Here is a 144,179-nt window from a genome sequence, read left to right as displayed (position 1 = left end):
GAAGGCAGAGGCTTAACCCACTGACCCACCCAGGTGCCCCTGGAAATTTTATTTTATTTATTTATTTATTTTAACTTTAGAGAGAGAGGTAGTGCATGTGTGCTTAAGCACAAGTTGGGGGGGGGAGCAGAGGAGAGGAAGAAGCAGACTTCCTGAGGAGAGGGGAGGACAAGTCCTGCTGCATCCCAGGACTCTGAGATCAGGGCTTGAGCCAAAATCAGACACTTAACTGGCTAAAACACCTGGGCACCCTCTATTTTTGGAACTTTTTCTGAGAAAAATAAGTGAATGTAAAAATGTACTTACATATGTATTTATTTTCAACATTGCTTAATAACATTTAAACTGAAAGCATTTCAAATATTCAACAAAGAATGTTACCTTAATGCATCTACATGAACCTACTATAGCTCTGCTTAATAATTACAATCTAGAAATACTTCTTTGTGACAACCTATTGTTGATGAAAATATAAGGTAGATGTAAAATAAGACCCAGTTTTATTAAGAGTGCATATCTCTGCAGAGAAAAACAATATTATACCAAAAGAATTCATGTTATTCAGATTCTTTAAGAAGTTTTTAGCACATTTTTTTTCTTACTCTGATTATTCATATTTTAAAGATTTTTTGTGGGTTTTTGTTGTTGTTTTTGTTTTTTGAAAATTTTATTTATTTATTTGACAGAGAATTAGGAGAGCATAAGTAGGCAGAGCAGCAGGCAGAGGGAGACAGAGAAGCAGGTTCCGTGCTGAGCAGAGAGCCGACGACGGGCAGATCAGAGTGAGGGCCGACAGGAAAGTAAGGAGTAACACCGATCAGGCCCATCCCTGCCCTTTGCAGTCAGGATACAGTGCCATTAACAATGCATTCTCTCCAGCCCTAGAGGACAGAAGTTTCTTACCAGTTCTATATATGACAGCATGAATTTCAAGGAGATTGAAAACATGCAAGATTTTGTGACATGCAAGAGTCCAGGCACATGATCTCTCACCAGTGTGAACTGACTTTCACTATAGTAAATACAGAATTTTGTTGTTACACCAATGGTCTTGGCTGTATAAGGAAGTGGTATCTTCTAACTGGAGTTGTTGAAGGTATTACGCTTTGCCCTTATTCTCTGTGACAAGTGAGTTAAAATCAAGTTTTTAAAAAAGTGTTGCTGATTTAAGCTGAGTTTGTGGGTAGATTAACTGACTTTGGACAAAGATGAGGTCAGGAGGTGATGATGGGACGATGTGAAATGAATTGCTTACCGACATATGCCTTTTCTAAAAATAACTTCTGTTTCTTATTTATTCAAGGACAAAAGGAAGTCTTTAATAACCAAGAATAAAAGCCTGAGCATCTGAGGGCTTCAGTTGTGAGCACTGACGTGGTGTCTGGAGTTAGGTCTAAATCATATAATCATAATTATAATTATTAATATATCATTAATACAATTATATTATTATATTATACTTATTAGTATATTACTAATAATATATTATTATATATAATATATTATATGGTATATTATATAATTAATAATTATGTTATTATAATTATTAATGTATTATAATTATATTATATATATATGTGTGTGTGTGTGTGTGTGTATTTGAAGTTGCCCTAATTCTGCCTTTCCAATGAAAATGCTAGCTTGCAGAAGTCCTTAATACTTCTCCAAAGATACTTTTCAGGTGTCCAGGGTCATTTATTGACAATGTAAACTGGGGAGTCCTGTCACTGTAAACCAGCCCTTTGAAGCCTTTTAAATACAGGGACTAGAGAGAGTTTCTTTGGCATTAGGTAAGTAATAGAGGCTCATGTCTGACAGATGAAGTGGGAGCCTCTCAGTCGTTTACTTCTGCTCTTTCTGGGAGTGGCAGGGAGTTACACCTTGGCTTCTATGGCCTCCAACCCCCCTTTCTGGACCATGAGGGCTTAGCATTTTTGCTCAATGGCCAGGCAAGTGAGCCTACTCTCCTCCTGCTCACTGAGGATCCTTATCCATTCTCCTTCCTCACCTGTGGTGGTGTCAGTCCTTCTTCCTAGTTCCCCAGCTAGGGGAGTGGGCCTGAACAGAAGGACATTCTCCTCAAATGCTCAGAAGTATCTTCTGGGCTTTCTTTTGGACAGCAATATCGTCTCACCTGGGAATCATTCAGGAAAAGGCATAGCCCAGTGTAGGGAAGCCATGATGATTTTCTTCATCTTTACTTCTTCATGGTAAAGTCCACTCCTAAAAAATTGATGGTGACCCCTTGTAGTCATTTTATAAAAGAAATCGCTTCCTGTTTCACAATTTCAGATGAAAGAAAATTAAAAAAAATTACAGCTCATCTAATTACATTTTTGGTTAAATTGCATTATAATCATTCTAGATAATGTGACAATGTTCTCTAAATCAGAATACCTGTAAGGCTAATTTTATATTACAAAATTGTTTTGAGCTTTATGGATGCTATAGTACAATAAGCTCGTAAATTCAGATCAATGGAATGAATAGATAATCTAATTTTTAAAAGTATTTTATTTATTTATTTGATACAGAGAGAAAGGTCACAAGTAGGCAGAGAGGCAGGCAGAGAGAGTGGGGGAAGCAGGCTCCCCACTGAGCAGAGAGACCAATGTGGAGTTCAATCCCAGGACCCTGAGATCATGACCTGAGCTGAAGGCAGAGGCTTAACCCACTGAGTCACCCAGGCACTCAGATAATCTTTATATTAATATTTTGAAAGTTATGCAAAGAAGACATGCTAACTGAAAGAATTCTAACACAGGGGTTCCTGGGTGGTTCAGTCAGTTCAGCATCTGACTCTTGATTTCAGCTCAGATCATGATCTCAGTGTCTGGGATCCAGCCCTGTATCAGGCTCTGCGCTCAGCAGGGAGTCTTCCCCCATGTGCACACACACACACACACACACACACACACACCCTTTCTAATAAATAAATATTTAAAAAATACTAACACAGACCCAATTTAGTATCATTTTGTACACTTCAAAATTCAATAGACTATAGTATGTCATATATTTACTTGAATATTGGTACAAAATTGTTTTAAAGTGTTTGAAGGGATTTTATTCTATCATAAAGATGAACAAGGTGTTATATCACTCATGGAAAATTTGTTAGGAATACTATACCCTGATGTAACTCTATTACTCCATTGTTCTTTAGGTTTTCCAAAAGTAAGGGTCAGAAATTATTGCCTCAGTCTACCATATGGCATGCATGTTCCCGTCTTCACATAGCAGCCATGTTTCATTTCCCCATAGTGATTTGAGACCTACAAACAAGGCCTGATACTATATACTATATACTACCTTGACATCTAGTGAAACCAGGAAGGCTTTAAATGGCTCAACTACATGTTTACCTCTCCATCATGTTCTCACCAATAAAACCCAACATCAAACAGTCTTATTAAAGAGATCGGACACAGTTTCTGCTTACTTCCAAGTAGTGGGGTTCAGTGTTCCATCAACCCAAAGAATGATTCAAACAGGAAAATCATGTCTTCCCCCCTCCAAGGCTGCCTCTCATGTCCCCTGCCTGTTTCTCTGTTCCCAAGTGTAATCCCTGTGTGGCCTTCCATGGTATTCTCTGTCCTTCTTTCTTGGCTGTGAGTATATATGATTAATAATCTGCATGCATATCATGTGTTCAGTATTGCTTGTTGTGAGTTGGTTCATTCCATAACCCAAGTGTAAGTATTCTTTATTAACAGCATGAGTAGGTGATGACTAATGAACTCCTTGTCCACGCATCCTTTATGTTCCGTGATCATTCTTCCTCTTAAAAGAAATCTTCACACAGTGTAAGACACAATCATCTGTCTACTCAGATACCAAATTAAGTTCCATGCCCCTATTTTGAACCCTTGTCATGTACTATCTTGTCTCATTATAGAACCAATATGACATTGTGTCTCCGTATTGTGTTGAGCTTGTAACATCTTGGAGACTTGTCATTGGGTCTGCTGCTTCTTTGTTCTGCATGGTTCTTTAAATTGAATATTTAGTCAACTGTTATAGAACCAGATTTATTTGGGGATAATAAAGCCAGATGGTTTACCTTGGACCTTGCCTTCACTTCTAATCTGGACCATCATTATATAAATCTTGCTTCTGCATTGTGAGTGAGAATAAGTATACATTCTCCATGCTACCAGAAAATAAGGGTTTTTAAATTTTTTTTTTTATCTTTCATAAACATATAATGTATTTTTATCTCCAGGGGTACAGGTCTGTGAATCACAAGGTTTACGTACTTCACAGCACTCACCATAGCACATACCCTCTCCAATGTACCTGTGATTCTTTCTCTATCTCTGCCCCTTCTCCTCCACCCTCCCCGTCCAAAAGTCTTCCTTCCAGAATTTAACTCTTATTTTCTTTTAAATAGCTTGTCACTCATTTTCCATATTTTCAACCAGAACATAACCACTCTACTAGTTACTTGGCCTAAAACCTTCAAATCATCTTCAACTCTTGATTTCCCTTTTGTTTTATTTAATTACATGAGCAGTGAAGCTTATTGGAGCAAAAAGGAAGAGTGACTGGAAAATAAGGTTTCTTTGGGGAGGAAATGGCTCTCTTCTGTTTTTCATGTAGTTATTATCAGAAGGAAGAATGTAATTGACCCTCAGACAACATGGAGTGTAGAGGCACAGACTCTTACAGTCAAAATCTACATGTACATTCTGACTCCTCAAAAAGTTAATTATGAATAACCTATTGTTGTCCAGAAGCCTTAAAGATATACCATGACATAGTCAACTAATATGTATATTTTATGCTGCATGTATTCTATATTCTATTTTTACAATGAAGAAAATTAGAGAAATGTTATTAAATCATAAGAAAGACAAAGTACATGTACAGTGCTGTACTACATTTATTGAAAAAATTCCATATATTTATGGACCAGTGACGTTCAAACCTGTATTGTTCAAGGGCCAACTGTATATATTTTATGTATTTAATACAGTGTTTTCATTCACACACATTTGGATGTCTGGGAACAAGGAAAAAAGGGAAAGTTAATATTTTTGTGTTACTTTTATTTTTCCTCTCAAGTAAGCTTCCTTGACTTGATGTGATTTACAGAGCAATTTTAGTCAAATATAAAAACTATTTAAGTTTTATTATAAGCTCCTATCTCCCTAAAATTAATTATGATTTTTTAGAGAAGCACTTTTATATTTAAGCTAGATTTATTAATAAAACCAATAATAAGCATAATAAGAAGAATGATAACAGATAAGGTTTATTTTCTTTTTTTCTTTTTTAAGATTTTATTTATTTATTTAACACAGAGAGAGAAATCGCAAGTAGGCAGAGAGGCAGACAGACAGAGGGGGAGAAAGCAGGCTCCCTGCTGAGCAGAGAGCCCGATGTGGGGCTCTATCCCAGGACCCTGAGATCATGACCTGAGCCGAAGGCAGAGGCTTAACCCACTGAGCCACCCAGGTGTCCCATTTTTTTGTCTTTTTTATTGGCAACCAGGGAACTAGTTTTCAACTGGAAAGCATAGATATAATATGGACAAATCTGAAATGAAACAATGTTGTTATCTGTGAAATGCAATTTAAAGCGTGAAATTATTTCACCAGCTTGTTCTCTCAGAGGCAAGCACAAAAGTTCATACACAAATATGGTAATGGTATGAGTCTCTTGCAAATCTCCTAAGGAATTCACACATATATTTCAAAAGCAAGTTAATGATTTTAACATAATTTTATTGGAATGTATCCGCAACAATGTTTCTGTGTATCAAGTGTGAATGGCGTTCTCTGTTTTAATACTGAAAAGTGTCTGCAACATATAAAGTATGTAATAATTTTTGTTTTTCTCAAGGGTTAAACATAAAGTTGTGATGAAGTCCCAAAAGTTTATTTTCACTTTTGTTTCCTTTGCCTTTGGAGACCTATCTTGAAAGAAGTTGCTGTGGCTGATATCGAAGAGATTACTGCCTATGTTCTCCTCTAGGATTCTGATGGATTACTGTCTCACGTTGAGGTCCTTTATCCATTTTGAGTTTATCTTTGTGTACGGTGTAAGAGAATGGTCGGGTTTCATTCTTTTACTTATAACTGTCCAATTTTCCCAGCACCATTTATTGAAGAGACTGTTTATTTTCCACTGTATATTTTTTCCTGTTTTGTCGAAGATTAATTGACCATAGAGTTGAGGGTCCATATCTGGGCTCTCTACTCTGTTCCACTGGTCTATGTGTCTGTTTTTATGCCAGTACCATGCTGTCTGGGTGATCACAGCTTTGTAATAAAGCTTGAAATCAGGTAACGTGATGCCCCAAGCTTTATTTTTGTTTTTCAACATTTCCTTAGTGATTCGGGGTCTCTTCTGATTCCATACAGATTTTTTGATTATTTGCTCCAGCTCTTTGAAGAATACCAGTGGAATTTTGATCGGAATGGCATTAAAAGTATATATCGCTCTAGGCAGTATAGACATTTTAACAATGTTTATTCTTCTGACCCAAGAGCATGGAATGGTCTTCCACCTTTTTGTATCTTCTTCAATTTCTTTCATGAGTGTTCTGTAGTTCCTTGAGTACAGATCCTTTAACTCTTTGGTTAGGTTTATTCCCAGGTATCTTATGGTTCTTGGTGCTATAGTAAATGGAATCGATTCTCTAATTTCCCTTTCTGTATTTTCATTGCTAGTGTATAAGAAAGCCACTGATTTCTGTACATTGACTTTGTATCCTGCCACATTGCTGAATTGCTGTATGAGTTCTAGTAGTTTTGAGGTGGAGTCTTTTAGGTTTTCCTTATAAAGAATCATGTCATCTGTGAAGAGAGAGAGTTTGACTTCTTCATTGCCAATTTGGATACCTTTTATTTCTCTTTGTTGTCTGATTGCTGTTGCTAGGACTTCTAATACTATGTTGAACAAGAGTGGTGAAAGTGGGCATCCTTGTCTTGTTCCTGATCTCAACGGGAAGGCTGCAAGCTTTTTCCCATTGAGGATGATATTTGCTGTGGGTCTTTCATAGATAGATTTGATGAGGTTCAGGAATGTTCCCTCCATCCCTATACTTTGAAGCGTTTTAATCAGGAATGAATGCTGGATTTTGTCAAATGCTTTTTCTGCATCAATTGAGAGGACCATGTGGTTCTTCTCTCTTCTCATATTAATTTGTTGTATCACATTGATTGATTTGTGAATGTTGAACCATCCTTGTAGCCCAGGGATGAATCCCACCTGATCATGGTGGATAATCTTTTTAATGTGCTGTTGGATCCTGTTGGCTAGGATCTTGTTGAGAATCTTAGCATCCATATTCATCAGTGATATTAGTCTGAAATTCTCCTTTTTGGTTGGGTCTTTGCCTGGTTTGGGGATCAGGGTAATGCTGGCTTCATAGAAAGAGTCTGGAAGTTTTCCTTCTGCTCCAATTTTTTGAAACAGCTTCAGGAGAATAGGTGTTATTCCTTCTTTGAAAGTTTGGTAGAATCAAAAGCTTCTGCACAGCAAAGGAAACAGTCAAAAAACAAAGAGGCAACCCACGGAATGGGAGAAGATATTTGCAAATGACAGTACAGACAAAAGGCTGATATCCAGGATCTATAATGAACTCCTCAAACTCAACACACAAGAAATAGGCAAACATATCAAAAAATGGGAAGAAGATATGAACAGACACTTCTCCAATCAAGACATACAAATGGCTATCAGACACATGAAAAAATGTTCATCATCACTAGCCCTCAGGAAGATTCAAATTAAAACCACATTGAGATATCACCTTACACCAGTTGGAATGGCCAAAATTAACAAAACAGGAAACAACATGTGTTGGAGAGGATGTGGAGAAAGGGAAACCCTCTTACACTGTTGGTGGGAATGCAAGTTGGTGCAGCCACTTTGGAGAACACTGTGGAGATTCCTCAAGAAATTAAAAATAGAATTTCCCTATGACCCTGCCATTGCACTACTGGGTATTTACCCCAAAGATACAGATGTAGTGAAAAGAAGGGCCATCTGTACCCTAATGTTTATAGCATCCATGGCCATGGTTGCTAAACTGTGGAAAGAACCCAGATGCCCTTCAACGGATGAATGGATAAGGAAGATGTGGTCCATATACACTATGGAGTATTATGCCTCCATCAGAAAGGATGAATACCCAACTTTTGCAGCAACATGGACGGGACTGGAAGAGATTATGCTGAGTGAAATAAGTCAAGCAGAGAGAGTCAATTATCACATGGTTTCACTTGTTTGTGGAGCATTGCAAATATCATGGAGGACAAGGGGTGTTAGAGAGGAGAAGGGAGTTGGGGTAAATTGGAAGGGGAGGTGAACCATGAGAGACTATGGACTCTGAAAAACAATCTGAGGGGTTTGAAGTGGCGGGGGTGGGGTGGGAGGTTGGGGTACCAGGTGGTGGGTATTATAGAGGGCACAGATTGCATGTAGCACTGGGTGTGGTGAAAAATAATGAATACTGTTTTTCTGAAAATAAATAAATTAATTTAATTTAAAAAATAAAGTTGTGAATGCCCAAAGTTAATAAATAATTTAATAAATTTTAAGGAAACATGTAAGATAAATTTTTCTACAAATAGGGAATCCTTAAAGACCCCTATTTCCTGTGATTACTTAGAAATAATTAGTAATTAAAATAAGGTATTACTTGTTTAGCATTAGCTTTATTTACTTTAACCCACTGAGCCACCCAGGTGCCCCCCCCCCCAACTTTTTAAAAAAGATTTTATTTATTTATTGGACAGAGAGAGATCACAAGTAGGCAGAGAGGAAGGCAGAGAGAGAGGAGGAAGCAGACTCTCTGCTGAGCAGAGAGCCCAATGTGGGGCTTGATCCCAGGACTCTGGGATCATGACCTGAGCCGAAGGCAGAGGCTAGCTTTATTCACTTTATAATTGAATCATAGAGTTTAATATCTTCAAGGAAAACAGGAAAGATTATTTAAAGAAAATGTCTGAAGAAAAGTTTTAGAAATATTTAGAACAACAAAGATAATCAAAGAATCATTGAGTCAAAGTCAGTTCTTTTTTCTTTCTTTCTTTCACCATGGATTACTGATAAAATTAAAAACAAAATGAAGACTGACTTGAGAACTTCCTAAACACACAAAAGTGAAATTAAATCTATCCTATTCCATGAATATAATCAAAACTTAGGTTATTTCTGGCAAAAGTCTCCAACAATCACAAAAGAAACTTAAATGGTCTTCCTGAAAACTGGTGTGAGAATATTCCATTTTGACCGATCCCTTGACATATGGAAACCCCCACTATAATAACTGATCATTCTGAAGTGTAGACAGCTTTCTCATTTTCACTTTTTAAAAAAAAGATTTATTTGAGGAAGAGTGTGTGGAGTGTGTATGCACACGTGCACACACACATGGGAAAGGTAGGGGGCTGGGGAGAGTTAACACCCTGAAGCAGACTCACTATTGAGCAGAAGCCTGTTCTGGGGCTCCATCCCAGGACCCTGAGATCATGATCTGAGCCAAAATCAAGAGCTAGCCGCTTAACTGACAGAGCCATGCAGGAGCCCCCTCATTTTTTGCTGTATAAGCCATCTTGTCACTTCATGCCCCTGAATTTGATAGTATTCTTTAAATGTGAAGGCTTCCAGTCTGTAAAGTGTTCTTTCATGTGCAGTAAACTCTTATTAAATGCTATTTTCTGAACTACAGATTTCAGGGGTAGGTCTCTCTTGGATTGGAACCCTTCTCTTTTTGTATTTGGAGCTCCCTGATGTTATGGTGCAAACCTGTATGTTCTTTATTGAAGAGGGTTGGTAAATTATCTTATTTTGTTCAAATGGAAGGGAAACGCATGATTTTCTGTGTTTTGGAACAGCTGTTGAGAAAAGCCCCCCACCCCCATAATGATAGTGTCTTAGGGAACCTAAAGAAGAAGATGGTCTAAAAGTGCCCCTCCATTTCCCTCAAAAACTCTTCCTGCTTCCCATACTTGTGCCTACCTATGTGCCTTTTTGGGAAACATATGAGCTTTTGGACAATTTTTGGAATTGTCATAATTACTTTTAAAAATCTTTACCTTAAGACGAGACAATCCACCTTAAGAGAAACCCTTGAGAAGAGAGCATCTCAAACCTCTATGAGACAATGGAATACATTCTTTGATTGGATTGCAAAGTTTCTAAGACAGAATGACTCCAAAAATAGCTTCTCTAAAAGAAACCTGACCATGTGCAGGTGACCTTAAGTTAATCCATCTGCCAGAAACACAATCTGGATTCAGCTCTTATTGAGTTTTATATTCTCACACCTGAGATATGATTAAAATTTTAAAACAAAAGCTATATGATCTCTGTGTCTGTCTATATGTTTATGTATATGAGTATATGTATATTATGCATGTGTGATATTTTTGAGTTCTATTTAATTGGCCTAAAGGAAAAAATAGGCACTTACATAAATATTCCTAAACCTCTCAGAAATATAAAAAAAAACTAATCAAACATTTTTCAAGTTCATGTGATCTGGGTTAGTTTTCTTTTTATTTTACTTTTTTAAAGGGTTTGTATTTATTTACAGAGAGATCACAAGTAGGCAGAGAGGTAGGCAGAGAGAGAAGGAAGCAGGCTCCCTGCTGAGCAGAGAACCTGATGCAGGGCTCCATCCCGGGACTCTGGGATCATGACCTGAGCCCAAAGTAGAGGCTTTAACCCACTGAGCCACCCAGGCACCCCTGGGTTAATTTTTGTTAAAGAAAAACTAATTTCATTTTCTTGGCTTAATAAAAACAGGTATGTTTTCAGAATTGTCAGTATTTATTATAATGCAAGCATACAAATATCTGTCCTTACCCCTGTGTCGCTTCATCTATCAACATCTCTACTTTGTCTGTATATCTGTCTCTCTCTTTTTTTTAAAGATTTTATTATTTATATATTTGACAGACAGAGATCACAAGTAGGCAGAGAGGCAGACAGAGAGAGAGAAGGGGAGGCAGGCTCCCCGCTGAGCAGAGAGCCCTATTGGGGGCTCAATCCCAGGACCCTGGCATCATGACCTGAGCCGAAGACAGAGGCAAAACCCACTGAGTCACCCAGGCGCCCCTGTATATCTGTCTCTTTACCTATATATTCATTCTGAGCTTTACTTTTGAAACTATCACTACAAATTGTGTGTAATACAATACTTAAGTGTATGAGCCCTGTGAATGTAGGAGCGAGTAGTTGGAGGAAGGAGAGATATTTGGGGGAGTCACTATATTTTGCTGGACTCTCAAATTTTTACAATAGGATCATATTATCTTTATAATAATAAGTATTTAAACAACTTAATACAATCAGGTCATTTAACTGAAGAATTGTTAAAAAATAAAGCAAATGAAGAAAATAACAAAAGTAAAATCCAAATAATGCATCATAAAAGCAGTGAAAATGAAAAGTTAATCCAAGCTTTTTGTTTGAAAACACCAGTAAATGGGTGAGAAATATATATATATATATTAAAAAAGTTGAACATGATGCTCTTATGACAGAAAAAATATTAAAATAAATGAACAAATACTGTTTTGTAGTAGCTAACACACTGTACTCATCTTATAAATTTGTGTTTATTTAAAAGGATCATGGAATGATCTTTTTTATTGAAAATATTCCTAAGAAATAGAGCCCACTTTATTTACTCCCTGGCCCACATATAAAATAATGAAAAGTCCATAATGCAGGAAATCACTCCTTTAAGAAGTTGAAATTTCAGGGATGCCTGGGTGGCTCAGTGGGTTAAGCCTGCAGGTTAAGTTTCTGCTTTTGGCTTGGGTCGTGACCTCAGGGTCCTGGGATCAAGCCCCACATCAGGCTTTGCTTGAGGAGGAGCCTGCTTCCGCCCCCAGCCCCACCCCCCAGGTCTGCATCTCTGCCTACTTGTGATCTCTCTATCTCTCTCTGTCAATTAGATAAATAAAATCTTTGAAAAAGGAAAAAAAAAGTTGAAATTTCAGAGCCACATAATTAGCACCTGATAATGTTTTAATTGTGAGGCACAGGAAAACCGTACGCATTTTAATTCATGACAATTAAGATAATCCTGATAATTGACACCACACAAATCTCAACAAATTCTGAATTATATGCAGGTTCACTGTGCGGGAGAAGAAAAATTTTCTGGACAGTTTCTCTCCTTTTGATCCATTTGTAACGAATACCGTTATTCAATCCACATACACTTCTCTCAGTCCTTGCGTTGTGGGATGGTTGACTGAGGAAGCTTGGACACCAAGAGTTGGTCTGAAGCTGAACGCCATCTTCATGTCGCCCAGATGGTCAGATCTGAGACAAATAGCTTGACTCCAGCACTGAGGACACTAACAACTAGATCCATCTGGGCTTAGCTCAGCTGTTGGCCTGGGTACGACAACTGGAATCTCATTTCCCAGGTTGTCCATTGACCAGCACAGGTTGAGCAAAGTAAAGCACAAGGGAAATATTTGTGGTAGCTCCATGGCTCTGTTCGAATTACCTATGTGGCTGAGTTTTATTGTGTTTTGTTTTTATGATGGCCTGTAAAGTACTGTTATACCCAATTAACTTAGATTGCCTATTCTTTTTATTTATTTATTTATTTTTATTGCTGAGACAAGATTCCCCAGGTCTCCCAGTGATTTCTTTATTCTTGGTGTACTTCTGAAGGTCTGAAGCAGCTTATTCTGTCAGTACTCTAAGACAGAAGAAAGCTTCTAATAAGAGGCTGAACAAGATTTATCCTGAGATGAGAGCATTAACATAGCCAGTTCAGAGTCCCGATATGAGTGTGACCAAGTTTGTTCTGGATCCCTCTGGGCCAGCGGCCCGCACAAGTTATGGAAGACTCAGGGCTGCTCAGGGTCATGGTAGTATTTCCAGATGAAACATCTGAAGCTATTTCTAGGGCAGGTGTCATAGGCTTTAGTTATCAAAATCTTACATGAGGAAAAATACAATGAAGGATTATTCAAGTGAGTCTGTCAACAAGATAAATGCTTTCTATTCTGTAGACCATCAGCGTGGTCATCATCTGGGAACTTACTGCAAATGCGGGATCCCGGGTCCAATCCCAGACCTACCCAATCAGAATCTGAAATATTAAAACTTGTTTAATATCCCCTGCACAGGAGATGTGCAGTGTTTCAAAGTATGGGAGAAGTAGTCCTCCCAGTCTGATATGCAGCAAATATTTGGCCCCTACCGCCAAAGCCATTTTGGAGCTTTTGCTGTTCATTCTTCATTCATTTGTCAACAAATAATTAAATCTCTAAGACCAAGTCAGGCTTCAGAGATGGCATCCATTAACAGTAAGCACAGACTCCATCACCGAGAGCCTATTTTTTTCCCTAAAACCTATAGTTAGGGTCTTCAGATGAATCTGTTGCTTTCCTTCTCCCATTTCAACTGGTGATGATACTGGGTTTGGAGATGAGTGCACTTTGATTTGTGACAGTCTTCTTTTTTTCTTCCTGGTGTTCAGAAAATGAAGTGCTTTACCAGCTTATTGCTACATTTGGAAAATAATCTGCAGTTGCTGTGTCTATCTAGTATCCTCATCTCAATTACCAGAGTGCTTTTTTTTTTTTTTTAAGATTTTATTTATTTATTTGACAGAGAGAGATCACAAGCAGGCAGAGAGGCAGGCAGAGAGAGAGTAGGAAGCAGGCTCCCTGCTGAGCAGAGAGCCCGATGCGGGACTCGATCCCAGGACCCTGAGATCATGACCTGAGCCGAAGGCAGCGGTTTAACCCACTGAGCCACCCAGGCGCCCACCAGAGTGCTTTTTGAAGAAAGTCTGATTTAGCCTGATTTAGCAAGCGTCAAGAAGTTTTAACACATGCTTCTTGGTCAGGACTCCCCCCACCCCACAACAGTGGGTCAGTTTGTACAGAGGACATTGTTGTGTGGGCTCTTCAGGGAAAATGACCTTGACCTATAAACTTACTGAAGGCAATGCATACAACATGACAGTCTACAGTTGTGTTATTGTTGGTGCCTGTACTTGCAAGGTGGCCAAGGTGTTGGGGCAAGGTAGACAATTTCTTCAGTTGTTCATGATCACTTGCTAAGTCTCTCTGTTTTGTGTGGTTCCCACACTTTTCGGGGGCAAAAGTTCCTTTTCAGAAGATTTTAAATTAATTTTTAACTCATCACTTTCGTCTTTAAGATCTTATTGTTCTCATTTCCCCCTAAATTTTGATAGTGTAGGAATTTGTGATATAATGTTTTTCTCACTTTATTTACTCCCTAACCCATGAGTCAGCTGCCACTGTTGGAAATAGAAGTGGGTCATTTAAATAAGAATGAAGTCAATCAATTTTTTGTTTGGGTTATTGATAACTGTGATTTAATAAAGTCCTCTGTAAGAGTAACCTTTAATAAACTCATACAATATACACAGTTTTGAAGTACAATGTTCGTATCAGTTTACCTTGGGATATTATATGAAATCCGTTTGTCAACTTAGAGAAGGCACCAAAGACTGTCATTAATAATGTCCTAAGTTCTGTGCTAGAAAATCAGCTGTCAGGGAAAAAGGAAGGAAGGAAGGAAAAAAGTATGAAAGGAAGGGACGGACGGATGGAGGGAGGGACAGAGGGAGGAAAGAAGGAAGGGCCCTAACTTGTAGTTTGTAGCATTTAGTGCTGTATATGGTATAAATATTTCACCATACTGATTTCAAACGACTGGTGGTTTAACAACCGTCTTACAAAATTCCTGAAAATTGAACGGTGGCACTTTGAAAGCCAGTAGAAACCTGGTCTCACACACAATTGGCTTTTTAGGAACTCCTCACCTGCCTTCAGAACCTAACAGAGAGCTATGCAGGAGATAAGTCCAGAGAAATTTGCATACATTTTTGTACCATGAAGTTGTTTTTAATGCTCATTTCTCAATACCTCTTTTTTATTTTAAAACAAGGAGCCAGAAGCTCTCACAATGGCTTCTAGCAAACTTGTGCAAAGATAACATGTTTGTTAGACTGGACGGAAAGCAAGCATGTAATCTGATCTAGATGCAAACACTATTTCTGTCTTCCGAGGCTGTTCACGGTCTAACATTCTTGAACATAAAGGTCAGACACTGCCAGTGCCCCTGATTTCAGAACGTGCAGAAATTTGAGAGACATATGGAGAATCACTTCCCAATTCATAAATGCCAGCATCTGAAGTGCTCCCTAGAACTGCCGTCTATCTTAGTTATGTTCATGGGTAAAAGTGCTATTTACCACTTAAGACAAGTAGCTTTAGAGTTGAATTCCAATTTTCACAGCATTTAAATAATTACAGTAATTATCTCAGCACTGTTTTACCCCAAAATTCGAAAGCAGATTAAAGATGTCAATGGATGTAACAACATTCAGAAAAAGTTTTAGGCTTTTGAAAACCATCCACCATATAGAAGATTTTTAACGCATCCTTATTTTTGTAATGATTTGGATTAGTGTTGGCGAACATGGCCCATAGGCCAAATCTGGCCCACCAGTGGTTTTTGTAAACAAAATTTTATTGAAAGAAAACCACATACATTTGTTATATATTATCTATGCCTACTTTTCTTTTTAAAAGATTTTTATTTATTTATTTGACAGAGATTGAGATCACAAGTAGGCAGAGAGGCAGGCAGAGAAAGGAGGAAGCAGGGAGACCAATGCGGGGCTTGATCCCAGGACCCCAGGACCCTGAAACCATGACCCGAGCCAAAGGCAGAGGCTTAACCCACTGAGCCACCCAGACAGCCCATTAGCTCTGGCTACTTTTGCACAAGAATGGCACAGTTGAGTAGTGGTGACAGAGAATGAATGGCCTGTAGAGCCTAAGACCTTTACTCTGTAGTTGTTTACAGAAAGCTTCGATGACTCCTGATGTAGAAGCTACAGAACCAAATAAGAGACATTAGAATATTTCAATGTATTTATTTTATGGCTGAGTTGTGATTTCTGTCTTATTTCCATTGTATAAATGGGTCATTGGTAGTCCATTTAAAGCTTTACAAGGAATTGGGGAGTATTTTTCCTCTACAGAGATTTCAGTTTTTATATAACACCTGTCTAAAAAAGTATAGCTATTTTCAATACAATTATCCAGTTTTTTATAGGTTAAACATGTTGTGTCTTCCTAATAGAAAGCCATTTTTTCTCTAAGTTACTTGGTCTCTTCATTGTAGTAAGGCGTGTATGAGAGGAATCTGGTCTTACCATCATTGAAACACAGTGGTTCTTTTCTAGGAATTGATTTTAAAAATCCTGGATTGTTGTTGTTGTTGTTATTATTATTATTATTATTATTATTTAGGAGGCAGTATCGGGGAATGAGATTCTATCATCATTTTCAAGAATTTAATATAAATTCTCTTTTTGGGCTAGTAGAGGATGCCAGTGTACATATCCATTTAGCATTTAGAGAGGTTTTTTTTTTCCAGTTTCTTGTCACCATTGCCCATTTCTCAGTCATTTTTAAAGGTTTTTTTTTTTTTTTAATTTGGCACAGAGAGAGAGAGGTCACAAATAGGCAGGGAGGCAGGCAGAAAGAGAGGAGGAAGCAGGCTCCTGCTGAGCAGAGAGCCCAATGCAGGGATTGGTCCCAGGACCCTGAGATCATGACTGGAGCTGAAGGCAGGGGATTAATCCATTGAGCCATGCTGGCGCTCCATCTTAGTCATTTTTAGAAAGGACCTTGGAACTTCACATTTAGAAGACTGGGAAATTTTGGTCTTACCTTTCCTCTGGGCATATCTGGAAGAACCTGTAGAACTCTTTATTTCAGCCTTTTTTTTTTTTTTTTTTCCTACCTAAGGTCATTCTCTTCAAATTCTCTTCAAACCAAACCCCCACCTGGGCCAGCTTCTCTGAATTCAGTCTTTCCCCCAACCTTATGTCTAAATTGGAAGCCATATGGTAAATGCTATTAGAGAAACCTAAAGTCTCTATGACCCCACCCACCCTAGTTCTCTCCCCAAAAGGTTCATAGTATCATTGGTGATTTTAGGGGATGCGAGATAACTAACAAGACAGTTTAACAAATGATACGTGGTCAAAGAGAAATATTGGTCAATAACTACTGTGGGCAGAAGGAACAACTTATAGCAGCTTCATAGACAAGATGAGATCTGAGTTTTAAAAGCCAGTTGCTTTGACTTCAACATTCCTTGGCTAGAGCTAGTAATAATGATGGAATTTAGTATTGCCCCCTTTCCTCTTTAGAAGTCTCGAGTTGGATAGTCCTCTATGCATTTATTTATTATCATGTTCTGCTTTGGTCATATCCTGTGCTGTCTATCTTTGTCATGAGTATTCCCCCATAATGTCCTTGAGGATAAAAACCTTATTTGTGAAACTTATTTTCACATGACACTGCAAACAAATATCCACCTGATTAACTCATTTGTGAAAACAGCAAAATGGCCTAGAAAGGTTTATATTTGGCATTATTAGTTTTGAAGAAGCTATTAGCCCTCTTGCGTTATTAGCATAAGCTAAACCATAGTGATACATAGACTCAAACTATTTATTTCTCATTTGCAAAGAGAGCCCAGCACGATTGTTACTCATTGATTATTAGCTGCTCTCCACTTGTCTTTCAAGATGGCTCCTGCCATCTTGTGGATTCCTCATCTCCAATGTGATCGTCCTTTTCTACACCTAATAACAAGAATAGGAAAAGACCAAGGAGGGCTCTGACCTGCTTCTTCTAAGTCTTGCCCAGAAATGGTACTCATCACTTCTGCTCACATTCTGTTGGCCAGGACTCTGCCACACAACCAAATTTATGTACGAACAAGCCATGCTGAAGACACCTTTCAGCTGATGCCCGGGAAGAAGACAAAGTGACCTTGTGGTAAATAGGCAGGAGTTTCTTCCTCAGTCAATATCAAGTCAGCTCATTTTTCAAATCTAAATCTCTGCAGTTATGATGCCATTCTCTCTGATGAATGCCTCCACTCTCTGTACTTCTGAAACAGATGAAGCTTGAGTTGACAGCCACCTAATAGCTTTCAAAGCCTCTGCTGAAAGGAGAACTACTTTTGGAGGATTCTGTGAAAACATTCCTCTAGGGTGGTGCTTTTTAATCAGGGCTGATTTGGCCTTCCCCACAGAGGACATGTCACAATGTTTAGGTGCATTTTAGGTTGTCATGGTGGAAGAATGGGGTTACTGACATCTAGTGAGTGGAGGCCAGAGGTGCTGATAAATATCCTTGAATGCACAGGGCAGCTCCCTGCAACAAATAAAGAGCAGGCTCAAAATAATAACAGGAAGTTGAAAAACTCATTGGATTTTATTATGTTATATTGATAATATTGGGTACAGTGTATTATATTGATTACTCAGTGGTTTATACTCTGATGTGATACCTTTAGACTATATTGATGGATTTATTTAGACTATATTGATGCACAAAAAAACTGTGCAGTTCATTCCCACATTTATTATAAAAATTATTATATTACTATTATTTATTATTACATGGTGTTAATTATTTGAAGCATTGTAGAAAAGATCTCTCTCTTATGAGTGTCAAAAGTAAAATCAGGAACATTGTTTTTTTCTTACTTTATAGATACTTCTATGATAAATCATATCCCATCATTTTCCTAGGCTATAGACAATTGAGAGTCAAATACGTGACCAATGTTTGAATAGGGAAAGGAGTTATGGTATATGAGTATATAAGTTTAATCACTTGCTCTTTTTCCAACCCCCTCAATCTCTCTCTTTCTCTCTCTCTCTCCATGTACTTACTACATACCTGGATTTATCTTAGCTTCTAAATGTTTTTGTCACTTTAAATCAATTTTCTTACTCGTTTAAAAAAAAAAAGAAGATTTATTTATTTATCATTGAGAGAGAGTGTGCAGGTTGAGGGGAAGGAGCAGAGGGAGAGGGAGAGAGGGAATTCTAAGTAGGCTCTGCACTGTGTGGAGCCCAACATGGGGCTCAATGCCATGACCCTGACATCATGATCTGAGCAAAACCAAGAGTTGGATTCTTAATAGAGGGCACCCTCTAGGGGCCCCAATTTTTAAGTGTATTTTATCAGGCCATATTTTTTTATATACTTTTTTATTTTTTTTTAATTAATGTACACTGTATTATATGTTTCAGGGATACAGGTCTGTAATTCATCAGTCTTAGATAATTTACAGCACTTGAGATCATTTCTTTTTTTTAAATTTCCCTTTTTATTTTGTTTTTTTAAAATATTTTACTTATTTATTTGATAGAGAGAGACAGCGAAAGAGGGAACACAAACAAGGGGAATGGGAAGGGAGAAGCAGGTTTCCTGCCAACCAGGAATCCCCCCTGCGGGGCTTGATCCTAGGACATTGGGATCACCACCTGAGCCAAAGGCAGATGCTTAATGACTGAACCACCCAGGCCCCCTGAGAATCATTCTTTTTTTAAATTATTTTTTAGATTTTATTTATTTATTTGACAGAGATCACAAGTAGGCAGAGAGGCAGGCAGAGAGAGAGAGGGGAAAGCAGGCTCCCCACTGAGCAGCGAGCCAGATGTGGGGCTCAATCCCAAGACTCTGGGATCATGACCTGACCCAAAGGCAGAGGTTTTAACCCACTGAACTACCCAGGCACCCCCCTGAGAATCATTCTTAAAGCATTTAAAAAATAGACGAATTAACTAAAAAATAGGAACAAAGGATCCCCACTCTTACAGCATTTGCATTTCTCAGTGAATAATAGATAATGTAAGTTGACTTGTCTAATATTCCCTAGTATACAGTAGAATGAGGAAATGAGAAAAATTGGATATAATCAACATATGATTTGGATTTGGACAGAGTCAAAGTAGTAAAGTGGGATCCAGAAAAACATCTGGTTGGTTGGGGATACATTTCCTAATCATGTAGAATTTAGTAACATATACCCCCAAATGACTCCACAAACAATGCCCCCTGCCCCCAATCAATTATTTCACTGCTTTTACTGAGTAAAATATCTAAGTTTCAATCAGGGTCAATATTTACTTTGTCATCTGAGATTCATCAGCTGCTCCTTAGAATGCACCTAATTAAGTTAAATGACTTGATTTTAACATATACTCTGTTTTGTTTTTTTTTTTTAAACATATACTCTTACATCGTCTTAATTACCAGATGCTTTTCAAACTTCTCTGGTGTAGTTGATGTTTTAGTCTCCTCTTCAAGATTCCATGGACTTGAATAACCTGATGAATTATGGAATATGTGTACAGCTCTACAAATACAAATATTTTAAGCGCTTCATGATTTGCTGTTTAATTTAAATCCAGGGGCTATTTCCAAAATGTTCTAGGTTTTTATTTAAAAAACACAATCTGTCTTTTGAGGTATTTATATACATTTTAAAGTAAAATTCACAAACTGGCAGGCTGTTTTTCTTTGGCCTGCAGAGCACTTTAATTTTTTTAAATTATTTGCTATCTTTTAAAAATTGACATATTTCTGGCAGGATAACCAGATATGTGAGGGCTCCTATTTCCAGATGGCATCAATCATCCTAAAATTAATCATACCTGCCCTCTTTCCATTTAACCACAGGCAAATCCTGCCAAGTTCACTTATTTCATTGCCTTGCTGGCCCCTGAAGATATCTCTTCTTGTGACTCACTCCCCACCCCCACGATCTGCAATTTTAAAATGGCAGATCCATTTTGAATATGGAATCCTGGGTCATGATTTCTCCAGGCCTGTGTGTGTGAGTCTTGGGGAGTGCTGGCAGCCTAGCCGTGGGGAGCTGTGATTCTATTTCTGATTTTTTTTTTTTTTCCTGCAGTACACATCATTATCAGCCTGGGCACAGTGTGTTTAGTTCCCTAAGATGTCTCAAAAATATCTTTCTGACTATAAATGATACATTCTCCTTCTCTCCCCAAGGTTCTCTCTGAGAGTTAAGATCTAGTAAATGAGCTCCAGAGTTGATAGATGGCCTCTGATCATGAATCTTTTTACCTTTTGGTATTAATTTCCTAAAGCATTCTGGACAATCTCTCTAGATGCCTCAGAGAAGAAGGCCCAGCTGTTGAAGAAGATGAGGATAGGGAGTTTAGATTGATGAGAACTTTGTGGTCAAATCTTTTGGCAGATGGTAAGTAAGATCACTTGATTTTATTCATGTCCTATCTATCTATTCAAGGGAAACTTCACTTTAAAAGAATATATAACATGGAACATTGCAAAACCCAATAATCTAAAAAAAAATGATGTCTGTTTGAGTTGAAGTCCACAGCAATGGTTCAAAGTCACACCATCATGACTCATATGCTTTGATGAGTGCGCTGCAAATTAGGCTCCCACATTCTCACAGGCAGTCAAACAAGGGGAAAGCCATTTCGGGATATAATCCAGAATGTCTTAAAGATATAAGTAAAGCGATCACTCAAAAAAGTTCTTAGGTGGTGTTCTAATAATAGGGAGAGTTTATCCTATTGTTCTACATAAACAAAACATGTTGATATCAAAATAAGGATGTGAAATGAATGACCCAGAGGGTGGAGTCTTGTGAAATAAGCACTGAGACAGGAGCAATGGCCACCAACAACAGAAGGGTGTGCACTATCCCAGGCCTCCAGCTGGGCACCCACACCTAGAGGCCACCCGTCATTGGGTTCCACAGCAGGCAGCAGGCAATGCCACCCCACTCATCCCAGCCAGTGCCACCTCCTCTAGGGTGGGTTATCAGTCTGCCTGCCCCACTCACTCTTCCTGTCCCCAGGGCAGAAGGAAGAGCATAGAGTTTTCCCACATTCTGCCTCCTCTTCTCTAGGACACTCCCAGGCTTGGGGTTCTTCTGTAGGTTTATAGAGGGAAGACACAGGGAGGGGACCTTGACAGTAAAGAGATTAGGATCCCCACCCTGGAACCCCACCAAAAAAAAAAAAAAAAAGTCATGCAGCATATTTAAGTAGTAATTCAATTGGATCATTTTTTATCTTGACCTTTAGCAGGAAGTAGTGGCATAACCTAAGTGTGGCTGAGAGAATGCCAGCTTTGCCCTGGGCTGATCTGAGGAAGTCTGAGGGAAACCACTTCAAGCCGTCTACTTCAATGTGGTTTCTCTCAACTGAGCCCTGTGAACAATGGAGGAGAGCAGCTCTTCTGATGAATGAACCCCAACACCCCTCCATAGTCTATAGACTAAGGTTGAGAAGAATGATCCCTTGTGAAAACTGAAGTTCAGTGAGGGCTCATGCTAAATTAAGACCATGTCAGCTCAACACAGAAGTGGAAAAAATAGGGTTTGCATCCTCCTTAAGCAATTGTTTAGAATTTGCCTAAATCCACAGATGAATTTATGATAACAGTTGTGAAACTCTATGTCATAGAGCATGACTGAGAGTATTTGAATGCAGGAGAAAAATATTAAAGTAGTTATAGATGTACATCTGTTTCTCCTAGGCTCCCGTCGGATGCCCGTCAAAACAGCTGATCTTCGTTGGACCAGCAGATAAACAGTATGCAAGGTACACACCATGGTTAAAATACCAACAACAAAATTAATATTAAAATTACTATTTACTATCCGGAAGCATCTATTAGAATTAGATTTTATGTCCTTTTTGAAGTAATTACCTGGGGGTGTCAGTCTCAGTCATTTCTCATCGAAGGAAAGCATACCATATCATCTGTTAATAAATGAATGTTTTTGTTCTTTTCATCTGATAATGGGGCCAGCAGATACCCAGATTATCTCAAACGGTCTATTGAGTTATGGAGAGAATGAAATGAAAAGTATAGAGAAACGTTAATGAGATTGGCTCTTAAAGGCTGTTCAAGATCCTTTTTAAAATTTTTCTAATGTTGGGGCACCTGGGTGGCTCAGTGGGTTAAGCCTCTACCTTCGATTCAGGTCATGATCTCAGGGTCCTGGGATCAAGCCCCGCATCAGGCTCTCTGCTCAGCAGGGAGCCTGCTTCCTCCCCCTCTCTCTCTGTCTGCCTCTCTGCCTACTTGTGATCTCTGTCAAATAAATAAAATCTTTAACAAAAATACAAAAATAAAACTTTTCCAATGTGAAAGTGAAGCTCATACTGACTTTCTCTAAGAGGATGAGTGAAAGTATTGTACTATTAGAAAGGGCTGATTAGACATCCAGGATGTAGTATCTTCACTTTGTGGTTATTTTGAAAGGCATACAGATCTTACTGGAATTAATTTTTTTTTTTTACTTGAAATGCTGTTTAGCTTGTTGGCTCACTTCACGGTTCATCGTCCCAGTGATCAGGAATGCTTAATGTCTCAGTCCCGCCAATCTTTATGAAGTTTCCAGATTCAAGGCATCATTATCAGGTGCTAAATAAGATGAGTCAGTTATTCTCTTAAATGACCCTTCTTTCTCAGCAATCAGAGGAAGTCTGGACAGCATGGTGGCTCCGAGCATAAGCCCTGTCGTCAGACCACCCAGTTTCACAGATGACCTCTTCCACTGAGCTGTTTGACTTTGGCAAGTTAGTTTATGTCTCTTTAGTTTCAACATTCTTATCAAACAATGAGAAGAGTACTACTCGTGTCCTAAGAGTGACGTGAGAATGAAATGAGGTAATCCTTGCAAAGCCCTTAGTCAGTGTTTCACTATGGATTATTAATTATTGCTTTGTTATTAATGACATTTTGCAGACAGCCTTCCATACTGGTGGGTGGTGTTCATCACACAAAATGATCATGCCATGTAGAATTTCAAAAGTAAACAATGATCAACCAAGCATTCAATTAATGGGGGTACTTGGTTCACCTGGGGAAAAACATCAGATCACCCCATAAAACCTACACTGTGATATCACTTTGGTAAAGGCACCATTATTCTGGTTCTGGCTCAAAACCCACATATGTCTAAAAGCACATTTCCCCTGAGGTCCGGTCACATTAACCTCAAGAATCATAAAGAAAAGTGCATGACAACTTCAGCATATACAATGGAAAGTGTAACTCTCAAACAGGCTTGAATTCCAGTCTTGCCTGACCAGCAGATCCCATCTGAGGGAGTCAGGTGGAATTAAGTTCCATGCTCAGTAAAAACCATATTTCAAAATATGCAAATTTTAAGACTACAAATTTAAATAGCTTCTAGTTTAAGAGAGTCATCATTTTACCAATGAATTAAGAAATAGTCAGTGTCCCTTGTTTGAAGTTTACTTTCTTCTAGATTGTGACTGAATGGGCACTGTCTTTATTCGCTCCAATCACTCTGCTCTTTCTAGTCCTGCTTAGCTAAACATGTTTCTTCCTACTTCCCATCCTGAAGAACACAGCCCTTTTTATACTCATGAGTGCACAGTTGGGTTATAAATAGAAGCTCTTCGTCAGTCCTGTGCCTTTCGTATGTCTTGGGATTTATCACTTAATTTATTTGGTGTGATTTTTAAGGCTTAATAATATTTCAGAGCGAGTCCTACTCTGAAACAACTTTCGTCATAGATGGGAAGTACATAGAGGTAAAAACCAGTAAGGACTTCCATTTAGTTTGCTTTTCCAATTTGGAGATAAAGAAAGTGTTTTTACAATATATAAGAAAAAGTCAAATGACTCCCTGAAATGACTAGCAATGCAGCCTAGATTTTCATTATTTTCTAGCATGCTTGTTTTCCCTACTGCCTTCAGAGAAAATAAGAAAATATTCCTGAAAAAGCAATTTCAGGGAAAGCTCTATTAAAATGTAAACATTATGAACTTCCATAATGTTGTACCTAGGAAAATATGTATTAAAATGGAGTAAAGTGAATGAGTGAGCTCTCACATATTTGCTTTCACATGTTAGATGAAAAGTTTGTTTTCTCTTTATCTCTGTATGAAAATAGGTGCATGTGTCACAGCAAATACACAGCCCCCACACACTCACAGGTGTGAAAGTATACAAAATACACAAAAAGATTTTGGGGGTTCCTTTCATGCTTTCAATTAAAAATTGTTTATTTTATAAACATGTTGATCATAATGAAGAGGATTTCTGAGGCTTTGAGACTGGTCAAATTTTACCCTATCAGGAAAGAAGGCTCATGTCAGAATCTTCAATTGCTTATTGACTATGTATTACGGCTGGTTTTCCTTGCAGATGGAGAAAAGCCCCCTGCCCCCTGGGATACACTCTAACATAGACCCATAGACCCTGTTGCTCTTGCCTAGTCACCCGTATTTCTTTAAACATTCATCTTCCTACTTAAATTAATAGAAGCATTCTTTTATTTAAGATTGTATTTATTTATTTGAGAGAGAGAGAACACAAGCAGGGGAAGAAGAGGGACAAGCAGACTCCACAGCCCACAGCATGGAGCCTGATGCAGGCTTGATCCCAGGACCACGAGATCATGACCTAAGCCAAAATCAGGAGTCTGACAGTCAACCAACTGTGCCACGCAGGTGCCCCAATAGGAAAGGACTCTACACTGAAACCTCTGGCAGGTGAAATACATCAAGCCATTAGCAGCTACAAATATTAATTGAATTAATTTATTGAAATGTCTTCAGGTTTTATTGCAGTGTGATGGCTTAGATTGTATCTCTGGTATATTTTAATAAGAGAAGACAGATAAATATCCTTCATATTTATCTTGGTGTGAGAAACAAGAAGGCAGAAAAGGGTCCTGGATGTCTTCCAAATGCCTAGAGGTGATACCTCGTCGTTGTCATAATTATTATTATAATAGTGGTTTGCTTCTATTAGCACGTCCTATATGCTGAGTAGTCTTCCCAGCATTTCTGTGCACACTCACTTGTTTATTTTTCCCAGGAATGACATGATGGAAGGTACATTCCAGTTCTTATTAACATGGGAGGAATCCGAGGCATGGGGAGTTTCTGCAGTTTTGCCCAGGGGCTACCCAGCTACAAAGTGACAATACTGAGTATGCATCCAGGAAGTTGGGCTTGTGAAATCAGGTTCTTAATCCGTAGCTTATAATATTTGTTTATAGTAGTAGAGGGTAGAGGGAAGAAAAGAAGAGAAAGGAATTGTTTTGGAGGTTTACCCTGGGCCAACACCTGGGCCAGGCATGGAACTGTATTTACATGGAATACTGATCCCAAGGCCAGGCACGCCTGGGTGGCTCGGTCAGTTGAGTGTCTGACTTGATTTCAGCACAGGTCATCGTCTCAGGGTCGTGAGTTCAAGTCCCACATTGGCTTTGCGCTCAACAAGATCCTCTCTCCCTCTCCCCTTTTCCCCATCGCTCACTCTCTAAATAAATAAATAAAGTCTGCTTAAAACAAAACAAAACAAAACAAAACAAACAAACTGATCCCAACACCTGAAACTCTTTCATTTTTACCTGTAGGCTCCTAGGGAAATTCTGAATTACATTGCCTTCAGCATTCTCTGTTAGTTCAGGAGTGTTTCTGAGAATCCTTCCAGTTCTCATCTTCTGTTTCTCTGCCTCATGATCAAATGAAACAGTGTTTCTTTTTTCTAGGACTCCTTGAGTCTGACTCCTCATGGTTTTTGTAAGCCTCTGTAAGTGACCACCTTTGTAGTCGGGTTTTGTTTCTACACCGGCACACCATCCCCTCCACCTCAGTTTTGTGCCACTGAAAATAAAGTCGTTGGCAGAAGTACTGTGTTGTGTAGAAGATCAACGTAGCTCACCCATGGCATTTGTCCTCTACCATTTGGGTTTTGAAATTTAAGGGTCACTATGCATTTGGATCCCACAAGGTGTCATTGTTTTTTAATCTCACAACATGAAACAGAGCAAGCCTCTTAGAGAGTATCATGCTTTTCCTGCTTCACAGTAAATTCTTAATGGTTGCGAGGTCAAACTATAATCCCAGGACTTCGTGACCTCTTTCCAGGCACCATGGATTTTGATCCCCATATTCCAATGGAGATTTAATACCCAGGCTGCTTTATACCACAGAGATAATTGGGGGAAATAACTTCCACCAGAAACAACATCTCTCCCTGTAAGCCTTGTCTCCTACCCAAGTTCTTCAGAGGAAAGCATTTCCACAATTCTTAAAGTAACCGAGAGAGGAGGCACTCTCTAACCTTTCTTTTCATCAGTCAGAGAGCTAGGAGTTTGTGCACCAATGTGTTCCTTTCAAAGGGCGCTCTTGATTTTTCTAGACCTGTAGTCACTTGATTCAGGATCACTAACAAAGTGGCAGTGATTGAGTTCTGGTAAAGCATGGGCCAGAACTTGTGGGCAAATGGGACTTTATGTTATGGAAATAATCAGTGCTTTCTAGGATATCAAAGTAAAAATTTTAAAGATTTTATTTGTCAAAAGAACAGAGAGAGCGAGCACAAGCAAGGGGAGCTGCAGGCAGGGGGAGAAGCAGGCTCCCCGCTGAACAGGGAGCCCAATGCAGGACTCCATCCCAGGACCCTGGGATCATGACCTGAGCCCAAGGCAGATGCTTCACCGGCTGAGCCACCCATGCCTCGCTATCAAAGTTAATTTAGAAAAGAAGTGACAATAAAAAGTTACAAACTGTTCCACGGAGGACAAAGGACTTTTGAGAATAATGTGTGATATCCTAAAGCAATGGAGCAAATAAAAACTGTTTTATAATGGACAAGGCATTTAAATCGATATGGAAGAATCTGAAGGATATAAATAGGGGCAGTCTATCATCTAATTGATGGATAGAGAAGAAGAAGTTGCTTTCCGTTCCTGTTCATTCATAAAGTTAAGAATCTTTTTAATCAGGAAACCGGAAAGGTGGTTGATACTTGTGGACTCTTCACTCTTGTCAGTTTCTGACCCGCCAACATGCATCATTCACTTTTCTCTCCCTTCACTGAGCAAGCTTCTCCCAGAGTTTCTCAAGGAGCCCAGAGGAACAGGCGCACAAACCACCACAGCACTGTGACAAGTGGCAACAGATGTAGGTACAGCGTGACCTTCAAGCACAGATGAAGAATGTAAGAAAGATAACAAGATCCCAGAAGCCTTCACAGAGGAAGTCGTGTCTGCCTTATCTTTTACGATGAAAATGAGCTTGTCAGGTGGGCAGTGGGGAATGGGATTTGCTTTCATCGCACCTTCCTCCTTCTACCCGGCCACAACGATAATGAAACACATCGAAGTAATTAATTAAAGGTTTGTGTTGAACTGTTCCAGCCACTTAGAGAATCTCGGTGCACAAACCAAAGTACAAATCAAATTGTGACCTCCCGTTGTTAATACTGGTTCTCAGGGAAACTCGGTGGGTCTACTTTGTTTTTGGTGTTCACATAGATGTGGCCTCTTTATTGTCCTCGAAAAGTTGTTTTGAATTTTACAGATGAGTTTTTTTGTTTTTGTTTTTGTTTTTAAAGATTTTATTTATTTATTTGACAGAGAGAGATCATAAGTAGGCAGAGAGGCAGGCAGAGAGAGAGAGGAGGAAGCAGTCTCCCTGCTGAGCAGAGAGCCCAATGCGGGACTCAGTCCCAGGACCCTGAGATCATGACCTGAGCCGAAGGCAGCGGCTTAACCCACTGAGCCACCCAGGCGCCCCATTACAGATGAGTTTTAAACAAGTAAATAAATGCTAAGCTTTAGATTCCTGTGCCTGAGTGAATGCACCTATGCCACTATTTTCTGAAATGGTTAATTCTCTCAGAAAGTGTTACTTTGGGACCTGATGCGTCTTCTTTATTTAAAAAAAAATTACAATAAAATAGATGTGACACATTATAAAAGTCTATTTGTATTAATTGCCAGTATTCATTCTTCATGAGCAGTGGAGATATTTGGGGTATCGTTACTCAAGTTATTTAAAAAAAATACTCACTTTGGAACAGTTGGGCAGTTTCTTTCTTTCTTTCTTTTTCCTTTCTTTCTTTCTTTCTTTCTTTCTTTCTTTCTTTCTTTCTTTCTTTTTTTTTCTGCAAGGAAAGGCCATAATATTTTTAAGTTAACATTTAATGTATTTTTATCCCCAGGTGTACAGGTCTGCAAATCACCAGGTTTACACACTTCACAGCACTCACCATAGCACATACCCTCCCCAATGTCCATAACCCAAAGTTTCTTAAAAGAAAAAATCAGCCAACCCTTACCTTAGAACCATACTCTGTGGCATTTACTCAAAGGATTTGAAAATTTATGTCCAGTAAAAACCTGCATACAGATGTTTCCAGTATCCGTTTTCATAAATGCCCAAGTGGGGATGCATCTATGATGCTCTTCAGTCAGTGACTGGACAAATAAACTGGTATATCCAGACCATGGGATATTATTCAACTCTAAAAGAAATGAACTCTCAAGCCATGAAAAGACATGGACGAAATTTAAATGCATTTTTCTATGTGAAGGAAGGCAATCTGAAAAGGCTACATTGTATTTAATCCCAACTATGTGACATTCTGGAAAAGGCAAAGTCATGGAGACCATAAAATGATCAGTGGTCACCAAGGGGTGGCTGAGGAGGAGGGGATGAACAGGCAGAGCAGAGAGGATTATAATGACATCCAAACCAGTGCATGTGATACTATCATGGTGAACACATGTCATCGTACATTTGTCCACATCCATAGAGCCTACACCACCAAGAGTGAACCCTAATGTCATCTGTGCCCTTTGGTGACAATGCCATGTTGACATGGAACCATCAGCGTACTGCTCTGATGGGGAGTGTTAATGATGGTGGAGACCATGCATGTGTGGGGGCTGGTGGTATGTGAGGATCTTTGTATCTTTGTATCTTCTTTTTAATTTTGCTGTTAACCTAAAACTACTCTAAAAGGTAAAATCTATTAATTTTTTTAAAAAAGAGCTCTGATTTGCATCCTCTACCATCTGGTTGTGTAATCCGTCATTATGAATGGCTGCATGTAGCCAGAAGTTTTATTGCATAGTATTATTAGTTCAAATATGTGTATCATGGCATTCCCTTTTGTCCATTACCATGTAAAATTAATATGTCCAATGTTCAACATGTCATTTTAATCCGTGTCATGTATTGTATTGGAGTCTTACATATTACGTATCATATGGTCTTATCTTTCTAAAGTCTGCTTACCTTTCACACATTTTTTTTTTCTCTTTGTTTCCATTACACACTTCTTCTCCATAAATTCCTATCATCCAGCATTGAGTCATAGAACTGGTTGTCGAGTTGAATTACATACAGAAACACTCAGGGGTTCCCTTTTCAAAGAGGAGACAAAAATAGTAACATGAAGACTGCTGTTTCTATGAAGGTATTATCTGATTTCTGGTCATTTTATTATAGGTGGACTTTCCTATCTTATTTAACTTGATGAATTTATTTATTTGATACTTTTTGATAATGTTTTATTTATTGGACATTATTTCTTTTAATTCATTTTCCTTCCTTATGAAATACTTCTCCCAAACCTTACTTGAGAACTCATTCCTTACACTTCTGATACTAGGTTGACATTTTGTAATTAACACTCACCCACTCTTCGAAACTTTGTTGAGATTCCTTTCTACTAGTGATTCTGGTTTATTTTACTTCAGACTTGGCTCTGGCTTTTCCTCGGGTAGCTGATGTCTATTCAGTAAGGTTCTCACACCTGTTTGCAAGAAACATAGTCTGTTTTTTGTTTATTTTGAAGGTCATGATTTACATTTTTATTAAAATTCCTGCCTGCCACTGTAATTTTTGTATGTGTGGGTGCATATCTCAATCCAGGTGGCTGGCAGGGAAATCACCTTTTCCTACCAGACACCTTGGTTCCCCCAAACATCCAGGTTTTAGGTTTGAAATAGATGTCTTAAAAAAAATTCTGTTTACAGGGTATTTTGTTATTTCCAAGCTCCTCTTCTCTCAATGCGTTATTCATTTATTATTTAGCACTGGCCTCTTTCCAGTGTGCTTTCAATTTTCACCTCAGCCCTGCTGTTCTGTGTACTACATTTCTTCACATCACCTGAACTCTTTTATTCTTTGCCTTTTGCCTCCCATTTGTCTTTTCCTTACAAAGCTTCTTTGCTTAAATAATAGATGTAGAGTTTATGATCCTAGAATGTATTTTATGAACAAGTATGTAAGCTCTTGTGATGTAGTTTATGGTTATAGTGTTGTGTCTTTCCCCAAGATATCTGAGATTTCCTTAATAACTTAATTTATGTTGTCATCCCTATATATAACCTGAGAAAAACCTTTGGGTCACCTCACATTACTAACCATATGTGTAAGATGGATATCTTAATTTAAGACATCCGTTGCTATGTTTCATTAAGGGGAACACAGGACTTAGATGGGGTGAGATGGTCATACTATATAGTTTTTGGAAACCAGAGGTTTAAGCCCTTGAGAAAAAATAAATGAGACAAAGGGACTGTAATTACCTGAGATATATGGTTTCCATTCCCTTTAATTATCATATTATTGTCATGAAATTGGTGATGATCTTTAATTTATCATTTTGGGCTCTTCCTTCCAATGGTCACAGCCAAGGGCTCCGTGCTACCATTTTACCAACCTTTTCTAGCCCTCTTTCTTCCTCTGGAGTGTGTATGGGACCATTCACTGCTGTATTCTTCCATTTAATTATCTCTACCTAAAGCCCTGTTTCTTCCCAACATTTAAAGATTTTTATTTATTTATTTCGTGGACAGAAATATCACAAGTAGGCAGAGAGGCAGGCAGAGAGAGAGGAGGAAGCAGGCTCCCTGCTGAGCAGAGAGCCTGATGTGGGGCTCGATCCCAGGACCCTGAAATCATGACCTGAGCTGAAGACAGAGGTTTAACCTACTGAGCCACTCAGGCGCCCCTCTTCCTGACATTTAGAGAAAGGGTTGCCTATAAGCAGAGGGGCCAAGCTGGGAACTCTTCAGGGCAATGTGACAGTTACTGAGTTTGAGTAACAGAGAATGCATCCTGAAAGGGAATGTAAACAAGAAGCAGGTTAATGAAGGGGAACGCTAGTTAACGGAGAATCTGAAGAAAGAAATGATTCTCTGGGCTGCTCTTCGGGAGTAACAACCTATTAACATTCTCAAATATTTGTGAGCATCGTGCTTTCGTAGTGTATAAAGATACACCCCCATTCCAGAAACATGGCTTTTAGGAAACCAGGAAGAATTGTATTTTGTTCCTTCACCAGAATGTCTATCCATGGCTTTTTTGTTGTTGTTGCTAAAGATTGTCTCTATTTTAGAAAGAGAGCAGGAGTGAGCATAGGGGAGGAGCAAAAGGAGAAGTAGAGGGAGAGCAAAAGCAGACTACATGCTAAGCAGGGAGCCCCACATGGGGCTGGATCTCGCATCCGTGCATGACCTGACCTGAAACAAAGAGTTGGATGCCCAACCGACTAAGCCACCAGGTGCCCTGACTATTCATGACTTTTTTTTTTTTTAATTTTTAAAAGATTTTATTTATTTATTTGACACACAGAGAGAGAGATCACAACTAGGCAGAGAGAGGGGGAATCAGGCTCCCCACTGAGCAGAGAGTCCGACGTGGAGCTCGATCCCAGGAATCTAAGACCATGACCTGAGCCGAAGGCAGAGGCTTAACCCACTGAGCCACCCAGGCACCCTGTTCATGACTTTTAAATCAATCTATTATATATAAGAAAATATATGGCACCATATAACCTATGATAATAAGTATTCATTTAGGTATTCCTTGCATAAAGCTCTACAGTATCAAGCACTCACCAGGAATTATGGATCATTCTTGAAATGGAAAGGAAGGGGAACTTTTAAGGAAAGTTCACTGAAGAAGAAAAGCATGTGAACAGGTTATCATAATATAGCCTATTGGGTGCCCTGATAATATTTTGCATAATGTTTTGCGTTCCCTTTTCTTATAGTACATTATGCCCTCTGTTCAGTTTCCACATATTCGTGCTTGACTCACCTGAATAGTGGAAGGGTGTCTGGATGAATCAATAATGTTGGTTGGAGATCTGTCAAGAAGAAACCATTACTGGAGAGACTAGAACCTGTCCCATTGGATGGAACCTTTTGTGAGCCAATGGAGACCACCAATCATGCTCGAAATGCTAACTCAGTGTTTCTACCAGGAAGTAAAAATAAAATCAGAGTGTATAGAAATAGACATGTAAGACAGGTAAAGCACAGCATGATCAGAATGCTTTCCAAAGTCCCACCATGTTAATATTCACCTTTTAAGAAAAACGGAAAAGATGGATAAAGCTGGATTTTGCCTCTTTCATCAGTTGATCCAATCACTTTCTGTGTGAGGTCATGTGTAGGTATGTTTCATATTCCTCCATCTATGATGGTGAATTATAATTCTTTAGAATTCCCTTACGAGTATAGAATTGGGTTAATCATAAAAGTTGGTTCACTCTTGTTGTTAGTCCAATATACTGTGCTTTTATTTACTGTGTATATGTAGTTGGGAAAATTCATGTGTATAGTAAAAACAAGCCAATTCACCAGACAATTTAACCTATGTCTAACCCTGCTTTCCTTACATGATGTTGGCTTATCTGTCTAAAGTCTGCTTACCTTTCACACATGTTCCTCTTGATAGAGTTTTGTGCACCTAAATATCCCCCAAGAAGTATCTTTTCAACTTACTTCTCTGCTCACTTTATCAAAAGGCCTCAGGGCTCCTGGGTGGCTCAGTTAGTCAAGCATCTGACTTGATTTTGGCTCAGGTCATTGTCTCAAGATCATGAGATCGAGCCCCACAACGGGCTCTGCACTCACACGGCATTTGCTTGTTCTTCTCCTTCTGATCCCCGCCCTCCCCCTCTCTCTCATAAATAAAAATAAAATCTTTTAAAAATAAAAAAAAAGGAAAAGTGCTCATACTTTACATAGTCTTTGAGATAAGTTTTTTTTTTCTTGTAATATTATACCACTGAAATTGACCCCTGCTGTGTCTATTACCATTGTTTCTTCATTCTGACCACTCTGTGATAATCCATTGTTAAATACACCATAGCTTGTGTGTGTCCTCATTTGGACTCTTTCCATTTGATCATTTGTTTTCTTTTAGGAACTGTATTGCTATGGAAATTCTTGCACATGTCTTCTGTCATACCCAGAAAACAGATTGTTCTGTGTATACTTTTAGAAGTATATACTTTGTAAGATATGCGATGTTTAGGCATAGGAGATATGCATAACCATTTTCTTTCTTTCTTTTTTTTTTTTTTAGAGCATGGCTTTGTCAGTAGTCCCTCATTCTTTTTTTTTTTTTTAAATTTTATTTATTTATTTGACAGAGAGAGATCACAAGTAGACAAAGAGGCAGGCAGAGAGAGAGAGAAGAGGAAGCAGGCTCCCTGCTGAGCAGAGAGCCCGATGCAGAGCTCGATCCCAAAACCCCAGGATCATGACCTGAGCTGAAGGCAGAAGCTTTAACCCACTGAGCCACCCAGGCACCCCCCTCATTCTTTCAATCATCTGGTGCCACATATGTTAATAAACACATGGCTCTACTACACTGAAAAATTGGTCTATTCCATGCTAATACCACACTGTCTGAATTTCTATTTCTTCGTAAGTCCTTGTATTCAGTTAATCTTGTAGATTCTGACTCGTGAATCTTCCACTTAAATGTAGAAACTAAAACATTTCATTTAACTCTCTGTTGAGACTTTAATTGGGATTGTATTGACTATGTAGATTAGTTTGGGGGTAATTGATTTATTTGTGATAATATGTGTTTTTATCTGTGAATATAGCATATCACTTTATTTAGGTCTCCTCTAAGATGTAATCAGGATTTAGATTTTACCTGTAGAAGTTGTACTTTGATTCATTCTTAGATACTTTTATTTTCTACTGTTAGCATTTTTGCTTTAATTTCTTTACTCTTCTGTTTATTGTTGCATAAAATTCAACTGATATTTTTATCATTAAGCTTATAACTAACTAGCTTGTTAAAGGCTCATAAAAACAAATTTATAGATTTCTTTGGTCATTCAAGTTCTCTGACGGAGGACTTTTCTTTGCTTCTCAACATTGAAAAGATCACCTTGCAGAGTGGAAACAAGTATATAACTTACTGTATTTGTCTCATGAGCAAATAGTCCACATAGAATACATTTGGTATTGAGAGAACTTGATCTGCTGGAGGCTTCATTAAATTCTATCTATGGAGAGGGCTCCATGCATGCCTCAAAAGAAGGCAATTCCACATACCCATTTAGAGTTTCTTTCGATGGGTACATTGGAAATTATAGTAATAAAAAATATAAAGTTATATTAGTAATCTGTGGTCTCACTATGTGCAATTTCAGGATTGTAAGGGCTCGATAGGTGATTTTTTTGGCCTCCCAGAGCAGTGGTGGTTCAGTGCCCTCATCACACCTACCTGAAGAAATTCTGTATCTTCCCATCGTTCATAGGAAGAAGCGCCAAATATCAGTTATCAGTTTATCCTTTTTTTTCTTTTTTCTCTTTTTTTTGATGTGCATAGACTTGTTGAAATGATCTCTTTTATTTTAAGATAAAGAAAATGATGTGATATTTGACATGTTCGAAAGACTCATACATATCCCTTCAAATCAGATGAAGAGAGAAAATTAGTTAATTTTTTGCAGAGAGAATTTTCCTTTGGAATTTTGGGTCTCCATTCTAAATGACAAACTTTGATTCTGTAGCAAATAACAAGGCTAAGAGGCAGAAAGGAAGACCATGAATAATTTGTACTGTTGATTTGGGAGATGAGTCTTGTAACCTCCTCTCTGGCAACCACTGTTTTTTTCCTTTGTGTTTACGAGTCTATTTCTGTTTTTATTTGATTGTTTATTTTTTATTTTTTTAGAGTCCACATATAAGTGAAGTCATTTACTATTTGTCCTTGTCTGACTTATTTCACTTAGCATAATCCATTTTGAGTCCATCCATGTCGTCACAAGTGACAAGATCTCATCTTCTTTATCCACCTGTGGACAGACACCTGGGTTGTTTCCATATACTCTCTTTGGAAAATGTGTTGGCAATAAGTATTTAAGCTTCATAAATGAATATAGAAATTCAACTCAAGATATATGTTCAAGTAAAGTGTGTATATGTATTCACCCGAATACATGCCCAGTAATGCATATAGCAACACTATTTATAACAGCTCCAAAGCAGAAGCAATACAAATGTCCATCGAAGAAAGATGAGTAAGTACAATGGCACTAATCATAATACTTTATACTATATGGCAAGGAAAATGAACCAACTATTGTTATAAACAATAGTATAGATAAGTCACTCAAATACAGTGTTTCTTAAGATAAACTAGATGCCAAAGAATGTATCTGTGTGATTCTACTTACACAGAATTCAAAAATAGGCAACATTAAGCTAGAGTCCTAGAGATTCGGGTAGGGGTGTCTCTGGACAGGAAAGGGAGAAGCCAATTCCTCCTGAGCAGGGAGCCTGACACAGGGCTCCATCCAGGACCCTGAGAACATGATGTGACCCAAAGGCAGACACAGCACCAGCTGAGCCACCCATGTGCCCCAATCCCTATTTCACAGAAATGTAAGTTGAGAGTAACATATTCAAACATACCACCTCCCGACCACGTGGAACGAAGTCAGTTTGGAAGTGAGATCTGAGCTCAGAGGGGGAACTCTCTCCCCTTTACCATGCTGTCGCTGAATCTGCAATTCCTCAGTCCTCACATTCCAGCTGGAATTATAGTTTTCAGATTAAATGTCTTCTCTTCCTAAGCTCTAACCTCCTTTACTTTAAAGATTTTATTTATTTATTTGACAGACAGATCACAAGTAGTCAGAGAGGCAGGCAGAGAGAAGGGGGAAGCAGGCTCCCTGACGAGCAGAGAGCCTGATGCAGGACTTGATCCCAGGATCCTGAGATCATGACCTGAGCCGAAGGCAGAGGCTTTATTTATTTATTTATCTATCTATTTATTTTTTTTTTTTTAAAGATTTTATTTATGTATTTGACAGACAGAGATCACAAGTAGGCAGAGAGGCAGGCAGAGAGAGAGGAGGAAGCAGGCTCTGCTGAGCAGAGAGCCCAATGCGGGGCTCCATCCCAGGACCCTGGGATCATGACCTGAGCTGAAGGCAGAGGCTTTAACCCACTGAACCACCCAGGTGCTCCAAGCTTCTTTACTTTAGAAAGCATATTGCAAAAATTACACAAAAAGTAGTTACAGATATATGTTGAATTAATATAGTAAATTAAGCTTCCACACACGTACAGAGACCACTATTCTTCTCCTATTGCATTTTAAAAAAAAATTTTTTAAAGATTTTATTTATTTATTAGACAGAGATCACAAGTAGGCCGAGAGGAAGGCCGGGGGTGAGGGGATGCAGGCTCCCTGCTGAACAGAGAGCCCGATGCGGGGCTCTCTCCCAGGATCCTGAGACCCCAGGACCCTGAGATCATGATCTGAACTGAAGGCAGAGGCTTTAACCCACTGAGCCACCCAGGCACCCCCTCTCATTGCATTTAATCACAGAAGTCTTCTAAAGCTTCAACACCAATCTATGCTTGTCATAATCTATAGACAGAGCTGTCATCATAGTTTAATAACTTATTTTTAAAATTATTTTAATTTAAAAAATATTTTAAATTTTTAATGTATTATTACTAAATTAATTTTCAATTCAGCATTTTTCTAGTTTAGAGACTTTTTAAAAAATTGACGTATAATTGATATGCAATGTTATGTCAGTTTCAGGTGTACAACGAAGTGATTTGACTGTTCTGCACATGACACAGTGCTCACTGTGACACATGTCGCTATGCATTATTCCAATATTATTGTATTCTTTCTGCTGTACCTTTGTTTCTCTCTCTCTTTTTAAAGGTTTTATTTATTTGTTTATTTATTTACTTATTTGTGAAAGAGAGAGAGAGCACATGATCGGGACGAAGCAGGCTCCCACTAAGCAAGGAGCCCAATGTGGGACTCGATCCCAGGACACCTGGGATTATGATCTGAGCCAAAGGCAGATGCTTAACTAACAGCCACCCAGGCTCCCCTCTGCCGTACATTTCATCTCTATGACTTAACTATTTCATAACTGGAAGTGTGTACCTCTAAATCCCATTCATCTATTTACCCCTTCTCCCTACCACATTCACTCAAGCACCCACTAGAGGTGGTTCTCTGTACCGTTATGAAGCAAATTAATTTGTTCTCTGTATTTGCCTTTTTTTCCCTTTTTATTTTTTAAATAATGTTATTTTATTTTTCAGTGTTCCAAGATTCATTGTTTATGCACCACACCCAGTGCTCCATGCAATACATGCCCTCCTTAATACCGACCACCAGGGATTCCTTAACAAATTAAAAACAGAGCTTCCCTATGACCCTGCAATTGCACGACTGGTTATTTACTGCAAAGATACAGATGGAAGTCTCTTTGTCTTGTTTGCTTATCTGTTTTGTTTTTTTAGATTTCATTTGCTTTATAATAATATTGAATAAGTATTTGATCATGTAATGATAGAAAATGCTAAGTCTAGTGCACAGTATGATAAATAACATTGAAACCAAAACACAGTAAATGAGAAGATGGGCATTTTTTAGGTGTACTTTTGCTGTTGTTCTTAATATGTTGTTGCATTTTTCAAACAGCCATATCTCTTTAAATGAAGGGCTTTATTTTCAGATCAAAATGTAGAATCAAACATATTCCCAAATGAAGTATGAATGTTGGCGGGGGTTCAGTATTCCTGATTTTAAAATAAATTAGAGAAATCAAGTGGAATGAGCCATTTCCTTTAACTAATGGAATGGGATCAGGTTCTGTATTTTCTGGCTCTCTGTTCTTATAAGGGTTGGAGCTACAGTAGAATGAATTGAGCAGCTTGACTCTAAATAGGAAATAGAACAGTGACACTTGTAATGTCGTATGTTGAATTGTTGACCTGTATCCATTGGCAAGTGGAGAGTAGTCTAGTGATTCACTTACCTAGATCTGGATGTTAGTTTAAAAGAATTCCTTCTGTTTAAAGGAAGTCCCATATTTCAGTTCCCTTCTTCAAATTCAATCTTTGCCTACATCTTGGTCTGCTTTTGAAAATGAATTTTACCTGGTATTTTTCTCCTGAGTACAGTCTTCATGCAGAAAAATACATATTGTTTTTAGAGTCTTGTTTTTTTCCAGAAATTTAAATGGTTACCCAAAGGAAAGCAAGTTATAGATGTACTATCTACATATACCATGAGGTTTTCTTTTAAAGGGAAAGTAAGTCTTAAAGTCTGCCAGGTAATCTGAATGCATATTTATTTAATGTTTTATTACATTTCTGGCCTTGGTTCTGGATATATCACCCTCCCCCAAAGAAAAGGATCACCTTTTCCTCTAGACAGTTTAGCTATTTGGGGATGTCAGTCTCCAGTGATAGCTCAGAAAATGGGGGGGGGGAGACATTATCAAGTAATTTTTCAAAATCACTTGGTAGAGATTTTAAAAAGTAGAGTAAATGAGGGAATGCCTATCTTGCACATAAGAGAAAAGCAAACAGGGTAAAACCATACTGCCCATTCCAGACAAGACCAACACATGTACCAGGCTGGACCCTATTCCCTGGTCTTTAAAATTCAGATTTTATCTTCTATTCAATCTATAGGTGCACGTCTCTCCTACCTTTTGGAATTCCTCTTACCCTATAATTATATGTTGAGTAACAGCAGATTTTTGCGTAGCTCATCCTTGACCTCTCCCCCAGGGGAGGGAATGAAGGAAGGAAGGATGGATGGATGGATGGATGGATGGATGGAAGAGAGGAAGGAAAAGAAAGGAAAGGAATGAAAAGGAAAGGAAAGGAAGCAAGAGAGAGAGTGAAAAAAGGGAAGAAAAAAAGGAGAGAAAGGAAGAAAGAGAAAGAAAGAAAGGAGGAAACGTCTAAAGGAAGAAAGGGAGGGAGGAAAGAGAAAAAGAGAAAACCTTTTTCACTTTTAATGATGCCCTTACTCTTGTAGAGAAGTAATGAGTAACAAATTAGATAGGAAAATGTTAGAAAACTTCTAGTGGTCTTTGAGAGTCCTCATTGTAATTTTTTCTCAGTGGATACATTTATTTTATAAATTTCTTACTAGCAGTACTCTCCCTATATCTCTTGGTTCCTACCCCTTCAGCCCTGAAAATCTGGAATGAGCTTCAAGACATTTAACAATCTAATATCTGCTTTTTCACGGGCATCAGTCCATCTGAACAACTCCCACCTGCAAACCACTGAATGTCCGCCCTGGTATGTTCATCCCAGATGGGATTAAACAGGCATTACTTGCTCCTGCCCAGAGTTGGGCATTCTCCATCTCAATGTGTTTCCTTCTTCTATAAGGAAAAGATCCCTCTCAATCATTTCATGCTTAAGGTAGGTTTGGCTCCCATTATGCTAGTTGTTAATGCATTTATAGTAATGTACCACCTACTTGTGTTCTCAGCCTGTACCATCTCTTTTTTGTATTCTCTTCCTAACCGCCCACCTGAACCCAAGGGTCAGCCCTTACCTGGAGGTCAAGACTGTTAGGACAGGAGACGTGGTAAGAGCTGCAGGTAGAACTTTACGCAGCACCAAGTTTTATGTCTAAGGCCAATAAGGATCACAATGAGACACTTCTTTGTAATCTGGTATGAAAAATAAGACATAAAGTCCATTGCTAACCCATGCTTTGGAGCAAAACCATTTACAAAGAGCTGGAAAAAGCAGTGACTTTGGCTTGAAGCATATTTTTGCTTAGAAAAATAGCTTACAGTCTCATAAAAATACGTATAATATCTCAGAAAGACTCCAGTGCTTTGTGAAATGATCTAAACCTTCCATGTTTGCAAGGTCCATTTTCTGAACTTTTCAGAGATTAAAGCAGACCGCAAACAGTGTGACCTCTGAGATTACTAGCCAACTCTCACAGTAATAGTAATCTGTCTTTAGATGAAAGTGGTAAGAATCACAATTTAAGTCAGCTGAAGGAAAAACAAAAACAAAAAAGTAATGCTTCTTAGTGGCTGAGCAGCTTACAAAACCAAAGGAGAAACACTTCACATCAAGGCTTTAGACACGATATTGGGATTTGATGCTAGCAGGACTCTCTTACCTCTGCTAGTCTTTACTGGATTTCATTTTTCACATAAAGTGCCTCTGCATTGTGAGAAAGTCTAATGAGAGCCCTGTAATCTTACACTTAAGATCTGAGAATATAAGATCCCTCCCTTCCATGTTTTAAAAGATTTTATCTAAAATATTTTATCTATTTATTTGAGAGAGAGAGAGAACATGCAGGAGAGTGGGGAGGGGCAGAGGGGGAAGCAGACTCCCCACTCAGCAGGGAGCCCGATGCAGGACTGGATCCTGGGACTCCGGGATTATGACCTGAGCCAAAGTTGTCCACCCACCTGAGCCACCCAGGCATCCCTCCCTTCCATTTTCAGTACAGAAATTATGGGAAGGACTCCACGTGAGATGGCCTGGGTGTCATGTGTGCCACTGCAGCAGGGGTTTGCGAGGCAGCGCTGATGTTCCAGGAATACCAATAAAAGGGGTAGGTTTTCCAAGGGCTGTGCAGTGCTCTCACAAGAAGGCAGGATGTTAAGAAACTATCCCGAGCCTTGCAAGTATGAGCATCAGGATGCACACACACACACACACACACACACACACACACACACTACCATGATTTAATTCCCTCCTGGATCTCTGAAAGGTATACATGTGGCATCATTCCATACCAGGCTGAAGAAGGGTGATCAGGAAAGGCAACAGTCTCTGAAATATATTCTTTTGTTCTTTACAGAATGGTAGCACCCATGACCATTCCAAATTCTTAGCGAGGCAGAGACTGTTCCTTGGGCAGAATTATCAGAAATATGCAAGAGTGGATTTTACATCATGGTATCTAATACCAGGTTGCATACCAGGAAAGGATGTTTGAGTCCACAAGGGCGTATGTTTTTATATTGGAATCCTTCACTCAGCTGTGTTTGAGGCACTGTGTGTATTACCTGGGTGGGGAGATAAAGCCTATAAAAACACAATTCTGTTGTTTCCCTAAAAAGGCAGACCTTTCATTCTAATTAATTCCACACATACATAGGAACACTTGGGCTCATGGTATTGTAGGGGTAGGAGAAGTGGAGAAATGTTGATCAAGAGGAATCCATAGTCTCATGTGGCATCCCTCCCACCTTCAACTGCAAACTCATACAAATAAAAAATAATCCAGAGAGACAGGGTTTAGGCGGGAGTAATGCAATGTTAACCAAATACTGCATACGTATGTCTGTGTGTGGGGGTAGAGGGGCCATCTAGGAGAACTTTTTAAAAGAAAAAAAAAAAAAACATATTCCGAGGAATTTCGCTGTGTTGTGTTTCTGAATCCTTTCGCCCCTTTGTCCTTAATGGGGAACTTCTACCTAACAGAATTTGAGGATGAGATTGGACATAAAACCGGTAAAGAGGAGAGTCCAAAGTCAGGGAAAGCAGAGTCCAGAGTTGAGTAAAAAATTGAGCTATGACAGGTCAGCTAGACCCTGGAAAGATTTGTCTCCAGGGAAGGCAACAGAAGCAACCAAAGCCTGAAGCAGAGTGTCAGGAATCTGGATTGAGGGAATTTAGCGGACAGATGTGTGTGGACTTGCGCAGGCCGGGTGGCTGTAAGGAGAGGCGCTGCGCCCTCACTGCATTGACTCTCAGAGCACAGCTCAGCCGCCAAGGTCAAAGCGTGGCAGGTGCAGTGGGCATGAAATGCACGCCTCCAGACTATAATGCCCTCTCTTCCTTCACACAGGTGAGGGAATTGGGCTTCCCATCTATTACCATGATTTGTCATGTGATAACTTCCAGTGCTAAGTATGAAAGCAAAAGCTGCAATAGATTTTTAAAGCAGGACTTAATAAATAACTGAGATTGATAATGTACCAAGGCAGATAGACTTAATTTAGATTAATTTACCATAAAACTCTTACAGCAGCAGATTCATATTTTATGAACATGGTAGATAGAAAAGGTCTGCCAACATTCAAAAGCTAGATGGGAGGGCAGATGGGTGACAGAATGAGGGAATGGTTAAAAAAAAAAAAAGAAAAAAGAAAAATCCTGTTTAGATAATGGGATTACATGGTTTTCGGGAGTTTGTAATGCAAGATAAGAGCCCCTTGTGTAACAAACAGTATCTGCAAAACCTGATAGAGAATAAAAAATGTTTCAACAAATTAAGGTTTGCTGGAGATCCAGGGCTGAAAGGTAAGATCCCACTTTCAGTCTCTAGAACAAATATATCCGTTTGATTCTTTTCATTGATACAGTCTCCCCTTAACTATTAAACAGACGAAACTATAACCCAACATTATCCTTATATCAGAGTCTTTTTCTTTAAGCACTGGTTTCCCATAAACACTTGGCATTCTGCATGTGACTATTGAAGACTGTGTTGATTCCAGTTAGGTTAATTTGCTTTATTTCTTGCCCTCAGTTAAGGAACTTGGGTCTACCTTTCATTCCTATATACCAGTGTCAAGCTGGGAGAAATTTTATCCAGTTCGAGGATCCTGCAGTTTTCCATTTGTCCTAGCTACTAAGATACACTGCAACTTGGAACATCTTAGTGGTGCCTTACATCATTTTAAAAAAAGATTTTATTTATTTATTTAACAAAGATCACAAGTAGGCAGAGAGGCAGGCGGGGTGTGGGGGCAGGCTCCCCTCCAAGCGGGGAGCCTGATGTGGGGCTCGATCCCAGGACCCTGAGACCATGACCTGAGCCGAAGGCAGAAGCTTTAACCCACTGAGCCACCCAGGCACCCCGACAAATGTCTTTTGATATACACCAGTACCTGGCATCATTCTGAATGGGAAAAATAGTCTGAAGTGATTCAATACGATGTATGTTTTGAAAAGAAATGCCTAAGTAACCCAGTGATTCCCAGGGTACATATGCCATGCAATTATTTTATGTTATGCTATGTATGTTATGTTATGTTATGTTATGTTATGTTGTGTTATGTTATGTTATTTTTGTGGAGCTATGTGGAACATCTCTGGGGCCACACACCATTTACAAGCCATGGATGGGTATTACTGGACTGGTCCGTACTGCCTGTAGTGAACCACGTGTGGGATAGATGCCGGAGGAGATGCTGCAGGTTTCCTTACATCCTTTCTACTGCAAGAGGGCTTGGGGGGTGGGTTGGGGGTGTGTGTAGAGAGATGGTAGAAGAAAGGTACTGGTGAAAATAACAGCTCAGGGATTAAGGGAGAAGTTGTAAGTGGCCCAATACTTAGTGTATTTGTTGTGTGAGGGAACTACAGGGGAGAAGCGATGGTGGTGAGACTGCACCACAGTCCTGGTCAAAGAAGACCCCTCTTCAGCCCTTTCCTCTCATCTTCACTTCTTATCCCAAAATATAAGTCACAAATACAACAGAAATAAAAAGCATACATGCATATCTAAAACAAATGTGGGTATATATGTCTAAGGGGGAAGCAGGAAGGAAGAAGGGAGGGAGGGGCCCTTTTAACTAGCTTCTTTATTTCTTTCCTTTAAGGTTTCATTTATTTGAGAAAGAGAACAAGCACGACTGGTGGGGGGAGGAGGCAGAGGCAGAGAGAGAAGCAGACTCCCCACGGGGCGGGGACTCCCACATGGGGCTCCATCCCAGGACCCTGGAATTATGACCTGAGCTGAAGGCAGACGCTTAACCAACACTCAACCAACTTAGGTGCCCCTAACTAGCTTCTTTCTAAAGAGCCAAGGAGACTCGATAACATTCTGTTTTCTCTTCAAAACATACTGCCTAATGGCCACAAACACACTGATAACTCCTAGCTTCTAGCCTGCTGTCCAGCCTCTGTGGGCAGTTCCAGTGCCACGGATGAGCTGTGTGCCACTCATATTCCATTATCATTTATCCCCCTGAACACTTTTGTAGGACTTGTAATTAAATTATTATTTAATTAAACACATAAAACCCACTTGAATTTTTATATTCCCAATACTAGTATATTCACAGTCAAGTGCAGAACAGAATATGAAAACCATGTAGAATATCTTTCTTGCATTCTCTTTAGGATTCCTAGTAGTATTTGCGTATAACTTTTGTGTTTGTTTTGGGTTGAAGTAGTACTCATTTTTAGAAGTTAAATCTTTGATTCTTCACCAAAATGTTTCTTGTGGCTTGGCTTGCTGTAATTTGGCTGCTGTGTCCTGCTTCTTCAGGTGTTTTTATGATACATGCATCTTTGGTTGAAGTAAAGGATATCACAGTATGGTAATTGTTAATATATATAGTACAAGTATCCCCAAGTTGCCCGTGGTGTTTTCCGACCTTCTCCTTGGTAGTTCCCTGAGATCTACAACACATCTGACGGCCTTAACTCCAGCATGTTTCTCTTTGTCTAATAAGCTCTATTCTAGCTGTAATGACTATGTACCTAGGATTTTTTGTTTCCATTTTCTGGTTCTCTGATCCCTTCATGTACTAGAAATTTCCAGAACATAGTACAATACAGTTCTTCTTGTCTCTGTACCTAAACCCTCTACTTTGGGACCTGGACCAGCAGTATAAATTAATTTCTATTGGTGTTCTTCAGTTTTGAAGGATTAGTTTACTACTGTGTTTATTTAAAAATGTTAAGGGAAATAGAGTAGAAACACATTTTTATTTTATTTTGTTTCATTGTTTAAAACTGCAGGCGGTCGGGAGAAGCTGATTCATATTCTGTTAGCCAGATGTTCAGTTTTCACCAAAAGACTTTCTGGTATTTGGAGGTTGTTTTACATAACGCAGTGAATGACACAATACATAATAGTTGCATATTTTGTGTCTCCTCATAGTATAGATTCTGTAACTTTTTTTTTTTTTGCAATCTAAAACCTCTGTAATTCTTATGAAATCAAAAGTTATTTTTTGCACTTCTGGAAACTTCTTTAATAACGGCTGTCTGTCTTGACCGCACTTCTTATTTATGCTCTATATTACATTTTATATTTTTTGTGACAGTTAAAAATAAATCATATTATCAATAATTACAAATAGATGCTTAGTTGATCAACAAACATGATTATGGCTTAAGATATGTTATGACAGGGGTGCCTGGGTGGCTCAGTGGCTTAAAGCCTCTGCCTTTGGCTCAGGTCATGGTCTCCGGGTCCTGGGATCCATGGAGCCTTGCATTGGGCTCTCTGCTCAGTGAGGAGCCTGCTTCCCCTCCCCCCCGCTCTCTGCCTGCCTCTCGGCCTACTTGTGATCTCTGTCTGTCAAATAAATAAATAAAATCTCAAAAAAAATGATATATTATGACATACCTTTACTCTCTTCTAAGGGAAAAAAAACGTCTTTAACTGTGATATTTAAGGACGGGCCATGCTATCCACTTAGCATTGCTGCACTAACTGGTACTAATTCCTTATTCACCTCTTAGTATTATCCTGAACATTAGTGGAGGACCTAGGCTGATCCTCCCCAACAAAGATAAGCAGTGAGTCAGCTTTTCCCTAAAGGAAATACTGAGGTCATTGTTCTGTGAGTTGCTCAGTGCTTTAGAGTAGAACTCCAGTCTGTCTGATCCAAAGTAAAATGATGACAGTCATTTTTTTTACAGCAATCTTGAGATTAATTACTGCTGTTCTTGAAAAGGGTATGTGCTTTTTGCCAATTATTATAAGTACCCAGAAGAATAAATGCATCATTACTGAAGAACACTAAAGGATCTAATGATATCTAAGACCCAGCCTGGCACCTTCACTACACTATGCACAATAACCAGGGTGCCCTAGTTCATATTAGTTTCCATTTTTTACTCTCACTGATAGCACAACTCTCCACATTATCTGCAGTGCTTTGGCATTGATTTGCACAATTCTTCACCTAAGCAAGGAAATGTAAATGCAGCCCATAAAGCACAAAGCAGGTGACTTTTGTGCAATTGAAAATTGCTGTATCTGGGAAGCATCTCCCTTATATTCCAACAGTTTGAAGTGAAAATAACCTGGACTTGTATTTGCAGAACAAAAAAGGTGTAAATTATTCAAAAACTCCAGATCTGCTTGAAGGTATTCTATAGCACAGGATTCTAGAAATTTTGTTTGTAAACATTGAAAGTGCTGGATGCTTGAAAAATAACTTTCGGATTCTCAAACCAGGGTGTGATGAAACTTCAGGCTCAAGTTCAGACGAACGTTCATGATTTCAGCAGAGTCTGGAAAAAGAACCATGGGATTAGCCACAGGGAAAAACAGGAGGGGAGAAATAATCACTTTGAAATATAATTAATCTCTTCCTTCCAAGCTGTTGATGGGGATGCCTAGGGGTTGGGGAGGAGAATGAGAGCTCTGGAGAAGAAATGTCTGACGGTTTTGCAGGGCATGTCCTCAGCTACTTATATTTCTGGTAGAGTGGATTTCTTTTCCAGTTCATTGAAGGCAATGGGTATGTTTCTGTGATTGCGTGTCTTAAGGTGTTCCTGGGATCCTTTGTAACTACTTCCAAGGAAGACTATAGAAGATCCAAACCATGTCGTATTACATTAATGCATCTGCGCATAAGAATACGGAGAACTACTAAAGAAAATATTCTTTGTTGCTAGCTCAACGGTGAATACACTTGGCGGTTTTTAAACTAAGACTGCTTTAAAGAGAAGAACTGAGAACATCTGGTTAGAAAATTAAAACCTAAAAGTCCCCAACTGTTCCGTGCGTACTTGAAAAGAATATATGTTCTGATGTTGAGTCTAATGTTCTGTAAATGGCAAATGGCTCTAGTGGGTTGACGTTAATACATAAATTATCACCTTCTTGTCCTTTGTGCTATCGTGGTCATATGATTCATTTCTACATACCCCCTAAGCCTAGTATTACGTAGTTGTTAGGTTAATTTTAATTTACTTTATTTTTTTTTCTGATTTCAAGGTTTTGTTTTGTTTTATTTTTATTTATTTATTTTTTGATTAACATATAGCGTATTACTTGTTGAGGGATACAGGTCTGTGATTTTTCAGTCTTACACAATTCACAGCACTCCCCATAGCATATACCCTCCCCAGTGTCCTCACCCAGCCACCCATCCCTCCCACCCCCTCTCCTCCAGCAACCTTCAGTTTGCTTCCTGAGACCAAGAGTCTCTTAAGGTTTGTCTCCCTCTCTGGTTTCATCTTGTTTCATTTTTCCCTCCCTTCCCCTATGATCCCGTCTTGTTTCTCAAATTCCTCAAATCAGTGAGATTACATGATAATTGTCTTTCTCTGATCTACTTATTTCACTCAGCATAATACTCTGGTTCTATCCACATCATTGCAAATGGCAAGATCTCAGGGTTTTTTGGTGGCTGCATAATATTCCATTATATATATATATATTCCACATCTTCTTTGTCCATTTGTCTGTTGAGGGAATGGTTTGGCTATCATGGATGTTGCTGCTGTAAACATTCAGGTACATGTGCCCCTTCAGATCGCTTCATTTGTATCTTTGGGGTAAATACCTAGTAGTGCAATTGCTGGTTTGTGGGTAGCTCTATTTTCAACTTTTTGAGGAAACTCCATGCTGTTTTCTAGTGTTAGGTTTGTTTTAAAAAGTCAGTAGTGTTTAAAGAGATTTTCTTTAAAGTCTTTCATAGTTATCAGTGTTTTATTCATTCTAGTGTTCTTTATTTATTGCCATAAAACTTGATTTCAAACCGGTGTTCTTTTCCTCTGGAATAATAAAAAAGTCTTCACTCTTGTACCACAGGTTATTTTTCAGTTTTCACATGTCTTTATTTAATACATTTGTTTCCTTTCTAATGTGTTCATTTTCAATGACAGTTTTTGCTAGACTTGCCTTCCTGATGGACAGGCATTTTGCTTCTTTCAGCACTTTGGAGGTTTAATTCAACCTTCTTTTTTTCCTCAGACACAATGTTTAAGATTGTTTCACTGTGTCTCATGTATTTTTTTTTCCATTGAATCTGATATCTTTTTCTCTCTCTTTATGGCTATTCTCAAGGTGTTCACTTATTTTTAGAATTTGATTATACTGTGTAGGTAAAATTTTTTGTCTGTGTGTATGTATGTGTGTTTCTTTTTTTGGTTTTTTTTTTTGCATTTTTTCCTGCTTGGAAAGATGTGAGCTGCTTGGCTCTATGTGGATTGACATCTTGTATTAATTTTTCATCTCTTCAGGTTCTCTCTTCTGCCTTTTTTTTTTTTTTTTGACACTTCATTACCCCATGTTAGACTGACATCTTGCAGAACTTGGACATTCTTTTTCATTTTTAGTACTCTTTTATACCCCATTATGTTTCAGTTCAGATAATGTCTGTTGATATATCCTTGAAGTTCATTTCTTTTCTCTTTTCTATCTAACAGAATTATATGCCCACTGAGTGAATTCTTCATCATTGATGATAATTGCATATCTAGGTTTTCTTTTTTTTTTAAATTTCTATTATTTCAATCCTGAGTAAACCTCCCAGCCATTCACATATGTCATCCAGTTTTTCCACTAGTTATTTGAAAGTTCTGATCTAATTGTTCTGAAAATGGGCCATCTCTGAATTTGCTTGTGTTGAAAACCTATTCAACAGTAAATTACATGGTCTTGCTTTTTTTTCATGTTTGGGATATTTTGCTTGTGTGTTGGACATAATGTGTAAAAAAACAAAAATAGTATAGGGGAGGTAAATGATACTTATTCTCCGAATCCTCTTCTTATTCTTGTAGGCCACTAGAGTGGGTATTTGAGTCAATTTATGCTGTAATTTAGCTGAGTCTAGATATTGTTTTTGCTTCAGTTATATATAGTTAACACAATCAGTTTATTTTGGAAGGTGGGACCATAAGCTGCCTTTGTTCAGTCTCAATGCCAGCCCTTAGCCCACTGAGGAGAACCTGAGGGCTGGAAATTTGGGTCTCAAGTTTTCTGGCCTTTCTTCTTACTCTGATGGGCCCCCTAAGCCTATACCTTAAAGATGTCCATTCCAGTTCTGTTCCTTCTTTAGTGGTAGATGGTATTTTGGTTGACTCTAAAGTGAGCTCCCAAACCTGCCTCTCCCTTGTAATCTGGGAACTTCCTAAGTGGCTGTGCTAATGACATGACAAACACCAAACAGAAGAAATAAATGTGTATTAGTCTTCACACCAGCAGAGATTCTTAAAGAAGGAGGGGCTTCACCAGCCTAAAGTTGGTGGGGACAGGTGCTTGGAGGAAAGGCTGGAGTACAGCAGTGAAATTATTTATGCAAGAATCAGGAGACGATTGTATTTCATACAAGTGTTCAACCACTTAGTTGGGTGTGAACCCTAACTGATGCTTGTCAAAAAACGGGAACTTCTCTAAGTTGATCACAACATGCCATAAAGACTGCTTCTTGATTCAGCATATATGGGGTATTTGAGGCATCAGTTGGAGATGGGAGCAACTGGGGACAGGTGAGGGATGGCCCTTGTTGGAGCATCCCTGGTTCCAAAGGGACTTATGCAAACAGTAGTCATTCAAACATCACAAACTCATAGGCTCTTACTCCTAGTGGAGTATGGAGTCTGGAGTATTTTGGAACTACTCCTCTGTCCTCAGAAAAAGTTGTTTGTTTAATTCTCAGAGGAGGTTTTTCTCACTTGTTATACCCTTGCCACGGAAATTGGCTTTGCTCTCTTCTTCTTCCCTCGGACCATATCATGTCTGGTGTGTCTTTGCCTTGAAAGGAGTCTTTCTCATTTTTGTCTTCTCACCAATTTCTTTCTTTCTTTCCTTGGACCTTCAACAATGCCTATGAAAAAGGGTTGGAAGTTGCCAAATTCTCTTTGTATCTGGGGCACCCAAGGATTTGGGGGCTCACACCCAACCTTTGCAGATTCATGGGGAATCTGGTCATATTTCCCACATCAGTGGTGGTTCCTTCCTTCTTTCACTCTCTGCCAGAAAAGAAAGCAGCTTGTGATGGAGACCTATTGGTTTTTAGTTTATTAGGTTACTTTGCAACATCAGCTCTTGGATGGGCTTAAAGCAAGCATGATGTAGATAATTCATCTTGTTCTCATTGCTAATGTTGGAGAGTTTTTATTTTTCTCTTGAGACTTCTTGTGTATGGATCCCATTTTTTCTGAAGGCCTTTTAATTTTGTTAAAAACTGTATGTGATAGATAATATACTATGGTGATTCTGGATTCTTTAGTATATTTTCTGTACTTAATTGATATAATCTTTCTTCCTCTTGATGGTTGCTGATGCTTTATTCCTTAAATTCTTAGTTTTCTTTTCTTTTCTTTATTTATTTATTTATTTTTTTTTTTGCTTGGCTTCTCAAGAATTGTCCCTGTGTCTGCATGTTATTGGGTTAAGCCAATTATGTGAGTAGTAGTTATGTCTTAGGCCCTTGGGCCCAGAGTGCTTCTCTCTTCTACCTTTGGATCTGAGTGGTTTAGACAGTATACTCAGCAGAGTTCAGCCTATACTTAAATCTTTCTTGGCTTTTAGTTTCTGCTGAGCTCTCCTTGATCTTCCTTGGACACATGCAGAGTTTCCCAGCAACGCTGGTGAAAAGGAGTTACTTGGCCTTAAACTGGTGGATCACATGTTACTTGCCTCACTTCGGATAGTGACTCCATGGCAGAGATGCAGGACGCCCCCCCCCCCACCGCCTTTTTTTCCCTAGTGAGTTTGCTGTTTATATTAACATGAAGCCATGGATTTTGCCTTCCACTTGAAATGAATTTTTTTCTCCTCTGGTAGTAATGCTACTGATTTTTCTCTTATATTAGTGGTTTCCGAGAGCATACAAACAGGTTTTTGCCTGTTGACATCTGATATTATAGATTAGTTCTGTCTGCACTTGAACTTATGTAAACAGAAACATGGAATATTTTGTATCTGAATTCATTCATTTTGTTACATGTGACAATGTTTCATTATTTCTCCTTCTTGTAGAATATTGTGTTATATGGAGACACCCCATATTATTTATCCATTCTCTCAGTAAGTATTACTGATATTTGCTGTTGAACATTCTTTCACTGAGCATTTCTTTCAGTATACATAGTTTTGTTGTTAACTCCAGAAGAACATTGCTGGGCTATAACTGTAGTAAATACCGTCAAAGTTTTTTTAAAAGAGTTGTACCCTTAGAGGGGGCACCTGGGTGGCTCCACCGGTTAAGCATCTGTCTTTTGCTCAAGTCATAATCTCAGGGTCCTGGGATCGAGCCCTGCATCAGGCTCCTTGCTCAGAGGGAAGCCTGCTTCTTTCTCCCTCTGCCTGCCGCTCCCCCTTTTTATCATGCTCTCTTTCTCTCAAATAAATAAATAAAATATTTTTTGAAAAAAGAGTTGTACCAATACACACCCTCTCCGGCAGTGTATGAGATCCCCACTTGTTCCACAGACTCTCCAACATTGCATGTATCACCCGCCTTTTCTCATGAGAACCATGTTGATGTGTTTGAAGGGGGTATCTTCTCAAAGTTGAGTCTGCATTTCTCTGATGACTGAAAATCCTGATGTTTTCTTTAGCTATTTGGATATCTCCTTTTATGAAGTACTATTTCTAGTCTCTTGCTGCTTTTTCTGCTAAAGTGTAGTCTTTTTTTATTGATTCAGAAGTCTTTGTATATTTCACAACTCCTTTGTCATGGCCACTGGTCCGATTCCCTTGGGAAACAGGAACACACAGGAAGATAGAGACAGGCACACAGGAAGTTTATGGTAATCGCAGGATCAAAACACTTTGGGGAAGGAAGGAGGCAGGACTGGGAGAAGAGGAAGGTGTGCTATGGTGAAATCACAGCAAAGACTCTTCAGAATATTAACACATTGAAATACGAGGGCAAAGACTGGACATCTCTGTATCAAGTCATTAGATGTATGGTACCTCCTGGAAGAGGTCTGACCAAAGACGAGTTTGCAGTCTTCACTGAGGGCAGTTGCCATGGGAGAAGACAGGTCAACAATGCCAACTTTTCCAGGAGTTGGTGAAATGAATGCTGGTGGCCAGCACATGGTAGAATCTAGTACATTCAGAAATATGTATTGCATGGGGCGCCTGGGTGCCTCAGTGGATTAAAGTCTCTCCCTTCAGCTTAGGTCAGGATCCCAGGTTTTGGGATCCAGCCCCGTATCAGCCTCTCTGCTCAGCGGGGAGCCTGCTTCCCCCTCTCATTCTGCCTACTTATGATCTCTCTCTCTGTCAAATAAATAAATAAAATATTTTTAAAAATAGGTATTGCAAATATTTATTTTTACTCTGTGGTCTGCATTACCCTTTCTTCTTGGTATCTTTTGATAAGTAGGAATTCTTAATTTTAATGTGGTTGGTTTTATCAATCTTTGACTTTGTGATACCATGATCGTTAGGGATTTCACTTATAAAACCCTGTACACTGTAACACTGTGAATAATTTTCCTGTGCTTCGTTCCAGAAACTTTCCTATTCACTGTTCATTTATATCTATAATTCATCTGGAATTGATTTTAGTGTGTGGTGTGAGCTAGAGGTCAAGATTCATTTTGTACATATGACCAGGCAGTTGACCCAGAATCACTTACTGAAAAAAATATTTCCATATTTTCTACTTTGGTCATAAATGTTTGTATCAACTTTTTTTTTTTTTTTTTTTTGTACTTTTTGTTTTGGACTATCAGTCTGTTTTTTCTCTTGCCTATACTATAGTGACTAAAAATCTAGCTATCTTGGTATCTGGAGGGTCTAAGATGACACACTAGTCCAACTCAGTTTGTGAGTATTATTTGAATTCTGGTTCACCTAATGAAAGTTTAAGAGACAATTTGGGGACAGTACTGGAGACTTGAATGTGTACATTAGATGATTAGAAAAGTTGTGTTAATGTATGCGATAATTAAATAAGTTAAGCAAGATAATGTTCTTATTTTTTGTAGATTAATGCTAAAATCTTCGAAGTTTAGTGTCATAAGGCATGCAAGTTATTTTCAAAATTTTCAGCAAAGGAAAGAATATATAACATGAATAAAGACCAAAAAAGCGCAACATGTTACCCAAACCAAATTCAGTGTTTATTTTCCTATTTTGGTAGTTTTCTTTTAATCTTTATAAAATATTTTAATTTTAATTAAAATATAATCAAAATATATTTTAAATGCACTTAGAGAAATTCTAGGTGATTTCTTGTATGGTTCTAGATGAACTCTTAACAATAAGAATTTTAGATAAACACTTAAAATAGAATTATATATACTAGTAATCAAACCAGAGATACTTTGAAAAGATGTACTTTAAATTGACATGCTTTATTTTTATAATGAATGTGTAATGTGTTCTGCACATGATTACTTTGATAGATTTTATATACTAATCGGGCATGATACATTAAGGGACAATATAACAAGCTAAATGAGTTAGGAATTAAACATCAAAGTATATAATGTGCCTACAGTGTTAAGGGGATCAAAAAGTTATTTGAAGGAAGACAGATGTGATGATGACTGTGAAAAATACATTATTGATACAAAACAAATTTCAGACTTCAGAAATTTGTTGCCAACCTATTCAGTGTAGAAAATTGACATATTACCAACTAGGCTATTTTTTACTATAAATCTTATATTCAGCTTACCTATAATCTAAATCTAAATTTAAAATCCATTTATATTTCTTACTTATCCAGTATAAGGAAGTCATGTTTAAAGTAAGAGTTACATACTGGAAGATTATCATGAAGTATTTTGTGTTGTTTATAATATATATAATAAATTACAAGAGGCTTAGGCTACTGACTCTAAAAAAACTAAAATTCAAATTGAAAAATATGACACCTGAAAAGATGCTCAACATCACTGATCATCAAAGGAATGCAAATCAAAACCACAGTAAGACACCACATCACACCTGTCAAAATAGCTAAAATCAACAACACAATAAACAATGGATGTTGGTGATGCTGTGGAGAAAGGAGAACCCTCTTGCACTCTTGGTGGGATGCAAACTGTTGTAGTCACTCTGGAACAGAGTCTGGAGGTTCCTCATAAAGTTAAAAATAAAACTGCCCTGTGATCCAGCAGTTGCACTACTAGTATTTACCCAAAGAATATGAAAATACTAATTCAGTGGGATACACCCTTCACCCCGATGTCTGCGGCATTATCTACTATAGCCACATTATGGAAACAGCTCAAGTATCCGTCGACTGAAGAATGGATAAGGAAGTGGCATATATATATATATATATATATATATATATGAATGATAGAATATTACCCAACCATAAAAAGGATGAAATCTTGCCATTTGAAGCAGTAAGATTGGATCCAGAGAGTGTAATGCTAAGCGAAATAATTCTGTCAACGACAAATACCAGATAATTTCACTTGTGTGTGGAATGTAAGGAACGAGACAGAGGAGCAAAGGGAAAAAGAAGAAAGAAGCAAACAAAGAAACAGACTCTTAACTCTAGAGAACACACCAGTGGTCACCAGAGGAGAAATGGGTAGGGGGATAGGTAAGTAAGTGATGGAGATGAAGGAGGGCACTTGAAATGAGTACTGGGCGATGTACCCAAGGGTTGAATCACTACATTGGACACCTGACACTAATACTACACTGTATGTTAACTAACTAGAATTTAAATATAAACTTTTAAAAATAAGACAGTGAATGCTTTATTCAGTCATTGATATTTAGGAAATTAAGGATTTAGGGTTTTTTTCCTAAAATACAATATGATTCTCAGTGACGTATTTTAATAAATTTGCCACATGAATAGATGGTTACATTTGGGATTGATTCTCTGGCTTAAGGGATATGTTTAATTCTGTCAAAATGGATTACAAGTAGAAAAAGTAGCTCCTCTAAATTAAAATGTACTGATAACTATTTGAGGAATACAATGTCACAGGAATTACTGCCTCATATGGGCATCTAGAAAATAAGTCAACAGAAAATATAATCCTTTATCATATAAAGGTAACTCTATGTTCCTAATTATTGTGATTAAATTTTTATTTTTTTTACATTATTTTGTGTTCAGTTTGATTAAATGAGATGCTCAATTTGAGCCTATTTGAAATACAGTCATGCGAAATTTGTTTTGGTATAAATCTGCAAAATGGTTTTGTCTAATGTAATTTCTACTTCTAAGAAATAAATGATAGCTCATTTTAAAAATATTACTTGAGGAAGCACAACTCTTAAGAGAGAGTGTGCAATGGGGTCGACCATATAGGCTTCTCACAGTGGTGCCTAGATGATCTGACACACAGCATCAAGAATCCTGAGTAACAGTTCAGCACAACCTTAGCTAGTGGATTGGATGTTCTCCATGGAATAACTATTGGGAAAAGAAACAGAAGTCTTTATTTTTTTTTTAAGATTTTATTCATTTATTTGATGGAGAGAGAGATCATAAGTAGGCAGAGACACAGGCAGAGAAAGAGGAAGGGAAGCAGGGTCTGCTCTGAGTAGAAAGCCCAACCTGGGGCTCGATCCCAGGACTCTGAGATCATGACCTGAGCTGAAGGCAGAGGCTTAACCCACTGAGCCACCCAGGCGCCCCAAGAAGCAGAAGTCTTATAAAAAATTCTGCTACTATTCTATCAGGGATGAGTCACAGCCTCTTTTTGCTTTAGATCTCAAGTGCACATTTCGAACAATACACAGATTTTTGACCTCCAGTGTCCAATGACGTTAGGAATGGTGCGCCCTTGTTAATAAGGATTTACACACTCACTTTGCAATGTCTCTAGAATGCATTTGAGCCTCTTGTGGTTAATAAGCATGAACCTAACAAACTAGGTATAATCTTTAGGAATTGTCCACTGCCATTCATACATTCAAGTATATATATATATATTAAGATTTTTATTTATTTGACAGAGATAGATAGATAGATAGAGAGAGAGAGATCACAAGCAGGCAGAGAGACAGGCAGAGAGAGAGAGGAAGCAGGCTCCCTGCCAAGCAGACAGCCCAATGTGGGACTCGATTCCAGGACCGAGATCATGACCTGAGCCAAAGGCAGAGGCTTAACTCACTGAACCACCCAGGTGCCCCTAAATTCAAGTATATTTTAATCCAGTCTGAGATATATGCCGTTATGAACCCATATTCAAATGATTATAGGCCTACCTTGACATTGGAGTAAAATTAATGCAAATAAGTCACAAGGGAAAGAATGGCTATCCACTCACTGTAGTACTGGAAAACTAGGGGAGCTCTCATTATTATATTGGAGACATGAATAGCAACCCAGTCTGAAGAAACTTCACCAAGGATTGTCTGAATGTCCTTGTGTGTCATATCCAGGTGACAGAACTTTTCTGCCACCAAGCTGACAACTGGGAGGTCACGCTCTGCGTGCAATATTTACCCTGCCAACCTCAACACTTCTTTTCTTACTTTGGAGCCTAATCTTGGAGACGGTAACGTTTAAAATCAGCCACTTACTTCCTTTCTTGTATTAAGAGAAAAAAACGTGAAAATAAGAAATAGCTGAAGCCTTCACTGCAGTATTGGCCAAAGGAACCATGTTTTAAATGGTTGGAGCTGATGGTAGCCTAAGGAAGATGTTTGTAATTACTCATAGTCATTAATTGTCCAAAATCATAATGAGACTACAAATATGAACAGATTTTGAAGCATCAGAGTACATGCTTGAGTTATGTTCAGTAAAAAACAAATCTGGAATTGGATACAAGATACTTTTTCAGAAAGACTACTGCAATATGGGGAAACTTTGATCTCAAGATGTGTAGCCCCTCCAAATAAAACAAAAGACCTGTTTTCTTTTATAGGAATGGATAAGCAGAGTTAGCAGGCACTTTTAAGGGAAAATAGGGCAAGCAGGGTCCATGAGAAGACAGCGTGATTGGGGGGTTCTTCCTGAAGGCAGGTGTTTTTTTTGCTGAGTTCACTTCATTCTTGGGGTGAGCTGTTTCAGGAAGGTATCCATGCAGTTTAGTGATTGCTCGGATGTAGTAAGAGGGGGTTCAAACTGAAGGTCAAGGGTGTATGGGGAGAGAAGCCTCACTCGTGTGTAGTCAGGACAAAGCAAGTTAGGTAATGGGCAATTGTGAACTCTTGGTTAAGAGAGCACAACAAGTTCTAATACTTATACACAAAGTGAAAAGACTATTTTGCTACTCCAGGTTAAGACCAGACTTTATACCCAGTACCATTTTTCTCTTTTGGAGCTGTACTCTTCTCTCTCGTGATAGACACATTTTCATGTGTTAATATGTATTTTTATTCATACATTAAAAAATATACATATGTACAGTATTACTAAACAGTAGGTTTAAAGACAGCATTATTTCATAAGTTGAAATTCCAGGTTTTAAAATATAATATAATATCATTACTTTTATCTTACCTACGACAAAACGACATTTATAGTTCATCAAATTTGTCCTCTAAATTTGAGTACTGTGGAGAAAAATGCATTTCTACATAAATAAGAATACATGAATAGAAAATACATGGTACTGCCTATTGGTCATGTCATTTATTCATGGGTTTCCTTGAATTCTAATTTCTTTTGTTATCTTAAGCTATATGGATGATTAACAAATTATCATAGGGTTTCATTATTCTAAACACTAAAGTCTATTAGACATTTTTATTTTTTATTTGATTTGATTTGATTATTTATTTTTAAAGATTTTATTTATTTGTCAGAGAGAGAGCAAGCAGAAAGCAGGGGGAGCAACAGGCAGAGAGGGAGAAGTAGATTGCCTGATAAGCAGGGAGCCCGATGTGGGACTTGATCCCAAAACCCTGGGATCATGACCTGAGCCGAAGGCAGATGCCCAACTGACTGAGTCACACCAGCATCCTTATTAGAGACTTTTAGAAAACATTTCTTTTTTTAAAAATATTTTATTTATTATTTGACAGAGAGATAGAGAACACAAGTAGGCAGAGGGAGAGGGAGAAGCAGGCTCTCCACTGAGCAGGGAGCCTGATGCGGGGCTCAGTCCAGGACCCTGGGATCATGACCTGAGCTGAAGGCAGCTGCCTAACTGACTGAGCCACCCAATCACCCCTAGAAAACATTTCTGACTTAACAGTAGGAGTCATAAATCATAGTTCCTATTGGGAATTTATTTTTAAAATGTGACACCTATAATTTTATTTAGATAATGCTAGTAGACTCAAAATTATTTTGAGGTCTCAGTATCTTTCGGTGAGATGAGCAGGGAACGACAAACATATTTATGTTGCTGGCAATTATGACTTTGTAACTCCCAGAATTCATATCTAGAGGCCATCTGACCTACTATGAGTTCTTTTAATTACATGTAATATATTGCTAGTACCTAGAAACTGCATGATATCTCATAAAACTTCTCTTAATATTTAATATCCTCAAGTTGGATTTTATTCTCTAGATTAACAAATTCATATTAGGCCTTGTAGATCTCAGGGGTAAAGCAAAATAATATATTAAATAGAATTCCTATTTGTTCTCAAGGCTACCGTTGAATTATTTAAGCCTTCTATGCTTACAGATTGCTTAAATTATAAAAAAATCATGCCGTAAAAATTTATCATTATCTCACTAAAATGATAATTATCATTGCGCTTTTTTAGAGGTAATGTAAAAAGGTTATTAAGTCATTACTGAGACCTGCTACCACAGGTTACATAGATGCAAATAAAAGAAACATGAAAAATATATCACTCCTGTACTTCTGCCCTTTTTAATTCCAAAAGCGATTTTGTAAACCCATTTTCATCTTTCTGGTCTTACCACATAGGAACCTTCTCGTTCTTCTCGTCTGATTAAATTCCGTCAGTACCCGCCTCGCCCGCCCTGGGACCTCTGTAACTGTGGAGTGGTTTTCTGTGAGGAGAGCGTCACCTTCTCTAATACAGACAAGCGTCTGATGCCAGACTAATCCTCTTAAAATGCTCCTTGCACCGCATTTATCTTTCTCATAAACCTGCAGGATCCCCTAATGGCTTGTCGCATTGAATTCATGTTCTTAAGCCCTGTCTTATCAGATAATTTAAAAACCTATATTAACTTTTCCTTTTGTTCTTCTTCCTGTGAGGATTCTCAGACTGTTGTCTGAACTCATTTTGAGGCAGAATGAGGAATAGAGGACTAAGGGCTACAGAATAAGAGGGGGAAGGTGACGAGAGAGAGCATGTGGAAAAGGGGAAATTTTTAAAGAGAGAAAAGGAAAACAAAACAACCTTGGACCTTAGAATTCCACCCACAAAGCAGTCAGATTGGAAAAGGAGCTCTCTTTGGATGTTACGCGTGGCACAGGTGTTTCGAGGCAGTGGGTCCCAGGGAGGAAGGTAATTATTCTAAAGAATTAATGGCAAAGGTGGGGAGATCATTAAGGAATTCCCATTTCCACTGTGCTTTGAATGTGGCCTTTGCCCCCTGCTGAAACCCTACGTGTCAGTTTTTATCATCTTGCTAAAATAGTCATTTTAACCTCATTTGCATGTGGACAAAAATTGCAGAAAGAGTATCTGTCAGATGGCCACAAATGCCTTAAGGCTCAGCTCTGGTACAGAATCCCTCATAATTTCTAACCAAATTTCTTCCAGCCTAGGATTGTCCATTCAACTGTACTTTTATTCACGTTATAAATTAGACATTAAACTCTTGATATTACAGACTGTGCCTTGAATTTTAATCACTAATGCTCACCTGGCACACAGGGGGCACATCCAAAAATAATGAAGTCTACCATTCATATTTTAATGGAATATTGGCTTCCAACTATGTACTTGGTGTTCTAAGAAAGAAGGATAAAGTGGCAAATCAATAAACTAAAAACACTGGTTTCATAGAGTTTTCCTTCCAGTGGGTAGAGATAATAGTTGCATAAATGAAAATAAAAGATGGCCAGGGGCAATAATAAATACAAATGAAGCAGCCATGGAAAATTAATCACTCATATACTTAATATGTCCATATTTTAAAAGCCATTTTGTAAAACGCTATTTTTATGCTTCTGTCTCAAAACCCAGAAACCTTGGAGTTCTTTGTCTCTCACTAAATTTTGACTAAAAGAATAAAAAAGTGTAAGGGAGTCAAGAATGATTCAGTAGGGCATTGGCTTCCACGCAGAGGAGTGGATCCAATCTTCTTCGATCCATGATGGGCAGTCACCTGAGGAACTGTGGGAGCAAGCCCAGGGACTGCTGGGGACCAGCACTGCAGGCAGAGTGAATAGTGGGGACAGGCTCTGAGGCTAGAAGGTGAGTAATGTGTTTGAAGAATGAGATGTGCTCATGGGATGAGAAAAATCAAAGCACGGAGAAACATGGTAGGAGATAAAGGGAAGGAAATATGGCTGGGGGCCAGATTCTGTAGGACCCTCCACGTCATAGTTGGGATTTTTACCTTTTCTGACTGAGATGCATATTGCACTGTTTTTGGTCTCAGCCCGGGCTGGGCAGGATCGTCACCTGAGTAGTTTCAAAAATAGCCATGGCCAGAGTCAGCTCAGAGAGAGAGACCTGGAAAAAGTTATTTTTGCCCTTATAAGAAGATATGTTGTAAAAACTTGGGAAAACTGGTAATAAATGACTTTTTTGTTACCCCTGAGAGAGTGGAGGGAAACAATTCAGTGGAAATATGGGCAGAGAAAAAAAGCCTTCAGGAGAAAATAAGACCCAAGCATTTGTGGAACTGGTGCGGAAGTTGCTGAATGGCTAGAGGCTGTGGAGAAGGTTCAGCGGAAAATCCTTAACACACTGCTGAAGGCTGCCTGTGGGCTAACAAGAGAGTGTGAAGCCTGGGGTGCCACAGATACAAAGGGGTCTAAACTGTCTTGCAGACTTTTTCTCCACAGATCCTACCAGACACACACAGGGAAGTTTGGGGGAATTGTGAAAGCCTCTGTGTGTGTGTGTGTGTGTGTGTGTGTGTGTGTGTGTGTGTGTGTGAGAGAGAGATTCTGTTTGGGAGGAGGAATAGCAGCCACTGTCAAAATTCCCTCCAAAAGTAACTTCCTTTTTTCCCTGAAGGAAACAAGAAAGCCTTATTCTCTGGGGGAAACACTAGAAAATGAGTGTTGTGGCCAGAGGAGAGGAACAAGAAAAAAAAAAATTCTCCTTCAGGAGAGGAGCTTACTAGACCTGTCATTGTAGCTGGCTTAGAGGCGGAGACGTATGTAAAAGCCAGTCTTAAGACCCAGAGTCACACTGCCTGGATTGTGTGGGAGCCTCAGAGAATGTCCTTCCTTATCCTACCCCCCACCAGGACGCAACCATACTTTGTAAGAACAACAGGAGTGCACACCCGAGAGACCCACAGGAGTTGTATTTTCTCTGGTGTACAGTGCAGGGAGAAGATACAGGTGAAAGGGTGAAATGGATGCGAAGAGGAACTGTCGGAAAAACAAGGTATCACTAAGGAAATGTGATCTCGGTCACGTACTGTGTGTAATCCTCATGGCAAACTCCAATTCTCTGCCAGAGCCTGATTAGAAAAACACAAACACTTACAGTACAAGGAAAGGTGGTCATTTATGATCATAAAAAAATATTTACCTCAGTATCCGCTAACCTATACAGTTTTTCCAGCTTTCAATAAATTACCGGAGTCAGATAAGGTAAGAGAAAAGACAGTCTGAAGGGGAAGCAATCATCAGACCGAAACTCAGGTGTGGCACAGGGTTGCAACCATCAGACAGGAAATTCAACCTGCGTGGGATTTCTGTGTTAAATGTTCTGGTGAAAAAGGTGAACAACTTAACAAAATCAGATACGTAATTTGAGTGGAGAGATGGAAAGTATAAGAAATAATCAAACGTGCCATAAGTAAATATCATAGTAACAGAGATAAAGGATGCCTTTAATGGCCTCCACAGTAGACCAGATGCAGACAAAGAAAAAAAAAATGAACTTGAAGAGGGGGCTGTAGAAATTAGCCCAGTAGAAATGCAAAAGATGCTAAGTACGAAGAATGAACAAGAAAGCAAACAGACAAATAAAGAAATGGGACCTTCAAAAATTGTGGAACAGTATCGGGTAGTTTCATGTAGGCTTAATAGGAATTCCAGAAAGAGAAGAGAAAGAGAACGGAGAGGATGAAGCAATATTTGAAGATACTAGAGCTGTAGTGTCTACAAAATTAATTTCTGAAGGTAAAACAAATGAAAATGTAGGCATTTTGGGACGCAGGGGTGGGTCTTGGTTAAGCATCTGCCTTTGGCTCAGGTCATGATCTCAGGGTCTCTGGATGGAGCCCCATGTCAGGGTGTCAAGCTCCGTGCTCCGTCCGGGTCTGCTTCTCTCCCTCCCTCTTCTTCTGCCCCCCTTTCTCTCATGAATGCTTCCAAGCACATGCTCTCTCTCTCTCTCTCTCTCTAAAATGAAATCTTTAAAAAAAAATGTTGGTATATTTTATTCCCAATGTGGAAAACTGGAAATGCATCAAAGCAGCCAGAGAGGAAAAAGCATATCCCCTCCAGAGTAGCAGCATATGAATGATTACAGATGTCTCGTTAGGAATTACACAAGTTTTAAGATGACAGAATGACACCACTGCTCAAGAAAAAAAGGGAAAAGGTCTCCCAATCCAGAATCTACACCCAGTGAAAATAACCTTCAAATATTAAGGAGAATAAGTATATTGAAATCAACTTTACTATCTTATCAGCTCTTCTATAAATCAAAAATTGTTTCAAATAAAAATTAAGAATGAAATGTTTTCTCCCTTAAATGAAGATTGAGGAAATGTATTGCCAGGACACAAGCTTTGCAAAAACATTAAAGGAAATTATCCTGGTAGAAAGAATGTCTCACAAGTCAGAAATGGGTCTACTCAAAGAAAAGAAGAACACTGGAAATAGAATTTGAAAAAGATAAATCATATTCCTCTCATTTGTAATTACTCTAAAAAAATGACCTTTTAAACCAAAGTAGTTGCCATGTATTGTGTACTTAAAACATGAATGAAAGTGTATGTAAATGTATATAATGTTAGCACAAAGCATAAGTCAGAGACACTTGGGATTTTTTTGTAAGATTCTTACAAAACATGAAGTTGTGTCATTTTATTTGATGGCATAGTAAATTGTTTAAGTGTTTCTTGTAAATACTGGAAACTCCTAAAAGGATTTTTCTTCAGGAGATATATAGAGTAGTTCATAATACATGAAGTGGGATATAAAACACACAAAAATTTAAGCCCATAGAAGATATAAAGAGTAGGAAAAAAAATAAAAGAAAGAAATACACATTAAGTGTAACCATCAGAAAAGAGCTAAAAGGAGGGGCATCTGCGTGGCTCAGTTGCTTAAGCATCTATCTGCCTTTGGCTCAGGTCATGATCTTGGGGTCCTGGGATCCAGCCCCATATGAGGCTCTCTTCTCCCTGTCGCTTTACTCCTCCCCTCTGTTCTTGCTCTTTCTGGCACGCAAGCTCTCTTTCTCTCAAATAAATAAATAAATAAATAAAATCTTTTAAAAACTAAAAGAGAGCCAGAAGGAGAATACTAATTTAATCGTATCAACTATCACTCTAAAGTATCACCAAAGAAAGCTGGGGTCACTGCCTTCATTGCAGGAAAGCAGATCCCAGAACAAGTAACATTATTGGGGATAAAGAGGAAAATGATGTATAAATAGAGGAGCAATTTTAAAAATTAATAGCGAGTGTGTATGCACCTAACAGAGTGTCAAAATTATGTGAGGCAAAATATATATAGAGAGAAGAAGGAATAGAAAAATTGACAGCGAGAGCCGCGTTCCTGAGCATGCTTCTGCCAGCGCTTAATCACGTTGAGAGGATAAGCATGAGTAAGAACGTAGATGACCTGTCAGCCAGCTTTACCTAACTGACTTCTACGGAGCTACGCAAATGCACAGCATCATGATTCAAAGCCGTTATGGAGAAATGACAGCCTCTTCAAGTCAAGGTATTGGAATACTTGGACATCCATATGCTGATACATTAACCTTGACAAAAACTTTATACCTTAGACATAAATTAGCTCAAAGTACACTTGATGCCTAAATGTAAAATGCAAGACTATAAAACATCTAGGACAGAAATTGATGTGACCTTGCATTTGATGATAATGTAAGTTGTGGTATAGGGAGTATTTAAGATAATGAAACTATTCTGTATGACACTTTGGTGGTGGCTACATGACTGCATTTATCAAAACCCATAGAGAGGTACCTCATGAAGATAAACTTTTAACGTCTGCCCACTTAAAGACGTATCTACAAAGACCTAGGTGATATCCAGGATACAGTGTAGAGTGTAGAAAATTAATCTAGCCATATTACAAGTGTGTGATTGACTCTCACAGCAGGGGATAAGAAAAGTAAGTAGAGCTGAACAACTTGGGAAGCAGTATCTTGTCTAGATACTGGAAGGCTAAATGTAAAAGGAACTCTACATAAACACTGTGCTTCAGTTGGTAAATTTGTTTTTCACAGGGGTGTGGTTTAACGATCTAGAAACAACTTACATGCATACTAGGAATGAACAAGTCAACAAATGAATTATAGATAATGGGGGGCGCCTGGTTGGCTCAGTGGGTTAAAGCCTCTGCCTTCAGCTCAGGTCATGATCCCAGGGTCATGGGATCCAGCCCCACATGGGGCTCTCTGCTCAACAGGGAGCCTGCTTCCCTTCCTCTCCCTCTGCCTGCCTCTCTGCCTACTTGTGATCTCTGTCTGTCAAATAAATAAATAAAATCTTTAAAAAAGATTATAGATAATGGAAGCCAGTTTTTCTTGTCAGAGAAAGAATTGCTGAATCGTCAAGAGGAAGGCAATCATGGGAACTACAGTGTTGGATTATAGTCACAGATACAATTAGGAACTCATATTTGTTTTAATGTTCTTATAAATAGAGGTAGAAATAAACATAGCCATGTACATATATGTACATTAGTACACATACACGTATTTTCTGTGTCAGAGGCTAGAATCTCCCAGGAGCAAAGATGTCATCTAGATCTTGGTTTTTAAAGGAAATTGGGCCCTTGGAGAAATGTCTGATTCAAAGTCTGGGCAAGGGAAAGTGTGAAATAAAGCCTAGAGCACTATGGGCCACAAAGTAAAAAAGTGCAGAATCGAACAATAGATGAGGTATTTCAAAAAGGTACAGGGGGGCAGTCTGAAAGGGCTCCTCATGGCCAAAGAGCAAACAATTTGGGGAAAAAATAGGTTATAATTAAAGAGTAAAACAAATATTTATGAATCCATACTAATATAAACAAATGCTTGAATAAATGAATGGGGAACAGATTCCAAATAAACCATAAAAAAGAAGTTAGGCAAACTGAAATTACTAGAAAACCACAGTAAACATTGCCAAAATTTGTTGCTGAAAATCATTGCATGAAACTTTAAGGAGAAAGACAATATTTTTGGTTTAAAAAAAAAGAAAAAACTCCCTCAAGGTATTTATTAATATGATATTTATTAATTAATATTAATATTAATTACATCCACAATTTCTTAGGTACTCCTTCCTTCTCAAGGGATTTTAGTTCCCTGTTCCTTAAAATGATAGGACATAGCTAATCACTCCTAACACAGTAGGGAAAGGAAAAAAAAATAGTAACTGAAAGTAATTTTGCAGAGGAAAAATTCAGCCAATATCAATGCAACCAAGTAATCAAGGTTACATGACTAATAATAAGTTATGTTTATAACACATACCCTAAGACATGGTGCAATGAAAAGGGCACACTACTTCTGTGGTGTTCTTTCCAAAAATTTATAACCTCAATCTGATTAAAAGAAAATGGACAAGCCCAAGTTGATGGATATTCTACAGATGGATGGATAGCCTAACTAGCACTCTTCAGGAAATGTCTAAGGTAAAACAAAACAAAACAAACAAACAAACAAAAAACCCAAGGGAAGATCAAGAATCTTCACTTATTATGGGAAGCTGAGAGCATGAAAATGAAATGCAGTATGATATCCTGGATTGGATTCTGGAGCCAGAAGGAAGACATTAGTGGAAAAACATGGAATTGAAATACTGTATCTAATTTAGTAATGCTACTGAATCAGTGTTAGTGTCGATCTGTGTAGTATAGACATGAAAGATGCTTTCCAAGTACTCTCTGTAGTAGTTTTGCCACTCTTCTGTAAATCTGAAATAATTTCAAAATAAAACCACCAACATTAAAAAAGAAAGACCCAATGACTTTCTTTACTACCAGATTTTAAATATAATTAGTGTAAGCTCAGGCCAACAAAGGAGGGTGTCCTTTTAATATTTACAGTGTCAGTTTTTTGAAAAGTGAATGTGAAGCAAGTTTTAATTAAATAGTGGAAATTATTATTCTAAAAAAACAAGTTGCATTCAATATTTTTGAGGAGAAGAACCATTACTCCTTATTCACGATTTGGTGTTTGATCTTGGGTGACTTTCTTGAGTATGCTGCTTTTTACAAACTATATTCAGTCCTAGCTGCATTACAGTATATTAAAATTTCTTGGGTAATATACTATCACTATCTCTTATTTTAACTTTTTCTTTTTGATTTTATTGAAGTATGACTAACATAGATTATTACATTGGTTTCAGGGGTACAATAAGATTCAACCATCATATATGTTTTTCAGTGCACATCACAGTAAGTGTGCTCTTGATCCCTTTAGCTTTTATTTTTTTATTTTAACTTTTAATAATTAACTTTTAATAATCAAATTTATTGAAGTATAGATTACATAAAGTAAAATGCAGGCATTTTGATCATCCGTGTAACCATCATGTCAATCCAGATAACAGAAGAGTTCCATCCCAGAACCTCCCTGGTATCCCCGGTATTAAATGCACAAGCCAGCATCTCCCGGCTACCCCCATTTTGGGGGAGATGCTGATAAGCTTTCAGTCAGTATGGATTCGTTTGCCTATTCTAGAGTTTTACATAGATGAACTAGATCTATATGAACATTTTTGTATCCAACTTCTTACTCAGTATAAGCATTTTTTTTTGTATATCATTTGTTCACACCTTTTTACAGACTTTTGAATTATGACCAGTTTGGGACCAATATGACTAAAGCTGCTATAAATATGTTTTATGAATTTCTGTGGTCATATGTTTTTGTTTTTCGTGGATAAATTAATAGGAGTTAAGTGGTTGGGTTATATAATAAATTTATGTTAAACTTTTTTGTTTGTTTGTTTAACATTCTATTTATTGGAGTGCCTGGGTTGCTCAGTGGATTAAGCCTCTGCTTTCGGCTCAGGTCATGATCTCAGGGTCCTGGGATCAAGTCCCTCATCAGGTTCTCTGCTCAGCAGGAAGCCTGCTTCCCCCTCTCTCTGTGCCTGTCTCTCTACCTACTTGTGATCTCTTTCTCTGTCAAATAAATAAATAAAATCTTTTTTTAAAGATTTTTTCATTTATTTGACAGAATAGAGGAGACTACAAGCAGGGGAAGCAGCAGGCAGAGGGAGAGAGGGAAGCAGGCTCCTCTCTGAACAGGGAACCCGACGTGGAACTCAGTCCCAGGGTGCGGCAGGATCATGACCTGAGCTGAAGGCAGATGCTTAACCAACTGAGCCACCCAGGAAACCTATGTTAAACATTTTAAGAAACTGACAGGTTCTTTTTGAAAATAGCTATAAATGTTATTCTCTCATTAATAATTCATGGCAGTTTAGCTGCCCCACGTTGTTGTCAACACTTAATATTGTCAAACTTTTGTCATGTAATATTCCCAGGGAGTGTGTGGTAGTACTCATTGTACTTTACTCCGCATTTTTCATAAACTAATACATCGAGCTCTTTTTCACATGTTTATGTTTCACATAATTCTTTTTGTAAAATCTCTCTTTAAATCCTTTCATGATTTTTAATGCATGATTTACATTATAATGATTGAATTATCAACATCTTTCATATTTTCTGGATCTAAATTGTTTTGTCACATGGGTCTTGGAAATATTTTCTCCCAGTCCGTGGCTTGTTTTTTTTCTTTTTGTTAATATATTCTTTCAAAAAGCATGTGTTTTTAATTTTAATGAAACTCAATTTATCATTTATTGTTTTTATCATTTTTCCACTTAACCATTTTTTATCTTTCATGATTAATGCTATTAAGTTCCAAGAAATATTTAGCTAATCTTCAAAATATTTTTTCCATGGTTTTTCCCATATACTTGAGTTGTTGTAGATACAGTATTTTGTGAGATAGAAATGATTTTTTCCTCTGAAATAACTACTAATTAGAAGCACTGCTTGAAATCATGAAATAGAAACCAAAAAAACAATAGAACAAATCAACAAAACTAGGAGCTGGTTCTTTGAAAGAATTAATAAAATTGATAAACCCCTGGCCAGACTTATCAAAAAGAAAAGAGAAAGGACCCAAATAAATAAAACCATGAGTGAAAGAGGAGAGATCACAACTAACACCAAAGAAATACAAACTATTATAAGAACATACTATGAGCAACTCTACGCCAACAAATTGGACAATCTGGAAGAAATGGATGCATTCCTTGAAACATATAAACTACCACATCTGAACCAGGAAGAAATCGAAAGCCTGAACAGACCTATAACCAGTAAGGAGATTGAAACAGTCATTAAAAATCTCCAAACAAACAAAAGCCTAGGGCCAGACGGCTTTCCGGGGGAATTCTACCAAACATTTAAAGAAGAACTAATTCCTATTCTCCTGAAACTGTTCCAAAAATAGAAAGGGAAGGAAAACTTCCAAACTCATTTTATGAGGCCAACATCACCTTGACCCCAAAACCAGACAAGGATCCCATCAAAAAAGAGAGCTATAGACTAATATACTTGATGAACACAGATGCGAAAATTCTCACCAAAATACTAGCCAATCGGATTCAACATTACATTAAAAGGATTATTCACCACGACCAAGTGGGTTTTATTCCAGGGCTGCAAGGTTGGTTCAACATCCGCAAATCAATCAATGTGATACAACACATCAATAAAAGAAAGAACAAGAACCATATGATACTCTCAATAGATGCTGAAAAAGCATTTGACAAAGTACAGCATCCCTTCCTGATCAAAACTCTTCAAAGTGTAGAGATAGAGGGCACATACCTCAATATCATCAAAGCCATCTATAAAAAACCCACCGCAAATATCATTCTCAATAGAGAAAAACTGAAAGCTTTTCCGCTAAGGTCAGGAACACGGCAGGGATCTTCATTATCACCACTGCTATTCAACATAGTACTAGAAGTCCTAGCCTCAGCAATCAGATAACAAAAGGAAATTAAAGGCATCCAAATTGGCAAAGAAGAAGTCAAACTATCACTCTTTGCAGATGATATGATCTATATGTGGAAAACCCAAAAGACTCCACTCCAAAACTGCTAGAACTTGTACAGGAATTCAGTAAACTGTCAAGATATAAAATCAATGCGCAGAAATCAGTTACATTTCTCTACACCAACAGCAAGACAGAAGAAAGAGAAATTAAGGAGTCAATCCCATTTACAATTGCACCCAAAACCATAAGATACCTAGGAATAAATCTAACCAAAGAGGCACAGAATCTATACTCAGCAAACTATAAAGTACTCTTGAAAGAAATTGAGGAAGACACAAAGAAATGGAAAAATGTTCCATGCTCCTGGATTGGAAGAATAAATATTGTGAAAATGCCTATGCTACCTAAAGCAATCTACACATTTAATGCAATTCCTATCAAAGTACCATCCATGTTTTTCAAAGAAATGGAACAAATAATCCTAACATTTATATGGAACCAGATAAGACCTCGAATAGCTAAAGGAATATTGAAAAAGAAAGCCAAAGTTGGTGGCATCACAATTCCGGACTTCAAGCTCTATTACAAAGCTGTCATCATCAAGACAGCATGGTACTGACACAAAAACATACACATAGATGAATGGAACAGAGTAGAAAGCCCAGAAATAGACCCTCAACTCTATGGTCAACTAATCTTTGACAAAGCAGGAAAGAATGTCCAATGGAAAAAAGACAGCCTCTTCAATAAATGGTGTTGGGAAAATTGGACAGCCACATGCAGAAAAATGAAATTGGACAATTTCCTTACACTACATATGAAAATAGACTCAAAATGGATGAAGGACCTCAATGTGCGAAAGGAATCCATCAAAATCCTTGAGGAGAACACAGGCAGCAACCTCTTTGACCTTAGCCGCAGCAACATCTTCCTAGGAACATCACCAAAGGCAAGGGAAGCAAGGGCAAAAATGAACTATTGGGATTTTATCACGATCAAAAGCTTTTGCACAGCAAAGGAAACAGTTAACAAAATCAAAAGACAACTGACAGAATGGGAGAAGATATTTGCAAACGACATATCAGATAAAGGGCTAGTGTCCAAAATCTATAAAGAACTTAGCAAACTTAACACCAAAGAACAAATAATCCAATCAAGAAATGGGCAGAGGACATGAACAGACATTTCTGCAAAGAAGACATCCATATGGCCAACAGACACATGAAAAAGTGTTCCATATCACTCGGCATCAGGGAAATACAAATCAAAACCACAATGAGATACCACTTCACACCAGTCAGAATGGCTAAAATTAACTAGTCAGGAAATGACAGATGCTGGCGAGGATGTGGAGAAAGGGGAACCCTCCTACACTGTTGGTGGGAATGCAAGCTGGTGCAGCCACTCTGGAAAACAACATGGAGGTTCCTCAAAATGTTGAAAATAGAACTACCCTATGACCCAGCAATTGCACTACTGGGTATTTACCCTAAAGATACAAACGTAGTGATCCGAAGTGGCACGTGCACCCAAATGTTTATAGCAGCAGTGTCCACAATAGCCAAACTATGGAAAGAACCTAGATGTCCATCAACAGATGAATGGATAAAGAAGAGGTGGTATATATACACAATGGAATACTATGCAGCCATCAAAAGAAATGAAATCTTGCCATTTGCGACGACGTGGATGGAACTAGAGAGTATCATGCTTAGCGAAATAAGTCAAGCGGAGAAAGACAACTCTCATATGATCTCCCTGATATGAGGAAGTGGAGATGCAACATGGTGGGTTAAGGGGGTAGGAGAAGAATCAATGAAACAAGATGGGACTGGGAGGAAGACAAACCATAAGTGACTCTTAATCTCACAAAACAAACTGAGGGTTTCTGGGGGGAGAGGGTTGGGAGAAGGGGGTGGGATTATGGACATTGGGGAGGGTATGTGCTTTGGTGAGTGCTATGAATTGTGTAAACCTGGCGATTCACAGACCTGTACCCCTGGGGATAAAAATACATTATATGCTTATAAAAAATAAAAAAAAAATAAAAATTAAGAAAAAAGGAAGCACTGCCTTATTTAAAATGCCATCCTTCTGGGATTAGATTAGTGTGAATTAAGACTTCCTTTATCCTTCTTTATCTTTCTCAGAAGTTGTGTAAATAAATTAATTAGGTCCTTTAAGCTTTGCTGCAAAGAATGACTCAAAATACGTGTGTGGATCCCTAGAGGCTGGGCCCTTAATTTATTTATATATCAGACAACCATGCTGAAAAAAATATGTGGTTCTTCATGTGTTCTTAAAGGATTGAAGTATAACCTTCAAAAAGGGCAGGTAACATAATTAAGTTTGTTTATAGCTCATAGTACCCACATCTGATTAAAATGCACCAGATTCAATCTTCTATTATTTATGGACACTTTCCTGTGTTAAGTTACAAGTTCTGAGGAACTCAGTGTCTGTTGTCTATTTCAATCTTGGATGTTTCCTTCTGGGCAGTGTTAAGAAGGGGAGTAACTAACTTGAGTGGTAAGTCTGAGCTTCTGACCTCTGGATCCCACTGTTTGCCCTGGGGAGCTCGTTTGAACATTCCCCCACATCTGGGAGTCCTTAGGAAGCACAACTGACATAATTGCAGAACAGTTTCTGGGATCGTGTTTACTTGGCAAAGACTTGCTGCAGACACTGTCTTTCCAACCACATGTCAAACTTATTTTCATGGGAAAATGTGGTGCCCAGAATAGGATTCTTGTGAGACCACAGTGTCGTTTCTGGGTGGAGTGAGGAGAAAAATCAACGTTGTGGATGTAATATCGGGATATAAATTACTTTCATTATCTAACATAAATCCAATTTAAAGGTCCACCCAATAAATTAACTTCTGCTTTTATGTGAGGGCGAAGGACTGAATGCTGCTTATTCTTTACGGTTTATGCTTTAATTTATATGCCTCTTCAAAATTATATATGTGCCCAGAGAAAGAGAGAAAGAGGGAGAGAGAGAGGTATTTTTATTACAGTGTTGAATCTTGAAATGAAAAAAAGACAGGCTTTTCATGATAATTGCTGTCTTTCTCTGTACAATTATATATACTTTGTACTGTATGATTCAGTACTTATGGAGCTGAAGATTATTTACTTGTTCCACTTTTGTATTAACTGTTTTCTCAAACAGGTTTTATTTATAGTTTAGTGTATCGCTAAAAAGTGGTCATGACCACTTGGCTCTCTTGCTTCAGCCACCTGTCCTGGTTCTCTGTCCAGCATCCCTCTCTGGATAAGAAAGAATGGTTTAGTTGGGATGGTTTATGTAAGAACCAACCTAAGAAGAAATATAAATTACTTGAAGTGAGTTATTTCTCACAAAAAAATAGAGGAGAACCAGGTCAGAGAGAAGGACAAGAGGCAAGAGAGTTTAGATTGAAAGAAGCATGGTCATGTCTCAAGATCAGTCTGGTCAAGAAAGTGCTTAGAACAATAGAGTTCACTGCTGTTGAATTCTTGAAAAATGTTAAACTTTTTGTGTATCTGTTCTTCTTTAGAGAGGCACAGATCCGCAGAAGGAACATTCTCTTTTCTAACATTTATCAGTCCCTGCATTCTCCTGCTAGGAGGAGGTTGGACAGAAGGGGTATATGGCTTCTGTAGGTTCTATAATGAGAAGAGGAAATTTCCTCCTACTAATACACAGCAGTGGTGATTGTACCAAAGAATTTTCTTTGGAGAGTGGATAAGTATTATATTGCTAGCATTTTCCATTCAAGTACAAACCTCCCCACAGTGTGGTGGGCCGCCTTTTGGATTCCCATGTGTGGATGTAAGGTGATTGGGAAGAATGGGGCCCCTCCTGAGCCTGGATAAAGCCCATGAACTTCAGAGAGGTGGGAGAAAACAGACTTCCTACCTTAGGTCTGGTGTTTGCTACAGAATGGGGAAGAAAGTGGAAGTGAGGTAGAATCTGAGTTTTCTTGAGATGGGACAGTCAAAAAGTCAACATACACCCTTTTAAAAAATCTATTTTTACCTAAACCATGAAATGAATGCTATTTGTATATTTCTCTGAGGTCCTGAAAGTTCTTTTGCTTTGTTTTTGTTTTAACATAACTATATATAAATCTCATTTTGGTATATTTTAATAAGAAAATGTATGTGAAACTTCCTATTACTGAACTTAGTAGATAATAGAACTACATTTTCTAATATACTATCAAAATCTAACAGTCTATTTTTAATAGTTAATATTTTTAATCACTTGCCTCCTGGGTCCTGGGTCCTAACACCTAGAACAGTGCTAGGTCCAAGGCAGGCACTTTATAAAGCCTGCTGAATGAATGAATTTGTTTTCATTCATTCTCTTCCTTCACTTTTCTTCCTCTTCTGTCTTCATTTCTTCCTTGTCTCTTCAAAAAATTGTGGACAGGCAACATATTTTGAAAGAAAAACAGATGCCAAATTACCATAGTGGAAAAAGAAGAGGATATTCTTCTGGATCATATGTACTTGGGTATTTGTAACTTCTGAGAAAAAAATGGGTGTCTTCCATTCTGTAGATGAAAGAATGAAGATAGAGACTAAAAACCACAAGGAACACCGGATTTGTTGGTTGCAATATTGTCCTTTACTATAATCTTTTATCAGAGTTACTAGAATAGATTAAAAAAATTACTGATATTCTTTTCCACCCTTTCATTTTCCCTCATTAATATGTTATATATCCTTCCTTAATTTTAGTAGCATTACAAAAAAATGTGCAGCAAGGGGCCAGTGTTGCTAAGTTAAAAAAGAAAAAACAAGGGGCACCTGAGTGTCTTAATGCATTAAGCATCTACCTTCATCTCAGGTCATTGTCTCAGGGTCCTGAGATCAAGCCCTGCCTAGAGCCCCACATCAGGCTCCTTGCTCAGCAAGGAGTCTGCTTCTCCCTCTCTGTCTGCCCCCTCCCTCTCCACTTGTCCTCTCTCTCTCTCTCTCTCAAATAAATAAAACCCTCAAAAACAAAACATAATGAAACAAAATAAAAAATGTTACATTAGCTACTTTTCAGCAAGGTAGAGAAAAAAAGTCTTGAGTTTTAAATCCTGTAAGTATGAGCAAGTTCCCCTTTTCAAGTTATATGTTTGTGCAGGTATATTTCTAAGCTATATATTTCATTTGGTATTTTTCATAACTACATTACACCAGGAACAATTTAAAATTTGCTATAGATAAATAAGTAGATACAGATAAATTAATAGGTAGGTAGCTACCTTGTGACACACATAGACTAATGCCTATGTAGTGGGTAGCATGAATGGTTATCTAAATGATTTTAAAATGGAGATTTTTCTCTCCTTCCACATGTCTGTTTAAAAAACAAAATAGGTGATCAATCTGGGTTATAATGTGCCCAGGAATCACCAGTGATATTATTTATAAAGATCTATAATTCCAGTCCCCCCAAATAAACATCTTGGATAACACAGAAACTGATATTTTAAAAATAATTTATTAGAATACTGTGGTTTTTAGACATGAACAGATTGATCTAAATGAAAATGGAGTTTAGAAATCCAAAACAAGGCAGTTGATATTAATACACATAGAAGTCTATGTAGAAGAAAGCTGGTCATGAAGACCTAAAATTTATCTTTTATATTAGTGAGTCATGAAATGTATGTGTGTGTGTTTCTATATAGTTGTTATATTGTAAGGGATATGGTACTCAGCGATTACTCTGTGCAAAATTCAGATATTTATTTGAATATTAGCATGTACTAGTAAAAAATGCTCAAGCATGTGGGGCAAAAATTGGCCTGTATTTTGCTACTTGCTTTGGAAAATTTTTTTGCTCCAGGTGTATTTCACAATGTGTGCCTAGGTGGCTATTTTTCTTCATATAATTTATTCTTTTATTTTAAAGATTTTATTTATTTGAGAGAGAGAGAGCGAGCACAAGGGGGGGGAGGGGCAGAGGGAGAAGGAGAAGCAGACTCCCTGCTAAGAGAGGAGCCCAATGTGGGGCTCCATCCCAGGACCTTGAGATCATGACCTGAGCTGAAGGCAGATACTTAACCGACTGAACCACCCAGGTGCCCTTCTTCATATACTTTAAAGCTGATGGGCACCTCTGTAGTTCTTACAGGGATTATAAAAGAGTTTGAATCACAGACACAGAAGAAAGTGCTGCCTAAGCAGAGGGTAATATATTTGTTGATTGATCTGAAGCAGAGGCAGTAGTGTCCATCTTCTAATATCTAGTTATTTATTGTGGTTTTCAAATAGTTGATGAAGTCACTATGGTTGATAGAAGGGTCTTTACTGCAAATGAAAGCATTCACTGTTGAGGAGCCTGGGTGGCTCACTCAGTTAAGTGTCAGACTTGATTTCAGCTCAGGTCATGATCTCAGGGTCCTGAGATCAAGCCCAGTGTCGCCCTCCGCACTGATCTTGGAGCCTACTTAAGAGTCTCTCTTTCCCTCTCCTTCTTCCCCTCTCCTCCCCTCCCTGCTCACACACTCTCTTTAAAACAAAATAAAACAAAACAAAACAAAGGAAGAATTCATTGTTTTTCCAAAATACTCTCAAATACTAGTAGGTTATCTGAATATTATAATCTTTACACTATTTTTCACAGCGACGGTGATCCTAAGTCTGTTGTATGACAGTATTTACATAATTAATTGGGAGGGAGTTTTCAGAAGAGAATGTCTAGTTCTTTCTTGGAAGGAATTTTTTGGCTTTCTTGGTGAGAGTACAGTTTTTACAGCTATAAACGTTGCTGAACATAAACATTACCTGACCGACCAATTGAAAACCTCCCTGGGAAAGATAAACTATTTCCTTGGAAATGAAATGATCAACTCAGTCATGCACGATTGTTTGTTTTGAGTGGCTTACACTCCACATTCCTCTATTTCATATTTTGACAATTGCTTATTTGGGGAGTGTAATAAACCAGTATCTCATTTAGCCAGTCTAAAATGCTTTGCTATTGTAACAGCATGATTTTCTCCCAGTATATAACCTAATACATTAGAACTGTTCAAAATGCAGAATTGGGGAGTTTTCTTCATCAGAATTCAAACTTCCTCCTGGGGGCTGGAACTCATTCTGACCCCTAGGTTATGATCCTTCCTCTTCCTCACTTGGAGCCGATGAAGAATACAGATTTTTAGGGTTGAAATGTTTACCTTTTTTACAGGCAGAATTACATGAACTTTGTCTTATTAGCTGCCTTGTCTCTCAGTTCTCATAGCTAGGAGCACAAGAGAACTCAGGAGCGCTTTACCCTTAGAAGGATGGGGAGAATTAACATTTGTGTTTTCAAAAATGCTCTTGTTGCCATTGAAGGGGGCAGGGAGGGAGTGGGAGGCTGGGAACTGGGCTACTTGGGAGGTTCTTCCTCCTGCTGTTAATAATACTACTTTAAAAAGTTCTGGTGGGGATATCAAGCACCATACATGTAATAGACTCTATTAGAAGTCATTCTCCTTTTTTTTCCTCACATGATTTGGCTTTTCTAATCTACAAGATAGCTACTGAATTATATCAACTAGTAGATGTTTATCAGTTTCTAATCCTTGAGTAGTGTTTTCATATTTTAAGTGAAGGCTTCTGAAATTGTAACAATGAGGTAGAATGAGTAGTCCTTCAGTGAGCAGGTGGGCGGGGGCAGGGGTGGGGGGGGATATTCTGTTTCTAATTCGCCCCCGCACATCACACCATATAGCACACCAGCCCCTCTGACTGAGAAGATGCTCAAGAAGTAAAATGAATTATATTCCCCAAAATTCATGAGAATTTTGTCTTCCTTTTAAAGCTTGTAATATTTTAGTGTTTCATGACCACAGTTTGTAGGTCTACCACAAATATAGAATATGAGCTTAACCATTGCTTTGCAGTGACATACACCTTAGATACCGTTGACTGATAAAACTACATCACTCCAGTTTATTTTTAATTTTTTTTCTGAATATTTTATTTATTTATATGAGAGACAGTGAGCATGAGCTTGGGGAGGGGCAGAAAGAGAGAGAGAGGGCATAGCAGACTCTGCACTGAGTATTGGAGCCCAGTATGGGGCTTTATGTCAGGCCCGATCCCAGGACCCTGAGATCATGACCTGAACTGAAGTCAGACACTTGACCGACTGAGCCGTCCAGGTGCCCCACAAGCCTATAGTTTAAAGGTCACCTGTCCTTGCCTCTTCATCTTGGAGAGATAGAAGATGAATTTGTTAAGTTTGAAATATTTCAGGTGATTGCAATGTTCCTGTTTTGGTGAATACATTGTGGTTTTGAAAGGGCTTAACTAATTATATAGTCTCCAATAAAATGCTACGAGGTGTCACCCACTGTATAGTACATTGCAAATCTCCATCATTCATTTGGTATCAGCGTTACATAATTGACATCACTGGTGACAGTTTAGTGCTTATACTGATGATTCTAGAGCTCTGTGACAAGTGTTATTGTGTTGCCCTGCTTTTTCTGAATTTTTTTTTTCTGATTCTTGATAGGTAGAAACAAATTTTATAAGAAAAAATAATAGCCAGAGGAGTCAAGCAATGGCTCTATTGGTAAATCATATTAACTAGGATTAACTTTTCCTTCACAAAGAATGTGTTGGAGGTTATCATTAAAACTAGTTTGCTAAGGTGAGCTGAGGTCACCTAGATGCATTATTTTTAGATCTGTTTTTATGTTATCTGAATTCAGACCTTTCTTATGCAAAAGTGAAGCTCTATAATTTCTATATAAAGGGCTACTTAATGATGAAGCTTTCTTATAGCCTTTTGGGGGGAAAAACAATTGCTGACCAGGGAAATGTAAAGGGCTTACCAGCCCGCTGATGGGACTCCTGATGATACCGCCGAAGTTGGGGAACTTCTGTGGCACTAATTCCAACAATTTCTTGGCAGTGCTCTGCAACCCAGGTTTAAAAGCTTAATTATATTAACAAGGCACAATGTAATCAAAGGCTAATTGTGCTTATAAAGAAAATGGGGGATGCAGCTCTAACTGAGTCACTTTCCTGCTTCAACAGGGAAATTCCTGTTGAAATTCAACAATTCCTGGTTGTGCTCTCTATCCCTTGCTGAATCAGATCTTGTCTTTGATTTGGTATTCCGTGCACACACCTTCCCATCACGGTCCTGTACATACACATTTTTCTTCATCCCCCTCCACGCTCAACAATGATTATTTTCCATTCTGTTTGCTGCTCTCTTCACCGAGTGGAGCTGCTCATAGTTCCATGGAGAATCCCTTCTTTTCTTTTTCTTCCCCCCAGATTTGTAAAAGACACATCTGATAAAGGACTATTATAAAAAATACCAAAGAGCTCTTGAGATGCCGCAAAAAGAAAAACAACACGATGTTAAAAGAGGCCAAAGATCTTAACATACTTCACCATAGAAGACATGCAAATCGCAAATAGACATACGAAAGTCACAGGTTGTCAGGGAAATGAATATTAAAACAATACTGAGATACCATGACAGTGATATTAGAATGACCGCAGCCTGTTACTACCCCGTTAGCACCAAATGCTGGTGAGGAACTGAAGCTACAAGAGCTCTCATCTTCTGCTGATGGGAATGCAAAATGGCACAGCTACTTTGGAAGACACTTTGGTGGTTTCTTATAAAATTAAATATACTCTTAACATATGATCTAGCAATCAAGCTCTTTGGTATCAACCAAGGAAATTAAAAACTTAAGTCTCTTCCAAAGCCTACACACAATTGTTTGTAGCAACTTTATTTGCAATTGCCAGAATTTGGAAGCAATCAAGAGGTCCTTCAGTATGTGGATGGAGAAATAAACTGTGGTATCTCCAGAAAAATGGATTATTATTCAGCACTAAAAAGTAATGAGCTGCCATGAAAAGACATGGCGGATACTTCAATGCAACTTAGTGGAACTAAATGAACTTAATGATAGGAAGTAGATGAACAGGGAACTAAATGAAACTTACGTTTCTGAATGAAAGAAGCCAATCTGAAAAGGCTATATTCTCCACCATTCTAATTATGTTCCATTCTGGAAAAGCCCAACTGTGAGACAGTAAAAAGATCAACAGTTGCTGAGAGTTAAGGAGGTAGGGGAGGAATGAATAGTCAGAGAGCAGAGGCTTTTTAGGGCTGTGCAAATACTCTGTATGATACCATGATGATGAATAAATATTATTATACATTTGTCCAAACACATAGAGTGGGGAACACCAAGAATGAACTGGAGTGAATGGAGATTATGGACTTCCATTGATAATCACGTGTCAGTGTAGGTTTTTCGTTTGTAACCAACATCCCACTCTGCAGGGAGATGCTGATAGCGGGGAAAACTGTGCATGGGTATAGGCAGAGAGTAAATGGGAGATCTCGGTACCCCCCAATTTTGTAGTGAACTCTAAACTGCTGTAAAAACAAAACAAGGGATGCCTGGGTGGCACAGTGGGTTAAAGCCTCTGTCTTCAGCTCAGGTCATGATCCCAGGGTCCTGGGATTGAGCCCCACATCGGGCTCTCTGCTCAAAAGGGAGCCTGCTTCCCTTCCTCTCCCTCTGCCTGTCTCTCTGCCCACTTGTGATCTTCTCTGTTAAATAAATTTTTAAAAAGTCTTTAAAAACAAAACAAGATAAAACAACAACCACAACAATAATGAAAAGCACCCAAAGTCTTAACTTTTTTAAAGTTTAAAAAAATGGGGCACCTGGGTGGCTCAGTTGTTGGTCATCTGCCTTCAGCTCGGGTCACAATCTTGGGGTCCTGGGATCGAGCCCCACATCGGGCTCCCTGCTCAATGGGGGTCTGCTTCTCCTTCTTCCTCTCTACCTGCCACTCCCCCTGCTTGTGTGCGTTCTATCTCTGTCAAAGAAATAAATAAAATATATATTTTTTAAACTTTCAAAAAAGTGGGCAGAGGATCAGTCCTAATGACTCTGTTTTTCTGCTTCCGGGAAATTTTCAACCCCTGAGTTTTCTCAGCTGTCTGGTTTCCAATGCAGTCTCTATGCTGATAAATTCTAAATGCAGTCATCTCCCCTTTTCCTTTGGGGGATACATTCAAGACGCCTCATGCATACCTGAAACTGTGGATAGTACCAAACCCTATATAGAGTGTTTTTTCCTAAGTGAACATCCCTATGATGAAGCTTAATTTATGAATTAGACACAGTAAGAGATTAAAATAGTAACTAGTAAAATAGAACAATTAAAACAATATACAAACATAAAAGTTATATGAATGTGGTCTCTTTCTCTGAAAATATACTATTGTACAGTCCTTGCCCTCCTTATTGTGTTGCTGTGAGATGCTGAAATGTCTGTGTGATGAGGTGAATGATGTTGTGACATTGTGTCATCATTATGTTACTTTTGACCTTCTGTTCCTTGACCTTAAGAGGATCATCTGCCTTTTAGACCACAGGTCACTGAAACCACAGAATGCAGAATTGTGGATGGGGAGGAGAGGGAGAGTATGTTTTGAATTATATTTATGTACCCCTTTGTGAAGTGTAATTTTCACGGGAGCCACAATTTGAGTATTTCAAATACTCTTGCCTCTTCCCACACTGCTTGTGCCCTAGTCTGCCTTGTTTTAGTAAATGGCTCTGCCATTCCATTAGGGACCTACATCAGAATCTTGGGCATCTCTCCTAACTGCTTTTAACCCAGTCACCCCCATCCGGCCAAGTGTTCCACTGTCATTATCACCAAAATATGCCTATACTATGTGCCCTTTTTTCTTTTTTTTAAAATTTCCTTCACCATGATGCTAGTTCCACTCTAAAATACCGAAATGTGTATGGGAATGACTTCTCTCTCATTTCTTCTCTCTCTCCTTAATCTGCAGACATAGTGACCTCTCCCACTCCCCGCTTCCCAAAGTGAAATCTGATTTTATCGCTCTTTGGCTTAAAGCACTTCCTTTAATGGTACTTTTACAACTTTAGGATAGCTGAACCTCTCAGATAAGGCTTTCAGTGCCTGACGTAATCTGCCCATCTCTTTAGATGCTCTATCTTGGTGTTCAATCCCCTTTCTCGCCTCTGGCCAATTGCATAATTTTTAGGGTTTTGAGCTGTTTTGCATCCTTTGGCACTGGGCTTTACCCCACACTGTATGTTTACTTTCTTGCCCAAAACCATCTAGCCAGCTCCTGCATATCTTTTAGTTGTTGCCTGAGTCCAGAACTCAGCATTTATATTTGGAGCCCTCCACAGAGTCTGGAACACAGTAGGAAAACATAATATATATTCATTTCTTAATAAATATCTATTGAGTGACTCTCTCTTGACTCACAATGTCACAAGGCTCTTAGCAGACTTTTCTTTGTGTTTCTAATTTTATATAGGTATTGTGGAACCAAGTACACCCAAGGATGTAGGATTTTCTACCTGTAATTCTTGCTTGTTTGACCTTACTGTGTCGTCCTCCTCTGAGTATGCATAATGACTTATTGTTTTATAAATACTGCTATTTATTCTACTACTATTACTATTATTGCCAATGCTAATAGCAACAGTAATAGTGTTAATTATAATAATATCAAGTAATATGCATTGAACAGTTACCTGAATGATTTTTGCAGTAGAATTATATTGTGTCGTCTTTTATACAAATATAATGGATATAGCACCTATGTGTAATAAAAGGGCTAAAGAACTGGCAGTAAACAGTCTGTAGAGAGATACATTTGGTTACAGAAGTATCAAGTTGGACTTCAATATTCCTTCTGTTTTGTTTCCATTTTTTTATAATGTTAATTCATGTAGTATTTGTACAGTTGAAAGAAAAGACATTAAAAAAAAAAGTAGGACAGCCAATGACATGAGTAACATAACCTGGCTCTAGGTAAATAGACAATAGGAAACATCAAGAAAACAGTAAGAACTTGCCGTTATTCATTTAAGGCAATATTTTCCAAGAACTAAGCTAAACTTTTTATGTAAATAGTTTTCATTTACATTTCACTCTATGAAGTGAGCAATGAGTGTCATTGACTAAGAACCATATTCAAATGGCACCTGGGTGGCTCAGTCAGTTGGACCTCTATCTTCTAACCAGGTGATGCTCTCAGAGTCCTGGGATCCAGTCCCATATGGGGCTTCCTGCTCAGCGGGGAGTCTGCTTCTCCCTCTCCCTCTGCCCCTGCACTGTAACCCCCACTCCCACAGTCATGTTCTCTTGCACGTGCTCTATCTCAGATAAACAAATAAAATCTTAAACAAAAAAAAAAAAAAGCAACAACAACAACAACCATATTCAAGTCTAGGTAATACGTAAATAAATTAGGAGTTGTAGCTTGATCATTTTTGATTTCATAAGCATCAAACCACTAAACTCAAGAGCTCAAGAAAAATTTGCGTAGAGCTGAGCAGAGAAGAAGGAAAACATACCCACTCATTGCATTTCAGAAAGCAGATCAAGGCAACCCAGACCATCTGGTAATTGATGGGAAGAAGGTGCTGCTGCAACATGGTGTCTGAGTGCAGAGCAAAGGATCGCCCCCAGGGGGGGAATGAAAGAATAATTTAGGTTAAAAAAATTTGACTTGAGAATGCACAGATGGAATAAAGACATAATTTACATTTAAAAAGGATTTAAATTTCATAGACACCATAAGTCAGGTAACTTCTTTAAAAACCAGCCCTTTGATGCGTTTTTCTTTCCCTCTTCTACCAATAGATGTGCAAATGAAGGAAGCAAGTAACGAGGTGGGCAGCCGATTATTCTGCCTCAGTTCATTAATTTTGATTTCTTGGTATTGATCACCTTGTCTGCTTCCTGCCAGTCCGTTTATTGATTCACGTTGTGATTAGAAAAATAATTACCTTCAACAATCAGTTCTTTGTTAAAATATCTGACTGAAAAATTTTAATATCAATTACGATCTTTTGTGTTTCCTCCATTGGTCCACATTACCACCATCCTTCATTTCTGTGATAATTTTTCAACCTTTTAAAGAACTGCATTCTTAACCTTATAGCTTTTCTTCAGGATCTGGAATTTCCATTTGCATGGTTGGTTACGAATTAGTAATGACTGTACTTATTTTTATTAACTGGGGTAGGTAGAAATTCAGAAATAATATGTATAAGTTTAGAAGAGAACATAGTTTATTTTATTATTTATTTTAAAATTTTTTTCTAAAGATTTTATTGATTTATTTTGAAGGGAGGGAGAGAGAGAGAGAACAAGGGTGGGGAGCAGAGGGAGAGAGAGGTTTTTTTTTTTTTTTTAAAGATTTTATTTATTTATTTGGCAGACAGATCACAAGTAGGCAGAGAAGCAAGTGGGGGGCGGAAGCAAGGAGCAGGCTTCCCACCAAGCAGAGTCTGACGTGGGGCTCCATCCCAGGACACCAAAACCATGACCCTAGCTGAAGGCAGAGGCCAAACCCAGTGAGCCACCCAGTCAGCCTGGGAGAGACAGTCTTGAGCAGCCTCCAGGCTGAGTCCACAGCCTGAGACAAGGCTTGATCTCATGACCCTAGATAATGAGATCATGACCTGAGCAGAAACCAAGAGTCTGATGCTTAACAGACAGAGCCACCTGGGCACCCAGGAGCACACATTTTAAGAGGTGCCATATTTACTGAAGTAAAGGATTATAATTCATAATTATCTGTGTAATTATTAAATTTTCTTTTTTATACATAAGCTATACTTGATTTGGAAAATGCAGTTAAATTGAAATGCATTAAAAATAATAAATCTTGAAGCTCTCTTTATCTTCCTCAAAAGTCACTGCTTACATGGATTTTGATTCAAAACAAAATCTCAGGTAAATAAACAGTCCCTTTTCCTTGTTTGACAGAGACTCTGCTATTTAAAATGTATATATTTTTTAAATTTTTAATGTTTTTATTAATATATAATGTATTATTAGTGCCAGGGGTACAGGTTAAAATGGATATTTTAAGATTTTATTCATTCACTCATCCATTTAGAAAGCACAAGTGGAGGGAAGGGCAGAGGGAGAGAGGGCATCTCAAGCAGACTCTAGGCCAAGTGCCGTGCCAGATGCGGGAGGCGGGGTAGGGGAGGCTTGATTTCACAACTGTGAGATAACAACCTGAGCCAAAATCAAGAGTTGGGCGCTTAACCAACTGAGACACCCAGTTGCCCCTAAGATGTATATTTAAGTAAAACTCAAGTGACCCAAAGGAAACCATTAAGAGATTACCTCATTATAAAAAATGCACATTGACTGAATTATATTTCTATGGCCTTCTAATGGATTTACTTTTATAGAAAAAAGCCTAAGTGAAAAGATTTTTATTCAACATTTCCTCGGAGGATGCATTGCAGCCAGGGTAGTTAGGCATCTGGAGGAATTCTAACTGAACCAAATTGAGTTCCTCCTTGGTGAGTCAGAAGCTTGTTGCACAAAAGAAAACTTTATTTGCATCGAATAGGGAGAACAGGGGGAATGCTTGAGGCCCTCAGCAAGGGTGGATGCATTCCTTTAATTAGGGCTAGGATGCATATTTAGTTAGGGAAGCTTGGTCCTCCTATGCGGAGGTGGACATAAGATCACGCCTGCACCTTCAGGAGATATGCCTAGACAGTCATTGCATGCTATGAAAATGAGACTTGTGCTCCTCCTTGCGTGGAATTTTTAATATTAAGATGAGGTAAAGGTAGTTGTCAGTCATTCTAGAACTCACTCCAAGGTTTATCTGTGAAGGTGGGAGTCAGGGGTTAAGCTCAAACTGGTCTGGGTGGTCTGGGCCCCCTAGAGGTCACATGAAGGCAGGTGCTTTCCCTTGCTTTTGCTTCCCATTTGCCTGAGCTAAGAGATAGCTGGAAAGAAAGGCTTAAGGACACATGGGGGATGAAGGTCAGTGAGTACAAGCAGGTAGGCAGTCAAGGACACGTCTTGGGGTTCTAGCCGGCTGGTAACAATATCGATGTGGTTTGAACTGTTAGGGTTTGGAGCCCGTGGCCAGGAAAGAATTCTGGAGACATGTTTGGTACAAAAAGGTTGTTTTATTAAAGCACGCGGACAGGACATGGGCAGATAGAGCTGCACTGGGGTTGTAAGGGGTGACTGGTTATGTAAGATTTTCTGTCCTCAGGAGGGGAGGGTGTTGTTCGGGTTCAGGAAATTGAGTCTATAGGTTTCTGGAGATGGCTTTTTTTCTTTCAATCATTAAGACTGTTGAAAACTGGTGGAGACTTAGGCCCTACCTGAGTGTGATCTCTATCGGTTAAACACTTGTTTTACCCTTTCTAGGGCAGTCAGGAGTACCTGAGGAATGCACATATATCTAATGGGGAGGGCGTGAAGGGAGGGTGGGAAGGTTGCAGACTGTGTTTTGCCCTCAGCCTGCCTTTTGGTCCCCATTCAGTACAATACACACTAAAATCATACCTCTTCATTTTATTGGAACACTGATGCAATATCTTGAGCATACTTCAGAAATTAAATATTGAAATTCTTCTTTTGTAATATTCAAAAAGGCTTTGGAAATATGAAGCTGCATTAAGTGTATAAAGATAAATATTTAAAATATTGGTGAGCCTGCACTCACTACATAAAGTTCTATTAACTCTTTCTTACACAAGGTAATTGATACTTGCCTTAGTTCCTTAGTTCAACTTAATTTTAAGAATCGTGTTTTTCTTCTTCTGTGGTTTTTACTATGATCTGAAAAGTAACATTAAGGAGCTTATGATAGCAAGTTTATTACTCCTGTCTTGGCTTATTTCTTTTGTTTTATTTAATAGGGTGATTTCTTCAAAATCTGATCACGTGTTTTGTCATCTCAGAAAACTGAAAGAGGATTGTGTCTCCCCGTGTAACTTCCTAATTCATAAAAATACAAAACTGAAGAACATGAGAACAGTTTTAACACGATGTAGACATGAAGCCTCCTCTCACTGTATGATTTAAAAATCTTTCATATCATTACTGATATTCATTCATTCATTTATTTATTTAATTTTTAAAAAGATTTTATTTATTTACTTGACAGAGAGAGAGAGAGAGAGCACAAGCAGGAGGGAGCAGTAGGCAGAGGGAGAGGGAAAAGCAAGCTCCCCGCTGAGCGGGGAGCACACCTGGGGTCTTGATCCCAGGACCCCGGGACCATGACCTGAAAGCAGATGCTTAACCAACTTAGCCACCCAAGTGCCCTGATTTTATTTTATTTTTTAGAGTTTATTTATTTATTTGACAGAGAGAGTCACAGCAAGAGAGGCAATAAGAGCAGGGGGAGCGGGAGAGGGAGAAGCAGGTTCCTTACAGAGCAGAGGGCCTGATGCCTGGCTCTATCCCAGCACACTGGGATCATGACCAGAGCCGAAGGCAGAGGCTTAACTGAGCCACCCAGGAGCCCCATCATTACAGATATATAACTTTTGGGTTCCAGCAACAGGGCAGAGTGGACTGTCTGATGGGTGTGATGGTCGTTCAGATTCATGTCTGTAGACATTACAGATACTACATGGGTCTGTGTATGTTTTGAATATCAGCTCTTCCTACAATACATCATGAGGAGATCCACAGAAGCATTTTCATTATTTAAAAACACAATTCAATCAGAATAGACATTCCATTTCCAGTGGCATTTATTGAGTTCCAGTCCACACCAGTTACCTCACTAACTGCTTTTTGTTCATTAACGATTTAAGTCTTGACAGCCACTAAGGGAGTCCACCACTATTGTTAACCCCTTAATGGGAAAATGGAAGCATCAGGGATTAAGCAAACTTTATAGAATTCCTGAGACAACCAGCAGGGAGTTAAAACACTAATCCACTCCTGTGTGATAGCAAAAGCCATAGTGTTTCAATCCCAAACTGCACTGCATCTTAAAAAATATGCAAGGCACCTGGATGGCTCATTCAGTTAAGTGGCCAGCTCTTGATTTCAGCTCAGGTCATGATCCTGGAGTTTTGGGATTGAGCCCTGCATTGGCTCTGTGCTCAGCCTGGGAGTCTGCTTGAAATTCTTTTCTCTCCTCTCCCTTTGCCCCTACCTGCACTGGCTCATTCTTTCTCTCTCTCTTTCTCTTCCTCTCTCTCTCTCATTCTCTGTCCCTCTCAAATAAATAAATAAATAAATAAATCTTTAAAAAAAAAAGGTTTTTTGTCTCTTAAAAGTAAAATACAGTTTGTCCTGTTCAGAATACTGTTAATGGTTCTTGACTCATGGAAGATCGTTTATAAGCCTTTTCATGGTGATTGACATAATTTGCTAAAGTCAATTCTGGGCTATTACTCTCATCTAGATGCCAGAGTAGTTATTTTTCTTTTTCTACATGAATATATTGAAGAAAAGAAAGTAATTGCTGTTATTTTGTAAGCTATGAAAATGAAGAAACCACTGAACCAGAACTAGTTGCCCTTTTTTCCACTTGATTGAACTTGTGTGCAAGTATGTATTTTAAAGTAATTTTGTTGTTGTTATTCCTCTTACTGGCAATTACAGAAAATTTAATGAAATTGGGCATATAAATTGCTTTGGGACTTCCAATACAATGCACTGTGAATATGGTGATGGCACAATTTTGATAGAAATAATTTCTGGGTTAATCATTATGTGGTGTGAAGGCTTGATTTATTCTTACATTAATTAGCATGGTCAGTCCAAGTACTCCTTTGAACTAATATTGATATTCTGAGTTTTGGTTTTATGGTATCTGTTTTTCTGCATGAGAATTACTATAGATGGTGCTACTAAGCAAAATAAAATATCATAGATATTTAATAATTAAAACATTTATGAATAACATTAATAATCATTGGTGATAAAATCTAAATTTAAAATCTTATGTTTCATGAACAGATACTGGAAAGTAGAAGTGGTTTGGAGCAGAGTAAAACCTGCTCATTTCCTTGTGTAGCTTATTTTTCCTTTGAATCCAAGTTAGAGAAATACAGGTTCAAGTATTGAGGTAGAAATAACATTTAGGTGTTCCAAATGTTATGTTCTAATGTGGAGGGCAAGAAAGATGCATTTGACATTAAAAAAAAGAAGAAGAAGAAGGCAGTAAAAATATTTTTAAAAGCTGGCAAGTCTAAAAGATGCAAAAAAAAAATAGTTCATATTACAGTACTTATAGGTTAGGGTCAGGAACTGAAGTTAAAAACTTTCTAATGTCATTTAAAAACAAAGTTAAATAATTGATTGTTTATGAGACACATATAAAAATGAAGTGGTGCAGGTTAAAGATAAAAATATAAGAACATGGAAAGAGACACTTGACTTTTAAATGGGGCCCTGGGATCGGGCACTGACCCCTGTGCCGGGTGAAATTGCATATAATTTTGACTTTCTCAAAACTTAACTAAATAGTCTATTGTTCACTAGATGCCTTACCAATAATATAAATAGTTGATTAACACATATTTCGTATTCTGTATTATATACAGTGTTCTTACAATAAGGAAATGTAGAGAAAAGAAAATGTTATTAAGAAAATCATAAGGAGGAGAAAATACATTTACACTACTGAACTGTATTTGCCAAAGAAAGTTTACATATAAGTGGGTCAGTGCAATTCAAACCCGTGTTGTCCAAGGGTTAGCTCTATAAAATACATATATAAAAGTAAGAGCTATTACAATTCCAATAGAAAGTACATCATCGCATGAAACCAAGAAGGATATTGTATAATAATGAAAATGCTCCACATTACACAAAGTAGGTAAGGATTAACAGTTACACATTGAACCAGTTATTAAAAAATAAAAAGTTTTGCTGTGGAATTTTTAATCATTTTTTTTGCCTTTGATATGTTTACCAAAAGGTTTGCATTTAAAAAAAATACATATGCTTATATTTTATCATTATTATTGTGAAGGGGAGTTAATAGTAGACATTACATTTAATAACAAAAAGGAGAGAATTTATCTTTTTTTCACAATCAAGCTATTTACCTATAAAACTAATATATTGAACAAATTATAGCTTCTCTTATCCATAAATAATTTTAAAAATATATAAACTGTATTTTAATGTAACATAACATTATAGTTCAATCTTATTTATTTGTTTATTTATTTTTAGAGGGCACATGCATATATGAGTTGGGGGGGTGAGTTGGGGGGAGCAGGGAGGGATGTGGGGAGAGGGAGAGGAAGAATCTTAAGCAGATGCCATGCCCAGGATCTCACAACCTGAGATCATGACCTGAGTCAAAACCAAGAGTCGGACCCTTACCTAATGAGCCACCCGGGAACCAGAGTTCAATTTTAAATAGCAGTAAAAAGGAGTACAGCTGCAAAGGAAAATAAAACTCACCAATTAAAGAAAATGAAGAGATGAAAGCTAAGATTATAGAATGTGTGAATGGATGAAAGAGAAACAATATCTAATAATACTTAGGAAAAGACATTATTAATAATTGATAAAAAGAGAACTTCAAGAATTTAGAGTATGAATATGAAATATCAAAGCCAGATTATCTGAATATTGTGTGCATTTTAGACTCATATGAAGAATGAGTCTGGTTAAATTATAAACTTCACTAGTGGCTCTTAGCGTCCTTCGTTTTTTGTTGTTGTTTCTTCTAAATGCTTCTAATATGCAGCAAAAGTTAAGGAACTCCAATAAATCATCATAATAAGTTATTACAAACTAATATAAGAATGTACATTAAAGAAGGGGGAAACGGGGGCAGCTGGGTGGCTCCGTTGGTTAAGCAGCTGCCTTCGCCTCAGGTCATGATTCCAGGGTCCCGGGATGGAGTCCCACATCCGGCTCTCTGCTCAGCATGGAGTCTGCTTCTCCCTCTCCCTATGCCTGCCACTCTGCCTAATTGTGTTCTCTCTCTGCCTCTCTGTCAAATAAATAAATCTTAAAAAAAAAAAAAAAAAAGAAGGGGGGAAAATGAGACCAAAGGACAAATTTGTTATAAAACAAGAAATAATGTAATTGAAAAATCCATAAGCTCTTCATAGAAAGTTCTGTATAACAGATAAATGCTTGAGAACCGGGCTGATAAAAAGATAAAATGATAATTGGGATTAATATAAGGAGTTAGTCAGAGGGGATATTGTCCTAATAGTTTTCATGAAGGCACATAATAAAATTCACATATTTTTGATTATAAAAATAAGTTATAAGTTGAAAAATCAATGTTAAAAAATCACATATATTTGCTAATTAGAAATGAATGCTTTCTGAAATCTCCTTTCAAGATATCAACTACAATGAAGAAAGGTTCAAAAAGCATCTGAATGAAAAATACAGGTTTTCATTTCAAAGCCAAGGAAAAACTGAATAAATTGAGAGTAACCCTTTGCTTCTGTCTAGGAGGCCTTCATTTTCAAAGGAATGAATACTTCCTCCAATTAACCACCAAAGTTGAGATTATTTCAATGAGATTATTGCTAAAAACAAAATGAATCCAAAATTTCATCTGAAAAAAGGAAACAGAAAATGAGGTTGCGTGGAATTTTTTGGAAGAAAAGATAGAAGGCATGTACTCTTATGTGCTAAACATATGGTCAAATTACAGCAAGAGCAACAGGCTCATGTATGAACATTGGAGCAGTGAAGGAGGTCCAGAGTAGAAGTCTTTTGTGGAACATGATCAAATTGGCATCTCAGATCAGTGAGGACTCTTTATTTGTTTTTTCCAAATATGATACATTAGATTCCAGGTTAATTATATAATTATAAAAAATTTTAAATGATTCTCTATTGCCTATTGGAAATATTTATCTGATCATTGTTAGGAAATGCTTTCTAGTCATAAAAACAAGAGAGGTTTATGATCCCACTTTGCATGTAGATATTGATAAGAGAGGGTCACTCCTATCCTAACAACATAACAAAAAGATGTAATTTAAATACATAATTTGATAAAGCCCATGAAGGAACTGGATCATGAGGCAACCAGCGAAATTAAAAAAAGATGACAGCTGTCTCTGTCAGAGAAAGGATTGGATGCGGGAAAAGCTTTGCCTTTTGGTGAGCACAGGAGAAGGTGGCAGTCATAAAAGGCAATAAGATTTCACTGCAGGGAAAGGGCATACACATACACATGATAAATGCTATTAATGTATGCCAGGTTTGGTAGGAAAACAGCTAAATGCCTAGGAAATTAGAATTCACTGAGGATATGATATTTTTAAAGGTCAGGATTCGGTTACAGAGAGCAGGATACACTCTGGCTGGTTTAAGCAGGAAGGGCGTTGATTCCTGGAGACTTAAGTCAGGTGCTAAATCTTCAGGACAGCTGAAGAATCCAGACCTTGGGCTTTTAAGAATGCCCTACCGCAAAGCCACCCTCCAGACCTGAGCTGTAGAGAAACTTCATCTTCTGTAATCGGGAATCTGCCTGACTCACGGGCAAGTTGCAGCAGTAGCCCGTGGAGAGCTAGAGCCAGAGCACCACTCTGCAAGGGAGAAACAGACAGATATTGACTCCTTGCCTCCTATCACGGCCAGCGTGAGAACAGTGACATGTCTGCCATCACCTTCACTGGCAGATCACCCGTCCCACACCTCTGATAGCATAAAGCCAATGACTGCACACTACAACTGCATTCAGTATCTCCCCAGGAACAAAACATCATTCCACCCAGATTTTATTTGCTGGTAAGAACAGCCGCAGAATTCAAATCTGTGTTTCCCCTGTGACTTCCGCATTTGGAGTACGTCTGACTGGTAGCTCCCTCTATCCTTCTAGCCACCACCCAGGCTGCAGAACAGTCTGGAGAATGTAATCTTTTAGCTTCCCTGGCTCTGTGGGGGAGGTTTTTTTCATTGGATGGAGTTGAGATGGGGTGGCTGGTTAGAATCTTTTCACCCTAGACACTATCATAATGTTTGCACTGGGTGTTAAAGAGCAAATAGAAATGTGCCAGGTAGGGAATGCTGGAAGGAGCTCTTGGCAGAGAAAGATGTTGGCAACTGGAAAGAAAGAAAACAAATAACGAATTGGAGTTTAGTCTTGAGCAGCACAGATAGATTAGGTGAGTGAAAAATGTTTGTGTGCATGGCTGGGAGGGGGAAATGGAATGATTCTGGGTACCATTTTACAGGAATTACATTTTGCTTTAGGAGAAGTGGGGAAGCTGATAAATCTTTAAAACTTAAAAAAGTGCTGAATTCTACTTTTAAAAAGAAAAAAAAAAAAAAACCTCAAGATGATATTAACGATCCAAGAAATTTTAGTGTTTCTTTTTATGTTTTTCTTAAAGGGATCTTGAGGTATTCGACTATATTTTAGCTCCCCAGCATGAAATCTGGGCTTTGGTGTGGAAAGAATGCTCAGCATATGTTTATAACTGGCCTGAATGTCCTAATAACTGAAAAGTAATTTAAACAATAAGAAAATAACAGCGAAAGCCTATAAACTGAATGTAGGCTTACCCGATGTGATATATAGTTCTATACAGAAAATATAGAAATATAGGTATATTTTTTTTTCTAAAGATTTTAATTGACAGTTAGAGAGAGCACAAGCAGGGGGAGCAGCAGGCAGAGGGAGAGGGAGAAGCAGGCTCCCTGCTGAGCAAGGAGCACCCCAAGGCACAGCTCTATTCCAGGACTCTGGGATCATGACCTGAGCCGAAGGCAGAGGTTTAACAGACTGAGCCACCCAGGCACTCCAAGACAGTAGAAAAACATATGTATATATGATATATGTGATCTCTGTATTAAGTGAGCTTAGGAAAGAGAATCATAAACCAACAAGAAAAATTCCTTAGAAAAGCAAATTTGGGAATTACTGAGTTAAACACACACTCATGGTTTACTGCAAAATGCTCAGATATTATAACCTAATGTGCAATTTGAATCTTCATGTTGATGATATATTATGCATAGTTTTTCACAATTCTTTGACAAGGGAAGTATATTTTCCTAAAGCATTTTGGAGGACTAGTGTTTCGCAGAGCAGATTTTGGATATATGGACCAAAAGCCTTTGAATTTCTTAATTATTTACAGAGTCCTTGGGCAATAATATGTTTTAAAAATTTGGGTTAAGTCATCAGTTAGTTTATCTTTGGATATTTGTATTCATTTTTAATGCATTTCCCTTGAGCATTTACAAAACTAGGCACTTCTTAATTTAACTTGGTGGCTGGAAGAGAAAGATAGCATGCACAATTAAATTTATAGGTTATTTTTTAAAACATCCTTTATCCATTTTCTTTACATAACAAACGTATTTTTCTAAGAAGTGGTAACAATTTTGTAAACTTTGCAGCATCTACTCCCCTTTATTATATTTATCTACTAGGATTTAAAAAATGCTTAAGTGGGTAGGAGAAGAATCAATGAAACAAGATGGGATTGGGAGGGAAACAAACCATAAGTGACTCTTAATCTTAAAAAACAAACTGAGGGTTGCTGGGGGGAGGGGGGTTAGGAGAAGGGGGATGGGGTTATGGACATTGGGGAGGGTATGTGCTTTGGTGAGTGCTGTGAAGTGTGTAAACCTGGAGATTCACAGACCTGTACCCGTGGGGATAAAAATACATGTCTATAAAATAAATAAATAAATAAATAAATAGGAAAAAAAAAAGCCTTAAACAGATTACAGGAAATTGGACAAATGAAATAAGTGTTTGGAAATTTGATCCTCACTATTTCAAATGAAGAATGCTAATTTAAATATATCAAAAAAATGTAGAATTGATATTGTAGCAGATGTCAACACAAAACTACTCAAGATGAACTGGACAAAGTTGAACAGGGAAAGAAGACTTTATTCAAGGTTATTGCACTTGAGTGGAGAGGTCAGAATTCATTCTGAGCTCAGGGTTGCTTGAAACACAGAGCTGGAGAATCTTTTTTTATTCATGTATTTGAGAGAGAGAATGAGCAAGTTAGAGAAAAGGAGCAGGGGGAGAGGGAGAGGGAGAAGCAGGCTCCTCGCTAAGCAGGGAGCCTGATGTGGTGCTCGATCCCATGACCCTGGATCATGACCTGACCCTAAGTCAGATGCTTAACCAACTGAACCACCATGCCTCCCTGTGTTTTGGCTCTTAAATTCCACATCTTAGTGAAATCATATATTTGTCTTTCTCTGACTTATTTAGCTTAGCATCATATACTCTAGCTCCATCCACATCGTTGCAAATGGCTAGATTTCGTTCTTTTTGATGATTGACTAATATAGGGCTAGAGCATTGCTAAAAGCTAGGTTGAGTTATTCTCCCCCTCTGGTTTCCCCACCATCACTTTTCCCTTCCTTCTCCTAATATCCTCTATGCTGTACTATACGGTGACTAACATAAAATAATAAAATTCTAAAAAATTTTTTAAAAAATAAATAAAATTAAAAATGAAAAAGCTAAGTTGAGGAGATCATAGGACAACTCTTCTTGGTAAATTGGCTTTAATCAGAGCATTGGTAAACTTTCTCTTATTTTCATAATAGGAGGTCATTTTTGGAATTTGGAGCAAGTCGTTCTGCCAAAGGTGGGCTTGTACCCTCCCACAGAACTTGGGACATGGGGGGTTTACCTTCCTTAAAGGACTACTAGTCAAAGGAAGTACTCTCAGGTCCTTGAGAGAGAATGCCTGAATCTGAAAACTCAAGAGCAGGCTTGATTTATATCTAAAAGGGCAGTGAATGTATTTACAATGAAATGTTTTCTGGGAGTAAATGTTCTAAGGAAAGGGAGGCCTCTGGGTGGTGAGGAAGAACCTTATCTAAACTTTAGTCAAGTTCAGAAGAAGATTAAGGCTGCCAGGGCACAAAAAATAACCAGAGATGATGGGTGTGCCATTTTCTGGATATTTTTCACAGTAGTAAGGTTAGAAAGTTTGCATTGCCCCATACACAGATGAACAGGAGAGCCTGTTTTCTCAAGAACTGGGCTAAACTAATATTTTTATTGTCTCTATTTCCGAAGAGTCTGTTCTCTGAAAAGCAGAGCAAGAAGGGACATGTTTGATTGTTTGATGTTTGATGCTTCTCCTTTGGAATTCCTCTCTGGAAAAAAAAGAAAAAAAAGTAAGAATGATTGTGTGCTAAAATTCTCACCAAGAACATAGCTGCACATGAAATTTTACCATTCATATATATTACTGTGTAATAATGTGGTCACATTAGAAAATGCGTATGAAATGTGTTTGTTCTCTCTTAGGATTTACCCTAGTTTCCTGGTTTTCACATGAGTCATTAGCCAGCAGTTGCAAAGGAGATCACGTTTCCTGGTGTTTTACATCTTCTTGACACTGTCTAGCTTGAATTATTTGAGGAATGCCCAGGGTTAACTCATGTGGGCTCATGTACCCATCTGGTCAGCCATCTTGTGAACCTTTTATTTTTTCCCCTTAATTTTTTTTTTTTAACTACTTAATTCCTGACTTTGAGCTTGACTTTCTCCTTGGCTGGATTCTGTTGCACACTCAGGACTGTTCAAGATCTGCTGGGTGCCACTACTATTTACCCAGGCACTATGTTCTTAATCAGGTCTCTCGGTAATAATGCCCTTCATGTTCTCCATATGATGTTTCTGGCACCCTGGGATTTGTGATATTCTTTCTTCTTTTTGCTGAAATTATTTTTAGAAGATCATGAACACCTCGTTACATGCACTCTTACATGTTACAGACTTGTGAGATAACAGCTTTTTTATATTTATGGGGGATTCTTCTCATGAGGACCCTTAGAGAAATCCATGAGGAAATAAATACCACATTGACTCTACTTCTCCACATTCTTCTCCTCTGTTGTTGAGCCTTTATGAGTATGTTATGCTTGTCACATCTGGCTCTGGGATTAGTTCTCTGGGATTAGTTCTAGCTCTTTTGGGATTAGGTCTTTCTAAGAGTCCCATTAGAAACTTATTCACACTGATTTCTGTCTGAACAACCCCACACACTTTCCTGATCCTACATAGTCATGTCTTATCTGTGGTTTGAGTTTAATCTGGCATCTATAGTACGTGATTTTTGGAAGTGTAAGTTCTTTTACTTGCTCATTCTTTTGCTTTCTGTATTGGCTTTTGTTAATTCTGGTGTATCAGATTATGGTCCCCCAAGTGTATGCATTTTAGATAGGTATGCAAGTGTCAGTTTTTATGTAAATATTGCTCTCAACTTTCAGAAATAATGAGAACATTGATATACTGTAGAACGTGCAAGAAAGGCGTGGTCCATGTACCACTAACATGCATTTGGAAACTATGCTATTTCTTTCCATAAGTGCCTATCTTGTGTCAGTCTTGGAGTGCGGCTATGCTAGTGAACAAAAGAGACTAAAATTATCATCCCCAAGAAGAATATATATAACTTATATGTACTTAATACATTTTATTGTGCATATATATATATATATATATTCCATATAACAGATTAAGAAAAGATTAGGCATTTTCTTCCACATGTGCACCAGTTACTCCATCTTGCTTGTTTTAAGCATTATTGTTTTCATAAATGTTTTTAGGAATACAATAAAAAATTTGCACTTTTCTTTATTAACTCTGACACCTCCTTCACTGTCTACTTAGGCCCCTTTGATAAATATTTGGAGGAAAAAAAACAAAATTGTTCTTCCTTTTGTTTGTTTGTTTTTTTAAGGATTTATCGATTTGTCAGAGAGAGCACAAACAGGGGAAGCAGTAGAGGGAGAAGGAGAAGCAGGCTCCCTGCTGAGCAGAGAGCCCAAGGTGGGGCTGGATCCCAGGACCCTGAGATCATGACCTGAGCTGAAGGCAGATGCACAACGGACTGAGCCACCCAGATGGCCCTTTGTTTTTTTCTAAATTAAAACTCATGGTGGGTGCCTGGGTGGCTCAGTTGGTTAAGCCACTGTCTTTGGCTCAGGTCATAATCCCAGGACCCAGAGTCCTGGGATGGAGTCCTGCATCGGGCTCCCAGATCTGCGAGGAGTCTGCTTCTCCCTCTGTCTTTCTCCCCTCTCATGTTCCTCTCTCAAATAAGTAAATAAATTTTAAAAATCTTTTAAAAAATAAATAAAAACTCATGGTAAAAAGGCAAGACTGTGAAAAAAAAATTCAGATCTAAGAGTTCTCCCTTCCATTTTATTTTTCTTTCTTTCTTTCTTCTTCTTCTTCTTCTTCTTTTTTTTTTTTTTTTTTTTGGTGACTCAGTGACCATGGACTAACTACCTGATTGTTGTGACTTTCTTTCCTCATTTATAAAATGCAGGTAGTAGTAACTTCTTGAAAAGGCTGTTGCGAGAATTAAAGAGCATGATAACTGCAGGCAGATGTTGTGCCCGAGACTTAGTGGGTCCTTGCACTCCCTGATGATGTTCTGATGTCCTCAGAAATGAGGACTGGCTACTTGCAAATCAGACTCGTGCCAGATAAACTTAAAAAAACTGGTAAGACTTAAATAGACATGGTCTTAGCAGATGGGAATTTTCTCTTCTTTATTACCTCTCATAGCGAAATTTTGAATAAAACACGTAAGCACACTCTGTCTTGTGTCACATGTCCTGCTACTGTGGGAAATCCTTGATAGTCATAGACATACCAGTATCATCTCTGTATTCCAGAGGGCCCCTGAAAAGGGTTTTGCTCAAAATCCACTCTTAATATGTGATTTTTCTGTTTTTAATTTGTAGAAGTATCTCTAAGTTCCCATGTAGCTTCCCCCAATATATATTAAAAACAATAAAAGAATACCTGATTTTAATAGTTTATCAGGAAGAGTTAATAATACTCACCTTTGGTCAAGTTTTCTTTCCCTCAATTTAGTTTTTAATCGTCAGCATTTCCAAATGCATGCAAACATACATCTCATTTCTTTCTGTATCCTTAGGTGTCTCTTAAATATATTGCTTCTGTTGTAAGGGACAACCAAGATAAATTAGGTCATATTATTATGCATGACAGAACAGCAAGGCACCGTTGGGCCCAAGTCACTTATTTCTACAAGTCTTTTGGAGCTTGCATACAAAGAAGCAGGGGAATTACATACACACACAGAGTTATGGATCCCAACCATATATATTCTCTGTCTTTTTTTTTTTTTTAATTCTCTATCCTTTTTTTAAAAGATTTTTTACTTATTTATTTGACAGAGATCACAAGTAGACAGAGAGGGAGGTGTGGGGAGCGGGGGGAAGCAGGCTCCCTGCTGAGCAGAGAGCCTGATGCAGGGCTCGATCCCAGGACCCCGAGATTGTGACCTGGGCTGAAGGCAGAGGTGTAACCCGCTGAGGCACCCAGGCGCCCCTCTACCCTTCTTTAAGTGGAATGCAGGCTTTGCCATGCACAGCCTCATCGGCCGTGTTTCTCAGGAGTAAATCAACCACTGAGGAGATCAAGTAGGCAAGATTCTCACTTCAGTAAGTAATAGCACTCACAGGGAAGAAATTCTAAAAAGTTTCTGAATGTGCCAGATGCATATGAGAACAGCGAGGAACAGTCTAAGAAGTGACTTTGATGCCTCGTTTTGCTTTAAGTCGAGCAAACTAGAAAACTTCGAAAGACAAGGCAGTGGGCTCTAGAAGCGTGCAAGTAACCGGAGTTTGGGGTGCCGTCCTCCTCCTTGCGTAGAAGGTTGTTTCTGTAAATTCTTCAGTGATTCTCCACCTTTTTATGCCTGGCCGGAGGGTCATGATCGAGAATTGGGTCATCTTCCACTGAGTGGATAGGAAGCCACGGAGTGAAGGAAGTTGTAGTTTTCCCAGAAACGATTCACTGAAAATGACATGACTGGTATGTAAATTTAGATCTCTTGGGCTGTCATCTGAAGACTGATGGACGCAGTACTTTGAACTCAGACGTCTGAAAATCTGTAGGAAATCCATGAGTGCTAAAATGGGCATGACTGGTTGTCCGAAAGATTCCATTGTTTTCTTCCTTCCTTCTCATATATGGACCGTACTCATCCAGTCTCCCAGCAAGAGCAGCGGAAAATGGTCGTGGAAAATAGAGTAAGACTGAGAGGGAGAAAGAGGGAGCAGGAGACGAAGAGGAGAAGGAGGTGGGAAGAGAGAGAGGGAGAGAGAGAGAGAGAACGGAGGTGTTTTGTTCGAGTTGGACTTGTTGGTTTCATCATGCCACATCACCACAACTGCACACTTTACCTGGGTAGAAGAGAGAAGGAAGAGTACGTTACCTGGTTTAGGAAACGGGACCTGGGGTAGTCTGACTCTGAGTCCAGCTCTGAGAAAGCTCTCCTGCTGTTCTTGAACCCACGCCTAGGAGATGGGTCTCCTCATTACTCTGGTTTGCAGATGAGGACTAGGAGACTTAGAAGAGTGAAAAGAAATTTTCCAAGTTCCATACCAACCATTTCTCTGTCTAGAACGTGGTTCTCTTGATAGCACAGTCCAATTGGTTCTTAACTTGATATAACAGCATTGTTTTGTTAATTCCTTGAGTATATATGAAGACGTCACTCTAAGGGAGCAGTTCTTATTTAGAAAATATCATAATATATATTAAATATACTACTTTCATGAAAGGATGTGAGATGGTCTATCCAAATTAAACATAATATCAAAGATCCATATTTAAAAAACAAATTAATGAGGGGGCAACTGGAGACTCAGTCAGTTAAGCATCTGCCTAAGATCTAAGCTCAGGTCATGATCCCGGGGTCCTGGAATCAAGTCCCACTTTCGGTTCCTGGTGGGAGCCTGGCTCTCCCTCTGCCCCTCCCCTGCTTGTGCTCTCTCTCTCTCTCTCTGACGAATAAATATAATCTTTAAAAAAAATAAAAATAAGAAATAAACTTACGGGGGTGCCTGGGTGGCTCAGTGGGTTAAGCCTCTGCCTTCGGCTCAGGTGATGATCTCAGGGTCCTGGGATCAAGCCCCACATCAGGCTCTCTGCTCCCCCCCACCCCGCTCTGCCTGCCTCTCTGCCTGCTTGTGATCTCTCTTTCTCTGTCAAATAAATAAAATCTTAAAAAAACAAAACAATAAATAAACTGATGAAAAAGTAGAGAAATACATGTCAAAAAATGCCTGATTTTAGTATTGAAATTAGTGCACTGAACTGGATTCTCAGATTTCTAAATGCTAATCAAATACTTGAGTTGTGTTAAAAGAAAATATACAAACTCACAGATAGAGAAATATTTCTCTTTTCTAATATTATATTAAAGGAGTATTTTGTTGTTGCTTTGCTCTTTATAGAGGGGACATTTGGGCTCTAACAATAACAACCAAAAGGTATCTACTGTCATTTTGCCAAATGATAAATGTTAGTCTCTTGTCTAGATGTAAAAATAATAAGTCCAAGATACAAGCCAGGGAAGCTAGTTCTCGGGAAGTTAAACTTACATGACCTCACTTGATTTCTTTAGGCCCTTTTGTTCCACATTTCCTCAAATGTGCTGTAGGAAAACTAGTTTAGCGAGATGATAATAGGGGTTCCTGGTGGAAATGGCCCCCAAGATAAATAAGCCTGCACACTCTGGGTCAAATTAAATAGCTGTATTTTCTTCATGGCGATCAGATCTTTAGTGATGGTAGTGGTTACATAAATACTCAGAGGTAATTATGGTGATGTGCAGCATTTCCTGAGATCACTGGCCATACCACATTTATCATGGAGTATGTTTTGGAAATCCGTTTTGGAAAGTAAAGATCCAATTTAATACTTTGGTGGAACATAGACAATCTGGAGCATGAGCAACTCATCCCTTATGATTTGTCCCAAAGTGTTCAGTTACAATGAAGTCATGGTTGTAACCCATTATCAATGCTTCTTGTGGTTAATTAAGTTGCATTGCAGATCCCTTAGTTACCAGAGAAATACCATGCATTTTAAAATAGAAAAAAGGTTGTGCTTGCTTTATAATCCCACCAGTTTATTTCCTCAAGATGCAAGAGGATGGTGTTGCCAAACAATTAGACTTTTTAATTTTTTTTAGATCTTTTTATTCAGGTATACATTTTTTAACCATCTGATTGTGACAAAAAAACAAAACAAAGCAAACAAACACAAAACTGAGTTGTATGATGTGGAAGAGAGAATTTCGTCTGAAGAAACTGTAAGAGTAGGATTATTTTTACCATATTGTATATACTAGAATTCTCTGTGGGTAATGTAATATAAATAAACTGAAAATAGTAGCTTACAGAAATAGTTATTTCTTCCTCATATTGCTGGTTAGTTATGGGTTGAGTCTTGTGTATTCTGTTCTGTGTGTCTTTCCTATCCCAGGATCCAGACAGAAAACAAAGCCTCAGTCTCATGCATGTGTCTCTTGCTTCTTTGGGGCCAACATTACTCCTGCTTATACACTGTAGCTAAAGCTCACAGTGTGGCTGAGCCTGTTGTCAGTGGGTAGAGGGCGCATTATGTCTATGGGGGAAAAATGTAATGGGGAGAGGTATTTAAGCCTCTTATAAGAAAGCACACATTTTTTTCTTTACCAATAGGTTATTCATTCTGATATTGTAATAGTCATCAGAGGAAAGAACGGAGTTTGTTGTTATCATGTTCGAGAAAGCTTTCTCAGTTCATTTATATGTACTATCTTTCTTTTACTGTATTTCTAATTATGTTGAATGTTTCCATCAGTTATGAGTTAATGTTTACTTTCAGTCTATCAATTTAGTTCAAGGTGTATTGTGATATACAGTAACACTTGTTATCTCACACATTCTTTTCATACAGACTTGAAGTGCCAGCTCTTCTTATATGATTCTTTAAATACAAATTTTTCACTTTTAAATTTTAGGTTGGCATATTTGTTTGATGCTTAGCAATACCGCACTATATGTCAGTGAACTTTTTACTGTTCTTTTATGCTCTTATATAATGCTGCAAAATTTGTCTTTGCTTTTTGGGTTTTTTTCTGTAATATTCTTGAATCCTTTGCACATTTTTTCCTCTAAGATGTTTTAGAATAATCTGGTTATTATCAATAATGTGGAGATAAAATTGGTAGGTCTTTGATTATAGTTACAGTAATACTACAGAATAATTTCAAGAGAATTGACGATTCATTCATCTCCTGTTTTGTTTGGGATGCTTTCCCACTTAGGGAGAATGAGCAAAAGAGCAAAGTATCACAATAGGCCTAGAATATAGATAATCTTTTTTTAAAAAAAGATTTTATTTATTTGACAGGCAGAGATCACAAGTAGGCAGAGAGGAAGGCAGAGAGAGAGAGAGAGAGGAGGAAGCAGGCTGAGCAGAGATCCCGATGCAGGGCTTGATTCCAGGACTTGAGCCGGACAGATGCTTAACAACTGAGCCACCCAGGAGCCCCTCATTTTTAAGACGGTAGCTATCAGTGTCTCTAGGCAATGTGAAAGTGCCTTGTGCATGGCTACAAGATTATTTATGAATAGACATTTGGTTCTTTGAAATTCCTTTAAACCCAATCTAACACCTACAGTGTGAACATTTTGTTTAAGAAGATTGGTAAGCTGTTCAGTTTCCGGCCTACCTGTTCTTCTGTTGCTTTCCACGTGGTGTTTTGTCTTAGATATATCATCAGCATGTTGTCTAGTGTTTGCATTTCAAAAATGAGTGCCTCCTGGGTTTGATGTGGCCGCCAAAGCCTGAATAGAGATACAGGGACTAACTGACTGCTGCTTAAGTAGAGTGGGTAAAGATCATCAAATAGTTGAAAATTAATAGGTATTTCAGGTTATCAAAGTTACAGTAATAAAAGCAGACAAAAAGTTATTTTAAGGATGTACCTTTCTTCTAAATATAGTATAGGTTATTATACATTTTTTGAGATACTATTAATATGTCCCATTTGTAGTACAGATCAATGGAGAATAATTTTAGGTCAAAATGTATCCTTTGACCTACACGGGATACGTATATATAATTAGAGAAATTCACACTTGAGGAAATACATGTTCACTCAGAGCTATTCATTGCAGGCCATGATTAGCATTAATGACTCAAATTACTGAAAGAAATTTTAAGGTTCTCTCCCTGTAAAAATAGAGAATCAAGTTTAAAAAAATGTTAGGCCACACATCCTCATTTTGTTTCATTTTCTGCTGTGGGATTTTCTGAGAATGTCCCTGTCCAACCTTGCTAATCAGTGCGGCTAACTGACTTGTAACAAATTCCTCCGCGGAGCTGTCATTCACCCTGACTTTGTTGCGGTTCAGCTCATGACTTGGTGGATATATTTGTCAGGACCTTCTACGAGGATTAATGTTATCTGTCTTCCCTGGACAAGTTAAAGAACAAAGAAAAAGAGGAAATAAAAAGCAGAAAGACTGGAGGAAATAATGATCAATATTAATATTATTGGGAATTTTAGCTATTCTTACTAGAACTGATCCCAATACTCACCCCTTATATTTTAAATCTTATGATAAATTTCACTGATCTATTATTTTTAGTACAGTAATATATTTGATTTATCCAAAACATATACCTAAGAAATTATATTTTTTGGAGTGACTGGTTTTGCATGTGGCAGAAACAATAAATATAAAATGATAGAAAAGAATAAAATATCACCTAAATTAATGGTACCAAAAGTATGAATGAGAATAACATTATTGTAATGTGAAAAAAAACCTGAGGAGATAGAAATCCAAATAGAGAAAACTTCAGATTCAAGAGAAGTCACAAGTTACAATTATAGTAAAATGTAGTTAATTATTTTCCTTTTTTTATTTTTTATTTTTTTAATTTCTCTTCCGTGTACCAGAATTAATTGTTTATGCACCACACCTAGTGCTCCATGCACTACGTGTCCTCCATAATACCTACCACCAGGCTCACCCAACTTCCCACCCACCACCCCTTCAAAACCTCAGATTGTTTTTCAGAGTCTATAGTCTCTCCTGTTTCATCTCCCCCTCCAATTTCCCTCAACTACCTTAATTTCTTAAAAAAGATTTTATTTATTTATTTGACAGCGGAAGCAGGGGGAGTGGCAGAGGGAGAAGAGGCTTCTCACTGAGCAGTGACCCTGATGCAGAGCTCTATCCCAGGACACCAGGATCATGACCTGAGCTGAAGGCAGAGGCTCAACCAACTGAACCACCCAGGCTGTTCCAAATATAGTTAGCTTTTGAGACAATGCTGTAAAACTGGTATCATACATTATTTCCTAGAACAATAGTAAATAGGCAGTATTTCCATTGCCAGGTATCAATTAAATGTGTTAAATCACAGTGCTTGTTATGGTAGTAAGTATTCAATTTTAAAATAATGATAAACTGTTCCATTTGAGATAAAGAGGTTCAAGCAAATTTATTTTGAATAAAGGAGATGGGGAAAATATCCTTGAGTAATTGTTTCTATTTAACTGATTAGATTATTTTTTACTGGGTAATTCAATAAATAGAAGTGAATAAGAAATAAGTCAATCAGAGAAATTATCATATGATCTCCCTGATATGAGGATTTGAGAGGCAGCATTGGGGATTTGGGGGGTAAGGAAGGAAAAAATGAAACAAGATGGGTCAGGAGGGAGACAAACCACAAGAGACTCTTAATCTCACAAAACAAACTGAGGGTTGCTGGGGGGATGGGGGTTAGGGAGAAGGTGAGGTTGGGTTATGGTCAGTGGGGAGGGTATGTGATATGGTGAGTGCTGTGAAGTGTGTAAGCCTGACGATTCCCAGACCTGTACCCCTGGAGCTAATAATACATTATATGTTAATAAAAAGTAAAAATAATTTTAAAAAAAGAAAAATCAAGACGATTATGTTTTAATGAATTTATTTCTTTTATTTTTGCTAATATGGAAGGCATTTTAACAATAAAACTGTTGAGCCTAGAACACATGTTCTCAATTACCATAGGTACTTTCATTTTCATCTCTTGCTAAATACGCTAAAATTAAGCTTTCCGGAGGGATGATGAAGTACAAGGGCTACTTTGAAGTGATGCTCTAGTCCATTGTGTTCACTAACGTATATAGAAGTGCCTCGGTCAGCTCCAGTGTTATAATAAAACACTGCAGACTGGGTGATTCCAACAACAGGCAGTTACTTTGCACAGACAAAGGTGGAAATCCAAATTCTAAATAATAACCAATTGGATCCTGGTGAGAGCTCTCTTCTGTGGACAGCCATTTTTTTCACTGTGTCTTCTGACTAGTAAAGAGAGCTCTGAAAACTTTCCTTCCTTAGAAGGATGCTGGTCCCATCGGGAGAGCCCCACTCTCATGAAGCCACTTTGAAACCTAACTCCCAAAGGCTCCATCCCCACCATCTCCAAACATGATCATGTTGAGGGTTAAGACTTTGACATACACATTCAGAAGGACACAGTACAGGCTCTAGGAGTTGGATTTCAAACTGTCAGTCTTCTGGAACTCATTTCGTGTGTGTATGCTCGAAAATAGAAAAGAGAGCAAACAGACTTGAACTTTTCCATAATCCTTTCTTTGGACAGAATAGGAAGCTGCTGAAGCTTTGCCACCTTTTTTCTTTCTTTCTTTTTCTTTTTTTCCTAGATGGATCCAACTGGTGATAGGCTCTGGAGGCAAGAACGTACCCACTGGAGGGGCCAACAGGTTGGGACACAGTTACAGTTTTTCTTATCTGTACGTGTTTTAAATTAGTTTTCCGTATGTCCTTATGGCACTAGAAGAAATGGTGCAGAGTAGAAAGGTGTTGAAACAACAGACAGTGGTGCGTTTTGGGGTTGCTTTATTCTTACGTGGAATTCATTTTTTTTTTTTATTAAGTGCATGCAGTGCTGCAGGATTTTCATGTAGAGACGCGCATTCGTGTTTCCTGCTCTTTGTGGTTTAGTGCTGTAGCATCGTTGCTTGTAACCTTGAAATGGTTACGTTTCAGATCTCTGTTCCAGGATGAATATTATTTTCAAATAAATACTTCTGAGGTTTTGTTATACTCTTTAATACATTATTAACATGCCTTCCTGTCCCTACCCATCGGATGCCACAGCAAGTGTTTAATTCTATGCAGTCATAAGATAGTATGGAGAATGGAGAAGGGAGGGCTTCAGCATTCAGTTAATCAAAGAGCGACAGAGTGCTGAACCGTGACATGGTTGGAATCAGATCTTACGATGTATATTGGGACCCACAGTCTAAATGGATGCATTCAGAGAGTAGGTGCCCAGTTGTCTCCTGGAATGGCTTGATGTTGACTCTCGCCTGATTGTTCACGGTGCTGGTCTGGGATAAAACACAGGGTCCTCAGAGGTTGCCTGTGTTGTCCTTATTGTGCGTGTGTATTTGGGAGTGTGTGTGCCCCTCTGCGTTGATAATACCCAGCTTTTGCATCAGCTTGGATGGGGCTGGAGAAGATTATGCTGAGCAAAATAAGTCAGGCAGAGAAAGTCAATTATCATGCGGTTTCACTTATTTGTGGAACATAAGGAATAGCATGGAGGACTTTAGGAGAAGGAAGGGAAATTAAGGGGGAGAGTTCAGAGGGGGAGACGGACCATGACAGATTACGGACTCTGGGAAACAAACTGAGAGTTTTAGAGGGGAGGGGGCTGGGGGTTGGATGAGCCTGGTGATGGGTATTAAGGAGGGCATGGGTTGCATGGAGCACTGGGTGTTACACACAGACAATGATGAATCGTGGAACACTACATCGAAATTAATGATGTACTCTGTGGTGACATAACACAATTTAAAAAAACCTTACAATGTAAAAAAAATTTCAGAAGCGGTTTGTGGATTCAAAGATTATGGTAATCTTGAAGTATTTGTACTTCTCTTCCTGGCTTATTTCACTTAGCCTAATGGCCTCAAGATTTATCCACTTACATGAAGGATCTCTGGTCGTCATACTCATAGAAACAGAAGGGATGGTGGTTGCCAGGGGCTGGGAGGAGAAGGAACTGAGGGAGGACTGTTCAGTGTGTTCTGTGTTTCAGTCAAACAAAATGAGTTCTGGCTATCTGTACGATGTTAGGCTTATAGTTGATGGTTTACTGTGACATACACAGATGCTGAATCTACTGTCCACTTAGAGATTTGTTAAAAGGGTAAATCTCATGTAGTGTGGTTTTTTTAAATAACAAAATATAAAAATAGGGGCACTTGGTGGCACAGTTGTTTAAACATCTGCCATCGGCTCAGATCATGATCTCAGGGACTTGGGATGGAGCCCCAGGTAGGGCTCTCTGCTCAGCGGGGAATCTGCTTCTCCTTCTCCCTCTGCCCCTCTCCCAGCTCGTCTCTCTCTCTCCCAAATGAATAAAATGTTAAAACAAATAAACAAACAAACAAAACAGCCTTGCTGCCAGAGTAGGCAGACCTGCATGACCAGGAAATGTAAGGCATATATGTTATTGTCGGTGTGTCACTCATTTGCAAAGTGCAGTGGCCATCCAGCTTCTAAACCCTCATTTCTGTTTTGACAACTAACATTTAATCATGAAGATGAATATGTTTGTACACATGAAAATAATTTGATGATCTTGATGATAATCATATGTAATAAATTAGTTTAATTCACAAATGGTGACCTTTAAAGAAGACATGTAAATAAGCGGAACCCAAGTATAACAAATAAAGATATATAAGCCTAAGAGAGATCCAAAACCTTTGCTTTTTATGAACAAAGGGAATTGTCAACATCAGGAAAATGAGGCTGTGTTTTGTTTTGTTTAAAGATTTTATTTATTGATTGATTTGGCTGGTTGGTTGGTTGTTTGAGAGAGAAAGCTTGAGCATGAGTGAGTAGGGAATGGGGAGAGGAGAAGCAGAGGGAAGAAGAGAGACCAGTAGACCCCCACTGAGCGGGGGCCCAGTGCCCAAAGCAGGGCTGGATCTTATGACCCCAAGATCATGACCTGAGCTGAAATCAAGAGTCGGAAGTTCATCCATCTGAACTACCCAAGTATACCAGGAAAATAAGGTTATAAGGAAATCTCCATAGAAGATCAGACTGGGAGAACTTGAAATGTGAGCAGTGTGTACGTATATTTTCAGATGACCACAACCCTGCATCGTCAGTACATGGACCCCTCTCACACCCAGTATAACTGCCGCCTGTACAAGTCACTTGAAGTCAAGTCAGTAAGTGTGGTTTGAGCCAAAGTTAACAAACACTATAGTATTGGATAAAATCATCACTATGGAAAAAAAATCCTTTTAAAAAAGATTTGGAATAGATACATTGCAGCATTTGCTACAAGAACTTTCTTCATCATTCATCATTTCAAGGACTGACAACTTCATTGCCCATTCAGTTCTCATCACTTTTATGATCCTGAAAGTGTCCACGTTCTTTCTTCTTCCCATTCCCCTGGGATCAGATAATACTCTAGTTGTAACTGCTGTGTTGGAAAACTATGAAGGTTGATGTAGTAAATTGCAGCCTTATTGGTAATCCTGAATTTTTCTTCTTTAAAAAACCCATCTAAACAAACTAAGAAAAAGAATTATATTTGTTATATTTGTACAGTGGTCACACTTGTTTTGTCATCATGCATATTGTTTCACTTTCCCACCTTTGAAATAAAAAAGGTAACATCCTGTGGAGAGATCGTCTTTCAGTGTCAACTTGGTTAACAGTAGACGGTATAAACTCAGGAGCTGGGCTTTTAATCCTTTGTCACTGTCTGTGTCAGTGATCAATTACTGTGTAACAACTCACCCTGGTACTTAAGAGTTTAGACCAGAAAAAAAGCATTTATCATCTCACAGTTTCTTTTTAGTGGATGAGGAATGTGGGAACAGCTTAGCCAGGTGGTTCAGGTTCAGGGGATCTCACAAGTGTGCTCTTAATGTGTTGACCGAGGCTGTGGTCACTGTGAGTCTTGTCTAGGTTGGGGAGCATCCTCCTCCAAGCTACCTCAGCCCTTAGCACAGGGCTGCTCAGACCACGGCAGCTGACTTCCCCAAGAGCAAGTGCTTCAAGGAGAGAAAAGGTTCATAAAACAGAAGCAATAGCCTTTTATAATCTAATCTCAGGAGTGACTTTTATCATTTGGGCCATGTTTTCATTGTTGTTGTTAGAAGAAGGTTGGTAAACCCAGCCCAGACTCACAGGGTGCAGTGATACAAGGGTGTGAACATTAGGGGGGGGGGGATCACTGAAGATTGTTTTAGGGGATCCCCACCACACTTAGCACATGTCCTGTTTCCTTGCTTACCCCAGAGGACTCAAAATACTAGTCTCACAATAAATGAATTGATCTTTGTAAAAAATATAGTACCTAGTAAGCTCTCAGTCAATGACAGCCATGACCATGACAATGGCCTGTGTTGCCTGAGTCTCGCCTTTTTAAATTTTTATTTATTTATTTGACATACAGAGATCACAAACAGGCAGAGAGGCAGGCAGAGAGAGAGGGAAAGCAGGCTCCCCGCTGAGCAGAGAGCCAGGTGCTGGGCTGGATCGCAGGACCCTGAGATCATGACCTGAGCCGAAGGCAGAGGCTTTAACCCACTGAGTCTCTCCTATCTTTAGTTCTCATTTCTCTGTCTAGCTCAGGCTTTCTCTGCTTCCGTCAACTCTTCTTTTAGGCTACCAGATTGTTTATTTAAATACAGCAATTGTTGTTCCCTTGCATAGTTTACACTCAAAATAGTCTCTCTCACCAAGCTTTACCCTGCGTTTCACTGCCTTTCCTAATCTGGGTGCATATTTCTCAGGTACCCAAACAGGTTAGGTGTTCATTGGACAAAGATCAGGGTTTCCCCTGAATCATATTTTGCTTTCCTCTTCTCATCGTTTTTACTTTATCCATGAAATCTATAATACAAGTCTCCCTAGCTAACACTGCTTTTTCTGGCACTATGAAGGCAATGTTGAACAAGGTAATGCTTTGTCCTTTGGGAACTTCTGATTTTGTGGAAAAGCAACAGAATGAGGAGGATTACAATGCAGTGGGTTACATTCTTCCATTAGGTGATGGACATTGTTGCTACATAAAACCTATGTTACTATATCATAACCTAGATTGAGGATTAAAGAATACATCAGGAAACACATAGCATTTAATATTAGATCTTCTGAAGGAAAAGAGAAAATAGCCAGATAAAAAGGTCTAAGAATTAATGGGTTGGGAGAAGTAATTAAAAACAAGTTCAAGGCATGCAAATACTTTTCCCTTATTGTTTCAGTTGGATAGGTTATAATTAACCATTGGGATTATAACTAACCCATAAAGTAGCAATACTCTTCCTAATTCTCATCCATATCTCCCACTCCTAGATTCAAGCACAATGAAGGAGCTTAATAAAATATGCAGTTGATTAGTTTAGTTCTAGTAAGAGATTCTCCTTAACATTGTGCTCATCTTCCATATTACCTGATGGTTTTTCATGAATGATTAAAACATTTATTAATATCCATACACTATAATTTTCACTATCTGATTATTTTATGTTTGTAATAGTTTATATATCTATAATAATTTTAAGAAAATATTATCATTTCCAGTCGTTAATTTTAGACTGTGGTACTCTACAAGATATTTTATAAGTCTGAAACCATTTCCAAGAGGCAGTGCTATGCATTTTCCATTTATTCTGGCTTGCTATTTTTATATAATGGCTCTGGAGTCAGACTGCCTGGGTTTAATTTAGAGGTAGATAGATAAATATATTTTGTATTGAGGTATGTAACATATAATATTTTATTAGTATTAGTGTATAATCTAATGTTTGAGATTATTGTATATGTTGTGAAATGATCATCACAATAAGTCTAGCTAACATCTACTGCCACACCTAATTACAGTGTTTTTTTTCCTTGTGACCAGAAATTTTAAGATCTCCTCTCTTAACAACTTTCAAACATGTAATATGGTATATTAACTTTAGTCATCATGCTTACATCCTATTCCCATGGCTTGTTTATTCTGTTACTAGAAGTTTGTAACTTTTGAAAACTCCTGAGCCATTTTACCTATTTTACCTAATCCCCTGCCTCTAATAACCACTGTATCTGTATCTGTAAACTTGGATTTTTGCTTTTGGGGTTTATTTTTGACTGTGATTGTTGTATTTGTTTTGGTTTTGTTTTTGTTTTTAGATTCCACATACAAGTGAGATGATATGGTATTTTTCTTTTTCTGTGGGACTTACTCCGTTTAACTTAAGTGCCTCAGGGTCCATTCATGTCCTCACTAATGGCAAGATTTCATTAGTTTTTAATAGCTAAATAGTATTTCATTGGGTGCAAGTATGTGCACATATGCGTATCACAGTTTCTTTAGTCACTCATCTATCTGTGGCCACTTAGGTTGTTTTCATATATTGGCTATTATAGACAATGCTGCAGAGAACATGAGGGTGTGTTATTCTTTTTTGAGCTAGAATTTCCATTTTCTTTGGATAAAATAGCCAGAAGCAATTAATGGGTCATATGCTAGTTCTATTTTTAATGTTTTGAGGAACCTCCATTATGTTTTCCATAGTTTCTCCATGAGTTTGTTTCTGGCAACAGCGCATAATGGTTTCTTTTTCTTCACATCCTAACCAACATTGATTACTTCTTGTCTTTTTAGTAATAGCCATTCTAATGGGTATAAAGTGAAATCTCATTGTGGTTTTGATTTGCTTTTCTCTGATGATTAGTGATGGTGAACATCTTTTCATGTAATTGTTGGCCATGTGAGTGTCTATTCAGATGCTTTGCCCATTTTAAACTGGATTGTTTGTTTTTGGATATGAGTTGTATGAGTTCTTTGTATATTTTGGATATTAACCCTTTCTCAAGTATAAGGTTTGTAAAAAAAAGTTCCTTTCATTTGGTAGATTGCCTTTTCATTTTGTTAATGATTTCTTTTGCTGGGCAGAAGCTTTTTAGTCTGGTTTTGTCTCAGTTTATTTTTGCTTCCATTGCCTTTGCATAAATATCTCAAGATAAGTTATTTAACTTCTCAGTCTCAATATTTTCATTTCTAGAATGGAAATAAAATGAATACTTTATGAAGTTTTGATAATGAAGTGATTTAATGCACTTGGCACAGGGAAGGTGTCTCCAGCTTATAATGTATGATTTAATGAGCACTTGTGTGTTCATGGAATTCTGCTTAATATCTATTCTTTTTTATCTCAGGGTGGTGCTAAATTCATTCATTCATTCATTCATTCATTCATTCATTCATCTCTTTATTCATAAGATATCCACCACATGCTGGGCTCTTGTTGGGTGCGAAGGAAGCAAAGATGAATGATAAATATTGTAGGACAGATATCTGGGCTGTCAAGTGAAACAGAGTTTGGCAGATGTTGAAATGGAACCATGGTGGTGATATAACAGAAAATTTTATCAAGTTTGTTTCAGGAAAAATAAGGTAAAGGATGCTTCCTGGAGTAAAAACAGTTTTGACCTGAGTCTCAAACAGTAGGAATTTACCACGAGAACATAGAAGGAAATCCATTCCAGAAAGAGGAAAAATGTACAAAGAATAACTAGGGAGCATGCTGATTGTAAAAAATGGAAATATTTTGAGGTGCCTGCGTGGCTCAGTTATTAAGTGTCTGTCTGCCTTAGTCTCAGGTCATGATCCTGGGTCCTGAGATCGAGTCCCACATTAGGCTCCCCACTCGGCAGAGAGCCTGCTTCTCCGTCTCCCACTTCCCCTGCTTGTGCTCTCTCTCTCTCTCGCTGTCTCTCTCTGTCAAATAAATAAATAAATAAAATCTTAAAAAAAAAAAAAAGAAAAACTTTGGTATTGATGAATTCTGAATCCAGGCATTATTTCTTATTTTAGAAATTATGTGCATGTTATCTCCTCATTATTGTAGAAGGGTGTGTGTTGTAAACCATGGCAGTATTAAAACAATATGTCTCCTCAGTCATATTCTTTTTATCTTTTCATTGGAGTTCTTAATATCTCGAAGGCTACATCCATATTCAACACAGGTTAGACATAATATTTGAGAATGAAACTGTGGATGAGTTTCTATGACAGTGTTTTTCTTTTTGTGTTTATGACATGCTTTTTGGCAGGATAGGGGTTAGGTGGTGTCCAGGGAAGGAAAAGACATGGAATGAAGTGGGCATGTTATTAACTAAATAAATAGCAGAATTCTGGGGAGCAAAAACTATCATAAAAATAGTGTCATTTACTCTTGGAAGAGGGACAGAGGGAAATGACCTGCACTGTTCTGAAGATGAGCTAAAAACTCTGCTTCAGTCATCTAGGACCAGATATATTTACTACTGTGGAAATAACTACAAAATAACACTTACCCTTTAAAAAATATACATAGGGCAGAATTCAAATGACTGAAAAGAAATATGTCAAGTTTGAATTGCTAAAAACAGCTGAAGCAAGAAATTATTGTCTTTTGGAATGGAGACTAGTATCTTTGTAAGAACAAATAATGTAATTCCTGCTGGGCTGATTTCAAAAAACCTACATTTTTATCATACTCACATAAAATATATTTTCCTGCCAATGTTGGTGTAGTTGTTTCCTTTGTCTGTACCCCCCAAAAGAAGCAGAGAATTTTCTGCATTTCAGAGATAACTCTTCTTCTCTCTACAGTATCATCAGTGTAGCTCAGAAGAGAGACATTAAATACATTTAAAAATAGCATAAACACTTTATGGCTTATGAATTAGGACAATATGAGTAGGCCTTCCTTGGATAGCTGAAATAAAATTGAATTCTTAGTATATCCTTGTAATACAAATGAAAGCCATTCATGTTCTTTCAAACTAATTTAAGCTTTAAGCATGATGGAGTTGGTAGGTAATTATATATAACTAAATTTTAGCCCTTTATCTTATAAAAATGTTGCCATACCGTATTCTTAAAATATTGGATACAGCTACCTCCTGAACATACACCTTAAAGTGCTGAATCAATGCTCAAAAAATTAATATAATCATTTCTAAGATACATTTTAGATAATGTCACTTTAGGAATACTAATTTTGGTTAACTCCAAAAAACAAACAAACAAAAAAAAGCATAAAAAGACTTCCACAACATTGGCTGGGATATCATAATTCACTTTGTAGAATTTTGTTTTGCAGAAGTAAAAATAAATGTCTAGGTGTGTCCATTTGTAATTGGTTTCTCTGAACCTGATTGCTTCGTATCCATCCTTTTGAGACAAAAGAAACTTTGTACCTATAAGTGAGCCTAAAAAGAAAAAAAGAATTAAGTCAACCACTACTAGAATTATGAATAGTCTGGAGCTGTCTAATACATTTTAATGACTCTCTGGGAACTGTCTTTATTTCTCTATCCCTTGGTCTCAGTGTTCCTCCAGGTAAGACCTGAACCAGCCTTAAACAGTAAGGCCATGTGAAGGTCAATCTTTGGGTCTCTGATCTAGATTTTCTTGCTATATGCCTCTGCTCATATTACTTCAGGTAGTTCCTTTTTTTTTTTTTTTTTTAACAGCTAGATAAAGATACTTGATTTTATAATTTATTTTCTTCATCCTAACCTGCAGTAAAATGACAGGACCTTCATCTTCTCCCCATTTTCATTCATTTGAAAAATCAAATTTAAGTCTTGATTATAATTGATAAGTAACTGAGCATGCTTAAATAGAACTCTGGTGTGCCTGGGTGGCTCAGTCATTAAGTGTCTACCTTCGGCTCAGGTCATGATCCCAGAGTCCTGGAATCGAGCCCCATATCAAGCTCCCTGATCGGCAGGAAGCTGGCTTCTTCCTCTCCCACCTCCCCCCCCTGCTTGTGGTCCCTCTCTCACTGTCTCTCCCTATCAAATAATTAAATAACCCCCCCCCAAAAAAAAAAGAAAGAAAAGAAATAGAGCTCTATGAATGTACATGAAAGAAATCCTGCTCAAGTTTTAGAAATAGAAATAAAAAGAATAAGATTTCTATGGTTGATAAAAGACAGTAACCACTTAAGTCAACTGGAGATTCCACGTGGAAATTCCAGACACATTCAAACTACTTTATTACTTCCTCTTTCCTAATTAGCTAAATTTATATTTTTCAGGCTCAGAATTTTAGTTTTAAATTCTGTTTAAAATAATGGTATTTATTTCACATTTTGAAGCTTTTTAAATAGTATTTTTATTTCAGTTTCTGACTTCTCATTGGTAGCATATAGAAACACAATTTATTCTTGCATATTGCCCTCTCATTCTGAAAACTTCTAAATTTACTAGCTGTAGCTGCTCTTTTGTAGATCCCATAGAGTTTTATTCATAAGACAACCCAGTCATCTGTGGGTAAATAAAGCTTTGCTTCCTACTTTCCCAGTATGGACATTTTTATTTCCTTTTCTTACCTGTTATGCTGTACAGAACCTCCAGAGTGATGTTGAATAGAATAGTTGAGAGCATACATCCTCATTTCTTCAAATTTTTTGTTGGGGTGGGTAGTGTTTTGCCATTAACTACATTAACTGTACATATGTTGTAGATGTTATGTTTCAAGTTAAAGAAATCTTGTGTAGTTACTGACAGTTTTTATTAGGCATGAATGTCATATTTTAGCTAATACAATTTTTACATCTGTTGATATGATCATATGGTTTTTCCTTTCAGTTAAATGGGATGAAGAACAGAGATTAGTTTTCAAATGTTAGATCATACTTCTATTTAAGAATTATTGCATCCATGTTATTGAGAAATAACAGTCTCTAGTTTTCCTTTCTCTTAATACTTTCATGAAGGCATGGTATTAGACTAAGGCTGATCTCTTAGAATTAGTTGGAAAGTGTTCTCTTAATATTCTGCAGGAATTTAGATAGAATTATATCCTGCATAAATGTTTCAGAGAATTAACTAATGTAAAGTCATTATTTTTCTAGTATTTTTTTAAATTTTTAAATTTTTTATTTTTTATAAACATATAATGTATTTTTATCCCCAGGGGTACAGGTCTGTGAATCGCCCGGTTTACACACTTCACAGAACTCACCAAAGCACATACCATCCCCAAAGTCCATAATCCCACCCCCCTTCTCCCAAACCCCCTCCCCCCAGCAACCCTCAGTTTGTTTTGTGAGATTAAGAGTCACTTATGGTTTATCTCCCTCCCAATCCCATCTTGTTTCATTTATTCTTCTCCTACCGACTTAAGCCCCCATGTTGCATCACCACTTCCTTATATCAGGGAGATCATATGATAGTTGTCTTTCTCTGATTGACTTATTTTGCTAAGCATGATACCCTCTAGTTCCATCCACATCGTTGCAAATGGCAAGATTTCATTTCTTTTGATGGCTGCATAGTATTCCATTGTGTATATATACCACCTCTTCTTTATCCATTTATCTGTTGATGGACATCTAGGTTCTTTCCATAGTTTGGATATTATGGACAGTGCTGCTATAGACAATCGGGTGCACGTGCCCCTTCAGATCACTACGTTTGTATCTTTAGGGTAAATACCCAGTAGTGCTATTGCTGGGTCATAGGGTAGTTCTATTTTCAACATTTTGAGGAACATCCATGTTGTTTTCCAGAGAGGTTGCACCAGCTTGCATTCCCATCAACAGTGTAGAAGGGTTCCCTTTTCTCCACATCCTTGCCAGCATCTGTCATTACCTGTCTTGTTAATTTTAGCCATTCTGACTGGTGTGAGGTGATATCTCATTGTGGTTCTGATTTATATTCCCCTGATGCTGAGTGATATGGAGCACTTTTTCATGTGTCTGTTAGCCATCTAGATCTCTTCTTAGCAGAAATATCTGTTCATGTCCTCTGCCCATTTCTTGATTGGATTATTTGTTCTTTGGGTGTTGAGTTTGCTAAGTTCTTTATAGATTCTGGACACTAGCCCTTTATCTGATATGTCGATTACAAATATCTTCTCCCATTCTGTCAGTTGTCTTTTGGTTTTGTTAACTGTTAACTTTGCTGTGCAAAAGCTTTTGATCTTGATGAAATCCCAATAGTTCATTTTTGTCCTTGCTTCCCTTGCCTTTGGCGTTGTTCCTAGGAAGATGTTGCTGCGGCTGAGGTCGAAGAGGTTGCTGCCTGTGTTCTCCTCAAGGATTTTGATGGATTCCTTTCGCACATTGAGGTCCTTCATCCATTTTGAGTCTATTTTCGTGTGCGGTGTAAGGAAATGGTCCAATTTCATTTTTCTGCATGTGGCTGTCCAATTTTCCCAGCACCATTTATTGAAGAGGCTGTCTTTTTTCCATTGGACATTCTTTCCTGCTTTGTCGAAGATTAGTTGACCATAGAGTTGAGGGTCTATTTCTGGGCTCTCTATTCTGTTCCACTGATTTATGTGTCTGTTTTTGTGCCCGTACCATGCTGTCTTGATGATGACAGCTTTGTAATGGAGCTTGAGGTCCAGAATTGCAATGCCACCAACTTTGGCTTTCTTTTTCAATATTCCTTTGGCTATTCGAGGTCTTTTCTGGTTCCATATAAATTTTAGGATTATTTGTTCCATTTCTTTGAAAAACATGGATAGTACTTTGATAGGAATTGCATTAAATGTGTAGATTGCTTTAGGTAGCATAGACATTTTCACAATATTTATTCTTCCAATCCAGGAGCATGGAACATTTTTCCATTTCTTTGTGTCTTCCTCAATTTCTTTCATGAGTACTTGATAGTTTTCTGAATATAGATTCTTGGCCTCTTTGGTTAGGTTTATTCCTAGGTATCTTATGGTTTTGGGTGCAATTGTAAATGGGATTGACTCCTTAATTTCTCTTTCTTCTGTCTTGTTGTTGGTGTAGAGAAATGCAACTGATTTCTGTGCATTGATTTTATATCCTGACACTTTACTGAATTCCTGTACAAGTTCTAGCAGATTTGGAGTGGAGTCTTTTGGGTTTTCCACATATAGTATCATATCATCTGCAAAAAGTGATAGTTTGACTTCTTCTTTGCTGATTTGGATGCCTTTAATTTCCTTTTGTTGTCTGATTGCTGAGGCTAGGACTTCTAGTACTATGTTGAATAGCAGTGGTGATAATGTACATTCCTGCCGTGTTCCTGACCTTAGCAGAAAAGCTTTCAGTTTTTCTCCATTGAGAACGATATTTGCGGTGGGTTTTTCATAGATGGCTTTGATGATATTGAGGTATGTGCCCTCTATCTCTACACTTTGAAGAGTTTTGATCAGGAAGGGATGCTGTACTTTGTCAAATGCTTTTTCAGCATCTATTGAGAGTATCTTATGGTTCTTGTTCTTTCTTTTATTGACGTGTTGTATCAAATTGATTGATTTGCGGATATTGAACCAACCTTGCAGCCCTGGGTTAAACCCACTTGGTTATGGTGTATGATCCTTTTAATGTACTGTTGAATCATATTGGCTAGTATTTTGGTGAGAATTTTCGCATCTGTGTTCATCAACGATATTGGTCTATAGCTCTCTTTTTGGATGGGATCCTTGTCTGGTTTTGGGATCAAGGTGATGCTGGCCTCATAAAATGAGTTTGGAAGTTTTCCTTCCATTTCTATTTTTTGAAACAGTTTCAGGAGAATAGGAATTAGTTCTTCTTTAAATGTTTGGTAGAATTCCCCCAGAAAGCCGTCTGGCCCTGGGCTTTTGTTTGTTTGGAGATTTTTAATGAATATTTCAATCTCCTTACTGGGTATGGGTCTGTTCAGGCTTTCTATTTCTTCCTGGTTCAGTTGTGGTAGTTTATATGTTTCTAGGAATGCATCCTTTTTTTCCAGATTGTCCAATTTGTTGGCGTAGAGTTGCTCATAGTATGTTCTTATAATTGTTTGTATTTCTTTGGTGTTAGTTGTGGATCTCTCCTCTTTCATTCATGATTTTATTAGTTTGGATCCTTTCTCTTTTCTTCTTGATGTTTCTGGCCATGGGTTTATCAATTTTATTAATTCTTTCAAAGAACCAGCTCCTAGTTTTGTTGATTTGTTCTATTGTTTTTTTGGTTTCTATTTCATTGATTTCTGCTCTGATCTTTATGATTTCTCTTCTCTTGCTGGGCTTAGGGTTTCTTTCTTGTTCTTTCTCCAGCTCCTTTGGGTGTAGGGTTAGGTTGTGTACCTGAGACCTTTCTTGTGTCTTGAGAAAGGCTTGTACCACTATATATTTTCCTCTCAGGACTGCCTTTGTTGTGTCCCACAGATTTTGAACCGTTGTGTTTTCATTATCATTTGTTTCCATGATTTTTTTCAATTCTTCTTTAATTTCCTGGTTGACCCATTCATTCTTTAGAAGGATGCTGTTTGGTCTCCATGTTTGGGTTCTTTCCAAAATCCTCTTGTGGTTGAGTTCTAGCTTCAGAGCATTGTGGTCTGTAAATATGCGCGGAGTGATCCCAATCTTTTGATACTGGTTGAATCCTGATTTAGGACCGAGGATGTGATCTATTCTGGAGAATGTTCCATGTGCACTAGAGAAGAATGTGTATTCTGTTGCTTTGGGATGAAATGTTCTGAATATATCTGTGATGTCCATCTGGTCCAGTGTGTCATTTAAGGCCTTTACTTTTTGATCTTTTGCTTAGATGATCTGTCCATTTCAGTGAGGGGGGTGTTAAAGTCCCCTACTATTATTGTATTATTGTTGATGTGTTTCTTTGATTTTGTTATTAATTGGTTTATATAGTTGGCTGCTCCCACATTGGGGGCATAGACATTTAAAATGGTTAGATATTCTTGTTGGATAGACCCTTTGAGTATGATATAGTGTCCTTCCTCATCTCTTATTATAGTCTTTGGCCTAAAATCTAATTGATTTGATATAAGGATGGCCACTCCTGCTTTCTTCTGATGTCCATTAGCATGTGAATTCTTTTCCACCCTCTCAGTTTAAATCTGGAGGTGTCTTCGGGCTTAAAATCTGTTTCTTATAGGCAACATATTGATGGGTTTTGTTTTTCTTATCCATTCTGATACTCTGTGTCTTTTGACAGGGGCATTTAGCCCATTAACATTCAGGGTAACTATTGAGAGATATGAATTTAGTGCCATTGTATTGCCTGTAAGGTGACTGTTACTGTATATTGTCTCTGTTCCTTCCTGATCTACCCCTTGTAGGCTCTCTCTTTATTTAGAGGACCCCTTTCAATATTTCCTGTAGAGCTGGTTTGGTGTTTGCAAATTCTTTCAGTTTTTGTTTGTCCTGGAAGCTTTTAATCTCTCCTTCTATTTTCAATGATAGCCTAGCTGGATATAGTATTCTTGGCTGCATGTTTTTCTCATTTAGTGCTCTGAATATATCATGCCAGCTCTTTCTGGCCTGCCAGGTCTTTGTGCATAAGTCTGCTACCAATCTAATATTTTTACCATTGTATGTTACAGACTTCTTTTCCCGGGCTGCTTTCAGGATTTTCTCTTTGTCACTAAGGCTTGTAAATTTTACTATTAGGTGATGGGGTGTGGGCCTATTCTTATTGATTTTGAGGGGCATTCTCTGCACCTCCTGAATTTTGATGCTTGTTCCCTTTGCCATATTGGGGAAATTCTCCCCAATAATTCTCTCCAGTATACTTTCTGCTCCCCTCTTTCTTCTTCTTCTGGAATCCCAATTATTCTAATGTTGTTACGTCTTATGGTGTCACTTATCTCTCAAATTCTCCCCTCGTGGTCCAGTAGCTGTTTGTCCCTCTTTTGCTCAGCTTCTTTATTCTCTGTCATTTGGTCTTCTATATCGCTAATTCTTCTGCCTCATTTATCCTAGCAGTGAGAGCCTCCATTTTTGATTGCACCTTATTAATACTTTTTTTTATTTCAACTTGGTTAGATTTTAGTTCTTTTATTTCTCTAGAAAGGGCTTTTATATCTCCTGAGAAGGTTTCTCCAATATCTTTCATGCCTTTTTCGAGCTTGGCTTGAACCTTGAGAATTGTCATTCTGAACTCTATATCTGACATATTACCAATGTCTCTATTGATTAGGTCCTTAGCCTTCGGTACTGCCTCTTGTTTTTTGTTTTTTGTTTGTTTGTTTGTTTGTTTGTTTTTTTGTGGTGAATTTTTCCGCCTTGTCATTTTGTCCAGAAAGGAGTATATGAAGGAGCAAGTAAAATACTAAAAGGGTGGCAACAACCCCAGGAAAATATGCTTTAACCAAATCAGAAGAGATCCCAAATCGTGAGGGTGGCGAAGGGGTTAAAAAGAGGTTCAGAACGAAAGAAAGAAAAAAAAAAAGGAAAGAAAGAATAGAATTAAAAAAAGAAAACGAATAAAGAAAAGTATAAAATAGTAAGTATATATATATTAGATAAACTAGTTAAAAACATTAAAAAAGATAAGGGTAAAATTAAAAAAAAATTTTAGCAGAAGAAGAGAAAAAAATGAAAAAAAAATTAAATTAACTGCAAGACTAAAGAATCATAGGGAGTAAGCCATGAGTTCCGTGCTTTGCTTTCTCCTCCTCTGGAATTCTGCTGCTCTCCTTGATATTGAAACTGCACTCCTTGGTAGGTGAACTTGGTCTTGGCTGGATTTCTTGTTGATCTTCTTGGGGAGGGACCTGTTGTAGTGATTCTCAAGTGTCTTTGCCCCAGGCGGAATTGCACCGCTCTTACCAGGGGGCTGAGTAATCCGCTTGGGTTTGCTTTCAGGAGCTTTTGTTCCCTGAGCGCTTTCTGTAGAGTTCCGGAGGATGGGAATACAAATGGTGGCCTCCTGGTCTCCGGCCCAGAGGAGCCGAGAGCCCGGGGCCCCACTCCTCAGTGCGCCCTCAGAGAACAGCGCCCAGTAACTCCCGTCTGCCTGACCTCAGGCCACCCTCCGAGTTCTCCGAGCCTGAGACCGGTTCAAGGTAACCCCTAACTGTTATCTCACTCCTCAGCTCTGTCTCTGTAGCCGGCTTCCCCGTTCTATTACCTGCAAGCTCTGTGACACTCAGACACCCCCGATCCTTCTGTGACCCTGCGGGACCTGAGGCCACGCTGACTCTGCATTGGCTTTACCCCGGTTTAGCCTTTGGAGCGATGTCCCTCAGCGGAACATACTTTTAAAAGTCCTGATTTTGTGCTTCGTTGCTCCACCACTTGCCGGGAGCCGGCCCCTTCCCCCGGGGTCTATCTTCCCATCGCTTTGGATTCACTTCTCTGCCAGTCCTACCTTTCAGAAAGTGGTTGTTTTTCTGTTTCTAGAATTGCTGTTCTTCTCTTCGATCTGCCGATGGATTTGCAGGTGTTTGCAATGTTTAGATAAGCTATCTAGCTGATCTCCTGCTAGCTGAAGTAGTCTCAGCCTGCTACTTCTCCGCCATCTTTACTCCTCCCCCTCTATTTTTCCTAGTATTAAAAAAAAATATTTTTATTTATTTATTTGACAGAGAGAGATCACAAGTAGGAGAGAGGCAGGCCGAGAGAGAGGGGGAAGCAGGCTCCCTGCTGAGCAGAGACCCCCATGTGGGGCTCCATCCTGGACCCTGAGATCATGACCCAAGCTGAAGGCAGAGGCTTAACACACTGAGTCACCCAGGTGCCCCTCTAGTGTCTTCTTTTAGGAACATTTTTAGCTATAAATTCAATTTATTTAAAAGATACAGGGCTCTTCATGTTACAGCCAGGGTGCTGCTCCTGAGTTCTTTCATCTATTTATGTCTGAAAAAATTATTTTGTTTTCCCTTTTGAAAAGCATTTCCACTGAGCATATAATTCTAGTTAATAGATTTTTTTTCTGAACTTTAAATTTTTTTTCTGTATTTCCATGTGTGTGTGTGTGCAAGTTTATACATTATACTATGCTCAGCACAAGGTTAGCTACCATCTGGCCCATTATATCACTCTTACAGTATCATTGTCTGAATTCCTTATGCTGTTATCTTGCATGTTTTCTGATAAGAAATCTGTTATCTTATTTTCTTTGCCTCTAGCTTTTCTTAAGATTTTTCATAATTGTTACTCTGTGTTACTATTTGTTACTTTGTTACCCCAAAATCAAAGTACCCCAAAATCTACTGGCTTATGACAATACACTCCTGTTACTTTATGGTTTGTGCGGGTCAGCAAATCAGTCATAGCTTAGGTAGTAAATGTGGTTCAGGTCTTTCATGAGATAGTAGTCAAGCTCTCAGCTGTGTCGGGGTTTCACCTAAACACTAGACTGGAGGAGAATCTTTCTCTAGGTTGGCTCACATCATTATGGGTAGACCTCAGAATATCTACTTCTGCAATCAGTCACGGGAACCTCTGCATGAGACTGCCTTATGACATATCATTGGTTTTCTTCACAAAGAGCCACTGAAGAGCAGAAAGGGGATAGAACCATATTTAAAGAACCAATACACAAAAACACAGCAAATTTCATGAAAATTATAACTAGATTCAAGAAATCTGAAGAAATCCTAGGAGCAGAATAAAAACATGAAAAAAACCTATATTACATCACATTATTATCGTTATTCATAATATCTTAGGTGTTATATAAATATAAATTATATTTACATAAATATAAATATATATTTATAAATATATAAAAATAAATATTTATTTATTTTTATTTTATTTATTTTATTTTATATTTTATATTTTATTTATAAATATATTTTATAAATATATATCTATTTATAAAAACATATTTATATACACACATTAATATATTTTGTTGCTTAAGGTTTGTCTACATTCATTAATAATCTGGTCACTTCTCCTACTTACTTTTTCTCTCATTGTTTTATTTTGGACCATTTCTATGGTTTTATTTTTAAGTGTATTCATCTGTTTTTTTTTCTCCAGTATCTTAGCTGCCACTTAATTTCACCTGATGTATATGCTATTTGAGATATTCTTATTTTATGTCCATAAGTCTGAATTGCCCCTTCTTAATATATTTTGTGTACCTAGTTAACATTTTAAATTTTTTCTCTAGTCTCCTGAGATATAGTTTAATAACTTATAATATTGTCCATGCCATTTCTGGTTCAGTTTGATCAATTTATTTTTTATTATGAGTTTTTATTAGATGCCAGGCATGGTAAATTCTACCATTTTGAGTGTTGGATATTTTTCTAGCCTTAAAAATATTTTTGGGGGTGCCTGAGTGGTTCAGTGGGTTAAGCCTCTGCCTTCAGCTCAGGTCATGATCTCAGGGTCCTGGGATTGAGCCCCACATCGGGCTCTCTGCTCAGCAGGGAGCCTGCTTCCCCCTCTCTCTCTGCCTGCCTCTCTGCCTACTTGTGATCTCTCTCTCTCTCTCTCTCTCTATCAAATAAATAAATAAAACCTTTTTTAAAAAGAGTTAAAATATTTTTGAACTTTTTTCTGGCATGTGGTGAAGTTACTTAGAAACAGTGTGGTATTCTGGGGTCTCATATTTAAGCTATGTTGTGTGAGACCAGAGCAGTGTTATGTCTGTGATTATTTTTTCTTTACTACTTAGATAGAATCCTTTTGAGTTCTAGAAAGTCCTATAAACTATGGGGATTTTCAGTCTAGCTGATAGGAGCTATGTGCACTGGGTATATACGCTGTCTGAGTTATATGCACTCTTGCTTCTAAGTCTTTGGGGTAGTTCTTTTCCCCCTCTTTGAATAGCTGACTCACATACGTGCACTGCTTAATATCCAGATGAATACATGAGCCTTTCTCTACTCCACTTGGCAAACTTCAGTTGCCTTGACTGTTCTGGCCTCAGTCTCCTCAAGTCAGATAGATCACTGGGCTCTGGCTGGGTTCCAACTCTCTGAACAAAGATCTATGTAAACTTCAGATAGAGAGCTGGGGCAATTATAAGGTTTACCTTAGTCTTCCATCCCACCTATATTTATCTGCCTCAGATCATTATCTTTAATGACCTCTTTTTCAATGTCTAGAGGACCATTGTTTCATCCATTTTGTCTGTGTTTTTCAGTGTTCCTGACAAGAGGGTAAATCTGGTCCCTTACTCATCTTGGCTTGTAGAAGTTCTGGGCCCCAATTTTCAAGTAACTGATGCATATCTACATGCGGTAATGGAAATGTGACAGTGACCACTAAAAACTCATTTCCAACCACCAGCTTCTTCTCACTTTTCTTATTTTATTTATGACCCTATGATTCAACCTATAGCCTCAGCATCTTTGTTTCTATCAATTGGCTGTTGTGTTCTGATAAACTTAAATTTTTATAAGCACTTGGTTCATCTTATTCTCATTTGTACTGTTCTCACTCGTATACAGTTTTCTTTCTGTTTTACCCAGGCCTTCCGTAATCTTTTAACATAAAATGGATCCACATGACTCTCAGTCTTATATAGCTTTCATTGAATGTAGGATAAAATATAAAACTTCAAGTGAGCTTTAAAGCCCTCACTATCTAGTCCTTCATAGGGCTGCACATTTATGTCATGCTATTCTGTCTGCAAATTACTTGCCATGTTTTCCTTTTTTCAGCTACTTGAAGGCTTTTCCCATGTCAGATCTCATACATATGCTATCCTCTCTGCTTGACGAGCTTTTTTCCTACCTCTTTGTGAGGTTAGCTCTTTTGTTTCCTTCGGGACACAGTTTGTGTGCCATTTTCTGAAAGAGACCTTCAATGGCCACTGAACCCCAAATAAGCCTCTTTTCTAGAGTATTCTCCCTCTTAATCTTGTTGGTTCTAGTGATAACTGTAACAATTAATTCTATTAAAATAGAATTTAATTTATATTTCTGACTGTTTAACTGTTTTTCTCTACCATAAATGACATAGCATAAAAAGTTGTCTCTTCCCCTTGTTGTGGCTGGCACGAGCACAGGAACACCAGGAATAGTTAAATGAGCAAATGAATGAATGAGCTGTTCTTCATGACTTTATGGTTTGCTTCCATTCTGACCTCAATTTTGCTTTCAGGTTAATTTTTCAAAACATACTCCAGGTTACTTTTTGGTCTAAATAATACCAAATTTCTCTTCTAAATTAAAAAAATATATATTTAAACTTGGTCTCATTAACATATACTTAGTTAGCAATTATGTATAATTATTATATAGCAATTAATATATAACAATTATATATAAAAATGTAACATATACTTAGTTAATAATTAAGTACATTAACATATACTTAATGAACATATTATTAGTTCCAGAGGTGCAATTTAGTGACTCATCAGCTGCATGTAACACCCAGTGCTCATTACTTCAAGTGTCCTCCTTAATGCCCATCACCCAGTTACCCCATCCCCCACCCAGCAACCTTTAGTTTCTTTCCTGTAGTTAAGAGTATCTTATGGTTTGTCTCCCTCTCTGTTTTCATCTTATTTTATTTTTCCTTCCCTTCCCCTATGTTCATCTGTTTTGTTTCTTGAATTCCCATGAATGAAATCATATGGTATTTGTCTTTCTTAGACTGCCTTATTTTGCTTAGCATAATGCCATCTAGGATCAAAGTTCTCTAATTTCTTACTAAATTTAGAATGATTTAAAAAAAAAAAAAACCCTAAGGCTTCTAACATAAGTCATAGATTTATTATTTATTTCTACTTTATGCTCTGACAAAATATGTTTTCTCACTTTATGTCTTGGACAAAGTTATTCCCTCTGTGTAAAACAAAAACAAACTAAAAAGCAAAACAAAACAAAACAAAACAAAAAAACCCTTTTACCCTGTACCTCTCCCGGTTCTTTCCAAGCCCCACTGCTCTCTGAGAAACTGTCTCTCCATTAACTCCATGTAAAAGTCATCACAGTAACTTCTAAATCCCCAAGTCTCTGTTCCCAAATAACTTAGTAATATACTCATTTGTGATATTGCTTAATATTTATCCTAAGCTTTACACACCTTACAAAGAGTACGGGACTGTCCTAGCCTCTTTAGTGTTTACATCTAGAATTGGACACATTTTTTATAATAGAATAATTATCACCATTTCATATGCAGCTGTGAGTACAGACTGAAGTGTAAACTTGAGGGTCCCCTAGGTGGCTCAGTGGGTTAAGCATCTGCCTTTAGCTCAGGTCATGATCCCAGGGGTCCTGCTCAGTGGGGCGCCTGCTTCTCCCTCTCCTTTTCCCCCTCCTCCTGCTTGGGCTCCTGCTGTCTGTCACATAAATAAAATTTAAAAAAAAAGTGTGTACTTTAGAAAAACTATATAATTTTTTATACTGACATCTATAATTTAAAATATGTCAGCAAACTGATAGATGGTGTGTGTTTTGCAGTTTAGACTATAATCCAGGTATGACAAGCATTTTTGATTAAGAACACACATTCCAGGAGAGGTCAAGTGTTAGTTCTAATCAGGAGGTCCAGTATCAACACTGCTAATTAGTATCCCAATATCAGGATTTTTTTGTGTAGCATAATAGTTGAATGTTTCCTGGCATTAGGAGTATCAAAAGAGACTCTTTGTAAAATCCAATGTAATAAAGTTAGTGGGTTTATGTCAAATATTTTAAGAGTTATGCCTCAATCTGTATGAACTAAGTATGTGAATCCTGCCAAGTGTGGAGTCTAAACCACTAGGCTTTAGGAATGATAGTGAAGTATTGGCCTTGTATTTAGTCATGGAGTGAAATTTTAGGTTGTCTCTTGCTGAAGAAAGGGTAACAGTTCTGCCCCAAGAATGCATTTTGGTATCAGAGAATTCGAGGAGGTCTCAAATCTGCAAAAGAAAAAAGAAAACAAAAACAAAACAAAACTTTTCTTCTCCTTGCTTTAGGAAGTTCTCTTGAAAATATATTTATACTCATTAAAATTTCCAATTTTTTTTTCTAACTTGATGATTAAGATAAAGTAGTTCATAAAGCTTTTCTGGTTGTTTTATGAAGCTGATTTTGCCTGAAAGTGATAAAATTCATGATAAGGAAAGCATACTTTCTTTAAATATGATTAAGTTTGCTATTAATGAAGAAGGATTCTCTCAGAGATGAAATATATGTATATATTCAGATACTGAGAAAACTGTCCAAATAAGCATCATTTTATGAGAAAATTTATTAAAGAATTTTTCTTTCTTTTCCTTTTTTTTTTTTTTTTTAAGATTTTACTTATTTGACAGAAAGAGAGGGAGCACAGAGAGAGGGAGCAGCAGGCAGGGGGATAGGAAGAAATAGGCTACCCACTAAACAGGGAGCCCAATGCAGGGCTTAATCCCAAGATACTGGGATCATGACCAGGGCCTAAGGCAGACACTTAACTGACTGAGCCACCTAAGCGTCCCTAAAGGAATTTGTTTCTTACCATACAAGATTAAATATAACTTAGGACATTTTAGAAGAATGTTTTCTGATGTCTTCTGGCCACTTCCACAATGTAGCCAAAATCTTTTTTTAGAAGATGTGTCTCTTTCTCTTATGCAGCAGAACCTCCCTTTTGTAACAAGGCTCTGGCTACTTACTAGCTACTTGCTGATGCTGTGCTCAATCTTCCCCACCTTTTTATCCCTGTTGAATTACTCTTCATTATCAGTTTTGTGAATCACCAAGAGTATTCAATTCTCTTATTCCATTTCCAATTAGCTGTCTTAGTCTACAATGACTTTCTGTCCTTTGACTCACTGTGACACATTTTTTTCAATTATCATGTTTTTTCCCCTAAACTTATTTATTTATTTTTAAATTTTATTTTATTTTTTCCGTGTTCCAAGATTCATTGTTTATCATGTTTTCTCTGAAATTTCTGTTTTCAGTGGTTTAATATAAGTTTTACACTTATGATTTAACTGGAATTCCCTAAGCTCTATTATTCACACTGTGCCCAACACTGCATCTTAAGTCTAAAAATACTCCAGAGGTAATTCTTTGTTGATTACGATAACAAGGTATTACTATGAAAAGAACCATTTAAAGACTTCCAATGCCATTAATTTGTATTTTGGGTTTTTGTCTATAGATGCTCTGTTTTTATAAAAAATCATTTTAGTTTTTTTTTTCTAATTTACATTCCTTTCCATCATTGTCACATTTTAGTTTTGCAAAACTATCCAAAACTGATTTGAGAAGTTATAGTATCTTTCATTGGAACTAATTTTGTGATAGAAAATCATATCCAGAGCAAGGTGGCCCTGGGCTAATAATGAAGAGATTTGCCTATTTTCCAGAATTAATACTTTGTAAACAAATACAAATTTCAGGAAAGAGCCACATCACACAGAATATAAAATTTAAAATAAGTTGGTGTAAATATAAGTAGGCAATAAAGTAAATAGAGAGACAAATGCCCTCTCATACTTTTTAAACACATCCTTATACTGTTAGCTAATTCAAAAATATTAGTAAGTATATACTATGTGCCAGACACTGTTCTTAGTGACTGGTATAAATCATCAAGAGGAATTCTTGCTTCAGATTTATATTTGGGTCAAGGACAGACAACAGACAATTGTGGTTTATATATACTACTTTTTTTTTTTTTTTTTGAGAGAGAGGGAGAAAGAGTACGTGAGCTGGGGGGAGGGGCAGAGAAAGAGGGAAAGAGGAAGACAGAGAATCTGCAGAAAGCTCCATGCCCAGCCCAGAGCTCAACACTGGGCTCCATCTCATGAACCTGAGATTATGACTTGAATTGAAATCAAAAGTCAGAACTTAATAGACTGAGCCACCGACATACCCTTGTGTATATTATTAAGGAATGACAATCACCTTTCCAAAGAAGACATACAAATGGCTAACAGACACATGAAAAGATGAATAGAATTTTCTTTGCTTAAAAGAAGAGTGAGAAATCAGTTCTGAGTGCTGGGTTCTAAAGCTCCCTAAACACTTGCGACAAATACACATGACAGCAGAGGACGGAGAGCCAAAGGTATCTCTTCCTTTAAAGAGCTCAATGAAGGGAAAACATGCCAAATATTATTATGATGTTGTGTGAAAAGTGAGGCAGTCCCATGCACTGAAGGGATTGATAAACTTTATTAGGGGTAACGGGGGGGGGGGGGTTTCCATATGGTAGCAACAGTTGGTGTATTTCTGGAAGGATGTTCAGGACTCAAATTTCTGCCATTCCATCCCTTTTTTCTTACTTAACAGCTCCTCACAAGCTCTTGTCACTTTTTGGAGATGCCTTCTCTGACACCTTTGGTTAGTCATGTTCCTTTGTTATACTTTCACTTCCTGATGATGGTGCTCCTTTTCTTAATTTACAATAATACATTCACTACTGAGATTGTGTGCCTGCCCTTTCCCTGAATCCCCTTCCCTATCTGAAGGCCCATGAATGGAAGCATTGGAATGTGTCAATCTGTTCACCTTGGGATCCCACAGGGGTATGTTCAGTGGTTCGAGCAGTAAACTACACCTTGGTATCCCAACCACTAACGTAGTGCATGGTCTGACCAGTAGAAGGAGGTCATTAATTACTTACTGGATAAAGAATTAAGACATTTAAAAAAAGAGTTGAACTTTTGGGTGTCTTGGCAAAATCTAAGTATATAAAGGTCCTCTTAGACCTTTATATAAGTAATTGACATTTTCTCATCTCTTTGTACTCATTTTATTCAATTTGAATGATCATTGGCATCTCTGGGCAGTTAGATATGGTACTTAATGACTGCCTTTATTCATTTGGTTCTCTGGTGAGTTTACACATTGTCTTAGTTATTCACACTTTTCTGCTTATGTTGACCTTCAAAGTCTTCATGTAATTTAAGGAGGAGTCTCCTTATAATTCTTTTCCTTTTTAACTTCTTCAATATTTCCATCGGAACTATTATATTCTGGACTTTTTTCTTGACCATGTTTTTAACCTTAGCTTCCTTCCACCCCCAAAGATATCACATTGAACCTACCACTAATCATTTATTCTAAATTCTATTTGTGAAATGGATAGTAATTATAATATATGACTCGCTCTTTTTAAAATATTTTTCATTTATTTATATGACAGAGACAGAGAGCGAGCACAAGCACGGGAGCAGTTGGCAGAGGGAGAGGGAGAAGCAGGCTACCCAAGGAGAAGGGACCCTGACACAGGGCTCGATCCCAGGACCCTAGGGTAATCGCTTGAACTGGAGGCAGCTGCTTAATCAACTGAGCCACATAGGAATCCCAATATATGTTTCTCTTTGTATTTAAAAAATAATGTTTAATTGTTCATCATTATTGAAATGCTACCATCAGAAAGAAAAAAAAATATGTTTCACCTCTGGGATGTACTTTCTGAAGGAAATGGGTCTAATTGAATATGTTGTTTATTTCCACAAAGAAGTTGTCATTTTCAGTGCATTATTGCTTGGAATCAGTTTTAGCTAATAAGACTGCCTGCTTTTGTCAGGCAGAATTAAGAGAACTTGATTTTCATAGATTTAGAAAAGTTCTCACTTATTGTCAGTTTTTCATATTGAATTTTTTAAATGATGTAAATTGGTATCAAGAGGAAGACAATGTACAGTGCCTTATGAGAGCAAAAACTGAGGAAAATAATGCTAAAATCCTGCAGAGTTCCAGTGCATTAAGTTAAAAAACATACATATTTGTGGAAAAGAGCTTCATATACATTATAGAGGGAATGTAGAATGCAGACTGCCAAATTTATGCATGGGCAGAAGCTAACTCTGTTGTTTTTGAAAGGATTTTTTTTTTTTTTTATGACAAAGCTTCTGCCCACCTCTGAAATAATGTCTCTGAAATTTCCACTGCTTAAATAAGAAAATTTCCCTTTGAGCCTGTGTTGTGTTTGTGAGCATATCACAATAACATATTAGTAAATCACCATGGATTGTGTAGGATCAGTCAAGTGCCCCAAATCAGGATACCAGAGTAAGAAGATACCTTGAATTATATAGAAATATAATGTAAGTGTCATACCATGAATACTCTGGATTCTGCTGTGTTCCTTGGAAGATTATTGAGTTCTTTGTTTCAGCTACTAGTCCTTAAATGAGTTGGACCTGACACCTGGACATACTTGGGTGTCAGGCCAAAAATCTCAGTTCTGAGAGGGGGATGGGGTTATGGACATTGGGGAGGGGATGTGCTATGGTGAGTGTTGTGAAGTACATAAACCTGGCAATCCAAAGACCTGTACCCCTGAGGATAAAAATACATTATATGTTTATAAAAATTAAAAAATAATTAAAGAAAATCTCCGTTCTGTTCTTCTATCCCTGGCTGGGCTGCTTGGCATACCACCAACTAATATAGGACTCTGGATTGCTTGGAGATTATGAAGGGTAGATGTACAGAATTTGAACAACCCCTCTCTAATTCTCTTCTTTATATGATTCTTTCTATGTCTACATGTTTGGTTGTCTCATTGTCTCATACTCTATCTGGTTCCTCAGGCCAGTTAGAGTTCAACTCTAACTCTAACTCATGGTTCAACTCATGTCTGGTCTCAGTCCAGAAGGCTCAAATATATGAAAATCACCCAGTGCCACTCTGTTCTTCCAAACAAAAGCCCCCTTCCAGAATCACCTACCTCTGGTCTCTCTTTAGTACTTTTAGAATACACATTCTGTATTCTTTCTGGAACTTAAAGCTATATCCTATGAGAGAGTCGCTGTAAGAGTGGCTTATTTCATCCTATGTGTGGTTTTACAATATGATGGATTCATTCTAATTTGTCTGAGATGCCATCTGTTTATCGAGAGTATTCTATGGGCTTCTTTTCTAATACAGTTTATAAATCTCTATATTAATAAACTAAAATTTAAAAGATTTTTTAAAATTATGCCATAGCTTTGAGAGCTCAACATTCCTTATTTTTAAAAGCATTAATAAGCTCATTATTAAGCCATTATGAAACTCAAATGGAATACTTTTATTTAAGCTTCAGCTTTTAGCCTGATGAAATAAGATGCCAACATATATTAATAATTGAAGTTTAATGAATGCTCTTTCTGTCAAATTTTTTGTGGTGTTAGATCTGTTTATCTGGATATGGTACAGTTTTGAGTACCCACATAATGAGAAAAAAAGTCCTGGTGATTTAGTCTCTCAAGTTTTCCATGAGAGAGAGAAATAGAAAGGAAAGGGGGCAGAAGTGAGATCTGCCTGTGGCAAGAAATGAAGAAGGTTGCCGTTAGGGGTTTAGTCAGAAGGTGAAGGTCTGAGAGACATGAGCTGTAATTTTGAGGTAGAAGTAAAGAGGCAGTGAAAGGAATTACACTGGACAAATCGAGCCTGTTCTATTAAAAGATCATTTCTGAGATTCTATTATTAAAGATAGTTCTTGCCACTTCCTGCACTTTTACTTATGTCATTGGAAATTGGGTGTCACAATTCCCCTTGAAACCTATTCATAGTCTGTCAGAAGCTTCTGGCTCCTTTTGTCTTTTTGGATAGAATGGAACAATAATATCTCCAGTGACCTAATGTATAATACTGACAGTTTTTCATTTTCTGACTACACCAATGAATGAATGGATGAATGAATGACTAATTAGAAGAGCTGGCGAAGGCCTAGAATGTATCTTCCCAGGACAAGACTGAATTCCTCAACAAATTTTCCTTTCCCAGGACTTAGTAAGTCCTTAACCAGAATAAAGAGAATCAAACACAATCAGGGTTTAAATATTTTATATTAGGAAACATTTGAGTCCCTTTTATCAGAAGATTACAATACTAAGCAATATTGATGTAGTATGAACCCAAGGAGCAGAAGGGAAAGGTAAAGAGGAAAAAAAAATGTGTGAAATGAGCTTTGGTGGATTACACTGAGGAAACTTACACTAAGTTTCTCACATTTTTAATAGTTTTAGCTGAATAGTCTTTTTAATCAGATGATCCTTGAATTTGAATTACATTTCAAAGTCTCATATTATTTAAAAAATACACACCATTGGATAGTTGACATTTTTTTTAAATTCTAGTGTGTCCCTCAAATAAATAATGTTTGGACATTCTTTAAAGTTTTGGGACACTCCAATGTTAAGAGGTCCATTAGGTTCGAAATATGGTACAAATGAACTAGGTAACTCTACCTTCATCATTTTCTCCAAAATGAACCCAAGAAGAGATAGATTTTTCAATGCATATACAATGGGACTATAAATGAATGCATGTTTTTTTACATTAACATTCTATCATTAGGTTTAAGATGAATTTCTACAGAGCAAGAGGTATGTTCTTCTGAAGTTATTTTAATGATTTATAATGTTTTCAAAATATTTTTATCAACCTTAATTTATAATAATGAGAAGTTTCTATTTTTAGGAAATAGTTTTTATATTCTTAAGAGGATATCTGGAGATAGGGCAATTATTTAATTTCTAAACTTCCCATTTAAATGCTATCAAAAGTTGGAAATCTGTTTTATAGCTTTTATTATGTTATTATCAGGTGTTGTACAAATATTCCATTATTTTTATTAAGACTTTGAGTGAGCATTTCCTTCAATTATCTAATTAAAGTTACACAAAAATAACACAAGCTTCGTGCTAGGACCTACACTCTAAGATTTCTTATCTTCTGCAACTCTATTACCTTAGGAAAATGTTATGTCCTGAAACAATATATTTCGATATGATTGACTTGTATCCTATTTTAGATTTACTCAAACTTAATAAAAGTGCACTCTACTGAGTGTAGAGTTTACATTATGGGTCACTGTTGGTGTTTGACATTCTGTGGGCTGGACCAATCTGTAAGACAAGGGTTCCCTTGTTCTATATCCTCACCAGTATTTTGTGTTGTCAGTGTTCCTAATTTTAGTGATTCTAATAGGTACATAATAGTATCTCGTTTTAATTTGCATTCCCTGATGACATATAATGTCACATATAATGACACATCTTTTCATATACTTACTTTTTGCCCATTGTATGTCTTTTCTGGTGAGCTGTTTATTAAGAAATTTGGTGCATTTCTTTTGCTCCCCACCCCATTTTTCAATTTTATTTTATTTTTTCAGTGTCCCAAGATTCGTTGTTTGTGTACACACCCAGTGCTCCATGCAATTCATGCCCTCCTTAATACCCAACACCAGATCACTCATCCCCCCACTCCCTCCCCCTCTATAACTCTCAGTTTGTTTCTCAGAGTCCTCAGTCTTTCATGGTTCATCTCACCCCCTGATTTCCCCCAACTCACTTCTCCACTCCATCTAATGTCCTCTGTGTTATTCCTTATGCTCCACAAGTAAGTGAAACAATATGATAATTGACTTTCTCTGCTTGACTTATTTCACTCAGCATAATCTCCTCCAGTCCCAACCATGTTGATACAAAAGTTGGGTATTCATCCTTTCTGATGGAGGCATAATATTCTATTGTATATATGGACCACATCGTCTTTATCCATCTGTCTGTTGAAGGGCATTTTGGCTCTTTACACAGTGTGGTGATCGCTGCTATAAACACTGTGGTATAGATGGCCCTTCTTTTCACTACATCTGTGTCTTTGGGGTAAATACCCAGTAGTGTAATTGCAGGGTCATAGGGTAGCTCTATTTTTTTTTTTTTAGGATTTTATTTATTTGACAGACAGAGATCACAAGTAGGCAGAGAGGCAGGCAGAGAGAGAGGAGGAAGCAGGCTCCCTGCTGAGCAGAGAGCCCGGTGCAGGGCTCGATCCCAGGACCCTGAGATCATGACCCGAGCCGAAGGCAGAGGGTTTAACCCACTGAGTTACCCAGGCATCCCAGGTAACTCTATTTTTAATTTTTTGAGGAATCTTCCACCCAGAGTGTAAGAGGGCTCCCCTTTCTCCACATCCTCTCCAACACTTGTTGTTTACTGTCTTGGTAATCTTTGCCATTCTTACTGTTGCATTGTTTTTTTGGGGGGGTTGTTCATTTTCTTATTGTTCTAAGAGTGCTTTCTGTATTTTGGACAACAGTCCTTTTTTAGATGTGTCTTTTTCACATGTTTCCTCTCATTTGGCTTTGCTTTTCATTCTCTTGACAGTGTATTTCATAGAGCAGAAATTTTTAATTTTATTAAATCCCAGCTTATCAATTCTTTCTTTCATGGGTTGTGTCTTTGGTATTCTGGTATCTAAAAAGTCATTGCCAAACCCAAGATCATCAGATTTTCTCCTGTTACCTTTTAGGAATTTTATGCAGTTTTGTATCTTATATTTAATTATGTGGTCCACTTTGAGTTAATCTTTGTGAAGGGTATAAGGTCTGTATCCTTTTTTTTTTTTTAAGATTTTATTTATTTATTTGAGAGAGAAAGAGATAGAATGAAAAAGAGCATGAAAGGGGAGGTCAGAGGAAGAAGCAGACTCCCCATGGAGCTGGATCCTGATGCAGGACTCGGTCCCAGGACTCTGGGATCATGACCTGAGCGGAAGGCAGTCGCTTAACCAACTGGGCCACCCACGTGCCTAAAAGGCTTGTATCTTGATTCATTCTCTGCATGTGAATGTCTTCCAGAACTGCCTGTTACAAAGACTATCTTTACTCCATTTATTGCCTTTACTCCTTCATCAAAGATCTGTTGACTGTATTTACGGGGGTCTATTTCTTGGCTCTCTGGTCTGTTCCATTGATCTTTTTTTCTATTCTTTTGCCAATACCACACTGTGTGACAATTGTAGCTTTATAGTACGTCTTGAATTCTTGTAACGTCAATCCTCAGCTTTGTTCTTTTCCTTCACTTTTGTGTTGGCTCTTCTGGGTCTTTTTATCTCCATATAAACTTTAGAATTAGCTTGATGATATCTACAAATAACATGTTGGGATTTTATTAATAGTGCCTTAATTCTATAGACCAATTTGGAAATAAGTGACATCTTGACAATGGTGAGCCTTCCAGTCTCTGAACAGAACAGAAATCTTTTTGAGTTTTAGTTAATTAAATTTGGGAGAAGATATAATAAGCTCAGATTAATAAGGAATTGACAAGCCAGTCAAAGATCTGGCTTTATTGTCTTCACTGCTAATTTTCCTAATAATATCTTCCAGATACATTTCTCACTGCAGTAACAAAATTATCATCATCTCTGTGAATATTATCATTACTGACATTGCCTTCACTCTAGTTCATCTTGAACTTCTCTTTACCAACAACTAAATGTTTATTTTAAGCTTTCACATCATATCCAACTATAACGTCTATTCATACTTCTTCCAGAATACATTTTCCTTACACAGTTAAAAAATCCTTTGAAAGAGCAATTGGTGGAAATGACCCAAGCTGTGATAAACTACTTTCTAATAGTGAATTGCTTTTACACAAAATAAGAATTAAGAGCTTTAATGATTTAGTGATTTGCTATTTCCACTAGTCCAAAAGTTTCCATCAGAGAGCTGAATAGTATTGAAGTCTATAGAGGTATATTTCTCAAGGGAATCACCAGAGCATCAATGATAATAATAATTAGTACTATAACTGTAGCAACTTGACATTTTATAGTGATGGAGTGTACAGTTCAATCACTGACACTGTAATTCTTAATAGACTTGTAATGGAAGAGGAGTTGAAAGTTCTTTAGAGCTGGTGTTTTCTTAGTTTTAGAAAGAAAGAGCATGGTTTCTGAAATTCAGAAAGAAATTGCCTGCTTGGAAAAGTGTAGAGAACATACCACAGATAATTGACTTTTCACTTACTAATGCCTCAAGAACTATCATGAAGAGACCATTGTGGAGGCGAATAATTAAGAATGAATAAAATGGGTCACCTGGGTGGCTCAGTGGGTTCAGCCTCTGCCTCCAGCTCAGGTCATGATCCCAGGCTCCTGGGATTGAACCCCACATCAGGATCTCTGCTCAGCAGGGGACCTGCTTCTCCCCCCACTCTCTTCCTGCATCTCTGCCTACTTGTGATCTCTCTGTCAAATAAATAAATAAAATCTTTTTTAAAAATGGATAAAACTTGTCCTTGTAATTCCCAATCTAAAATAGTGGCTAAACAATGAGGAACAACTAAGGCATAATTAGATTAAATATATGATCACCTAGTGAGCAAATAGAAGTCATTTTAAAATTCTATTTATTTTGAGCTCGAGCCATTTCAGATAAGTGGATGACAGAAACATCACACACTCATTTGGCTTTATGACTTTGTAGGAAATATCAACCACATGCCTGGGTGGTCCGATGAAACTATTTGGCTCACTGAAAGGCAGCCAGCTCTGGAGTTAACGAAGAACAGCTGAGTCTGTGTGGTTGGTGCAGGCTCCAGTGGGAGGAATTCTCACACTTGCCCTCTGTGACGCAGCCAAATTAGTTATTCAACTTGTATATGTCGATGGCACATGGGACACTGTGTCTAGTCCCTCAGGAGCCCTGACTGAACTGCACTGGTGTTATTTTGGAGTTTGGGTGCGAAGCAGTCCATCTTGGATAAGGACTTGGGATGTTAGCTCTTAAAAGGGATTTAGCTTCACAAATAAGAAAAATTGATTATGGGATAATGACTTGTCAGAAGAATCTAATCAGAGCAGAGGAATGAAGAAGCTTCATTTTCATTACTGAATGTATTGTGATTACATTTCTAGATGAAGTTTCATTTGGGGATGCAAAAGATTTTGAGTCTGGGGGAAATATACATACAGAAATGCAAGAAGGAAAGTACATTAATATGTTGAAAAATGTACTCATCTCTTTCCATGGATGAGTTGGTTAAATCAGTATTATCTTATTTGTGACAAAATAGCACTCATTAAATATTCTTTTTTTTTTAAGTTTTTATTTATTTATTTGACAGAGATCACAAGTAGGCATAGAGGCAGGCAGAGAGAGAGAGAGAGAGAGAGAGAGGGAAGCAGGCTTCCTGCGGAACAGAGAGCCGATACGGGGCTCGATCCCAGGACCCTGAGATCATGACCCGAGCCGAAGGCAGCAGCCCAAACCACTGAGCCACCCAGGCGCCCCTCATTAAATATTCTTTTTAAAATATTTTTATGGGGCACCTGGGTGGCTCAGAGCGTTAAGCTTCTGCCTTCAGCCCAGGTCATGATATCAGGGTCCTGGGATTGAACCCTATGTTGGGTTCCCTGCTCAGTGGGGAGCCTGCTTCCCCCCACTGCCTTCCTCTCAGCCTACTTGTGATCTCTCTCTCTCTGTCAAATAAATAAATAAAATCTTTAAAAAATAATTTTTTTTTTAAATGTATTTGAGAGAGGTAAAGAGAGAGAGAGAGCAGGAACAGTGAAGAGGGGCAAAGGGAGAAGAGAATCTGATTTAGTGCTGAGTAGGGAGCCTGATACAGGGCCCAGTCCCAGGAGCCATGAGATCATGACCTGAGCCTAAGGCAGACACTTAACCCACTGAGCCACCCAGGTGACCCGCTCATTAGTTATTCTTACCTCTAGAAGTTTCCAGGATCTGAAATGGCTCTTCAGATAATTGAGGGGGAATTGTCTGTGGGACAGGAAAATAAGCTCCTACAGAAAGCATGACTTATTTGGGAAGCAAACTGAACCAAGGTAATGGAAGAGCAGGTAGGAATGAAAGTAATAATAATAATGATGGTGATGATGATGTAAATACAATATCTAACACACCAGTGCTGATTCCAGTGCACTGCCCAACTCTGTCCTGGGAAAGGAAATTATACTTCATTACAATGCTGCAGGCTTATCAATCTGTTTTGAGTGATGGGTTCACTAGATGTTTCCCTATAGATATACTCTTGGATTTAATTCACCAGAACAAGTTTTAGATACTCTAACTATATGTAATATTATATATATATATATATATATATATATATATATATATATATATAGAGAGAGAGAGAGAGAGAGTATATAATATATAGTAATTTTTCCCCCATTCCATTCATTCATTGGAGGGTACATCACTTTCTGAGTACACAGTAGCATGACAGTTAATGTCTAGGTGCTGTGTTCACATTACTGAACACAAAGGAAACTTGAGCACAAGACTTCATTAAGGATAAGGATAGTCAATATTGACCTGGCACTACTTTCTAAAATTAATATAACACAATAAACTTAATTTTAGGGTCATAAAAACAGTAGGCTTTGCATCTTCTTCCTACTTCCGATTTTAGATGTAAAAAGCAAACAAACAAATATGTTTCATGGGCACCTGGGTGGCTCAGTTGTTTAAGGATAGAACTCTTGATTTAGGCTCAAGTTGTGATCTCAAGGTAGTGAGATTGAGTTTCAGGTTAGGCTCTGCTCTGGGCATGGAGCCTACTTGATATTCTTTCTCTTCTTCTCACCTAAAAATATCATACAAACATAAACACACACACATATATATTTCATTGTAGCTTAAAAAATAGAAGAAAGAATTACTCACAGAAGACTGATACATATTAGATACACTTGATACATACCAGATGTTCACTTGATCATATATCTGACAGATGCTTATGTTTTCTGTAAATATATAGAATAAGGCCTAGAAGTATAAAATCCCAATAATATGGGTTAGCATTGATAGAGGCTCAAAAGTTTCATAGAGCTCAAAAAATTATTCAGTATTATTTCCATTTTTAGAAGTTCTCCATGGAGAATGCATTAATTTATTACCTGTATATTTCAAAGGTTCTTTATTATTACTGCTTCTCAGGACATGCCTCATATAATTGCCATTGCCAGATAGCAAAAGGTTAACTAGAGCTTATCAGCCTAGAATGTGGATTCCTGATTATACATCTTATTTCCTGATGACCTAACATCAGACAAAGGGATGAAGAATAACATTTGCCTTGTAGAATTCTCACTAAGGTAGTTTTTAGTCTAAGCACATTAAGATTCTTGTCTCTTTTCATGCTCTTTAATGGGACTAAATAGAAGATCAAGTTAAAGCAAGTCAAGGTAAAACCAACTAATCTCAGCTACCAATGGGACTGATACAGTAAAAACCATTAGAGACAGAGTCTTAGTACATTCACCAGAAATCCTATTTAGAAATCGCTCTTTTCAACATGTAGTGTTGTATTTAATAGAATACAATACTAAGCCAGAAATTTGGACTTTTTTATGTAAATCTGACTTACTTCACGTAAGTAAGATACATGGCTTAAGCCAGTTATTGACTTATGAACTTTTGTCGGCTTTTTCTGGATTTATTTAAAATGAAATGAATATTGAGTGAAAGTACCAGGAAATGTATCATTTTACTTAAAGGACTACTAAGAATTGACAGAAATTAATGACATTGAAGTTGGCTAAGTTGTTAAAATTGAGGGGGTAAGCATAAAAAATCCCCACATCTGCATTAGTGACTATTCTCTATTTTTTCCCTCAATATTGAAAAAATATGTTAGAAGGTGCAGAGGTTGAACGTTCACAGTATTCCAAAGATTTAATATAAATCAGAATAGCAATAAATATGACCAGTTTAGACCACAAGGAAAACAACGTGTGGGAATGTTATTAAATGTTGAATGAAAGAAAAAGGCTCATTAAGAGGAGAACTTTATACACGTGTATCTTTGTGTGTGTTTCCTTCCTTCATGCTAACTCAGTGCATTTCTCTGATAACCATGATTTCGCACAGTTGTTCAATATACCTTCTTGTCCTCTATCACTCCAGGCATGCAAGATTCCTTCCTTTTCTTAATGCATGCCTAACGCAACTCATAAAGTTGGCTTTTACACTTTACTATTCGCTTTCCTTAGACTTCTTTATTTCTTTCATTTCTCAGCCAAAGAACACCTAACATGAGGTCTTCTCCAACACCGAATAGAGTAAACCACACATCCCAGTCTAAGTAACACCTATACCATCACCCTTATGAGCACCAAGACCACCGTGACCACCATGACTGCAAGCACCACTACACCACCACCTTCTCATCGACACCCCCATCCCAATTCCAGCTGCACCCCTGCCTCAGGGTCACCATCAGCACCATCACAACTGCCTACCCTCTTGATTGACTCTTCTTCTCAGGGTGAATACCATCATCTAATACATCCCGTATTTAGTTCTATAAAGGCTGAGACTTCGGTTCATGGATATATCTTCAGTCACTGGAAAATAAGGAAGTCAGTAAACAGAAAGTCAGTAAATACTTGTAGATTGAATAAATAAATGATGTAAACTTTCTTTCCCTTCATATAGAAAGCCAGTTTCCTAAACACCATCTTCTATATGGTTTATACCTTCCCCTTTAATAACACAAAATTATGTTACAGTTGAATATAGCTAAACTCTCTCTCCCATCTGTCTTTTGTTTCTCCCATCTGTGTTAGCATATTTTTTCGTTCCTGAAATTTTATAATATATCTTAATAAATTAAAGAGCAAATACAATTTCTTTGTTTTTTATTTCAGTGAATATTTGCATTACCTTTTCAGCTTTTTTAAATCTTTTGTTTGTTTCAATAAAAATAAGATTAATCTGATTAGTACCCTATAACAATACACCTGGAGTTTGTTTTGTAGGTGCATAGAATTAGGTCTTTTGGGGAATACAGGCATTTGAAACATTATAATTTTGGTACCTAGGGAAATTTATTATTTTTTAATTGTTAGATATACCATCTTTTTTATTTTAAAGATTCTTTATTTATATATTTTAGAGATAGAGAGAGAGTGGTGGGGGGAGAAATAGAGGGAGAGGGACCAGCAGACTCTGCCCTGAGCACAGAGCCCTGCACAGGGCTTGATCCCATGACCCTGAGAGCATGACCTGAGCTGAAATCAAGAGACAGACATTTAACTGACTGAGCCACACAGGCACCACTATACCCCCTTTTTTTTGACGAGTTCCAGTTTCAGGGGTAAATACTTAAAAAAGCTCATTTCCACTCCTCGTTTTAAACCACAGACACTAAAACATTATATTTTCTCCTTCTACTATTTTTATGTTCTCTCTCTCTCTCTCACTATCCTTCTTACTTACATTTAAATTTCCATCAGAATGGAATATTCATCAGAATACAATGAGATGTGAGGTACAAATCTAAATTTATTTTTCCCGAAATATCTAATCCATTTTCACAAAGCTATTTAGGGAGTTCTTGTTTCTTCCATACTGATGTAGCCATTGTTTTCCTGATTTTCCTGTGCAGATGATAGTCATATATAATTATAGTAGTAGTACCACTCAGTTCCAAGCTTACACGTCTTATTTCTTACTCTTAATTTAATGGTGGCTTATGTCTAACAACAGTGACTAAATATTGGTTTATCTAGTGATGTCTTGAGCTCAATCTTTAAGGGAAGACTTCTCCATTAGATATAATATTTAGTATACGTGTTCTCACTATGTGGCTTTCCTCCTCACTCTCTTAAAGATATCTCCTAATAAACAAAAGATTTAAACATCTTACCCAGTTTACATAATGAGCACGTATGGGCTTTTGTGCTCAATGACTTCCTGTTACCATTGTTTTCAGGAAGGCCAAATAAAAATGACAAAAACTGCCCACAGACTGGAAAGTAGAGAAAGTCAGAACATATTTCAAACAATTGGCATCAGAGAGCATTTTCTTTGGACTCACTGGAAATGGCTGAAAAATAAAAATGAAAAATGATAATTTAATAAATCTCCCAGTGATTGAGCCCAGCATCTGGCCCTCTGCTCAGCAGGGAGCCTCCTTCCCGCCCCCACCCCCGCCCTCTCTGCCTGTCTCTCTGCCTACTTGTGATCTCTGTCTGTCAAATAAATAAATAAAATCTTTAAAAATGCCCCAGTATTAGCAAATATACTTCTCAATGGCCCATGGATTTTTAATGGTATCCCAGTAGAAACTAGAAAATGTCTTAAACTGAATAGTAATGAAACCGTGGCACATATCAACTTAAAAGAATCCACTAAAACAGTCCTGGAGCAAATTTATATATATATATATATATATATATATATATATATATATATATATATATTTGTTTTAATATATATGTTTGTATATGTGTTTATTTGGTTTGA

This window comes from Mustela lutreola, chromosome 5 (assembly GCF_030435805.1).
Source record: "Mustela lutreola isolate mMusLut2 chromosome 5, mMusLut2.pri, whole genome shotgun sequence".
In the NCBI taxonomy this organism is placed as follows: Eukaryota; Metazoa; Chordata; class Mammalia; order Carnivora; family Mustelidae; genus Mustela; species Mustela lutreola.
This window is presented reverse-complemented; position numbering follows the sequence as displayed.